The sequence below is a fragment of the Phalacrocorax carbo genome, chromosome 1 (genome assembly GCF_963921805.1).
Source record: "Phalacrocorax carbo chromosome 1, bPhaCar2.1, whole genome shotgun sequence".
NCBI classification, from domain to species: Eukaryota; Metazoa; Chordata; class Aves; order Suliformes; family Phalacrocoracidae; genus Phalacrocorax; species Phalacrocorax carbo.
In genome coordinates, this window is record NC_087513.1 from 150,125,433 (window position 1) to 150,247,623 (window position 122,191).

Below are 122,191 nucleotides of genomic sequence, written 5' to 3' on the forward strand. Positions count from 1 at the left end.
GCAGAAGTTTATGTCGATCTCCCTGAAGAAAATAATCCCGCTGGATAATTATTCATCCCTCCCATAGTAACTTTCAGCATTAACCAAAATATTTCGGACCTGCTTTGAGTTTTTGCCTTTGTAAAATTGCAGTTGATATTTTTGGCACTTTCAAATTAACCTCTAACAGAAATCAGGAACCAATGGGAAAAAAAGGTGTTAAAACAGTGCAACAGGTGTGGGCATTATGTTATTCACATTTTGTTCTAACATTAATCAAAAAATAACAATAAACATTTCAAGGTGGTCACGTATAAACAGAGCAACAGAAGTGCACAGAGTAGAATCATTTTCTTTTTCTCTCGTTTTAAGCTGGACATAATAAATTCTGTTGAGATGAAAGCAACATCTCCAAAAACACTGAACATCCATTACCTCCTTTGATAAAACTTGCTAAAATGATACATAGAGCTTCTGGTTTTAAAGTGCCACCATTGAGCTTGGCACACAAAATTGGCGCCAAAGAGTTCCTGCTTAACTGGGTTTGTACTCTGAATGGCAGAGGGAAAACAACATAGATGACAGCAGCTGGAGGAAAATACTGTCTTAGTTTCATTTAGTCTAGTTTAGTCTAGTTTAACACAGAAAATGTTTGCTGGAGGTATTTTCTTTTTGGCCTGTGGAGAGTTCCAAGGATTTAGTAATAGGAGCAGCTGTCAACATGCACAGTCCGTTTGAGGCTACCAATTTAATCCATATATCTAAAATGAATGCAGTTCTCTACAGGGCAGCAATATCTTGTAACAAGTTTGAAAACAAATGAAAAGCTTTCTGTTAAAAGTAGAAGTTACATTGTCAGTTCCTGGCCCACCAAGTTTCCCCCCAAAATGCAGGAAGCGCTGAAACCAGAAACACGCATTTGCTACAGTAGTGTAAATACAGGCAGCTGAAGGGCTTTACGACTACAGAGATTCCTGCCCACAAATAAAGGATGTCTCAGTAAACTGACTACCTGAGAAAAATATCATCTGGCAGAGGTGCTGCTATTCGTCACAGCAAGGCTAAATATCAGCCCGGGGAGCTTTCTGCTACTTGTTTTTTTCCTTATGATTAACTTGCTATCTTAGTATTGCTAGTATGAGGAGAAGGCGTTGCCTCCTCTCTGACATATTTCCATTCTCTTGGATCGCTCCATGAAACCACATGAGTCAGCTCAGTTTGTCAATCTAATCCTCATTCAGTGTCATAAGAGCCATCAGTAAATGGAAAACATGCTTAACTCCGTAGCTTAGTGACATTTTATGAGTGGTGCTGTACAAAAGGTCACACAGATGACCTGTTTGTTCCTCCTTTGAAACCTCTGAATCTATCAGAAGTACAAAATGCTGACGTGGCTGAAGCCTGGTCTGCAAGGGAGCTGCACAGCCACTGCAAGGACAGAGGCACCATATAATAAGGGGCTCGTATCGTATTGGGAAAGTCACCTTTGCTCTCACTTCCTTAGGCAACTCTTCACCCAGCTGGAGTTCAGCTGCTCTGAGAAACAGATAAAAAGTAACACAGGTCAGAGTGCAGTCCTAGAAAAAAAAAAGGGAGAAACAAACACTGGATGTGTACTTACCTAAAAACTGGCTTTTCTTATCCTATTGATATTATCCTTACATATATTCACAGACAGAAATGTTAACCTTTATGACAAAATATAGGTGGCAGGGGGATAGAAAAGTGAGATGTTTCTGCTTTTTATGCCCTCTCAAGCCACCTCAATCATAATTTGCAAAATGTTATTAATTATACCAGCAAAAAACTACAGGGAGCAGTGAATTGTTACCAGTGGAAATGACTGGATCTGTAGTTACCAGGAAAATTTGAGAAAGGGGTTAATAGGCTGTGTGCATCCCCCAGTGGGCCTGGAGGCTACCGTGCTTTGGTCTGTATTTCAACAGTATGTTGGTAGAGATGTGCATGTGCTTCTGGGTAGATGATTGAGGGATGCCTACATCTAGGGTGCTTCTAACTTACGTATCTTTAGGTTCGTCAGTTGTTACGTACAGAAGCACTTTGAATGATGTGTTTGTACAGAGAGATTGTTTATTAATACTGATATAAGTTGGTAAGAGATTTATTTTTCCATAAGATACTGTAAATCAATGAGCACCTGCAGAATGAGATTGAACATGTTCAGCTAAATTATTTCAAATCAGTTTAAACTATTGTCAAGCTTCTGGTGCAAACAATTGACTCTCTTTACTGTGGTGATAAAACTCCATACAAAGTTCTGCTATACGTATGCCCCGAATACACAGCTATGCTTTATTTTCACCCATTTACCTATATGCATGATTTTACTAACCTTCTTACACAGGTGCAACTTCTTCTATGTCAGTTTACAAATGACTTGTGTCAGTTTAGCTAATGCAATCCCACAGCAACTTCTTCAATGCTGCTTGTCTCTCCTTTTATACAAAAGTATACCTGCAGAGTTTTGATAGTTGAGAAACTTTGTTATCCATCTCTAACAAATGTTCGAAAATCAGCATTGATTAATACACATTAACCATTCACATGTTTCTGGTTTGTAGCTCTGCATTAAAACTACCAAAACAAATCGTCCCACGGGAATGACCTCCTGCTTTGATACAGACATTTTAACAGGAACTGCTGTATTAATTCTAGGATAGTCCCAATCGTCCTTTAGCTTGACTGTCGATAGCAACTAGGGCAGACATTTTACTTTCACATGGAATGCAACCATTTATGAAACAGAATGGAAGAAGCACCAAGCTTCAAAAAATTAAAGAGGCAGAGAAGAAGCTGTTTATCTTCTTAGCTAGCATTCAAAGACAGATGGACACTGCTTTCCTTTCCACTAATTTTACTGTAGATTATCTGCTCCATGCTTGGATTGAAAGTCACTGTTTCTCCATTTGGGAAACAGACTGTGGACAGGAGTAGGTTTTATTTAATTTGTCCTATCCATATGGGATATGGGTAGCCTATATATTTTTTTACAATGATTTATGCCAACATGTTCACGGAGAGCCTTATCTTTACAACAAGGTTAATTATTAATTCTGGAATTTTCCAGAAGTGCATTAACATTATATTTTCAGCCTAGACTGAAGCTTCCATTGCCCTCACGTCCTCAATGAGTGATGCAAGCTCTGTCTCAGTGTTGGCTGTAGGTGAGCCTAGGGGCACACTGAAAGAGAAAGTTAAGCACTTCATACTCATAGGATGCAACCAAACTGTACTGCCAGACCTAAAGCCATGGGCTTAGGCTGGATAACAAGGCTCTGCCTGCCCTCCAGACCAAGCACAGGCTTAGGCACTGTGTAGGTGGACCAGGAATGTTGTCATGCAGCAGTGTCCCACGGTTAATGTTGGAGAGGCAAATTACTCATGGATTATTTTGCAAAAGGGTTTCGGCATAGCCTGCTGCAAGGGCAGCTGGCATTTATCAGCAGCATGAGCTCAGACTGCCTTTAGGACTGTGCAAAGGCTCACAGTTGAATTGTAGCCATCTAAATGACCGTGGAAACAGAGGAATTATGTCAAAAGCAAGCCACACTGGGTACACTCTCTGGTACAGGCAACAGAGGTATAGGTACAGTCTTAGCTTAGGCACCTAAAAACAAAGATAACTGATTTTTGGTTTTTGTCAAAATCGGGCCTCTTGATTCACAATAACTTTTTATTGTACCAATAACCCTCACTCATCTATATTTGTTACTATCTCTGTGTGCAGTTAAAAGGGCTTTCATGTTCTGTTAACAATGGAACAGCCTTTTACAGCCAGACTCAACCCTAAGTGCTCAAACATAATGTTAATTTCCTTGTTTCAGTTTCAGGCTTATCTTTCAACAGGCTTGGTGGGCTTTGCAGACAAGTAATAGAACACCAAACTACTCACCATTCAGTTTCCTTTTGCAATTTAAGACCAGAATTAACTAAATATACAATTTCTTTTTTTAATACCTAACCAAATCCTTCACACACAAAGTAGTTTTGAGATAAATACAAAAGATGGTACTGGCCTTGCATCTTATTTACTTATATAAACATTCAGATTAGCCTCCCCTTTTGCACTTCCCTAACTTCTTCACTGTATCTGTAGCCTCTACCATTCCTCTCCAGTCGGATCCTACTGGACCCGAACACAACTCAACAGAATAACCATAGTCAGTCAAAGAATTATGGCTCATTTGGATGGGGCAGGGAGAATACTTTCACTTTCCAAAGAAAAATAGTTAACATACTGTAAATTCATACCGTGCCTTGCTTTATACTAATTTGGCATGTAGAAAAGCCATAAAACTAGCTCAAAGCAAGAATGCTGACCAGCCCGGCCTGGTTCGCAAGCAAGGGAGTTTGTGATCTTCAGAACCTGTTGGAAAGGCAGATTCTACAGTGGCAAGTATTTAAAGCATCAGCTCTTGTACGCTGGAAACAAATTCCACAGTTGCAAAATTACAGTAATTTTCTCATTCTGCGCTCTTCAGAAAATTCTTGCAGGTCTAATAATTGCAACGACAGTGAACAAGCATTTGTACCCTGCCTTGATGTAAGAGCTAATCATAGCCCTGTGGGACTTCGCTTATCAACAAAAGCAGGATTTAAAGTTTGTTACACTCTGTCCCAGCACATCCCATGAATATCTTGGCAAACCTATTTTACATAAAGAACGCTATTTTAAAAGACTAATTATCTTTTACAAAGATAGTAAAATCATGGAATACATATGTAGCATATAAATTATTCTTGTTTTTCTCACTTATCTTGTCTCAAATTAGCTGCATGCAATATGTATCAACTTAATGGCTCCTTCTGGATGGGTAAGACGTACGATCCGTAAACTCTTTAAGAAAATTATGTAAGACTATTGCAGGTACGAATTGACATTTTTTTCCCACAAAATATGGAGCAACTTGTACTTTATTGTAACAAGTTGAAACAACCAACACTCAAAACCCTCAATCATTTTTCTTTTAGTTATTCTAGAAACTTTTAAAATTCTTCTACCGTTCCCTAACCAGGATGGTTTGCAATTGCTGTTCCAATTCAAGACCAGAATAAAAGAGCGTCAAGACAACCTCAGTTGTAAAATACACCTAAATTCTGTTGCATAAAATGGAGGGGGGCAGGAGGGGAAAATTGGCCTGTCAGTTGGCTCCGTCAAATATGTATCTCACAGGAGCAGGGAGCTATGTCAGGGGCTGAGTGCTCCCTAGTCACAATGAATTTCACAGAGCTTGTGACGAGCGAGCCGGTAGTTCATTGTCTTCAGTACAAACACACCTGAAAACCCTTTGTGTATCTGCCTTGGACGATCTCCAAAATCAATTTCCTCATAGGCTAAGTCATGAGATGACCCAAGAGTTGAATCAAAAGATATATTTTCTGGGGACAGGAGTAAAGAACAAATTTACATGAAACATTGTTTTTTCTGGGGTTTTCAAAAAGACAAAAGAAAGTAAGCTTTCCTACAGCATTCTCTCCAGACATCCAGCTTCAGTCGGAGACTGACCTGGAAGGACAAAGCAGTGCAGTATGGCATAGAGTCAAAAGCTTTTGCCGCAGGATGGTTTTGGAAGGACCGTATCTAGAAAGGTTTTTCTTGAAGTTGTGTGCAACCCCCATGTTAGATCACGGCAATGCAGGTGTAGGCACCCCGTCCAGAGTCTCCCAAAGTGGATGGGGAAAGAAAGATTTAATCTGTTCAGTGCCCTGTGGGGCTTCTAAAAGAATACTTCTATAAGAATAGAAGTAATGGAAAAACAGCTCGTCTTGGTTTGGTTAGGGAGACCTGTTCCTTGCCAGCAACCTCTGTGACAACCACATGCTCCTGCTCCAGTTGTGTACCTGCATCTATTACAATATACAATAAATATATGTAATGTCCAGTGAATGGATTGGGGGGGATAAAAAGACAAAGGAAATAATTTCTGACGTTATGTGAAGAATCTTTCTGCTTTTTGTAATTTGAATTTTAAAAGAAGAGTGACAATAAGCAGACTTGGAAAAATGCGAATTACTCTTCCAACAACAGCATTTTTACTAACATGACTCTTTTTTTTTTTTTTTTTACTAAAATAATACATATTCTCTCAAGACATCATAATTAATTCAGTGATATTCAATATTTATCCGGTGAACCATAAATAGAATAAGATGCCTAAATTGTTTCTCCCAGGCAACTTCTCATTAAAAATCAATTACTTATCACAAAATGTCAAAAATAATTCAGGCGCTATCAAAATGCATGCATGATTACAATAAAAAATGTATGCACTTTGAAGTAGGTATCGCTCCCCTCAAACACCTACCCAGATGGCCATAAAAGCAGCTCTTAATTAAAGAAAAAAACCAGAACTACAAGCCGTAACACCTGGCTTCTGCTACTTGCTCTGGTACAGCCCCTCATATCCGGCTTTTGATAAACAACTTAATCACTCTGTGCTTCCACCGAGGTATCAAAAGCAGGACCCCAAATCCTCAAGTGCCTGCCTGAGCGCACAGCTGTTCACCTCACACCCTCCTTATGGCGACAGCGAGGGACAGACTTGCCTAATAACAGGCTCCCCGCACCGCCAGGTGCCCCGCAGCAGCGCGGGCCCCTCGGGAGCCCCTCAGGAATAGGAAATGGCGGGGCGCAGCCCTGTCGCGGCCACACCCGCCCCAGCTTTGCCCAGAAGGGCCGTACCACGTCCCAGCCCGCCCGCCCTCCTGTCTTCGCCTCCCCCTCCTCCTGCTCCTCCTCCCCCCAAGGGGCGGGGCCGGGCCCCGGCGGGGGCGGGGCTCATGTGACGGACGTTGCCTAACCCGGCTCGTGGGCGGGGAGGCGCTGCGTTACGGGCGTGCGGGGATGACGGAGGCGGAAGCGGGTCGGGGAGGATGTAGCGGCGCTGACAGGGGCTGCGGCGCCGCGATCTCCCCGTCCCTGTGGTCAGCCGGCCCCGCCATGGAGGTAACGGCGCGGCCGAGGAACAGGAGAACCGTGGGAGGGAGGAGGGGGCGCGTGACCTTGGGCTGCAGCACGCGGGACGGGGGGAGATGTGCGCCACCCCCCCCCCCACACCCCCTCCCCCACCCCCTCCCCTCTCGTGCGCAGCCCCCTCCGCGCGCCGCCGTTGGCGGGGGACCGTCAGCCAGCGGGGCGGCCGCGACTGTCGGGCGGCGCCCCTCGCCTCAGGGCCCGCCGCCGGCTGCTCTCCGGGGCCAGCGGGGCGGGCGGGGGTGGTGCAGCCCCCTCGGGCGGCAGCTGCGAGGGGGGACGATCCGGGGCCGGGGGGGGGCGCCCCGGCCCTGCCCTGCGGTTCGGGGGTTGCTCAGTGCCTCCTGGTAGAAGGTGGGGGGACGTCATCCTCTTTGCGCGGGCTGGGGGAGGTCCGCCGGTGCTGGCTGAGGGGGAGAAGCATTCAGGTGACGTACCTCTGCACGTTCACTGACGTGTTGAGTGGTTGCTCTTTAAAAAGTACCCACGAGTGAACAAGCATTCCTTTCCTACCGAGCTGAACCAATGTGTTAACAGTACGCCAACTATGAAACACCCACCAGCACAAGCAAACAAAATCACTGAAGTATAATATGTATCTGATGTCGCTTTCGTAACCACCAAGGAAAATCCAAAGGCAACGTTGAAGAGTTTAAAATTCACACGTGCGATTAACTCTCCTGGTGGTTTCTGAGCTGCGCGCGTTCTGACTACGCCTCTGTTTGCTGAAGCCGTCACAAATCAAATATGTGTTTTGATGTGACTTCGTATGGTTAGAGGCGGCGATGTCTAGAAGTTGCACACTGCTCAGAAAACCACTTCACAATGGTCCTTGCAGTAATGACAGTTAGCATCAAAGACTTATATAATGCATTTATACAGCAGTTAAGCTTTCTAAGAATATGTTTAGCTATTACAAAAGTAAAGGGTAGATAGCAATTAAAATACACAGAACATGCTAAACTGTGGCTTGGAAGCACCTTGATGTAGATAAATTAGTCTTGAAATTTTAAAAAACAACATGTCAGTAAAGTATGGAAGCATACCATGTTTTCAGAATGGTGGAAGAAAAACGTGAGAATCCTTGCAGGATTCTGTGTTGTGCTTGTAAGTGTACTGACTCACAGGTCAGATGCACCTAGCCAATGAAAAGTTCAGGGTTTTTTAGTAAGCATTTTCCTCCTTGTTCTTCTAATCCAAATGGGTCAAGCCCTCTACACAAGCTGCTTGTGGTTTCTGTTACCAGAACAGCGAAACTGAATGTATCATCTTACATGATACATGATTCTGCCTCTGTGCATATTAGCTTTAAGGAGAGTAAAAGTAATATGTAGATTCATCTGACCTTACTGTAGTATGGAGAGACATGTGCTATCATTTTCTAAACAGTACGTACAATTTGTTGTACTTAATTATACTGCGTAAGCAAGCTTACTGCTTGCAGTGACAGTATTTTGCTATTTGCAGTGATTAAATATTAAGAATGTAAATGTTGACAAAAGTTTTGTGTACTAAGAAAATCTGACACTTCAACTTCATAGCTTTTTTTGTTATGTTTCTTTAAATACTGTATTTATGTTTAATGGGCACCTTATTTTCTAATAAGTTTTCTGTTGCCAGCTCAAAAAAACCTCCAAAAACCTCTAGCCCATGTGATACAGAGGGAGATAACTGTAACCGCCTTTGTCCTTGGTCTGTACTTGAACTCTTATTCCTAATGATGGCCTTCCTTGTTATCTGTATCAGCCGTTCTCTCTACACTTTTAGTGATTCTTCATTCTAGTAGTGCTTAGATCCAATTTGGTTTTTCCTTAGTTTCTGTTATAAAGGGTTTTTTTGTCATAATAAAGACAGTAGCAAAATAGAAGTGAAGGTATATGTGTATACATATACACACACGAAAAAATTTATGTGTGTATATATACACATATAAATATAAACAAATATCTAATAAATATATAAAATACACATTTACATTTATTTTACATAAAATTACATTTACATTCCATAAATTTACACAGTCAATTTTTAATATAAATATTTAATAAGTTAATGTATATAAAATATAAATATTTATACACACACCGCTTCACTGTTACACACACATGATAGCATGAAGGAAAAAGCAGGGTAAACGTCAAAGCTTGGAAATGTTACCCTTAAGATATTGGAAGTGTCTGTTCCATTTTTCTTTGCCCCATCTTAGTTACATATGTTTCTTCAATTTTCCAAGTACAGGTAAACATCTCTCATATAAACCACTGCAAAGTAACATAGAGTCTGCCAGATTAGATCTGTGGAAGTTTACAGCAGAAGGCATTATGCATGGATGTTAGGAACAGAGCGCCCAGAATTTGCAGCCTTTTGAAGTCTGTTTGTCAGGCCAGCACTTTTAGTGCTAGCCAGTGTGGGTTTTTTTTTAAAAAAAAAAAAACAAAAACCAACATGTATTGGGGTTGTATTTTCTTCAACAGAGCCCTGGCTTCGCAGAGTCTTTTCAAATACATTGGTTAGGCCAGTAATTTTAGTGAGAACCACTGTGTTTAAGAAAGAAAGAAAAAAAGTAGAGGACTATATGTGGTTCAGAAGTTCCCAAAGTTTGATTTAACCGCTACTCCTCTAGAAGTTTGGGTTTTTCGTTCATACCTTTATTCGTGTCTTTTTATGGCATTGTTCTTGTCTTCTAAGAACAAGATAGTGAATCACTCCTTTATAACCTCTTGTAAACAAAAAGATTTTTCAGTACTGTATCAATTCTGGATGCCCATTCACTAATGGAATCATAAGATCATACTGGTTTGGAAATCGGGAATTTTCTATTCTGCTGTTGTATTGGACTAATCACAGTAGATCTCCATCAGTTTTTTCCCCCTTATCCTTCTGACTAGTTCTACAAATATGTTTTAAATTTTTTTTCTTGAGCTCCCAGTATATTCAGTGTTTGCAGACTTCCAGTTAGTTCCTTTGGTGTTCTGTGTTAAAGATCAGTTATCACAGATTGTGCTTTACTTTGTTGCAGGTACAAGATGCTGGGCAAGAGATGGTGGCGTCTTCTGTCACACCAGGATCAGGCAAATCAAAGGTAATCAGACCTCGCAAATCTAATTTATTTGGTCAGCAGTAGTTGAAAGGGTTACAGCTTAGCACGCAAGCTGTGACTAATAGGAAGACATAAAGGTATTTTTAAACAATTTCCTGTCTTCCAGATTTCATGAAAAATTGATTTACAAACAGTAGGCTAAGGTGTTTTGGAAAACAGGGGGAAAAAGATGTCTTATTGGTGTGTTCACTTCCTGTCATAATACTTGATAAAATATTGGCAGCATCCAGTTTGGCAGTGGTCTGTTTCATAATGTACACAGACTTCTTTGCATATGTTTGAAGTAAACTTAAATGATGTCAAGGTTAGGTCACCATGCTATTTTCAAAATGTTGTTCAAATTATATTACTGAATTGTAACTCTTCCCAGCTGAGTTTTCTGTTCTAACGGATGCTGCCCAGTTGTGCGCTCTAGAATGATTTTGGGAAAGTACAGAATTAGGAGTATTATCTGTTATTGCACTTGAAATAACACAACAGCGGTAACTTGGACCCTTAGCGTTCTTGCAAATGTGTGGCAAGACAGTTTCTTGCCCTAAAATTTAGCTTCATGGAAGTTGGATGCTAAAATGTTCTTTTTTTCTGTTTACCTCTGGGTTAGAGGAAGCTGGTTTCTATAATATGTATTCTTTTACAGCTGGACACATTGCCCAAAGAAGATCTCATCAAGTTTGCAAAAAAGCAAATGATGCTTATACAAAAAGTGAAGTCAAGATGTACAGGTACCTTACTGGAAAGAGAACTATTTCTGCCTTAATGCTTGCTGCTATTTGACTTTTTCTAATATCAATGCAAATTTTTGCTAGGTATATCTAAATTTGTGGCAAATATCCTAGATATTTTTTTTTCCCTGCGATTTCACTATTTTTTCTGGGAGGGTAAGGACTGAAGTTCTTAGAGCAAGGGAGGGAAGGAAAAGAAACATTGCTTTTGTCAGGTATTAGATGAATTTTGATGTGGCAGAGTGGCACAATGGAACGATATAGCTTGTGCCAGAGCTGAAGTGGGACTTGTCATTGTCTGTTCTCCCTATTGGTTGCTGAGATACCTGTTGCTTTTCAGGAAGCATATGGGAGGGAGAATATCTCTGATAGGTTTTGCATAATTAGCACTGTTATAGAGTACAGTGGCTTCTTTAAAATAGTTAGCTACTTTATATTCAATCATTTGCTTCTCCAACAAGAAATTGTAAAATATACCAAACAAAATTTTGTGTTAACTACCTAAAAGTATCCTGTGTAAATCTGTGCTCTCATGTGCTGTCCCTTTCGTCTCTGCTGTCCCTTTTCTTCCAGTAACCCACTACTTGGACTGGTGTCACTTCCCCGTGTTTGGAGTTACAGTTATGCTGACTGCTGGTAGCTGCCTGGCGAAACAATAAGGATAGGGACGGGCTATACTAGGCTTTTCCTCAGTGGGGTTATTAATAAGATCTTGTTCTTCTACCTGCTGCCTATTTTTAGAGAATGAGCAGGAACTCAATATCTTTTCTCTGGCTTAAATTGATCATGAAATAGATAAGAGGTTTGTTTTGGTTTTTTTTTTAATGATTGTCTTAAGTTCTATCTGTTATCCCTCCACCCAAGCAAGGAAGCTTCACTTCCTCAGGAAACCATGCTAATTGTCAGGACTGGACAAGTAGTACTGAATGTTTGTTCGCTTTCCGTTAGCCCTTTATATCACTCAGTAACAAAGAAAAATTCATGAAGTAAAAGACACCTCTGATTTGAAGAGGAGTGTTGTTAGGCACTGGATTTACTAGTAATTTGCTACTGTGATGGAGCATCAATTCATGCTGTGAAATTCCTATACTTCTTTCTTAAGAACTAGAGAAAGAAATTGAAGAGCTCAGATCTAAAGCAGCTGCTGGAGGAGCTGATGATATTATTCAGGTAGGAACACGTAATGTGTTTCTAATGTATTACATAATGTTATCTGAAATAAACCTACAGAAATAATTCGTGGTAAGTAGCTTTAAAACTGTTATTCAAATTGAATGTAATCAATTTTCAGGAATTCAAGAGACTTCTTAAAATCTCTTCTTTTCCTCCTCCCCCAGCACCCTTACTCCATTTTTCAGAAAACACTATCAGTTCTGTGAGGAATAGTACGGTTTCCTCAACAAGAGTTTTTCCTTGTGTAGCTAGTTAGACAGGCTTTTGTTTATTTTAGAATGATCACTGCAGCAAGACTTCAGCCATTTAGAAAACTTCTGAGGCAGTAATTCTGTGAGATAAGAAACACATAATTAAAGTTGCATGTCACAAGATATACTTCTAGGAAAGTAACTGGAATTTTTTTAAGTGGCAAGAACATGTGTCTTTCTCAAAGTAAGGGTCATTGACAGCGTATGAAAGTGAAAGTTGGTAGTGAGGAGGAATTTATCAACTGGAAAATTGTTTTTAAAAATTTGGATGGAGATTTCTTTTCTACAGAAGGGGAGCTTCCCCCCCAGATAAAAAAATATCGCTGATCAGAAATATGATTTTTGAACAGAACCTGTTACTCAACATCATTGTTCTAGTCTACCTGTTCCACATGTGTCATATGTGCGTTACAGTAATTTTTAAAATCAGACTGATCTCTTTAATTGCTAAAAAAGGCCATGACCAATATGTGAGTTCCTATGGTTTTCAAAAATTGTTCAGACTTCCATTGTTAAGTAACCCTTCTTTCAGTGGTTTTTCTCCCTTAAAATTAGGCTCTCACAGAAAGACTGGATGTTGTACTTCTGGAAAAAGCTGAAAGTCAGCAGCAGTGTGTAGCTCTGAAGAAGGAAAATATTCAAAGAAAGCAAGAAGCAGAGGTACTGAAATGGGCAATAGAACATTACTAAAATATTTCAGAACTATGTTTATTTTCTAGTTTTGTTTGTTGTGTACTTCACTTTCACTTAAAACTTTTTTTTCACTTACCTGTGTTCTGTTTTACCTTAAAAAAATGTAAAGGCTTCATATGTTACAGCATATTTTCTCTGTAACCCCTAATTTATGGTTTATATAGGGCTGACAATAAATATAAAACTTTTATATGCACCAGCTAGATCCACAGCTGTTCAAAAAAGATTCAGTTTGTGCATTAGTAGCCTACATACATGATGGCCTCAATCAATCAGCTCTGTCTTTCTATGGGAAATACGAAGTTTACATTCAGATATTCATAGGAAGAAGCCTGTCAGCCACGGCATCTAAATGATGTCTGTAATCTGAATTAATAATAAAGTGAAGAGTGAATTGCTTGCAATTGGTGAACATTGTTATATCGCAGATACTTGAATTTGATGCACTAAAAGTAATTTGGTCTTTAATACATTAGCAGAATAGTTGCTAAAGATGAGATCTGTCATGACCAGTTTGTGAAATTAAGCTGATAAACATGATTTAAGACTTAGTTTTCCTTTCTTATTCTGAAAATGTTTTTGTACTCTCTGCAGTGTCTTCTGAGTTCAGTTGTCCTATAGCAATTTTTAAAACTAAGGACTCCTAAATCTGCTAATTCATTATTGTAAACATTTTATTTGGAAATTCTGTGTGCTAAACTACCAGTATTTAATAACTTGCATGTTTGTTTAGGCTGCAGTGGCTAAGACAGAAGAATTGCAGAAGCAACTGGAGCAATCAAGTATTGACTCACTGAAAGAAATAAAAGCTCTGAAGAGTGAATTAGCAGATGCACAATGCAAACATGACGAGGACTTGGCAAAGCTGAAAATGGAATTAGAGGAACAAATGAAGAAACAAATGGGGCTGGTCGAACAGATTGAATGTCATCGTGATAGTGAAAAAGAAGTTAAAAGTCTACAAGATGATGTCCAAAGAATTAAATCTACTTATGAGGAGCAAATTTTGTGTCTAAGCAAGCAGTTGGAAGCTGCAAATGAAGACAAAGCCAAAGAAGTGACAAATCTGCAAGAAACTATTAAAAGCAACTCTCAGTGTTACTATAATGAAATCAATAATCTGAATGAAGAGCTTAAAAAATTAAAAATCGCCCATCAGGAAGAGGTGTCAGAGCTGATGCACCGGATTGAAATATCATCTAAAGAAAACGAAGAAAAGCAAAATCAGATAAATCAGTTACAGCACAATTTGGCAGAGGAGCGCTTAATAAAAGAGAAAAATGTGAAGGATGAAATGTGTGCTCATACTGACCAGTGTGAATATGACTTGAAGCAGCTGAGAGAAGTCTTAAATAAAAATGTAGAAAGCAAGATAAATCTTGTAGATACACAACAAGAACCTTGTGTAGAAGTGAAAATGGAAGAAAAGGTTAGGCACCTGGAGCATAGCTTAGAAGAGCTCCAGTCCCAACATAGTATATTAAAAGATGAGTTAACTTACATGACTAATGTTAAACTAAAACTGGAAGAGGAAATTTATCATATAAAGGATGAGTACTTTCATGAGCGCGAAGACTTGGACTTTAAGATAAATGAATTGCAGCTTACTAAAGAAGATTACTGTTGTGTAATTGAAAAATTAAAATTGGAGCTTCAGGCAGCAAGACAGCACTGTGAGGCCACTGTAAAAGAGCATAAGTTAGAAACTCAAACTCTGAAAGAGCAACATAAGAGAGAAATTTCTGAATTAAATGAAACTTTATTATCTAGTTCTGAAAACGAAAAGATGGCATTAGTTTTTGAAACGCAGGAGCTTAGAGAACAACTTGAAAAGCTAACTCAGGAGAAAGAAGAAGCAGTGTCCAATTACAACAGCCTGAGAGAAACAATGGAAACCCTACAGGCTGAGCTAGGGGAATCTGCTGGAAAGATCAGCCAGGAGTTTGAATCAATGAGACAACAGCAAGCTTCTGATGTCAGTGAACTGCAACAGAAACTCCGAGCTGCTTTCAATGAAAAGGATGTTCTTCTTGAAACTGTGAATCGCCTCCGGGAAGAAACAGAAAAATTGTCATCAAATCTGCTAGAGGTAGAAGAACTTAAATGTAAAATTGTTAGCCTTCAGGAGGAGAATAACACAATAACAAGCTCCATCGACCAGAAAGAGACTGCTATGAAAGAACTGGAAGAGAAGATCATTGCTCTTACTGATCAAAACAAGGATATTTTAAATGAAGTAAAATGCTTGGGTGAAGAGAGAGAAACCCTTCAGGAAAGGTGCAAGCAAGAACAAGAAAAAGTTCAGGAACTTCAGCAAGAAATAGATGTTGCTAACCAATACAATAGCGACCTGAAGAACAAGGTGGCGGAATTAACAGAGAGACTGAACGAAGCTTTAACTGGGAAGAGTGAAAATGTGCAAACACTAGAGCAACTGGAAAACCAGATTGAATCTCTGGTACGTGAAAGAGAGAACCTTTCATCTGAAGCATATACTCTTCGTGAGGAAAATAAGAAAATAATTCAGGAAAAGGGCAAATTAAGTGAAGAGCTGGAAAAGATTACAGCTGAAAAACATAGTTGGTTAGTGTTGAAAGAGCAGTCTGAAAACTTAGAAAAGAAACTAAAAATGATGACTGCAGAAAAAGACCATATATCAACATTACTTGAAAGTGAACAAGTGCACAGATCCATTGTAAAAACGCAGCTGTACCACTTACTTGAGCAAGTGGGGTCCAGCATTTCAGATTCTAATGAAGAATATGATTCTCTTAATTTATTAAAAATTATGAATGAATACTTGGCAAAAATGAAAGAAGAGCAGTGCCTTGCTCTACAGAATGAGGAGCAGGTTCTTAATTTGCAGCATGAAGTTGAGAGACTAGAGGAAGAAAATGCAGCTCAATATGCAGAACATAGATCCCTGATTCAGGATTTTGAAAAAGAAAAGGATCTCTTGAGAGAAGAATTGGAAGGAGCGTTGTCTGAAAAAGCAGCACTTCAACATGATATCCAGGAGCTGAAGAATACTAGTGAAAAAACAAGGATTGAAAATCAAGACCTCTTAGCTAATATTCAAGAGATCACTCAAAAACTTGCTTTCTATGAAAGTCAAATACAAGAACAGCAAAAAGGATCAGAAAAACAAGACGACTTAAATTTCATTCTGGAACAAAAGGAAACTGAACTTAGAAATGTGAAAGACGAACTGAGTTCTCTAAAGGTTATATTTTGTTATTGAAGTATACAGACTAAACCTCTAAAAGTCTTCAGAATTAAGGTTCAAAAAATACTTTCAATTCTCTCCTTTTTTTTTTTTTTTCTTTTTTTCCTTCCCTTGGCCTCAAAGTGAGTTTCCCTTCTAGAAAGCACATGTTTCTGAGTTTCCTAGCACCTCAGAATACCCGACCCTCAGGGGAAAAAAAAAAAACAACCAAAAACAAACAAAACCAATTGTAATGCTATTTTGACAAAAGCTGTTTGTGCTTGAACCTCTCTTCCTATCAATACGCCCAAGTGCTCATTTAACTAGATGGACTAACTGACCTCATCATCTTTCACTTCTAACTTTCTATGACTCTATCTCAAACAAAACTCCTGCTTAATCTGCATTAGCTGCTTCTAACTTCAGGTCCTGGGAATTGATGGTTACATAAAACTGGCAGCTGCAGAATTAATGGTCTCCCATTTTTTGTCATCAGACAGGATGGAAAGCAGCTGTTTAGAGGTTGGAATGTTTTCCTTTCAACATAAGTATGCTTTTCAGTTGCCAAGCTGATATGAAATTGTACATAAAGACTTTCTTGGTAGTAAGAACGTAGACACAGTCCAGCTGTAGCTGAAAGTTCTGGTAGCTTGTTAGGGGAAAAACAGGTATCACAAAGAAATTATTGTAATACTTCTTATATCTTTGTTTATAATACAGAATTTAATGGAGACATTGACTGAGAAAACTGATCAACAGTCTTCAGTAGCAGAGCTTCAAGAAAAAATTGGTATATTGCTCGCTGTTCTCTTATGTAAACAGTTTGGGGGGTTTTGGATTGTTAGTTTTTCCTTCTCTGCATAATTGTCCTGGATTTCCTACAAGCTAAGGCAGGTGGGGAATTAGATATCAATGCAACTTTCTCAAAATTCCTTCCATTAGAGATTTAAAATATTGTTAGCAATCTTAAGTCAGTTACCACTTGATATTTCTTAAGGTTTTTTCTTTCTGTGTACGTTTGGCTACAGTGTAGTGGATTTCATCTTTTTTTTTAAAATATGGGAAATAATTATGTCAGTAAGAATCCCTAAGGCTGCCAAGAGGAGAGGAAAGCAACACTTTGCCCAAACTCTGTTGCCTCATTGCCGTTACCCCAATACATTAGAAAGAAAATGGTTCCGAGTTGTTACAACTGTATGCAGAAGTAAACAGGAATACAGCTTTTAACATTAACTGTGGTGGAAGCCTCAGAAACAGGGAAGGACTCCCTAAGCTGTCTGTGTGGCTGGATGTTTAGCTTCAAATTAAGTTTAAATGCTTAACTGAATGAAACATTTTAACATCTCCCCCTGCTTTATATTTTGTTTTGTTTCAAAGTCACACTGGTATTTCTGTTCTACTTGAATTTCGTTTTATTTCCTCTCTTGGAGAGAGGGGAGGAGTGTTTTTTCACTTTCTTATTTATTTATTTTAGGAAAGCTGGAAAAAGAATCTGCAGAAAAAGGAGAGAAGCTAAATAAAATTAAGGTTGTTGCTGTGAAAGCAAAGAAAGAATTAGATGCCAGCCGAAAAGAGGTACCCTGATTGCTTCTTAATATGAAGAATGTCCTGCATGTGGGGTTCTGTTTTAATGACACTCACTTCTTTGTGATAAGGTCCAGACTCTGAGGGAAGAATTGGAGTTGGTTCGATCAGAAAAAGATCAGTTGTCTGCTTCAATGAAAGATGTCATTCAAGGAGCTGAAAGCTATAAGGTAAGAATAGTACTGTATTTACAAAAGACAGTTAACTGACAGAAAATACTTTGCTTTTGAAGCCTAGCCTGGATATATACTGCTATTTACTTGCACGAGTATGTTTGGCAAAAGAAATTATGTCAGTACAGTTGAGTACCCAAATCAAGAAATGTAAGGTTCTAGTAACAGAACTGTGTAGCTGCTTTCAGAAGAAAATAAGGTGCTTCCTTTCTACTAGATGATATTTTTAAACCTTTTAAATCTATCATCATACATATCAAACAATGTGCTGCTGAGGCAAAACATAAATCCTTGTGAATTCTTCAAAGTACATTCAATTGGGGATCAGTTAGGAAGTCCTTAAGTGATAAAGACATAATCTAACAATTTCCTGGGAGCGGGTCCTCTTGGAGCACATCTCTGGGCACATGAAGCAGAAGCAGGTGACTGGGGACAGTCAATATTGACTCACAAGGAGTAAATTGTGTCAGATTAATCTGACTGCCTGCCGTGATAAAAGAGTTGGAGTTGTGGGTGAGAGGAGAACAGTGGATGTCACTTATCTTGACTTTAGGAAGGCTTTTGATGCTCTCTCACAGTACTCCTATATCCATGCTAGGACATTACGATCTAAATGGCTAAACCACTGAATGGGTGCTTAAAAAAAAATTTTAAAAATAGTTGCATGGTTTGGCTCAGAGAGCGGCAATTAATAGCTTGTATTAGGTGCCGATAACAAATGGGCTACTGAATGGGTCTATGCTGGGACCTGTCCTGTTTACCAGTGACCTGGAGAAGGTGATGGAGTACACATTCATCAGCTTTTCAGTTTATTCCTAATTGGGAACAGTCAATAGACTTGAGGGCAACGCTTCCATAGAGGGAGACCTAGACAGGTGTGAGGAATGGGCTGACAGAAACCTTTTGAAGCTCAATAGAGAGAGATGCCAAGTTCTTCATGTGGGAGAGAGGAAATCCTTGATACAAGCAGGGGACCATGTGGCTGCTGAAAAGAATTTCAGGGTTTTGGTAGGCAGTGCACTGAGAATGAGAAATACGTGTTCTGGTACCAAAGGAGGCAGCAGCATCCTGGGCTGCAAGAACAGGGGTACAGCCAGTAAGTCAAGGGAAGTCATTCTCTCTTTGGTCAGCACTCCCTGAAGGTGAAGGATCTAGAGCACAAGTCTTATGAGGAATGGCTGAGGGAGCTGGGGTTGTTTAGTCTGGAGAAAAGGAGGCTGAGGGGAGACCTGATTGTTCTCTGCAACTACCTGAAAGGAGGTTGTAGCGAGGTGGGTGTCAATCTCTTCTCCCAAGTAGCTAGAAACAGGACGAAAGGAAATGGCCTCAAGTTGTGTCAGGAGAGGTTTAGGTTGGATATTAGGAAAAATTTATTCACCAAAAGGGTTGTCAAGCATTGGACCAGGTTGCCCAGAGAAGTGGTTGAGTCACCATCCCTGGAAGTATTTAAGAGACGTGTAGACCTGGTACTTAGGGACATGGTTTAGTGGTGGACTTGGCAGTGTTAGATTTACAGTGGGACTTCATGATCTTAAGGGTCTTTTCCAACCTAAATGGTTCTATGAGAGACAGTAGTCCTAAATTGAAATGAGAGATTCCAAATGGATAAGTGGATAAACATTTTTACCCTATGAGAATGGTCAAGCTTTGGAACAGGTTGCCCACAGATGTAGTGCCATCTCCATCCTGGCAGGCAGGTCCTTGGAAAGACCTGACAGGGAAAAGCTCTCAGCAGCCTGGTCCGATCTCACTGCTGACGGTGCTTTAAGTAGGGGATTGAATGTAGACCCCCTGAGGTATCTTCCAACATAAATTATTCTAGAATTTCATGAATTGAAAATGGTTTCTCCCAGAGCCTGTAATGGAACAATAGCTGTCATTTCATTCTGATATTTCTGATACTGCAGTGAGACAACTTATATGCTGAAACATTAGGAAGAAAAGTAAGCATATTCTGTACATCAGACACTTATGCAATGTATGTTGTAAAAAATGATGGTTTTGTGTTTGTATGCATTAAGAATCTTTTGATGGAATACGATAAGCAAGGAGAACAGCTGGATTCTGAAAAAGGCAGAGCAAATGATCTTGAACATCAGATAGATGACCTCACAAGACAGCTACATGTGTTATCCCAGCAGGTCAGTTTTGTGTGTGTGTCTGATCTGTTAATAATTACAGTAAAAATTATTTTACCTATTGAGCTTAAGTTTCAGTCATCTGATTGTTGCTATGTAGTTTCATAACTGAAGTGCCTTTTAGGTAGTGACTTGAAATTCAGGGGCTTTTTTTCAACATCTGATATCTTATCTGGGCTGTGACAAAAGTGAATATATCTAGAATGTCTGGCACTTTCATAGAAAGGGTTTAATTCACCCCAGGTCAGCTCACAGAAAAGAGCAGGCGATGAACTCTGGCTTCGGTTGGACGTATAACTCTGCTGCATGTACCAGATATAAAAACAAAGTATCAAACTTGCACTGTTTCTCTGATTTCATACCTACACTTCTCAAAGTACAGTAACCATGAAGTATTATGGGTTTTTTTTTTCTGTTTCTTAGACAAAATGTAGTTTTGTTATTTAATTGACAGAGTGTTTAAACATACTAAATTAATTATGACTTTTTGCATCTTTCACAATGATGAGACTTTAGGATGCATTGAGCAGTACTGTAGTGATGTTCAGAAGAGTCTGAGATAGTAATTAAGCAGCTCTGAGGCACACTTTTGCAAAGTTAACTGAAATGGGTTTGGGATTTAGGATTTAAACTCCCAGGCCCCATACATAATTATGCTGAAGATCCACCTAGGTGGAAGCTAGTAGTGAATAGCATAGGAAGAAATGGCAGAGAGTAGCATATATTCTGCTGATTATGCAGGTGTTGATTTATTCAAGTTTGTTAGAAAGTATTTTGTAAATAAAACCACTGTGTAGGTGATTGGCAGCTTCTTTCACTTATACTTCATTCTTAATCTGCATAATAGAGACTAAAGTAAAACACTGAAGATTTCAAAATTAAATCTGTTACAATCCCTGTAAAAATAGCCCAGATACAGGAGGTGTTCTTGCTATATATTGATGTGACCTCGTTGAAGGCTTGGCAGTGCTGTGGTTAAATCTTTTTTTATGGAATTAATGGTATGATCATTTATTTATAAATAAAGCAGATGTATTTAAAGTGGAGAAATAAGTACTTGTACATTGAATAGTCATGTGGGAGGAAGGTGATTCTTGCAGAAGGCATACTTTTTTTCAGATTTCTTGTAATTCTAGCCGTCTTACAGAAGGCTGGGCAAATGAACTCTAAACAAAATAATTGAATTGTACTGGTGACTTTAATTTAGGCTGTTTCTTCTTCTGGTTTAAAACAATGAAGAGGGACAAGACTCATCTGTAGGAGTGGTGTTTGTAAGGGAGTTGGATAGAAATCAGTGTTTTGGTTTGGTTTATTTTTTTAAATATAAACAACATCATCTCTGTCAGGGTCACACACAAATTCAGCTTATGTTTTTATCTTTCCGCTATGATCATTTCAGCATGATCAGTTACAGTCTGCTAATGAAGACTTCCTGGCTCGTGTTGAAACACTGCAATGTAATGCTAAGCTGCTGGAAGCTCAGATACTGGAGATACAAAAAGCCAAGGCAAAGGCCGACAAAGAACTAGAAGCTGAAAAGCTTCTAAAAGAACAGAAAACAAAGGTAGTACTTTGTAGATATGGCAAATGGCCTGAAGCATTACTTTCACTGGGTGTAACTTCTGTTAGACCTTTGTAAACTGTGTTTTTATAGAACAAGTTCCATACTTTATCTTCTTGTTATTGAAAGAACTTTGTGAGACTGTCACTTAAAGCAGATTGGGGATTGTTATAGAATGTGAAAAACACTTCATAACCTTCTGGGCTTTTCTTATCTGGCCTTTGTACAACCTAAGTGTGTGTGTGTGTAAGTGTAAATAAGATGCTGACATCTAATTTGAAATTGGACTGCATAATTGAGAAGTGTTTAAATTTCAGGAACATAGTAGTGCTCTCCGAGAAATGGAGGAGCTTCAGATGCAACTTCAGAAGGAAAAGAAACATCTGCAGAAAACTATGCAAGAACTAGAGCTGGCCAGAAAGGTAGAGTTGCTGTTCATGTTAGTACTTAATGGACTACCAAAGATTTTGGCCCACCTTGCTGTGTTGAATGCCTCCCTTTATGTTCTGAGGATTTTAAGACCCAAGGTTTGCAAAAGGGAAAACACGAGAGTTTTTACCCCTAGTTTTCTGTTTGGAGAGCTGATTTGTGCTTTTGGGTTTGGGGGTTTTGTTTGTTTGTTTGTTTTAGTTTGGGTGATGTGGCCTGTCGTGAGTAGAAATAGGAGTAGAATTCAGATGTATGGGGTACTTGTATGGTGCACTATTCAGAAGCTGCCCTTGTTGTTAGGACTGAAGATGATAGAAACTAATATCTGCAAAATACCGACTGGTAAAAGCATTTAAACTAGCAACGGGTTTTTCAAAGCTTCTGGTTCTTGTTTGAAAACAGATTATTTACTGAGGATATGGAGTCCTGCTGAATGGGTGTTGCTTGTGGATATGGATAGTAATAAAGGTTTTGTTAGATGGGCAATATAACTTTAAAAAAAAAAATTCTTAGCAGCCAAGGCAGATTGTAAGCTGTAACTTCATTGTGTGTAACTTGCAGGATGCTCAAAAGAGTACACTGATGGATATGGAAATAGCTGATTATGAAAGGCTAGTAAAAGAACTTAATCAGAAGATTACTGATAAAGATAGCAGAATAGAAGATCTCGAGCAGGAGACAGGTATCCAGAAACAGAAGCAAGAGACCCTCCAGGAAGAAATAAGTGAGTAAACTATAAACAGCAAGAGCTTTTATGGTATAGTTAGTAATGGTAAAAAATACAATTCACAAACAACTTGAGTCAATCAGTGAGAGTACAGTTTGCAGGGAAAGTTAAACAGTTACATAGTCAAAATTACTTCTTTTTAAGGGAAACTTTACTAGGTTATCAGTCACTTGATCTTGTATTCAGCAAATAAAAGCCAAATTGCCTGCCTGAAACTGTGTTTCTTACACAATTAAGTTGATCCTAGGTTCTGAAAGTGGCTGACTGACGGGGGTTTTCATTCTGACATACCACACTGAAAAAACTTTACTAGGTAGCATGTGGTTAAAAATTTCATTTCTTCCTATCCTTACATGTAAGTCTTAAAAGAATTTCATTTATTTGAAGATCTTTGTGATACTTGGAAATAGGATACTAAACTTACTGCAAGCTACTTGTTTGACAGATTTCATAAGAGCTGCAGAATTTGCTTAAATATTTTCCAGTATTTTTAAGGAAATATAGGAAGGGAAGTTTCATTTGCATGTAACTGCTATTTTCTGCATTAGAGTCACTTCAGTCAACTATGCAACAGGATGAGGAAAGAAATGCCAAGATAAAACAACTCCTGGTGAAAACCAAAAAAGAACTGGCTGATTCAAAACAGGCTGTAAGTCCAGATGTTAATGACTGTGTATTCAATTTTTAAACTAATTTTTAAAAAATGGGCTGGTAGCTGAATTATTAAGTTGCAGAGGTTTGGCATTTTTTAATAACCAGATAATTTTATCATGCAGGAAAATGACCATCTAATGTTGCAGGCATCATTAAAAGGGGAACTGGAAGCCAGTCAACAACAAGTGGAAGCGTATAAGGCAAGAAACTTCACTTCTTTATTAGAGGTTTCTTATTTAAGTAACAAGGGTGCAATTCGTACTGGGCAGATGGAATATAGGCTGAAGAATGAAAAAGTTGTTTTTATTACTAGGTTACTGGTCCTTCTTCTTAAATGAGTTTTTCTGTTTGTTGTTTTCCCCATATATTTCCCCTGTGGTGTTCTTTAAACAGGTTTACCCTTTAAACAGGTTTACCCTTTCTTGTTCCTCTTTCCTTTCCCTTTCCACCAAAAGAGAGGACTGCGTAGTTCGAAGTTTGTAACTGGGGTACGTTTTAAAATAATTCGTTTAAAAATGGAAGTTGCTCAGCTTAAAAACAAAAGAACGCAACATCATCAGCCAAAATCTTAAGTGTTGTCTACTTGTATAAATTTTGTTAGTTGTGCAGAATAGGGATTGGATGTAATGAAAGGTAGCAGGGAAGGGAAGAGAGAGGGGTTAGCTTTCTTAAATGCTACCACCCCACCACTGTAATTTTACCTTCAGTTCTCTCTTTAAACAACATCCCCACATCTACTTTTTATTCTATTTTAATTGCATTTTAATTTCATATTCACCAGTTCTGTGCAGAAGTTACGGTAGCAGAATACTATGTGCTCGGTGGCACATCCCCTTGGAGAAGGAAGAAAAAAATCTTGTCATACTGAAGTTTTCAACTCACTTTTTCAGATTCAAGTGGCTGTATTAACATCAGAAAAGCATAAAGTTCAGGAACACCTGCGAACTTCTTCAGAGCAACACCAGCGTACCTTGAATGCTTACCAGCAAAAAATTGTAACCTTGCAAGAAGAGTGCAGAGCAGCCCAGGTACTGTAGTGCAAGAAGTAATTTCAGAGACTTCAGAACAGAGATTTACTCAAGCTCTGTCTGCTTCTCTAAAACCATTTTGCAGATCTTTCACTCTTGTCTTTTTGTCTGTCTGGAATTGGGAATTATCCTGGTGCTTAATGTGTTTGAGTGGTGGTATAGAGGAGAAGCCAGACTCTGTTCTGGTGTCGTGTATCACTTGTGGTGGAACGTCTGGACTGCACCCTTCTACTTCCAGTAGGGAAGACCCATGATGATAGTGGGGAGTCAGAGTTCATTTAGGATGATTAGCAAGTGTACATTGGGGAGGGGGGGCAGGAAGAAGCCTTTAAAGAAAAGGGGGGAAGAACAAACAGAAAAGGAATATAATTTGCTCCATGTAAAAACAGTTAGTGTAGATACCACTTCAAAAAGAAACCAAAACTGTGAAAAATATATTCGCAAGCACCTTTTTGATATGCTGCTATGTGAGCAGCTTCTTAACTGGCAGCTGAGCTACATGTGAAACTGAAACTATTGCTGAGGTTTTTATTATTTCTGGGGTTTTTTGTCCATATGACACTATGTTAGATGTTCCTGAAATCTAGTGTTTGCACTGGAGACAGACAGATCCAGAATACAGTAGGACTGTTATGTTAAGGTGATCTTTATGGACATGAATGCACCCACACCCTAGACCCTTTTGTATGATAGGTATGCATCCTGCAGATAAGTAACAGTTGAATGCAGCCTCTTTAAAAATTTCTACATTTGAAAAAGGTGAACTGAAATGGATTAACTTTTTTGTTGCTGCTACAGGAGGCTTGCCTGAGTTGTACTGGTAGATATGGATCATGGTTTTACAAATGCCTTCTTCATAACTAGGGACTTACAACACCTACCCGTGGCGGCTTGCTCCTTGATGTTGTGAAACCAGTCAGACTGTACATCTTCCATGATGCCGTGGCTTGAAGCTGTTGGAAGATTAGCCTTCCTCTTTAGGTGCCCTGCATCTAAAAAAATAGATATTATTACAAGGTTATTAACAAAGGAAGATTCTGTCCAAAGGATAGTAGGTTAGAAGGCAGAAGTCATGCTGACTTTTAAGGCTGTGTACCTGAGGACTTAGGAATATTCTAGCTCGCATAGTTTGCCTGGAAGAAAAGAGAAGGATTCATTTAAAGAAATGCCCACAAATCTTACAGACTCCAGAAAAGCTGGAGCAGTGGCTGGTCAGGGTCAACACTCTGGAATTTCAAGTCACCAGTTCAGCTGAAGAGAAACTTCCCAAAATCTTCCTCTTGGAGATGACAGCATCTTGGTCATCTCAAGGATGACTAAAGAATCCATGAGCTTCTCCTAGAGATCCAAGAATGAAAACATGCATCTGTGCTTTCTTAGAAAAATACACGAGTACTTGAAGGATGGGAATAATTCTTGCTGTGTAGTGTACAGCCAAGGATGTAGCTATGTTGTGAAGTAATTTTCTGTATGTCCACATGAATTCATGTATCAGCTGAATTTAGAAGAGAAGTCACACCAAACACCCTTACAGTCAACTAGAATCTTATATCTTGTGCTGTGTAATACCATTACAAGACTGACTTAACTCCTCAAAACTATGTGTAACTTTAAGGCATACTAGGTTTTTGTCACCTGGGTAGTATAAAAGGAAAACAGAATTATCCCTTTTTTTTCCCTTCACCTTTGCCTTCATTTAAAGCTGTTTGATAGAACTGCTTGGTTCTGAATCTGTTAAATGTAATTTTTGAATTTGCAAGTATTCCTTCTTTTCTTTAATACTGGTATGTTGCAAATCAGTGCCTCTTAAGTTTCACATTTTATGATAATTCAATTGAAGTCTAAACAAACATGATCTGTTACAAGAGATATGATTTTCATTATCCACTTAGAAGAAAATGCAACATGTGGTTCTTTATTTTTTTTTCAATGTGAGGTGCATTTCATTTTAGAGAAATAAGAGAGCAGTAGTCAAAAGCATAACTTCTTAAGGGTTTGTTTTCTATGTGATAGGCTGAACAAGCGTCTGTTACATCTGAATTCGAGAGCTACAAAGTCCGTGTTCACAATGTTCTAAAACAGCAAAAGAATAAATCTGCTTCTCAAACAGAATCTGAGGGAGCCAAACAAGAAAGGTAAAACTATAATTTTTATGTGCATACAGAAGGATAGTGGTACTCAAGTTACTGTGCTTGCCTCTGCAAATTTCTGACCAACAAGTGAGTTCCACTATTTAACGCTTTGCTTGAATAAGGAAAACATCAGAAGGGGAGGCAGTGTGCTTCCAAGGGAGGCAGTTTGCTTCCCCAATTACTTCGGTAAAAAAAAAAAAACCACAACAAAAACAAACCCAAACAACAACAAACCCAAATCTCTTTATTTTTATAAACAGAAGATCATCAGTTTGTACCGCGGTGGTACTGTTAGCTTTTAATTCCTTGATTTGTCTTTTTTTAACATCGGTTTTTGTGTAGGTTACCTGTTATTACAGTCAGAGGGAGAAGTAGGGTGTTAAAAAGATTCTCATGAGCTGAAATTAGCCAGCGTCTTCTGTGTAGACTAGTTATTTCTTCTGTGTGGGCATGTAATTTTCTCTGACAAAGTATTGCAGCAAAGGGCCATTTCCAACTAAGAAGAAAAGAGCGGATTGTTACAGTTCAGCTGAGCTCACTGAGCTTTTTCAGGAAGGAATGGTTTAGTGTAGGTAAAGCTCTGGCTCCCAATTCAGGCATCAGTTCCAGCAGATTTATGAAATACTTATCAGCTGTTATATGAGGAAAGACCTGGGGGGAAAAAAAGTTACACTGCCAAAAGTTCCCTGAAAATCATACAAATATAGTCATAAGCCAGGTAAATTCAGATTCACTTCAGAAAATGTCTGAACCCACTGCAAAAGTAGATCAGTTTCTATAGTGTATTAATAGTGTATTGACAGTGTAAGTTATTGGTGACAGACTGGGCGTTTATGCATGAGATGTCAAAAGCAATTTTTGACACAGATCTTGAAACAGTACGTGCAGTTTCTGCTGAAAATCCACTAGAGGGAGACTTGTGCTCTGTAAGAGGACTTCGGTTTTATGGTTGGTTTGGGTTTGTTGTTTTGGCGTGGGTTTTTTTTTTTGGGGGGTGGGGGTGTGTGTGTTGGTTTTTTGGCTTTTGATTTTTGATTTTGTGTTTTGCTTTGTTTAAATCTACCCCTTCTTTTCTTTGAAGCAAGCAAACTGCAAGAGTTGCATTTCTTTGTCCCAATGTCTTTTTGCAGAATTTCAAGAAGTTCTGTTATTGTTAGGTTTTTGTGAAAGAGGGTCACATTGGAAACAAAATGGACAAGTAATCAAGCAATAAACAGATGAAAAATAGTTTTCAAAGAAATTATTTACAAGTATCGACTCTAGGGGTTAATGAGGTGTACGGTTCATGAGATAATGGAGATGTCTGCATATATAGATACACAAAGCATAAAAGGAGAATGTGTGTGATTTAAGACTTTTTCCTCCTGGTATATCTGATTTTGATTTCTTTCTGAGCAACACAGTTTATCTGTTTTTACAGATTGATGTTGCTTTCTGGTCCTTTGCTCAAAATCTCCTCCCACCATTTGTCTCCTGTATTCAGTCTCACTGAACTGATATGCATTTCCTAAACAAACAAAAAACCCTCCACCACTTTTAAGAAGAAATTTTTCCTCCCATCTGCATCTCACATATTATTATTCTTCTGTCTTGTTCCTCCAAACCAGCTTGAAGTAGAAAGTGGCAGCAGTCACACTTTATACCCCAATAATTGTGTTCCCAGTAGTTCAGATGGGATGTGATAAGCCTATTTAAACCTATATTGAAGCACAATCAGAACTTTCCTAATGGTTTCTGCTGCAGTCACATTCTAAGATTATTTTGGTCATGGTGCTGTATTGATTTCATTAATAAATAAGCAATTTGGATCAGCTATACAGAATGTTGTTGATATATAGGTTCTGAAATAAACATGCATTAAAAAAGAATTATTTTTCTTTCTTTCCTCATGCAGAGAACAGTTGGAAATGGTGGTAGATCAACTTAAAGTTAAGCTGCAGGATGCTCAGCATAATTCTCAGATGAATGCGTCTGAACTCCAGGCGTTGCAGTCTGAACATGACACCCTGCTGGAAAGACACAATAAGATGCTGCAAGAGACTGTTGCAAAAGAGGCAGAACTCCGTGAAAAGTATGATAAATAGACATAGATATTTTGTTTTGTGTGAACTGTAAGGGCTGGCTGTGTAGTGGTCTATAATTGTACTCCCCAAAGAAAGGGCGTAACTGTTGAGAAGGTTAAAGGAATTTTCAGAAGGATTGTTTGCTATTTTTCGTCAGCCTATCAAAGTTTCAGCAATGAAAATGAAGCAGTAACTAATCAGGGAATGTGAGACTTCTGCAAACTTTCTACGTGTTAACTATCAGATTTAAAAATTAATATTTTTTTTAAGCACACTGACTACTTTTAAGTTCAATGCTCAGCACTAAGTTTGGGTTGGACGGCTCAACTAAATTTTATGGATGTTTCCTATTACAGAAATAACGTAGGTAAATACAGAGCAAACAATTTCACTGACAAAATATACAGTCCTGTGTCCACCAAGTGCCTTTCTTGCAGAAAGTACTGGTTTTTAAGTCTGATTGCCACAATCTTAATGTGCTATTTCTTACGAAATGGAAGGAATCTGTTAAATCTCTATCACTTCTTGAAAAATCACATGAATACCTAACACTTGAGCAATGTCCTGCATTTTTCTGGAAACAACCCGTATCACAGTAGGTTCCCCTTGTACTCAGACTAGCTCTTTGCTACTCTGGCTATATATAAGTTTGTATGCTTATAAAGGCAAGTCCTACGCCTAGTCTTTCCATATGTGCACTTGTTTAATAGTTTGGGACAATTTTGTCCTGCTACTGGAGTACCTCCAAACCGAGTACAATCAATGTGTTACTGACGTTTTTCTTGCTAACAGCTACACTCTTCTACCCTCTTTTGCACTGGAAGTTGAAGCTTAAAAAAATTAAAGTTAGCTTCTTAGAAGCTTATGTTTTCAGAAGTCCTGCATAAATGTTTGGTAAATAAATGGTAAAGGAAGTGGAGTATAAGGTAAGTGACATGCCCTATATGACACTATAAACAGTCATGTTGCAATTTTACAATTTAAGAATGTTTAGACCATTAGATTAGATTAGAGTCTCTAATACTTCCAAAGTCTCTAATACTTTCCAAAGATGTCTGAATTTTGTGTTCTGAAATAGAAATCAAGAGTCTATTCATATAATAGGTAATGAGTGTGACTTTCTCAGTCTTAGATTTTCCCTGTAAAAAGAGGAGTTTAAATGGAAAAAAGTTGCATGGTCATTCTGAGATAATAATACACATGAAAATGGAAAACCACTGAAATGTATCGAAATATATATTTGAAATGTAAAAATGATAGTGTTTTGCTGTTTGTTTCTTACATTTTGTGTACGCTGTTTTCAGGCTCTGCACAATACAATCTGAGAACATGGTCATGAAAACAGAGCATGCCCAGACTTTGAGTCAGCTGACAGCCCAGAACGAAGCTCTCCGGAACAATTTCAGAGATCAAGTCAGGAACCTGCAAGAAGAGCACAGGAAGACAGTAGAGACGCTTCAGCAGCAACTGTCCAGAGTAGAAGCTCAGCTCTTCCAACTCAAGAGTGAACCAAGCGCTAGAGGTAACTCTCAGTCATAATACCAGGTTTTCTTGGGTTAGATACAAATTTGTGTACCTGACTCTGAATCTAAAACATGCTTTGGTCAGGCAGTTGGGCTACATGGTTGTTGTACCTCCCTTCCAACTGGAACTGTTCTGATCTGTTCTAGAATCTGCATCATTGTTATTTCTTCTGTAGTACCTGTGTTTTCAAACGGATGGAGGGAAATTACTTTGTAAATATTCAGTGCTCTTCCTATTAGTTTGTCTCAGACGTTTTGTGCATACTGGACCTCTGCCTCCAGTATGAGGGGAAAGCTAAAGAAAAGCATATTGAAACCTGTTTTAACGATGTTTGGTATACTTGCTATTTGATCCCTCTTCTAATTTAAGTTTTACTGTGTTCAAGCTCAAGTGCTATTTTTAGATCTGTAAATTTACTAATTAGGATGTGGTTGGATGTTTGCCAAGCAGCAGTAAGAGTTTACAAAGTTACTCTTTCCATATGTTACTGAATCAGTGGCATAGTGCACACAGTATTAAAACAGAGTAATTTACACCTCCCACAGGACTGGTTGAAAGAAAAGCTAATTCTGTTTTGCATTAAAAACACTTGACACTCTTATAGCTACAACACATCTTCAGGGAGAGTTGCATGAAGGTTTCATAGTCACTGAAATAAAAACTGCAAGTCAAGTTTGGATTTAGAAACAGGCTTTGATTGGAATGGACATTTGGAGATGAAAGGCTGTATTTTCTGTTATAAATGTTATGTGTGTATCCGGCCTTCTCCCTTTTCTTCACCTTTCTGGCCCCTGCTTTTTGAAGATTATTTTATGTACTGCTCCTCAATCTGAGACCTATGAAATAACCCCACCGATTTCATTCTGATGACAAACATCAGTAAATATCTTTCAGGTCCAGCTGTTTCAAATCCAGCAACGAAGAACGTAAGAGAACGGCGAAACACTGACCTTCCTGTTCTCGATGTGCACACTGTAGCTAGGGAAGAGGGAGAAGGTATGGAAACAACGGACACAGAGTCAGTCTCTTCAGCCAGCACCTATGTACCATCTCTGGAAGAACTTCTGAACTCCCCAGAAGCAAAACCTGGTAGGTAGAACATGTGACTGAAGCACTTGCCTCCATAAGTTGCAGAAGTTTATGCCCTCAAAATATCTGAGAACATTGTGTTTTCATGTCTTTAGGTGCAAGACACAAGTCTACTTAAATGCCACCGAGTTTATGCTATTCTGAATGTCTGTAGGAGTTTTACACTTGAGTAAGGACTAACAATAAAACATGGCTACCGGTTTCAGTGATTTAAAGATGTCACATTTGTGGCTTTCTAAAGAGAGAAGATTGGAGGAGCAAGTCAGTGAATAGTTACAGAACTTTTTGTATTCTGGACTAGTCTCTACTAGAGACAATTAAGTGCTGATGTAACCCTCATTAACGAAAGGATGAAATGTCTGTTCATCCTAATGTGGCTTATTAGAACAGGAATTTATTCCTAGTTTTTTCTAGGAAAGTGAAAGCCAGTATGAAGAACAATGTTCTGAGTCCCCAAAAAAGAAGAAAAATAGATGGTAGCATCTAATAATGTTTTAAAAGCCTACTGAACGCTTTGTGGGGAACTGTCGAAAATGTCCATCTATGTGTAGGGAACAATGGGTAAATTAAAACCATGTATCTTTACGTACTTAGAACTGATTTATCAATCCCCTTCTAATATACTTATATATACAAAAATAGATCCCAAAACAAGCATGCAGCGGCAGCAATGATGCCTGTTAATTTTGCAGTATGACTTTGCATGGGTTTTGTTTCGAAGAAACTGCATTCATCGAGTCCTAATGTTAAGTTAGTGTAAAATAGATGTAAGTGCTTTTTCCTTTTCTCAGTTTTCTTTTCCAATTAATTGCAGAACCATCTCAGTGGCAAACAGAACTCACCAAGGATGAACTGATGCAGAAACTAAACACTACGACAAAGAGTGCTGATCACTTGAGTGAATTACTTCGTGAATCAGAAGCAACCAACGCAATCCTAATGGAACAAATTAAGGTTAGCCGACATGCGGGAAATGTGGGGACAGCTCTGAGTTCTATGGTCTGTTTCTTAGACCAAATGTTTAACACCAAATATGTTTCAGAAAGTCCTAGTCTATAAAAATTTGGTGATGCAAAACTTAATTTTGGAAGGGCTTTTATTCCACAGGACTAATTAGCGCTTCCAGAATTGACTACATTTTTTGGTTGTTTCCTTCCCCCCCAGTTTCTAGCTGGGGAGAGGGGAGTAAAAGCTGCTAAAAAAAAAAAACCCTTAAGGTTTAGTGAAGTGCCTTTACTATTTTTGTTTAGATAAAAGCAGTAAATCCCAAGGGAAGCATTGTCTGGTTTCCCACCCTATAACCCCGTTTAGCTGTTTAAGCTAGAAAATGTGTGTTTAGAGATGCGTGTACTAATAGAGTTTGTTTGGATTTGATTGTACTTCCCTGAGTTTTCTGAAGATGTTTTTGAATTTAGCATATTCTCTAAACATGCAAAGCTTTCTTTTATAAAATGTTTCTTAATGAATAATATCATTAAATCTTTGATCCAGATTGCTTATGTAACTGTTCAACACTCTATCACTGAAATTGAATAGTTAGTACCATGTATCGTTACATCTACTGCACAGATTCTATCAAAAAGGGCTATTTTGATCAGTAAAAAGTTAATTCTGGACAACATTATCAAATATTCAAGTTTCACTGGATTTACACATTATTCTTTTTGAAGCAAGCTCCATAATTCGCTTTTTAGCTCTTCAAAAGACCTTTGTTCAATTGCTCATGATATGAAGCAAACAACATTGTGTGGTTTTTTTCCCTCATCTGCAGCTTCTTAAGAATGAAATAAGAAGATTGGAAAGAAATCAAGAGAGAGAAAAGTCTGTGGCTAATCTAGAATACTTGAAGAACGTTCTCTTGCAGTTCATATTCCTAAAATCAGGAAGCGAGAAAGAAAGGCTGCTCCCAGTAATAGACACCATGTTGCAGCTCAGCCCTGAAGAGAAGGGGAAGCTAGTTGCAATTGCCCAAGGTAAGTGGTGTTCAAAACATTGTTGCAAAAAAAAGGGAAAGTGGAAATAAAGGCAACTGAAGTTCTGTGCTTTCTTTTATGTAGACCTTTGAGGAATAACAAAACTTAGCAGCATAATGCCAGTGAGTGAGCAATATAACCATTTTGCTCCATTGGGAAGTTACTATTCTGTTTTTTGGAAAACAGAACAAAATATAAATTAAGGTAAAAAATAATTGCTCCTGAAGCAGATACACTCTAGAAAAGATGACAGTAAGTTGTAAAAATTTGCTATGTTCCTGTTTTGAGTAAAGATTTCTGTCACAGTGATCTTAAAATAGAGGTTACTATAAATTAATTACTTTCTTGGCAGATGTTTTAAAAAGATAATTGAAGTGCTCCTCTCAAGGCAGTGCTGCAGATCTAGTATTAGTTTTAATATATCAATTTCAAAAACCTCCTCAAGGAAATATACTTTCTGTTTAAGAAATAAAGGGAAGGAGAGAAAATGAGTTAAGCCTTTGCAAGAAATTAACCCGAGAGTTTGACTGTGTAATAATGTTCTGGCTCTGTTTCAAATACTCTTGAGTGTTTGTCCCCTTCAAAACACCTTTTAAGGTATTGTTTGTCACTTCTCAATAACAACCTGTAGCTTCTTGTACCCATTAGCAACTGACCTATACTTTATTTTAAAATTAATATAAAGAGGAAGTCCTGTATGTGTATATAGAAGCACTTAAAATTTTTAAACAAAATAATATGAGTAAGGGAAGTGGCAAAGTGCACTCCATGATGGGCTTTGCATTTTGAAAGATGAGATGTAAATTAAGTCCATAGCATTTTGATGTTGTTCTGGCACTCTAATGAACACTGATCGGATTTTTCTGGAGAAAGGCAATAAATGGCCTCTTTAAAACATCCTGAAGTACCCAAAGTAAAGTGGACTTCGTGATAAAATCCATGAACATATCTATGGCAGCCCTAGAGTGAGTATTGAATGTTACCTCCTCAACAAGTTTACGAGGACAGCATTTGAAAAAGGACAGAGGCGGGGGGCAGGGAAACAAGGTCATCTACCAAATAATGCAATAGCTGACATAACAAACTTCAGTTTAAAGTATTATTTTTCTTCCTCCTCCAGGTGAGGAAGAGAGTACCTCACGGCCCTCTGGGTGGGCTTCGTATCTCCACAGCTGGTCAGGACTTCGATGAGACACTGGAAACGCTGAATCTTTTAAACACATTCCACAGCTGCAAAAAGAGAAATCTTAATGTAGAAGAACAATCTGTTGGTGTTTGTAGCATTGAACTACAGGTTTTTATTTCTGTGTGTTGTTTTCAGCTTTTTAGGCTCTTCTGAGAAAGAAGCCCTCATGAGCTCTGAAAGACTGTCCTATATTATGCTGTGACAGCAGTGAACTGTTCCTCTTGTAATGGTTAAAGCTGACGATCAGAAGTTTGAGAAGTGACAAATTAATTGCAAATTGCTTGGAAACAGAATTTGACAAACCTGTGATGGCTCTTTTGATATCGATTTAAAAACTTGATCTAATATAGTAACTGGAATAACTAGACTTCAGACTTAAAGCATTTCAAAGTGTTTTCAGTTTCACCTGTTGTTGTCAGCTCGCTAATCTGTATGGCTAGTGTTATCCTCTGCACATTGAAGAAATTATAGAGTTATTTCCTATCTGGTGATGCTTATAAAATGTAAGATCATTAAGGAACAGAAATGGCATTTTCTTCTTTGACTTGATTAAATTTTCAGTCTTGCTTATATTTTTTTTGCAAAAGCTGGATTGAAAATATGAAGGCAGCGGTCCACAAAATGTAGAGGATGCCTAAACTATATGAAATCCAATGCTTGGCACATCTGGGGCATGATTCTGTAGTAGAGATGAATGGCATCTATAGAAGTCTTGGGATAGTATTCCAAGAATCAGAGGTCATAAGTGAGCTGAAGCTTTGGGAGAAAGGGCTTAAGCTATGGCTTTTTAAGCAGAGGTTGGAAGTTTGTCTTCAAGACCGGGAAGAAAGGTTTCATTACTGTCATGATGTCTGTACTTAGATGAAAAGGCTACTCATACTGACTTAGTCATACTGAAGACACTAAAGGAGGAATCTGAGTCTGTAATAACTTCTGAGAGAAAAGAACAGACCTTCTGCCAGTAGATGCATCTTCTAAGTGGTCTAATGATCGAAGATGTTATATGCTTCTCTCACTTCTTTGTGTTTGCACATGTCATTTGCACAAATCTTATGAACAGATGAGATAATCTCTGTTCCAGGTTATTGAACAGAATGTTTGGGGTTTCTTCCAAGAAAAATACATCTCTGCCATAGAATTACTGTTTCTATTATCAACACAACACTTTTTTTTTAAGTTTTACCTTCAGTCGTCTTTTTCCCCTTTCTAGTCCATGCTGCCTTTCTCCATCTTAATTTATTTGTAAGTTATTAAAATGCATACACGTTTTTAAACCCCACTTGCCTTCCAGCAAGAGTCTTTCCATCTTTTTCACTCGTATTTTCATGCTCTTTGTACTATCTTACAGGGATCATTTCCTGGTATGCACAGCAATATGAGAGAGTATTCTTTCTTTCCTGTCTATCTTAGTTGAGGCTTTGAGGAAATTATGCTTATTCCTTTAATATTACCTTATACCGGGACTGAGATTAATTTGGACATAAGGACAGCAGAAAGGCAGCACATGTTGAGAACACACTCTTCAGTAACTGCTTTTGGTTTGATTTTTGCTTCTTGTCTGTATTTCAGTACACAACAAAGCCAACAGGCTTTATTTAGATATTTTAATTCCATAGTCTTAAGCACTATTTTTTGTTGGTTGGTTTGTTTGGGTTTTTTTGTGGGGTTTTGTTTGTTTGGTTTTGGTTTGGGGTTTTTGGTTGGTTTTGTTTTGTTTTTTCCTTCCCCCTCCTATACGTGTTCTAACTGGAATCTTTATGGTCTGTGCTACCAGTGAAAACATTCTCTGTGGACTTTTAGATCACAGAACTGATAAATGGTAGTCTGGGGATGAGTCTTTTCAGCATATGTAGCAAACATGAGGCTACATTTAGGCTTTCTTGCATTTGCTTTTGAAACGATTACCATATATCTTCAACATTCACGATTTGCTCCAAATCTCAGAATGCAGCATCTAACTCCTTATTCACAGCTGGATTTGGTTAGTGTCACTCAAAAGAATGCCAAAACAGAGCGACAGGAGAGATTTGAAATATGCACAAAAGTGCAAGTCATTCTCCTGCTGTGATTTTAACAATGGAAGCACATGTGTGGAAGGGTACGACTTTGTCTTGGTTCAAACTCAGTTTGCAGCTGACCTCATTCAGTCTGTTCCGCACGATGTCTGCTCAGCCATCTCTAAAGAGCTGTGACAAATCCCTTTTAAAATGCACGTATTTCAGAACTGTAGATTATTTAACATTGTAAGCTGTGAATAAATGTATGCAAGTAACGTACATCGCTGGCTGGATGAAATACCAGTTGCTTATTGACTTCTTTCAGGTCTGAGTTGCATGCTCACTGTTTTTAGTAAAACTCAAGTGTTGTACTATGAATGTAGTGGTACACCACTTGCATTACTATATTATTTTTTTCTTACAATGGAGGATTAAGATCTTTAATTAATGTAAAGATATTTTAATAACTGCTACTAAACTGTGTTCTGTTGCTAGGATCACCAGAACTTACCTTTGTGGCAATAAACTATCTGTAAGCAAATATATCAAAGTTTAATATGCACTTGCAGTAAATGGCATAGAAGAATGTGGACTAGAAGCGGGATTATTTTGCATAGAAAACTTTTTATATGTCATATATTTGCATTTGTAATGTACAGCATTGTGGCTGTGACTTGCTTTCAAAAAGCAATTTAAAATTGTAACTAGTATTGCTGCTTCTTGATATACTGTGGTGCTCTTTTTTGGAAGAGCACTGTGCTGACTTTGCTTTCTGGTTCTTTAGTTTGTTTTTCTTTACAGTGCCATATTTTGTTAGGCTGTTTCCCAGAAAATGTAACCCCTGCCCAAAGAGTTTACAAGCTTAGGACCAAATTTTACTCTTCTACCAGCCTGCCTTCAGCCCAAGCTTAAGGAGGGCATTTAAAAAAAAAGAGGGGGGGAGCAATGAGAGTCTGCTGTCACTGTGCAGAGCCTCTGTGTGTACAGTGGCTGCACTTTTACCTACCTGTCTTGGCTGTACTGGGAACAAGTGGTGTGCCATCTGTGCTCCCTTTCCCCAGAAGGGAGACCCATCTGTGCACACGACACGTGCTCCATTGGAAAGACAGGAAGATCAGAGCTTGTCAGGCTGTAGTGCAGATGTGGCCAGCTGGATTTGGGTTCAGGATGGCCAGAGGGAGCCCATCTTAGAAGTGACAGATGGGAGAGTTGCTGTTTTTCTTTCATGACCCTCCTTCCCCGAAGCATAATTGAGAGAACACAGGGTTAGATTATTTTCTAAATTCAAATCTTCTCTCCATCCGTTTGCTTTGATAACAGACAATTTATCCTGGAATTGTGGAGGAATATTTAAAAACTCTCCTTAGTTTGTACTAAGAGGATTTGAAGGCAGCTTAACCACCTGTGCTTCATTTGGCTTTTGCCTTGGCTTCACCCAGTGCACCAATACTTCCTCAACTACCTGATAGTTCTACTCTTACTGGTACTGTGAAAATATCTCCCTTAGGAGCCTTGCAAATAGCAGTTACCACCCACAAGCTGAGAAACCAAATGTATGAAGAGATAGAAATACATTTGTTGTAGTAACTTCAGAATTGCTAGTCTGAATAGAGAAGTGTTTTGGTTGGAAATATGTCTCTGATGGCCTTTTCATGTGGCCATCACTTCAATAAAATTCACCTTTACCCAACAGAGTGCCTTTCTTCTTCACTGAATGCCTGTTCGTACCTGAGAAAATGCTACTCGGGTGTGAGGTAGAAAACAAAGGGATGTTTAATGTGGTATTAAAGAGAAGATTTCATGGGTTTGGTATACGAGCTGCAGTCATTCAATTTGGAACACAGTAACAGTGACAGATACTTCTGGATGAATGGAAAAGGAATTGGTTTATGGTGGTTTTTAGGGACAAAAAATCAAGTTTTCAAAAAAAGGCTCATTTAAATTACTTACAATGTGTTACTAGATTGTCAGCAACAATATTACGATATTTGGCATGAAGGAGGGATGCAGAAAGTGTTAAAGTGCTTGTTGGCAGGACTGCACTTAGTATTTTTATTTTAAATACTAGCCACCTTATAAATCAGCACTCCTTCCCAATAGCACTCAACTCTGAAGCAGGCAGAACTACCTCTTCCCCGATTCCCTGTGATTATTTCCTGTATCTGCACAGCTGCCCCAGTGCAAAAATTAGGTGCTCCATGGATGAAGAGGTAGATTGATTGATTGAAGTGAGAGCTTGGTTGGTGCGTTTCTCTCTTTGCCATCCATTTTTGTTAGGCCATGCTTATTATACAAATACGTGGTCAGAGAGGGCCTCATAAGGTGCGAAAAGAAGTTGACATAACAAATGGATACAAAACAGTCAAAAAAGAAAGCCAGATGTTTGAAGTCAGCTTCTGACAGCTTTCACATAGATGTATATATCCTTAGGGGAAGGGAAATAATAACCTGACTACTTTTCAAACTGAATTTCATCTAAAATTTATCATATTGTCTTGCAAGGATGTGAAGGTGCATCTTAGGTTCAAGAGCTTCCTTCCTGTCCTGGGTTCCTCTGGCTCATCCTGAGGATCAAGGCTGGGCTGAATAATGAAGGCTGAGGGTAGTAAAACAAAGTGGAAGAATGTGTGTCGGTTACTGCTCCAGCAATTAAATCCACTTCGGTATTAGCGAATGCTTTATTCTCTCTGCTGTCAGTGGAATGCCTGTAGGCTTCTTAAGAATCCAAGGTAAATGTAATCAGTGTAAAAACCAATGTGCTATTTTGGGAATGGGCGCAGTCCCAGCGCTCTTACAATGGTCTTTTAAAGTGTTTTAAATTGATAGGCATTGGCTAGCAGCTGTATGTGAGTATAGGATTTAAGGGGGGGAGGTTTTATTGTTTCACCTGGAAGCTTAATTGCTGGAAAATCGAAGCTTGTTCTGAGAACACTCAGAGCATTTCCGGAGCGGTGGTAATGTATGCGTTCTTGGATCTCTTGCCCTTTGCAGCACACAGAACATCTCAAGAGTTAAAACCATGGAAACCATTACAGAATTCTAGAAGAATGCTTTTACCTAAGTACCGTTTTACTGTAGTTGCTCCCCTTTGTGGAGTTAAGTTGCTGATGCTCAGCATTATTTTTGCCAAGGGAAGGCGGCCAATCGTATCGTTCTGGCTTTTAGCATCCAAATATTTATACAGGCTAGTTAACGTTCCTCTCACGAGTAGTCACACCATTTACTTAAACCTGCAGCCATCTTAGGTGAAGCTGCCAACCTTGGCAGGGGGACGAATGGGTGGTCGCTCGGCGCCGCAGCCTTGGGAAGAGTGGAGAGAGAAGGAGCTGGAGGGAATAAAAACTTTACCAGCTCCTGTTGTTGGTGCGGTGGCTCTCTGTCCCTGCCGTAACTAGCCTTCTCTTGGAAACCGGTTAAACCAGCTGTTTGCAGAGCGGTGGGGGATAGTGGATATATCACACTTTTCTTGCAGGAGGAGGATTTTCAGAAAGCGCAGAACAGGTAACGGTAGGTTTTGTAACGTTCTGTGAAGGACGGAAACGGCAGTGGCAAACACGCAGTTCAGAAGGATGGGTTCGTCAGCAGGATTTGCCATCAGATTTGCTCCCTACCTTCTGTGCTTGAACAGCAACAGCTTTGAAAAACTATTTCTGATGGGTGGGTTAGGAATTTGGGGTGGCTCAGGGAGTGGTGTATTTTTTACGATAGGTGGAGCATAATGAGAATAGAAAGGATGACTGTGTATTAAATTAACTTGTTTTAAAGCTTTATCTATTGATGCAGACTAAGCTTTCAGTTTGGAATAGATGCCCTGAACTTTTTTTAAAAGCACCGCTAACAATAAACATCGCTGTGGACAAATGTCTGTATTCTCCTGTTACACGCAAGTGGTGTGCAAGCTTAAATAAAAATGTGAGAATAATGCCATGAGCACTAAATGTCATTGAGTTACTTTTTGAAGTGCCTGTTTCGTGGTGCTGCCATAAGCTTTTTCTTTAGCCGTTAGCGTCTGTCCAATTACTGACCTTGTCATGAAGCAGAAATTTATGCTGCTAAATATGGAATTTTAATGATCAGTTTTGCAGGGTTTTGAGATTGATCTATAAAAGTTATATCCCTGCTCTTGCACTGTCTCCTTCCATCTTCCAAGAAAAGGTGAAGCCCAATACTCTAGGCATGTCTAAAATGCATGAAGCAGAGATTTGACTTTGCTTTTATAAGGATGTCAGAATGATCACTAAAATAAGTCTTGTTAGTATTCTGAGTGAACTATATTTTTTAAAATAGCAAAGGTTTTTATGGAGATTAAATAGCAGTCAAAACTTATTTCTACAACTGAGTTGTGAAGCTACTAATACTGAGCAAGAATGAGAAACCTACATAATTTGTTACTTGCGAATTCATTAACAGTTTTGCTAGGAATGTTTAGCTGGGCACCCCGTCTTCAAAAATTATTCCTACTTAAATGGTCCAAGTTTCCTTTGCTGTTGCTTTAACTTCATAGCTTTGAAGGTATGACGTGAAGAACAGTGACACAGTTTACAGTTGAAATACATTGATTTTGTGAAGGGGAACAACCACGGGGCTGGTCTGTTCACAGGCACTCCGAGTCAATAACAACATGAGGAAGAATATACCATCTGCGGTTGCATGAAGTTCTGGGAGAAAGCAAAAGCTAGAGCAAACACCACAGCTGGAAGTTACTTGTTCAGGTCTCTTCACATCACTATGGAAAAATTGTAAAACGCTTTTTCTGGAAATTAAAAAGAACTTGGTGTAAGGATGCTGGTATTTGTGATGAGAGACAGGCAGTCAAATTCTTTCACCAAGCAGCCACCTTCTCCTCTGTCTCCCCAATAACCCTGCCTTCCTCGCTCCTTCCCCAGGCCTACAATAATGGTCTTGTTTGGTGTCAGCAATGCCAACAAGGCATACAGCTCTGGATAGGTAAAGGTTCTGCGCTGTCATCTGTACGACTGCCAGCCGCGGTACAATATGTTGGCATTTCAACAGCGATGGAAGACTTAAAGTGCTCTGGAAAGAGAACATCAAAAGTATATGTCTACTTAAAAGTGCTTTTTACTCTCTAGCAGGGAGAGATGGGAGGGGAAAAAAAAAAAAAAAGACATTAATTTTGTGATTAATATGCTGGTCTAGAGACAAGGAGACCAAAGTCCCTGCTTTGCTGCATGCTTCCTTTGTGAATTTAATTTCAAATTCTCTGTCTCTGTTTCCTCACTTGGCTGCTGGGGATAATGGCACTTCTCCTCCTGATGCCAAGTACATTAGCAGCAGAATGTTTAACTTTGTGATGGCTTTGTAAGCAGAAATAAGCAGGCAGATTACCATATTTTTTAAATACTGCATAGGAAAAAAATGGACATAGACTTTCATTAGACTGGACGGGAAGGACTGACTTTTTTTTTCTTTTGAGTTTGTGGTGTGTGTTTGTGAATTATATTAAATTATTTGCCTAAGTATTCTGGACTGAATTTTACAAGTTAATTAGTATACCAGTATGCTCTAATACTATGTAATGGAGAATTAATAACAATTACGAATTGTTATTTCCGTCATACAGCAAGATGCAACAAAAATTTAAATCAGACCCCAGAGCCAAGGCGCAAACTTGCTGCAAAGCGCACGGAGCCTGGGGAGGTGATCTGTGGAAATGAATTCCTGGCTTTCTTTGGTATGGTGCTTCCAAAAGCTGCTAGTACTTAGCGTTTGGCATACATACGTGTTTGGGGGAGGCTCTCCCACCCTCTGAATGCCTTGGCTACTTTGAGATTATATTGCTAGCTAGGCTCTGGGGATGTCAACTTTAAAAGTGCTGGAAAACTGCACATGGTGCAATTCACTTGCCATTAAATCTATTAATGTGCTCTCTACAGGAAGACTGTAATGGCTGCGCTCGCTGGCAGGCCCTGCCTGTTAATTATTTCCAGAGTTTACTGTTTTGGAGTTTGCTGCCCTGGTAGTCGCACGTCTGCCCAGCCACCTCCCCCTGTTTCAGGCTGCGCTGGTCGGAGGTGCTGCTTTTAGGCTGGGCTCAGCAGCCAGGGGCAACTGCCTCGTACAGCGCCCCAGGAGGACGGGCAGTGGGAGGCACCCTGAAATCCTTGCAGACAAACTGAGGTTAATTAAAAGACATTCATGAAGCTGCCTATAAGTAATGGCAGGCTGCCCACAATTGATTAGAAAAAAAAACCGAAAGGGTACCATCACCTTCAACTGGTACAGAATGAGTTAGTTATTTATTTAAATGATATAAGGAAGCTTTGCTGACAGACTCATTAAAATAAGTAGGGGGTTGATTTTTTTTTTTTTGGGGGGGGTGGTGTCTGTTTCATTTTGTTTCATTTATTTACAGCATCACAGACTGGCTGAGGTTGGCAGGCACCTGGTCCCACCCTCCTGCTCTAGCAGGGCCACCTAGAGCCAGTTGCCCAGGACCGTGTCCACATGGCTTTTGAATATCTCTAAGGCTGGATACTCCACAACCTCACTGGGCAACCTGTGCCAATTCTGGGTCCCCCTCACAGTAAAAAAGTGCTTCCTGATGTTCAGAAGGAACCTCCTGTGTTTCAGGTTGTGCCCATTTCTTCTGGTCTGTCACTGGGCACCACTGAACAGAGCCTGGCTCTGTCCTCTTTGTACCCTCCCTTTTCAGGTATTTATGTACATTGGTAATATCCCCCTCAGCCTTCTCTTCTCCAGGCAGAACAGTCCCAGCTCTCTCAGCCTCTCCTTGTAGCAGAGATGCTCCAGTCCCTTAGCTGTCTTAGTGGCCATTCATTGGACTCTCTCCAGTATGTCCATTTCTCTTGCACTGGGGAACCCAGAGCTGGACCCAGAACTGCAGGTGTGGCCTCACTAGTGCTGACCAGAGGGGAAGGATCACCTCCTCCTCTTCTGACATACCATCCTTTCCCTCTTCCAGCCCTATACTTTATTTCCCCCTTTGTACAGAAATGTATTCCCTGTGATGCTAAAATTTTGCTATGTTTGGATTCCTAAAATTGTCAAGCAAAACCAAACTGTGCCGAAGCAAGCAAACAAACAAAAAGCCAACAGTCTGACACCTCTGTGTTTTTACAGTTGTAGTTCTGTCCAGAACCATGCTTGGGGCATATCGATCAAATACCTTTTGTGATTTATATTCCTGAAAGTTTACATTCTTTTCCTGGCCCTACTGAAGTAGATGTACTCCACGTGCACGTAGTTCAAATTACTCTTTCTGGTGTCTGTTCACTTGGACCTGCCTATGCTGATTTTCACGGGCTTCACCTATTCCCTGTAGGTATTGTCTTCTCGGAGCCATACAGAGACCTCCTTCACCCTGGCAGGCAACTATTTGCATGTTCTGTTTCACCACGCCACTTCCTTGTTCTGGTATTAAAAACGACAACGGATGGTGGTAAGGATTGCTCAATACCCCTGCGTTTTCTATAATGCTCTTTTCATTCATCCGTAAGTCCCTGAAACTTGTGTGGTGTGGAATGAGATTGCTTCTCTCGAAGTAAAGCAGGGCCTCTGCCTTCAGGTTTGGCAGCTCCGGTGTTGAAAGGTACTTATTTGTATTTACTTTCCAAACAGGGTAGCTGAACCTGAGCGAGGTGCTGGCCTTTGCCCCACGTGATCCCTTATTAACACTGTTAAACTTTTAAATGTGTTCATTAAATATGGAACCTCACTCCAGCAAATACTCGCCTAAATGTCATTTGGCACCTTAAGGCGAGGCAATAGCTCTCATGCTAGAAATGACACCGTACTACGCAACTGCATGTAACCATAGAATAGCACTATAGAATGCCCTGAGTTGGAAGGGACCCACAGGGATCGTCGAGTCCAACTCCTGCACTTGCACAGGACAACCCCAAATTCACACCATGTCTCTGAGGGCGTTGTCCAAGTGCTTCTTGAATAGCATCAGGCTTGGTGCTGTGATGCCTCCCTGGGGAGCCTGTCCCAGTGCTCCACCACCCGCTGGGTGAGGAACCTTTTCCTAATGGCCAGCCTAAACCTCCCCTGGCACATCTTCCTGCCATTCCCTTGGGTCCTGTCACTGGTCACCAGAGAGAAGAGATCAGCACCTGCCCCTCCCCCTCCCCTTGTGAGGAAGCTGCAGACCACGATGAAGTCTGACCTCAGCCTCCTCTTCTCCAGCCTGAACAAACCGAGGGACTTCAGCTGCTCCTCGTACGGTTTCTCCTCTAAACCCTTCACCAACTTCATGGCCCTTCTCTGGACACTCTCTGGTAGCTTTATATCCCTAATGTCCTGTGGCGCCCAACACTGCACACAGCACTCGAGGCGAGGCCGCACCAGCGCAGAGCAGAGCGGGACAATCCCCTCCCTGGCCCGGCTGCAATGCGGGGCTTAGAAAGTGTAAGAAATAGTAAAAATACTTGGAATGGTTTTGACAGCAATTTTCTGTTCTGGGGAAAAAAAACCAAACCAAACCGCCCGGCAACGCACGCTCTCTGGCGTCTCCTCCACGTCGCCCTGCAGGGCCGCTCCTCCCGCCGGCCCGGGGGGCGGGGGGTGCTGCCCGCGCTGCTCGCGCTGCCCGCGGCGGGGCGGGGCGGGGCGGGGCCTGCGGCTGGCGGCGCCGGGCCCGGCGGTGGCAGCGGCGGCGGCGCGGTCGGAGCGCGCCCCCCGGCGGCGGCGGCGGCGGCGGGCGGGTGGCGGCGGTGCGGCCGCCCAGCGCCATTACCAGCGCCCGGTGCGGCTCCTCCCGGCGGCGGCGGGCGCTCCGCGGGAGCGGCGGGCAGCGGGATGCTGGGGGTGGCGGCGGCGGCGGGGATGACCTGTAACAGGTAGGAGAGGCGCGGGGGCTGCCCGTCCCGTCCCGTCCCGCCTCCCGCGGCCGGCGGCTGCCGAGGGCGGTGCTTTGTCTCGGCGCGGCCGGGCCGCTGTCACCGGCTGCTACCCGCTTGCTCGAACACCCCCACCCCGCCCCGTGCCCCGTGGAAGTCGGTCCCCGGTCAGGGGCCGGCGGCGGGGCCCCCGAGCTCCGGCGGAGTCCGGCGGGTGATCCAGCGCTCTGGGAAGGTCCCTTGGGCGGGCTGGCGTAGGGGCTGGGGTCCCGCCGAGGAGGCTGGGGGTGTGCAGCCGTGCCTCCCCCTCCTCCTCGCCCCGGGAAGTTTCCGCTTCACGGGGGAGCTTTCCCCTTCCCTCCGGCGGCGCCGCCGGCATGCGGAGCCGCGGGCGGCGGGAGCGCCCTGCTGCCGTGCCGTCCCCGCGGGGAGCAGCGGGCCCTTGTTGCCGCAGACTGGAAATAATCCCCAGCGCTCAAGCGCAGCCCGTGCTGAGCGGAGCGTGAGCGTGGTTTAATGCCCTTTGCGTGAAAAGGCGTCCTTTCCCGCGGGAGGACGTTGTTTCAGAAGCGCGGTACCAAAGAACCTCGGGTATTTATGCGGTGGGATTCGTGTGGTGTTGTGCATATCCCACAGTTACCGAGCAGTCGTGTCTCACAGAAAGGTTAACGGGGATGAGTTACGGAAAGCAAAGGCTGTTCTACTGATCGCCCGGCCTTTCAAAGCCTCACCCGTTGTCATCATTGCTTGGGAAGAAATGTCCCAAATTAAAGCCCTTGGCAAGCGTCGTGCTGGTATGTCAAAACCTGCAATGGAGGGAAGGAGAAAAGAGTGATTTTGTACCCAAGTGCCCTGGCTGGCGCTGGCTTGGGCGGCAGGTTCGGGGTGGCTCCTGGCTCACACAGACTTTTAGCCTGGCTAAAGGCAGCCTTCCCTTTCCCGCGCCTGATCCCCACTGGAAATTCCACCGGCTCTGCACCACACCTTTGGGGAAAAGCTGCGTCAGCAGCAAAGTCAAGCCGAGTCGGGGCTACCGTGGTGGCACGCTGCGCTGGCGTGCGGCCGGGCGGGCTGCTGAGCCAGCTCTGCTCCCCGGGGCAGCACCCCGGTGCCCCCGGGGCAAGGGAGGGGAGGCGGCAGGACCTCGTCAGCCCTGGCCAGCTTTAGCTCCAGCTGACCTGCCGCCACGTGCTCAGAAGAAGGAGGTAACGTGATTCAGATGTCCGTGTGTATTAAGGTAACTGGTTTTACTTCAGTTGTTCCAAAAGCGACTTTCTCTGCTAGCGGGTGATGGGTGCTTCCAGGCCAGGCTTCTCTTTCTGCATTCCCGAAAGCGGCCGAGTTGTCAGGATTTGTGCTGCGAGCGTCAGCCTCTTGCGACTGCAAGGCTCTGCGTGTTTGTTCGGCCCCGCACAGGTGCTTCAGCTCCGGTGTGCAGCCCGCCTCTCCGGGTAAATAGGGCAATTACGTACTTGGCATCTGTTCTGCTGAAGTTGTCAGGGAGCGGGCCAGCTGCCCTGCTGCTACACGCTTCCCTGGATACGAGTTAGGCTACACCCCTGGCACAGCGAGAAGTTTTGGGACAAAGTCAGGCTAGAGCCTACGCTTGCAGAAACTTGCTGAGATGAAGTAGGCAGAGCGCTCTGGTGGGAGGCCACCTCACTCAGAGCTGTCTGGGGGGGAGCTTCCTCAGTGCAAAACGCACGCAGCGCGTCCCGCAGCAGGCAGGCGGGTGGCCGGCACATCCAGGGAAGCGACGGCGGCAGAGCGCCCATCCCGGGGTACGGCCCGCTGCTCGAGCATCCTCCCCCGGCAGCGGGGACGAGCCTTGCCACCTCCTGGCAGAGCAAATCCTCCCACGTCTGCGAGAGTCAACCTGGCGTCCCACCGCTGCTGCTGGGCTCTGCATGTGAACTGCTCGCCCAGCAAGGGCTGGACATGGGGCCCCTTGCCTAAATTGGCCAGTCCCCTCTGCATCTCTCCCCATTTTTTGGGGTGAACCGTCATATCGAGGACAAGGGGCTGTGCTGTGGTTAGGGCGGCGAAGGTGCTGTGCAGCTGATTCTCGCAGAAGCGTGGCTCGAGGGAGCTGCCGGCCCGGGTGGGGAGCGCTGCTGGCCTGGCAGGGCGGCTCGAGGCTGCGGGGTCAGCTCCTGCTGGGGAGCTGGTTGCGGGACTTCTGGCCGAGGGGGTTTTCTTTAGATGATTCCAGTCCGTTGAGGTCAAAATAAACTGAAAGGGCAAGGTTTGTGTAAGATACATTTCCATTTGGTAAAATGCAAGGGAAGGAGGTTAAAAATTGGTGCATATTCTTGTTTTGATCATGTGGGGAAAAAATGACTAAAAATGCAAACGTTTCATTCAAAACCACTTTTTAACAAAATATAAGATGGTTTGAAAAGCTTCCACAGGCTGAAACTTGTAAAGGATTTTGGATCTTGATTTTTTGCTCTGATTTAGGGAGTTAAAATATAAGTTTTGGGGAAGAAAATATAAAAGGAAAGAATGACTTGAGGCTTCTCTCCAGATTTGGTGCATGGAAGAGGAGCAGACATCAGGTCATCAGGTAGTATTGTCCTCTGAAATAATCTTTTTTGTGTGTGTGTGTTTTGTTTTGTTTTGCTTCTCCACTTTATGGAGGCTTTTTTGAACTCCAGTTGCTACTGTGGCTTTTGTTTTGCAATGAAAGGAGCTTGCAGGCTGGCGCTGTAACCTGAACGCCCGTTACCCGGGGCTCGGCCATCGCACTCCTCCGCAGGCTGGTTGATCAGACTCTGCCCTGGAGGAGAGGGGTTTGGGCAAGGGAGGGATGTGTGGTTTGTCCTGTACCTGGGATGATGCTCGATAGTGGTTTGGGTTTCAATGTTTGGGCTGAGAGTGCGTGAGCTGGGTTTTTTTTTTTTTAAGGGGGTCAGAGGGGATTGCGGGCTGGGTTTTGTGGGCAGCTTTTCCAGCTGGTTGTGCTGAACTCTTCTTGATGTCTTATTGTTGGAATAAGTTTCTTATGCAGAGAAGAACGTTAGCTTGCAGTTCAGAACCATAATTATCTTAAGCTTTTGTAGCTGCCTAGCGCAAGCTAAGTTTTTCTTTGTAGCAGTTAAAACAGCATGCAGTAAAATACTGAACAAAGCAAGCTCCTTTTTATTCAAAGCATAACTACATTTGAAAAACTAGCATAGGCTCATTGGATTTACAGCGCTTGGTCCACTGTAGACTGGGAAGCTCAAAACTGGGCACTTAGTGTTACTGGCTTTGCTGGGTGACTCCATAAATAAGAAGGTAAATGTGATGCTGCAGTTAAATCTCAGTTGTAACCCACAGGTCTTTTTCTTAGAACTGGCTCCCTACAGTTACTGCAGGGGAACCATTAATGGCCCGCAATATAAGGAGGATGGTTTGCATAGTTAACAAATTCTTTTTCAAGTCATAATAAAATATTTATTGTTGAAGCACTTAGGGCTGGCTTTTCAGCTCCTGCAATTGTGGCTTTGTGCTAAGTGTGTTAGGTTGGACATCCTGATTCATCTGTGTGTTGCTCTCTTCCGAAGCCCGGTTTAAAGGTTTTTCACTCTGTGGCATAATGCAGTCTCTTATTACTTTGCAATATAGGGACACTTTAACTATTAGCTGTGCTAAAAGCAGCTTAATAGTTTGTGGGGAAGTTAGTTACATCAGGCCTGTGCGTGATGGCAGGTGCTGATGACCAGGAAAACCAAACTGACAGTCACGTTTTGATAGCCAAAGCTTTCCCTTGGATAAGCCGTCCATAGCACGAATCAAGCAGCCGCGTATGTGGTCTGCTGTGCTTGTTGTTTTAGCGATGTGTTACAGTGCACATCACCCTTACGGCTTGTGCAGAAAGGCTGGTGTTGAGGCAGACAGGGTAGAAGAAGGATGGGAAGGTCCTAATTCCATCTGACAATTAGAGAAAACAGCAGGGGATTGTGCCCTGGGGCTAATACTTTTCTTCTAATTAGGGCACTCCTTCGCAATTACTTCAAGTATTTCCCTTCCTGAAGTGTCTAAATCTTTATGAAAATGCATATGTATGTTTTTTTTAAGCTGATAGAAGGGAAAAAAAAAAAGTCAAAATACTGTAATTTCCATGGTTGGTTTTGTGTACCTCAGTGACCCTCTCTGTGAAACGGTTTGATGAATTTGTCTCAGTGCCGGGACACTGTCAGTGAGGTTCTGGGGGCAGGAGCCGATGGTGTGCCTAGTGACAAACCATTTATGGGCAAAGTGGGCCTCTTGTCTGCAGTATGAAACCACGTTCCTGTGGAAAAATGACATGGTCTGGCGTATCCTAGGATGTGTGAAAAATAGTGTTAGGAGGGCAGCACTCAGGATGAGGTGTTACGCTCTGTATTTTTCATGTTAATTGCTTTTCCTTATATTTTAAATCAGAAGTCCCTGAATTCCAGCTCTGATCATCCTTTTTTCATCAATTCTTAACTCATTAAGAAAACCCACCAGGCCCTTCTACAGATTTTTGTAAGGATGTGAATCGTAAGTCACCTGGTGCGTTTTGGGTTGTTTCAATCCCTGCTTGCATTAAACAGTTTGAAGAAGTGAGAATGCAGTGGTGGATGGACTTTTGAGCGAGAAAACCTAAACTGGTGGGAACAGTAGAGTTAAAACCTTGGGGTTGATTGCTCACATCATGGATGGAGAGTCAGTGTGGATAATCTGAGAAACTGAGGCAATGTAATGATATTATGAACGTTTCCTGGGTGGCCTGAGCAGTACAGGGAAGCTGCTGCGCTCAGAGTTATAAGGGCTTTCTGTATTAGTTTATTGTTGCAGTGTAGTTGGGGGCACTGGGAAAGACCGCAGCAAAGCAGTGCAGTAACGCCAGCAAATATTTGGGAGGCAACAACATGGCAGAGTGGCTCCTGTCCAGACCCCACGCTGCCATGCAACAGCTGTGGGATTGATGTGGGGAAAGAAAAACCGCACAGAGAAATAGGTTCAAATCTGGCCCAGGGTGGGGGATAGGGGGCCTCGATGCTTAGCGAGGACTCTTTGCGGGGGCTTGACCGTCCTCGCTGGAGCTGGGTGCCGCTCCTCAGGGGCAAGGGACTGGCTGTCAGCCTCTTGCCTTCGGAGCTGCAGCATCCCGAGTCCTCCCTTGGTGTCTCCTGGCACGCTCCACCTCCAATTTGGGAATGAAAAATACAGCTTGGCAGGCGCGGCGGCACGGGCTGCCAGCCGGCGCTGTCAGGGGAAGGCGGCCCCTGCGGATTCAGGGCTGAATCAGCACAGCAGCCTCCGCTTGCAAAACCCTCCGGTTTTGGTTGAATCCTCCGTCGTGAGGAAACGCTTGCGAATAGGCACACATTTCGGTTTGTAGCTTTGCAAATGAACACCATGCGCTTCTCAACTGCGTTAGTAGCAGGCCAGACTGGCATTCTGTGGCAGAGAGACCATCATTTGTGCTGGATTAAGTAATTTATTTTTGCCAGGGTCTGCTGGTATGCGGGCTGAAATTCACTCGGCTGTGGTCACCTCCCAGACCCAGCTCAGGCCAGGGTCACGAAGCACGACAGACCGCCTCTGGGACGTGCCAGGGCAGCTGCTCTTTCCTCAGGCAGCAATTACAGAGACATTTTAATTAAGCATGCTCTTGCACCTCAGCTGGGCGGGGCGACCCACATGCTGTCCCCCAACATCTCTCGTGCCAGCACTGTGGAACTGAGCCAGCTGAAAACCCATGGCGAGAGATGAGTAGATACATAGATTTAAAACTGATATATAGATTTAAAACTGATCTGTCTTGATCTGGATTGATTCCTTGATCTTGTGAGCACTGGTGATGTCAGACGGGAAGGGACGTGAGAAAGGTGGAAATGCCCATTCCAGCAGAAGCATGGGTTTGTGCCTGGGTCCTGTAGCTGTGGCCTGGAGAGTGGTGTTCAGGGTGGGGTCCTGTGAGGAGGTGCTGGAGATCTAAAGGAGGGAGCACTGTTTCTTGGTGGTCTGGGTCGGGGCTGGGGTCTGCGTGCGGCTGTCCCGGGTGCGGTGTTGGGAAGGGGCACGTCCATGCTCTGTTGCACTGGAAGAGGGATTGCCCGCCTGCGGGTTGCTCAAGGAGGATCGCCTCGGTAATTTTGCTTGCTGCTGTTGAAAGCATATCTGAATGCGTTCTTTCTGCAGCTTGTTGTCCCCTCCTACAGCCCTGCCTGAAGGGAAACCACCCCAGCAGTGGTTTTGTCATGGTCGTCACATAACTAGTTTGCAGAAATTCAACTTCAGAGGATTCGGAGGAAGAAGACCTTGTGTCCCGTCACCGTGACACATAGGTTATGGTTAGAAAGGGCACGGAGGATTGCAACACATCAATGCCTGTTTAAATATACTTAAAATTTGTTGGCACGCCACGACTTCGTGATCTGAAGGTGCCCAGGGGCTTGCTTCACCCTTTGCTTTCAGGTCCCGGAGGAACTGGGTGCTGTTTGTAACCACTTGTACTGTCGAGAAAAACAAATGGAGCAAGAGCTGTGCCCACGAGGTCTTACCAGCGAAGTCCCACCTTACAGAGACACAGCTGCGGGCCAGCCACGGCGCGCGTGGTTGCTTGCTTGTTCTTCTCAAGCGCCGTGCCAGGAGTCAAAGCAAGCTGCTGTGGGAAAGGGGGTTTGATGGGAGCCGTCGGTGAGCTTCACCAGGGCTGAGAGGAGAAGGGCAGGAACGTCTCGAGTGCAACATTTCTGTAGTACTTCTACACATCCCAGAAAACAAAGTTTTTTTCCTTTTGTAAGTAAATGCAGTTGTAAGAGAGAGGCAATATTCTGACTGTGTGAGAAAGGAATTGGAGCAGATCATTTTAAAGCTGCTGCTGTTAAGAAAAAGCTGACTTCCGAAATCTTTGTTCCTTCATTCATGTTTTTTTCTTTTTGTTAGCCAGCCTCAGGAAATGAGAACATTCTTTTGGCTTTCCATGCCTGAGTCACATCTTATGTATATATCTCTCTCTAAGTAAAAATATGTTAAAACATCTGGAGATGTTTGTTTCGGAGAGGTACTCATTTTGTATTAGGGTATCCAAGCTTTAAATGTTTGTACACAGTCGGATGTTTCCAGAGTTTCCCGTGTTTCCATATTCCCATATTTCTCTGGTTACAGGGATATGTATATTGCTCTCAGAAAAGCTGAGGGAAATGTGCTGAATAGGGAATATACAAACAAGTAAAAGCAAAGCCTTTAAATAAAGTGAGAATTTGCTATTTTTTTAAAAAAAACTATCGAAGCAGTTGTTTAATGTGAGTTGCATCCAAATGTGTTGCTCTTTAATGTTTGCCAACTACGTGGTGTTTTTTTTTTAAAAAAAAAGTGTGAGGAGGAAAGTCGGAAAATCCCAATAGCTCTTTTCTTGTTCTCTAAAATAAATAAAAAAGGAAAAGGAAGCAATGAAAAGCTCATTATACCCATCTCTGCCGTTCAGTGAGCTGACACTCAGTGGGCTCTGGCAGCACTCGGTGCACTGCAGGGTCTCGCCTCCTCCCTCTGTCCTCCCACCAGGGTCACACGGGGATCGTGAGACTTCGTTTTAACAGGAAAAAAAATTCCATTCAGTTTAACCCAAGGCCAAATATTTAACTTTGGTGGGGGGAGGTGGTGGGATTTAGGAGAACAAATGAAATTTCCACCCTTGGTTGTTTAACGTAGCTGTGCCAAAAATGATGGGAAATTGGGAACAGCGGGTGCCGGCAGTGTCCTGTGCCAGGAGGGATGTCAGGATGGCGGTGGGACACGAGGGGAAGGGATCCCCCAAGGGGCTCCATCCGCCTCCGGGTGCTCACGGCAGCTTCTCCTCCTGCAGCTCCCACTGAAACACCCTAGAGTTTATGGCTCAGATAAGAAACCTCTCACTGATCAAATATTTTGATTGCATCCTGGCCTTCCTGTTGGTTTCTTTGATCTTTTCTTGCCAGTGGATTATAGTGGACTTTCAAAAGTCTTGCTTGTTGAAATAGTTGTATAAATATAGTCTTCAGGGTAGGTGTTATTTAGAAAAGTACTTACCTCCTGGGAAAAAAAATCAACCTCCTTTTGCCCCTTCAGCGTGCTTCTTTGCCCTCATGCATCAAAGAGGTGTGATTTCTGTAATTATATCAAAGCATAGCAGCTTATTGTTAATTGTTCGAAGTAATCTAAAGGCCGGTGGGGCCTATTCTTTTGGCTGATTTCCTGCTCATTCAAACACTGAAGAACTGTTTCAGGGTCACATTTTAAAAAAAAAAAAAAAAAAAAAAAAAAGAAAGAAACCCATAGACCCAGGACCGTCTCTGGGGGAAACTGATGGGCTCGCAGCCCTGGGATGAATTCCCCACTGTTGAAATCTCCAGCAGTTACAGCTTCTCTTTTTGCAAAGAGAAGAGGCTCCCCTTCTCCCCGGGCATCCCGCTCACGTGATGTCTGTCCCCTGTGAAATGGCATTGCTCAGCCTGCCTGATGCCACGCTGGGAGCTGGATGTCTTCAGGCAGTGGCACAAAGCCATCCGCTCGCCAGGCTGAGTTTAGCTTTGGAGTGCGGCTGAGGTGGCGGGGGGATGAGTTGTACCATAGCTTTGCAGTCAGATGAAGCAAGGGAGGAGGGATGAAATATTGCTGGTGGCTACGCATGGTGTAAGCCCTAAGATCAGAGTTTCCAATCTTTGTCTAAGACTGAAAGCTGCATTTTCCTTATTTGTTGCATGCAGGATACGAACGATTGCCCTGACCTCTCCAGTGGGACCTGGAGAGGGTCCAAGGGTTTTCAGCTGGGAGGGGCAGTGCTTGATGCACCCAGCTCTGGCTAGGTCAGTACAGATCCCAGCACTATTCTCAAGGGAATGCAGGATGCTCCTCGGTGTCAGCTCACATCCAAGGCAAACCTCCTCACCCAACAGATGCTGCCCTTCAGACCCTTCTCTTCCCTAGCCTGCATTGAATCTGCTGCTGGACCAGGGCTTTGTTTTGAAAAGAACAGAGAAAATGAAGTGCTGTTTTAAGTGTCACATATTAATGATGCTGCTTCATTTTGACGCGGGTGGAACTCTATGTGCTTGTGATTGCTTAGCTGATACGCTGTGAGGGGGAAATAATCTGGATTTCTTGTGTCAAATTGAATCTGAGTCATAAATGTGAAAATCAATATTTTTATTATTACCATGCAGAGGTGGGTAAACAGTAGAGTTAAGAGGATCCTTGACATTACTCTAGGGAAAATTACTAGAACATGATAAAATGCCAGAGGATCCAGGAACAGTAATACTGCTTTATTGCTCAGGTTTCATGAGAAAGCTTTCTGCTCACCTTGGGCTATTTATTAATTTATAAATAGCTTTGTGAACCTGCATTTAAGAGAGGCGTTCAAGGACTTTAATGCTGTTGCATGATATTGATGTCTTTTCGGAGGAGTTTCAGCATGGATGGATTCCCAAGGTGGGCAGAATTATGAAATGAGCATTTTGTGTCATTTGAGGTAAAATTGGTTTAGTGATCTTTACCTGATGAATTTTGAGAACCTGTGGCTGAGTAGCTGTGCAGTGATTTGATTGACACAATGGATTTTCTGTTAAGTCCATAAGCGTGCAGACTGAAATAAGCAGCAGTGTAACTTCCGTACATGTACAAAAATAAGCGCCGGAGTCCACAGAAGGGAAGTGATAGGGAAGATGCTGGGCTGTGAGTCATTGCATGCTCAGCAGAGCTGCCACGACCATCGCAGCCACCACTTGGATGAGCTGGGTGGTGGCTATGTGGCGTTGGGAGGTCTTCTTGGGGGAGAAGGGCTCCATCCTGCTGGAGGAGGAACCACGCCACCGAAGGTTGTCTTCTGACATCCTGCCCATGTAGGCATGAAGGTTGTTGATGGTACTAATGTTAAGCAGAGGATTTTTCTCTCGTATGTTGAGTAATGCTCCTTGTTTGGTTTGTATTACAGATATTCACCAGTCCTCTCTGCCACAGTGGGGGAAGAATATAATGAAAAAACTGCTGAGTCCAGATTTTCTAACACATCATTAATCCCTTTTCATGAAAGTGTGTGCAGAATGAGCAGAGCCTTAGTTCCAGATCAAAAGGTTTTCCATCAAACTTGGAAAAACTAAGTTACCCACTCTGTGTTCATGGTTTAAATAATAATGTTCTTGTAGCTTGTCTTGGGGGATGCAAGAGAGAGGCAGGGCCTATGTGAAATAGTTAGAAGGAAATTCTTAGTTCATCACACTGAAAATACGTTGTTCTGCATTCTACGGAAATGTCTAAAGTTCATCTAAAGTTCGTGTTGATATAAAGCTCACAAAGCCCCCCAGAAGTGCCTGTGCCATCAGTATCTAACAACTCAGATTGTACTGTGAATTTTCCTTAGTGCCTGAGTGGAAATGTTGCAAGGATGTTAACAGAATTGCGTTTACTGAAACCTTCTCTTTCATTTGCTTTTTTCCTTATGATATTAACAGAAATCAGGGAGGACAAGGAGCTCATAATATTTGTCTCAAATATTCTGATCTTAAAGTGAACATTAAAAAGTTACAGGAAGGGCATGCTTGTTTTTCAGAAACTCATAAACAGTGAAAGGTAAAAAAAATTAATTTATTTAGTCTGAAGACAATATAGTCCCGATCACCCAGAGCACTTGAGTTAAAATCACACAGAGCCTTTGAGTTAAATTCCTGAGTTCACTCAGGTCAAGTAATGAGCTTAAATTTTCACTTCCTTGGAGCCAAGAGTTCAAGTGCATGGAGCTGGCACGTCCCCGGTGAGAGGGCCTGGGTTCACCCTTGTTGTCCATGGCTTACGTTAGTGTTAAACTGCATCTGTGCTACTGTATTCTCTTTATAAACTTTAAGAGATGCACATGCCACGGGACATGATGCGTTTAAACTAAACAAACAGGTAAAAGAGTGGCAGGAGAAAATGTAGATTTTATTAAGTGATTCTGCCATAAATTGTTCTGTAACTTGTTCATTGTGTACAAGCAGGTGTTGCAATAGGATGTTGTCTTCAAAATATTACTAGCAATTGCCTGGTCAGGTGTATGAACAAACACAGGATGCTTCTACCGAAGTCTTCCTTCTGAAGCAAGAAATGCATCAACAAGAATTGCTCACATTTTAAAACCTCAGCGGGTGATGGTACAGCATCCACTGTACCATCAGTACAGTACCTTGCCACTGTACCACTGTGGCAAGGGGTGCTTCGGTTCTGCCTGTTGCCTTCTCAAATTGTCGTTGCTGGCATTTTTCTCCCTCAATGCTGGAGAGTTGCAGCTGCCAAGCACAGGGTGATGCTGCCCGTACCCGAAGAGAAGCCAGTGGCATGGCATGGCACATCTGGGGGAGGCGTGCAAAATGACGGCTTGGGGAGCGATAAAGGTTACAGCTGGGATCTCCAGACCCTCCTAACCAGGCCTACCCCGATGGGCTTTGTGCACTGAAATGCAAAATTTGCTCCTTATAAGTAAGAAAGTTGTTGACAGAAACAGTGGCAACATCTGGGAATGTCCAAACACAAGGTGGTCAGCATCCCGCATGGTGGCATGGGTGTGGGTACCCTCCTGGCAACCTCACCAGGTGGTGATGCCGCCTCTCCTGTCTTTTCTCAACTCTAGAATAATTTTTTTTTTATCTTAGGTACCCTATCATCTTACATTACCTTATCGTGGTATGCTAGGATGTTTAATTTTCTAACAGCTCTGGTGTATTCTGTTGCTTTGCTTCTGTAGATATTTTCTGTACTAACAAATGTGTGCTTTTACAGAGGACATATTCAATGCTTCGTCAACCCGAACCGCAGCAGTAGCTTTCTCTTCCTCTTCAGCGCACAGGCACAAGGCCACACTATGAACCGATTGCACTAATAACTTGTGTACGGCAGGGAAAAGAGAGGAAACTGCAGCTGAAGTCAGGAATTGTTTGCTTATTCATTAGTCATGAAGAGCCAAACTGAGGTATTTTCTAGCTAACTGGCTAGCGTGCTACTGCTTGCTTCCGAGGTGTCTCTGCAAAGTCGCTGTCTGCGTCGCCCCTCTGGTTGTACCTTTTGGGAGGTGAGGCCAGCAACCCAGGGAGGAAGAGGATTAAATTGTCCCACATTTTTGTTCCAGGAATACAGGAATGTTTTCTAAGAATACAGAAGTGTCTTCTACAGGGGACGAAATGTGTCCACCTCTCAGAATTGGAGGACCGTGATTCAGAAAGGGTTTGTCTGCATTGCCATGTCAAGAGGGAAATGAGATGGGCCACCAGCTGCCTTTAGCATTTTCTTTAAATAGTGCAGCTTTTACAGAGGTATTTTAAAACGTGGAGGTTGCTTCTTTTTTTGCTGCTTGACAGTCATATGGAAATAACCTGAGGATCAGGTTTTAAGAATATTCTCCCACCACCACCCATTTTTATTTTTAACTCTAAAAACGTCAGTTTTGTCTTCCCTGACTCCTATATCTGGAAGTTTTGGAGCATGCTTGTTGGGAATGGACATCAATTTGTCCTGGTACAAAACGATCTGTGAACAAGCCCTAAAGTTTTACTGTGACATGCCACTTGCTGTTGCTGTTGTCATATTTTATAGCCTGGACAGGAACTGAATTTCTAACAGAGAAAATGAACTCACCAAAAAGAAAAAAAATTATTAAAAAATGGTTGACCTGATTTATCTCTTTACAGCTTCTATAGTAAAGGTTGAAATGATTACCCGTCAGAAATACAGGTGATTTTCCCTTACTCAGAATCAAGTTCCTTTCAGATCTTCAAGGGGTGTATCATTAACTTCAATAAAAACAGATTACTGGACCTCTGTGACAATTTCACAAGACTGCATGCATGTAAATACAGAATTCTGCACCAGTTTAATATTGGATTATCTTCTGCACTTCGTTAGGAACACAGAAATACCTCAACCTGTATGTTTGATCGCTCATTGTTTAATGTTTCTGATAACGTGCAAATGCTAGAGATTAGCGTGATTAACTGATTCGGTGCTGATGGATTACAGCAAGTGTTTCCCAATTCTCCTCAAAGCCAATTGAAGTTTTGTTTTTCTGCTTAATGGGGTTTGGTTTAGACTCAAGGGTCCGTAAGTGGAACGTCAGTGGCCAAATAAGACAAGATACCTGCTAATACTTGGAAAATAATTCTGTTTTCTTGAAAGCTTGATTCTGTGTCTCAGATATAGAGATGAAACTATTGCTGGTTTGAGTTAGTTTTGTCCGGATGGTATAGCCAGGTCGGTCTCATAACAGTTGCAGCTTGGAAGGATATTTTCCTAACCTATCATTTCTCATATTTAAAGAAGAGCAGCTGCTTGTTAGATAAATGGGTACGGCATGCCTGCCCAGTGGCACATCCCTGTGCCCACAGGTAAATGCCTCAGTTGAAGATGATGTAGATTGGATTTTTTTGCCTGGTAAAAGTATATTTTGTATAATTTGTGTCATACTTATAGCCAGTAAATAAGAGTGTTTCAGCTTTTTTTTCCCCTCATACGAAAGACCTGAATTTAATTTAAAAGTGATTGTTGCGCTATATGACCCTATAGTTTTATTTACAGTGGTTTTCAACAGATCTTGGCAACGCCCTTTCATTGCCATAATTGGGTTTGCATAGTTTGGCAAACCGTCATGCAAATGTAAATGTGTGAAAGAAAACGAAAGTCCTGACCCGCAGGCTACAGAAAGCGAGTCAGCGCAGGTCTGCTTGCTCAGAAGGTCGGCAGCCAAATGACAGTTCAGTTTCAGTTTTATACAGTGGAATATTAAAAAATTGTGGACTAACCCCGTGTAGTGCTAACTGATATAATTTAATTTACATTTGTAGCCTGGTAGCCACTTGGCTGATGGCCTGCGTGTCGTTCTCGCAGCTTCTGTGCAAATGAAATGGTTACGGATGAGTAAGCAAGGAGGAGGTGCCTGTTCACAGGAGCTTTAATGGATCCTCAGCTGAGCTCTGGGGAATGAATTTTATAGCGAGTGTGTTGTGTTTGTGAACGGGAGTCGAGGTGTGGGTTTGCAGTGGAGTTGCTACTGCGAGTGGGTGGGGTTGGGGTGGGGTTGGAGCCCATGAGAGCGTGGGCTGTGGGGCTCCTGGTGACCTGCCTGTGGGCTGGGAGGGCCTGGCACTGCCTCTCACCGCTGAGGTGAGGTCCAGGTGGCTTCCTGGGCACTCGTGGGTCTGGTCTGAGGAGTGGCTGCCTGTGCCTCAGACTGGAGGCGTTTTGCAGTAGCTGAATTTTGACAATCCCAGAACTGCCCTTTGAGAAAAGGAAGGCAGGGGAGAGGTGCTGCGTCTTGTAGCACTGCTTAGTGAATGATATACATGAATAAAACAGTAGCAGGGAAGATGACATTTATACATCAACTTGACCAAGGGGATTTTAATCACTTACGGCGTGTCCCACAAGCAGCAGGGCTCTGAAATGCCTGTAGGGGGGCATTTTGGTACTGAAGCTGGTAAAGAAGGAAGGAAGGAAAGAACATTAAGGTAACACTTACAATGTCTAAGTCATTGTGGTTTCTAAGGTACCTGTTCTATTTTGATTGCTTGATCAACATTTCTTGTGTTACTTTGCGTTATACCAGTACTTTTCAATAACATTAAGAACAACACATTAGGATTTAATGTTAAAACCAGGATTTCTGTTCATTTGGTATTATCCACCACTCTGCTGTGAACCAGCTTTGATTCTGGACAACTGTGTAATGATTTATCCATTAAGTTGCTGAAACCATAATCTGTATGGGTGTTGCATTGCGTTTGTGTTCCCAATTAATTTATGCTGGTCATTTCTGCCAAATGCTGAGCTGGCTGCTTAGAGCTACCTGTTGTTATCTCCTTTATAAATTGTGGAAAAGCCAGCTTCTGAAGGGGATAGTTGCAAGGCAGATTTGAACAGATAAAACAGATTTGCCACCCTGGCAGCAACACTGGCAACAAAATGTGGTATTAAACAGATGCTTGGACTACTTCTGCTTCCTCTCTGCAGTATTTCTATCGTAGCATCCCCAAAGGTGAGGCGGTGGGAGGGGAGGACCTTGATTACAAGGGTTGCTAAAAGCCAATAAAATGAGGAGGATGTCATTGCTGCATGGGGATTTTTAGAAAGGTCCCCTTCTCCCACACTTGTTTTGAGGCCATGCAGTCTTCAGCAGGAACAGGGCAGTGAAGTACAGTGCCCCTGTGCTCGGCACTGGTGAGGACGCACCTCAAATACTGTGTGCAGTTTTGGGCCCCTCACTAAAAGAAGAATATTGAGGTGCTGGAGCGTGTCCAGAGAAGGGCAACGAAGCTGGTGAAGGGTCTGGAGAGCAGGTCTTGTGAGGAGAGGCTGAGGGAACTGGGGTTGTTTAGCCTGGAGAAGAGGAGACTGAGGGCAGCCATTATTGCTCTCTGCAACTACCCGAAAGGAGGTTGTAGCGAGGCGGGTGTTGGTCTCTTCTCCCAAGTTACTAGCGATAGAATGAGAGGAAATGGCCTCAAGTTGTGCCAGAGGAGGTTTTGATTGGGTATTAGGAAAAAATTATTTACTGAAGGAGTGGTCAGGCACTGGAACAGGCTGCCCAGAGAGGTGGTGGAGTCACTACTGTCCCTGGAGGTGTTCTAAAAACATGTAGATGTGGCACGTCAGGGTATGGTTTAGGAGACATGGTAGTGTGGGTTGATGGTTGGACTTGACGATCCTAGAGATCTTTTCCAACCATAATGATTCTGTGCTTCTAAGTGTCTCAGCTTGGTCCGTCCTGGTCTCTGCTCTCAGCTCGGGGTCCTGCTGCCTTGAAAGGGGCAGTGGTGGGTCCAGCCTCTGTGCGGGGCTGCTCTTGCGATCCAGCCTTGCAGGTGTGGCAGCAAGGTTTAGCTGTAGGAGCAGAGGAGGAAAGGATCTTCTGAAAAGCAACATGACCAGCTTAGAGTCCATTTGCTGGTGAATATTTCACCTGCATTGCTGGTCAGAGAGTTGGGTGGAAACCCAGGAACTCCTCGCTGCTCTTCCGGAGGGATGCCAGATCTTGCTCAGCCTCTCCCCAAGCACTCCCAAACAGTGAAAGATGACTGACAGCAAAAAAGTGACGTCTACTTGAGAGGTTTAAAAGCTTGTGTTTTTCCCGGTAATTGGAAAAAATGCGTAGCTTCATATATATTACACGTCATCTCTCCTCTAAATCTTCTTCTGGGGGAGGGTTGTAATGGTGATGTTCTCCGATGGATCATCCAAGTGGGAATCTAACCTTTTAAATTTTTAGAGCCTGTTGTGCATGGCCTTGACATTTGAAATGTTGCCGTAAGTGTACAGGCTAGCATTTTTCGATAGTACTGGCAGATTTCATTTATGCTATAAGCAACTTTGATTCCATATCCAAGTTTCTGAAAGAAAAAATTGCCGGTGATGTTCAGCAGCACATATTATGTGTAAGATAAGTGTAGCTTGGCGCTGGGCTTACACCCATGTATGATGCTTCTCAGTGGGAAAACATGGTCAGGCACAGTCACTAGCAGTATCTGTGTAGAATAGGGCAGAGCACCCAGCGTAGAGTTACTGGAGTTTGTACAAGCTGTGAGAAGATTGGTGATAACTTCATGTTAGTAGGTTTTATACCAGCAGAGGTCACCTGCCAATATTTGAAAAAAAAAACAAAACCAAAAAAACCCAAAAAACCTCTGATCTGTGTAGGAGAGCTTATAGCAGATTGGTACTTAATACCATCACTGCTGCAGCATGTTATATCCCACCTGAGAAGCTGTGAAACAGGCTATGGATAAACTGTGTCTCTGAACTGTGATTTCAAGATTGCAGCTTGCTGAAGGTGAGAGAGCAGGGCCAGGAATGGTATACAGATTTTTTTGTTGTTGTTGTTTGTTTGGGAAAAAGAGAGCTTAAAAGCAAACAAACAAAAGCAGCAAACAAAGGAAGCCTTTGCTTTGCCAAATGTCTTGCTGTAAGAACATCAGCAATGAGATGCTCTTGGACTGGCATCCATCTCCTGCCTTAGGGGGAAAAACCAGTCTCTGTTGTTCCTTAATGGTGTCTGTTTTACAAACCCTTTGTTATTATAGCCTTAATTATAGGTTGATTGGACTGATTATTCTGTATTTGGGAAGGTGCTTTTGAGCAATCTAAGCAGATATTAATGTTGGCCTGAGGATAAAGCAACCTCCTCCCCCTTGAGTAGAGGATGTTGCTCTGAACCCAAAAGCCCTGTGTTCTCCTCCAGCTCCTGTTCAGAGGATGATGGTAGTGTAGCACGGTCCCCACAGTGAAATTCATCCCTCCCTTAGGGTAGGTATGTCCTATTTGGCATGGTTGGCCTATGTACATTTCTTAAGATTTTATGAAAAGTACACATTTCTCTTGTACTTTACCCAAGTACAAATAACGTATTACTGAAGGTCTCCATAGCTGAAAGGAATTCAGCGGGAAATCCTGTGGCTGATCTGACCACAAGGAAAGTTTTATCTTCATTTGTCTTTCTTCCCTTTTGCCTCGTACTTCCAGTATCTAATTGCTGTTCCCTGGTTCCTGGCACCGGTGGTTAAAGCTGAGGACTGATTTATTTTTTATTTTTATTTTTTATATATTTTCATTTCTATAGGCTGAAAGTCAGGATGTAGAGAGACCAGAATTTAAAGGAACTTTGGGCCACTTTGAGTGTGATCTTCGTGGAAATCCGATTTAATTTCAAGTTTTAGGTACGGGATTGTTTAAGATAATTTAAATCTGGATAATTTAAAAGCTGCTTTTCTGTAATGATTCCAGGAAAAGAAGGCACGGGGTTATGAGTCCCATTTTTGGAACCACTGAGCATCTGAAGCTGTTCTCATTCATTTCAGCAGATGTTCATATATATTTCCCCAATCATCTTTTTGAAGGTGCTCCCCTTGGCCTTGCTTCCGTTTGACACAATATATTTTGTATAATACCAGTGTATATCATCTCCTCTGGCTATATTACTGTCTTGAATTCATCTACTGGAATTCTTGTGCTTTCTTTTCAAGCATTTACTGCTAACCACTAATAAATCTGGAATTTATTGGGACTTAGTGGGATGTTGGGCTTTCCAGCATGAAACTTCATTGTTTCCCGTTACAGGCTGTGGCTGGCAATTGCCTTCCCCTCCTTTTTCAGACTTCTGTAACTGCCCGGTATATTTTGAAGCTCTTACATAAACAAAAAGTAGTTAAAAAATGCATCTCTTAAATCTCTAGTGGTAGCAGACGCCAGCATTAAGTAGTAGGTTTCTTTGGCAACAGTCTGGCTGTCTGTCCCTTCCTGAGTTTTATGTTTGAAGTCATGGGGGAACAAAAGATGATGAAAAGCCTCCACTTTTCACCTGATGGCCCCTGCTCACAGGTGGCAGCATGGCAGAGCTGTTAACGCCCTGCAGTGATGGGGTGGTACCCGGGGCGAGGTGGGGATCGGGGTGCACGGGAGATGCTGCGGGGAGGTGGACTCCCACGGCTGAGCTCCCAGCTGCTGAGGGTGGTTTTGTCTTGTTTTTTATTTTTGTTCTTTTTTTTTTTTTTAATAAAAACTTCCTCTGTTTTGTTTTCTTTTTTTTTTCCCCCTTAAGTTGAGGGAACCCAAATTGGTTTTCCATATGTGGCTTCAGATGAAAATGCTTTTCTTCCTCGTTTTCTTTCTGTCAGAAGAACTAGTGGAAAATTTTTTAGGTATTATTCCAAAACCTCTTTTTTTTTTTTCCCCTAGGCTTACGCTTTACTTTGGACTGATGCCTCATTTTTCAGTAGTAGATCAGAGCTAACAAAAAAGGTGTCTGCTAGACAAGCAAAGTAACTTTTTAAAGAACTAATTTGTTACTTTTCATACATCAAGATTGCTAATTGCATGTTATTGGTATTGGCATGATCTAAAATTGGTAGTAAAATAAAGATGCCTTGGGCTGGCATATTTTGTTGTCCTGAATGAATTCTGTTATGGGCTGTGTTAAAAATAACTTGGCATCCTTGCAGCTCTGTATTACTCAGAAATCAGGAAAGTAAATTTTGGAAGTAACTTCTTTGTCTTATTAGAATATCTAGTCCACAGAATTAGTGTTTACTTTTTGTTGGACACAACATCTGGAGAGTTTGGTTTCTCCTGTTAAACCTTATGTTCAAATTAGGGTGGTGATGGTCATTCTGAAAGAAGTACATCAAGGGTTTTTTTGAGCTATATGGCAGCAGTATTTTCAAATGAGTTCTTTGTAAGTTTTGAGTGTTTATGGAAGTCCCAGGTTAAAGCACGTTTCCTTCTAGGGCTTATGCTTTCCTCATCTACTCCTATCATTATTATAAATGTGTAACTTACCATAAAGGAATGAATTAAGGGAAAAAATAAGCATGTAATTCTAATATGTGTTCTCATACTGCCCTTATTCTTCTACATTTGCCCTATTTTCCACACAAATAAAGGTGACCTGTACCTTACCTCACACCTGATGTTAATATTCCTATTTATTTATATGCTGAGTACTTGATGCGCTCCTGAACTTTGTGACTTGCTATTTTTATAGCAGTTAAAAGTAAGTAGAAGTAGAAATGGGAATGCCTGTTGTCAGAGGAAGCACAAATGATGTGCCAAAAAACCGCTGCAGCTTAGTACTGACTTTAGACCGTTGTTTTTAACTGCTTGCTAAGAGCATGCTGTAATAATAATTCTTTATCTAAACATGACTATTTATATGCATAACACACTTCATATGCGACTCATATTTAGAACACTTCTAGGATCCCTGTGAATGCTTCTTCACATTCTTTCATGAAGGGTGTGTGTCCACAGAGGATTTAAAAATCACTTTTAAGGGAAAAAATTTCTGAGAGATACCACACCCTCTTCCTCCAAAGAAGCCTTGTGCTGTTTTTTTTTTCTTTTGGTCATGTTTCTTTTTGTTTTCTTTTTGCTTCCTGAGGTGTATCATAGAATCGTTAAGGTTGGAAAAGACCCTTAAGATTATCGAGTCCAACCACTAACCTATCACTGCCAAGTCCACCACTAAACCATATCCTCAAGCACCATGTCTACCCTTCTTTTAAATACCTCCAGGGATAGAGTCTCAACCCACCTCCCTGGGCAGCCTGTTCCGATGCCTGACAACCCTTTCGGTGAAGGAGTTTTTCCTAATATCCAACCTAAATTTACCCTGGCGCAGCTTGAGGCCGTTTCCTCTCGTCCTAGCGCTTGTTACTAGGGAGAAGAGACCGACCCCCGCCTCGCTACAACCTCCTTTCAGGTAGTTGCAGAGAACAATAAGAGCTGCCCTCAGCCTCCTTTTCTGCAGACTAAACAACCTCAGTTCCCCCAACCTCTCCTCACAAGACCTGCTCTCCAGACCCTTCACCAGCTTCGTTGCCCTTCTCTGGACACGCTCCAGCACCTCAATGTCCTTCCTGTAGTGAGGGGCCCAAAACTGCACACAGCACTCGAGGTGCGTCCTCACCAGTGCCCAGTACAGGGGCACAATCACTGCCCTGCTCCTGCTGGCCACACTGTTCCTGATACAAGCCAGGATGCTGTTGGCCTTCTTGGCCACCTGGGCACACTGCCGGCTCATGTTCAGCCAGCTGTCAACCAACACCCCCAGGTCCTTTTCCGCCAGGCAGCTCTCCAGCCACTCCCCAGGCCTGTAGCATTGCATGGGGTTGTTGTGACAGAAGTGCAGTACCCAGCACTGGGTCTTGTTGAATCTTGCTACCCAAAAGTTGCCCTGGAGTATTTCATGGCGGTAATGGCATCAGAGCCAGCATGATGGGCTGATACCAGGGAGCAGATGAGAGTTGATGTATCCATATCCCTTTTGAATCAGTGTTGAATTGTACATGGGGTCATCCTTAAAGTTAAACCTAAAAAAATCATCTCCTTTAAATCCAAACAAAGATGATTATCCCAGTTTATCCAAGTCAGTTTGAAACAGCTCTTAAATCACAGCAGTCTTCATGTGTGAACAAATGCACTACTTCTCTGGCTGTTCGCGTGCCCTTCATTTTTGCCATTACTGTTCCCCCAGCATAGCTCACAAGCACAAGTTTTGCTTGTGTGGCTTCCTGAGCAGGTATAATGCAGAAGGGTAAGACTTGATGCGATCCTTATTTTGGTTCCCACCAAGGAGAGCAGACTGTGTATGGTCTTGGAGAAACATTTCAGAGAAGTCTAGAAGAAACAGAAAAGGAAATAGGGGCATGCAAAGGTATGACCTTCTGCTACCCTGCTGTAGTCTTCATTTCCTTTCTGCTTCATCATTTGTCTGCAAGTTTCTTCAGCTGGCATCAGACTGAGTGCCTGGGTTTCAGCAGCTGTCTGCTCGCTGTTGATATGTGTCCTGCTTCTGGCACAGTGGTCTCCAAAGTGGGTACATGCACAGTATGATGCATTGGGGTGTGGGAAGAAAATATTAGGACTTCAGTAGTACTCACACATAATTTATAAATAAATATACATATATTGGGGGTGCACGCTCAAAAGTTTTTACTGATGAGGTACATGATCAAAATAGCTTGGAGATCACGGCTGTAGCTGGATGTGGAAAATTAGTTCTTTCTTTTTTCCCCCCTCTTTGCCCCCTGATTATGGCTCTGCTAAATTTAGCCCTCCACAAGTGCAGCTTCTTCCCAGCTTTCAGACACTGTGTAATGAAATTAATCCCAGGTAACTCAGCTGAATACCACTCCTTGTCCAAGAGAAGATGTAAATGAAGGGGTCTGGCTGAAGGGAAAGCATGCTTACAGCCTGCCTTTCCAGTGCAACTAATTGAAATGCATTCACGTGATCTCTTCCTTTTGATTTGACTGGGTGCTCACTGGTTTCCCATTGCAGGCAAAAGAGCTTGTTTTCTTCTAAAGTGAAATGCCTGGTATCCAATACTCTATTTATCGAGTCCAGTTAAGGGAAGGAAAGGTGAAGGGGCACAGCTGGGCAGCAGGGTGACTGAAGCAGGGAGCAGAGCGAGCATGGTGCCAAGATTTGCAGGGCTGGTGGGGAGCAGCAAATGTGGAGGTGAGGTGACTCAGGCAGCATCCCTACCCATCTACCCCGCTGTGCCTCTGGGCCCAGATTCCTCCTGTCCCACTGCTCCTTTTCTCTTTGAGCAATGCTTCCCCACCCTCTCCAAAAACAAAAAAGCAGGAGCTTGCCAAAGTGCTTTGGAGGATGGCCACTGGTGTGGTGCGGCAGTGGGAGCGGGGTTCTGCTTCAGGTGAACCCACAACTTCACCCCGTTTGGAGTTATGAACGTGGGTTCGTGCTAATGGCCATCGTGTGGGCACCCAAGTGGGCGGCCGGCACAAGGGAAGCCATTCACTCCTCTTTGTACCACCTGGTGTAAACACTCAGGCCAAGCAGTAGGGAGAAGGAGTGGGATGGATGGACAGATTGACATCCCCTGTCTAGCTGTGTACCCAGCCAGCACTTTCAGAGCTGCATCTCAGATGTCAGAGCCCCCCAGCTTGGCTGGCAGACAGGCTGCAAATCCAGCTGAGGTGGGACTGTGCTGCTAATGAATGCTTTGCTCATGAGCTTGAGAGCCCTGAAGTCCTTCCCTTTTGCTCAAGTTAAACTATTCTGTGTGGTTTTTTCCTTTCTTTTTAACTAAATGTCCTTTCTACTAGAGTGCACATCCAGGCTCTGGGTGGTCTGAGGCGAGGATGCAAGCCCAGAGAGGGATTTGGTCCCCTGCGCTCCACCTTCTCCTTCTCCTGGACCTTTGATAAGTGATGTTGCCTCTGTCTGAGCTGCATGGCTGCCAGCTGAGCCCTGCAACACCTCTCTGTCTTACAGAAGTGCTTAAGGGCAAATAGTTTAAGGACCAGGAGATGTTCAAACACTAGAGTCAGATCTGTACACAGTAGAGCAAAGCAGCCAGTGGAAGACTGATATGCAAAGAGGTTAGTCATCTAGAGAATGGGTCCCTGCCTTGATACCCCCTTCTTCCTACCTGAAATAAGCAAAATCAGGTAAAACTGCAAGAGGAATAAAATTCTGGGGTTACAGCATGTTTAATATTCCATAGGCGAATTGCAAAAAAAAAAGAAAAAAAAAAAGAAAAAGCATTGATGCTAAATTAATTCAGCAGCAAGGTGATTGAACTTGATTTATAATGAAAGTATTTTTGTTTCCCCTTAATGATTGCTTTGGTTACATCCAGCAGAATGGAGTAGTACTTTAGCTTATTCTGCAGATATGACTGCCCTGCTTTGCTGTAAGGTGCCCCCATTTTTGGGGGAGCGGGGAGGAAGAATCAGATGATAGTGCCAGCTTAGAAAGTTATTGCATAGCTACTGTCACATAAAACAGAATTAATTGCAAGAGATTTAAAATATGTGCAATAAGTGTACTGACTTTCTACAAACTGGCAGTCTTAGTGGTTGCCGGTAGCGACTATGCCAAAGCTTTATCCTTGTAAATTCAAACACAAGACTTTAATGGTGAGTGATTACAGATAAGTTTTTCTGGGTTTATCTTCCAAAGGGTACCTTTTTGCTTCTTAACCACTTAAACATGCAGCACACACTCCTGCCTCTCTGTAGCTGCACGTGATGCTGCACCTTCCTGCTGCACTACTGTCAAAGCACTGATATGGAAAATAAGTCAGTGGATGAGAGGAGGAGGGTGCTGAGGAAGGTTGGAGGGTGGGCAGGGACCAACAGTCCACCTGGGTGACAGAAGGGGAGCTGGATGAGATGCTGGAATGATTTCTACAGCTGCATGGCCACAGTGCTGTTGACCTGAAGGGGTGGAGGAGTTCTTGAGGGTTACTGCACTGACATGCAAGGCAGGCATGAGGACTAGAAAGGGCTGTCCCATGAATAAAAGTACTTCAGGCTATTATGGCCTTCAGAAAGCAATGTTGCATGTATTTCCAGTTGGTTAGAAAGTCCCACTGCTTGGAGAATTCTTCTTTGCACTCTTCATTTTCTCTGTCTCCCAGAATAGGGTGGGAGAAGGGCAGCAGAGGAAAGCAGCATGGTGGGTGAGGTGAGAGGGCGAATGGTGAGCAGAGAAGTCATCGGTGCTACACATATGTGGGAATAACTTCTGTTGTTTCTGCAGTATGCAAATATGCCAACCAGTATGTAATAAAAAACTTCAAGGCAGTTTCATATTGAAAAATAGATTTATTCAAACCAGGGACCCAGCTGATAACATGAATGAAGTCCAATAATCAAAACAGTTATTCATAGGTGGGATGTTTGAATCAGAGAGCCTGCAGTCTCTCTCTGAGTCTTCAAAGTACTTTGCAGTCTTGTGAAAGATTGTATTGAGAACACTTGAAATTTTAAAGGGTGACTCACTGTATTTTCCCCTCCAAACAATTAAGCCGTTTCACTGAGCTCATCTTCACTGGCCTGATATGTAATAACTTGTTTTTCCCTCTGCTGCTGCCTAAATTTATTCCTCTAGTGGTGTTGTTAAATGTGAACCTTTTTATTGATTTTTTTTTTTTAATTCTACAGTCGATCAGTAACCCAGAAATTCATAGCTGCATGGAGGATTGCCACAGATAAAGTAATTTTGTGCAGCTTCTTAATCTGGGCATCGAGCAAACTGCTCTCAAAAGAAATGCAGTCTTTGCCATGAGTAGGTTTTTCTGAGCTTTCACTCAGGTTGGGTATGCCCCAACTCTCTCTTCTGCTCCGTGGTCCAGCCCTGACTGGGTGGGCAAGTCCAGACAGGTGTTATCTCAGCTGAACCTTCAGCCAGAGAACCGTGAGGTGGCTGTGAGATTCAAAGACAAAGTGAATGTCCCCTGATGCTGTGGATGCTCTGGCTTTGTTCACAAGCCAGGTTACTGCCGTTGTCTTGCAAGGGCTGGCAAGTGGGGCAAGCCCTTGCAGTGCCCTGGTGAGACACTGGCCAGCAAGCCAAAGTTATTCGGTATTGTGGGGAGGAGAGGGGGAAAGGAATAATTTATATCCCTGACTCCTGATGGGTGAGGCAGTGGGGAGCAAAAAGGGTCCTACTGGAAGTGGAAGCATTGCTTGAACCAGAGGCACGAGCATTGGCTCTCAGCAGGGCTCTGCAGGAGGCAGGGGCTTGGAGGGGGGCAGGGTGGCCAGCAGTGGCCAGCTGGCCCCGGGTCTGCGGCAGCGCGCCTTGGAGAGAGATCCCTGGTCTGCTGCCAGCGAGTTTGGGAGGAAAGCGGCTACCGATGGTGTTAGTCAGAATGCAACTGCTGAGTGCTGTTCAAAGGGCTGGCACGCTGTAGGAATGACGGGTTGGGCGTTATCTCATTTCCCCTTTCATGTAACCCTGGGGACGGGGGAGACGATTAATAAAACCCTGGCAGTGGACGGAGCCAGAACCAGGCTGAAAAGTGTAAATAATTCTCACAGGAGATTTATCTTTTGGTCCTTTTTTACCATTCCACAGGCATAACCTTCCAATTTGCATTTTTTAATTTTCCCCTGGCTGTCACTGTTCCCGCTTAATACTTAAAGATAGTAATCTGCAGTAATAATGGTAAGGAAGACTGTTTTTCTCAACACTAATGTGAAACACAGTGTGATACAATTTCTGTAACATTTTGGCATAATACTATGCACACAGTGCCAGCAGTAGTACTTAATGGTTCAGAGACTGCTATAGTGCTCATTAGGGATGCTTTTTAGAGCTCATGTAAGAGGCCCCAGAAGGCATGCAGAGGAGTGAATGCAGTATTTATATTTGAAAAAGGTAGCTGTCCCAGTTTCAGCTGGGACAGAGTTAATTTTCTTCCTGGCAGCTGGTATAGGATGAGAATAATGTTGATAACACTGACATTTTAGGTGTTGCTGAGCAGTGCTTACACTAAGTCAAGGACTTTTCAGCTTCTCCTACTGCCCTGCCAGCGAGGAGGCTGGAGGTGCACAAGAAGCTGGGAGGGGGCACAGCCAGGACAGCTGATCCCAACTGGCCAAAGGGATACTCCATACCATATGACATCATGCTGAACAAAAAACTGGGGAGGTTGGTTGTGGGGGTGGCGGCTGCTGAGGAACTGGCTGGGCATCGGTCAGCGGGTGGTGAGCAATTGCACTGTGCATCACTTGTTTGGTGTATTCTTTTATCATTATTATTTTGCCTTGGTTTTCTGTCCTATTAAAGTGTCTTTATCTCAACCCCCAAGTTTTACCATTTTTCCGATTCTCTCCCCCACCCCACTCCAGGGGTGTGACAGTGGCAAAAATAGGCTGCTGGAGAATTAAAGCCCAGTCAGCCTAACTTTGATCCCTGAATGCAGCTAATAATCAATATATAAACACTTACTGAGTAATACAGCATTTTAAAAAGTGATGTGGACTTCTAAGAACAGATGGCTTCAAAGCAGCCAATCTTCCAACTCTGACAGATGAGCATGCCGCATAAGCAGAAGGGAGAGAATAAACAAAGTGTATCGGCTGATGCTGTCTCACACAAAATTTCATAAGCAACAAGAGAAAGGTAATTTCATAAACAAAATTTGATAAGCAAACAAGAGAGGCTCTAGAATTACAGCCAGCGCGGTTAACTTTGTTGGAGCACAAGCCTTGTGGCTTCTCTTCCTTTGTGTAACCACTGGTTTGTTGCTGTCCTAGAGCATTCACAGAAGTGCTGCTGCTACCTCCTCCCATTCCTTCATCAACCCCTTGCAAGATGTATTAGTTTGGACTCAGTGCTAGGTTTCATTGCTCTTGGCCTTGTTTAAGAGAAGCACACAGCAGTTTGGAAATAATAGTCTAGGTGAAATTGCCAGAAGGGAGGTGTGCAGCTGCTTGAAAAGAAGCATTTGGGCAGGAATTATTCTTCTGACACAGAGCCACCAACAGGGCTCCCTCTGCCAGGATCTTCCTGACAAGACCCTTGCAGGAGTTCCTCCTTTCCCACTGGCATTCAATAACTTGATCAGTGACCTCCAAAAGTTGGCTTACGAAGTTTGAGGGTGTCCTTGACTTGGGACAATGGAGGAAGGTTCCAAGGAGGAGCCTTGGAGGGGCTCAGGAGATGAATTCAAAATTATCTTGGCAGGCTGGAGAGAGGGTCCACGATTAAGAAGTTGAAATTTCACAAAGAGAAATGCTAAGAGTTGTTCTCATGAAGGAGAATTCCAATGGCCATGAGCTGGCCCATTTGGAGGATGTATTGAAAAGACTTAGCATGTCTTACGATGTGTTTGCACAGAAAAACAGGTCCTGTTTCGGAAACTTTATATGTTAAATATAAAGGAGGGTCAACCTAGATTTTTTTTTAAGAGACTGTGTATTCATTGCCGAAAAAGCCTGAGAGCTGTTTTCCTGCCAGAGGAGGATGATAGAGATGCCTTGTTAAAGCCAAAGTACTTGAAGAAGATAGGAAAGAGTGCAGCAGCTGCTGGCTGGTGCATGCTGCTTTACTGAAATCTAGGAACAGGGTTGCCATGCATGGATGGCAAATCTATTTTGGTTGTGAGTTAATGCGTCTGTAGTCTCTTTAAGTGAAGTAGGAGGAATACAATAGCCCTACCCAGGAATTAGGATCACTTTTTTCTCTGAAACAGCATTTCCTCCTTCTGTGTGCTCTTCTGCTGGAAAGGAGACAGGTACAGCAGGGTAGGTAGGTGAAGTCAGAGGTCCTGAAATGGGACCCGTGCCCTGACATATCCTTGATGCATGTGTGTCACTTTGGGATGAGAAGTGCCCACAGCTTTGCTGTCTGCATGTGACAGGGTACGTGCATCTCCCCGCGTGTCAAGATGCAGACTGCAAGGAACCACCCAGCCACGCTGGGCAATATGTAACCCTGCTGGTTTGTCTTTCCTCGTCACGGCAACTGCAGAGGCGGAGGCTGGGGAGAACAGCAGGGATGATACCTTCCCTTTCTGGCCGTGAGGATCCTGGGGTTAGGATCTGGTCCGTGTCGCTTTGGACTCCACAGATGAAATTATAGAAGTAACCAGGACCATGGGCAGAGTCAAAGTAGATGTCTTTGGGTTTCTAAAAAAAACTGGGAAGTGGTGTTTATAGGTTTTGGGACGAATTGCACTATGTAACTGCTAAACAATAGAAATGCCGCTTTCGCGTCTTCCAGCAGTACGCTAGCAGAAGGGTCAAGTCTTTCTTGATTCTTTATTCCTAAGCATGTTAGAGGAGAGGAAGCTTTTGACAGCTCTCAACATCAAATACTTCCTCTGATCAGCTTCTGTGACTCTGGTCCCACGGCGTGGTAGGTGTGTCCCTGCGGTCTGCTCCTGCTCCCCTCAGCCTGCAGATGCCACTGGGCCCAGGAGGACGCTCAGCGAGGAGAGCGGGTCTAGCCATGGAGCTGGTGTTTCCCATTGCTACTTGGTGAGAGGCCTTCAGCCAAGCAGTGCAGCTCATCGCAGAGCATGGATCACCTAGTCCAACCCCTCTCCTGCAGTGAGCAGGGACATCTTCAACTAGGTCAGGTTGCTCAGAGCCCCGTCCAGCCTGACCTTGAATGTTTCCAGGGATGGGGCATCTACCGCCTCTCTGGGCAGCCTGTGCCAGTGTTTCACCACCCTCATTGTGAAAATTTCTGTCTTATTTCAACAGCTGGGATTTTAACTTTTTGCCTGAACCTGAGTTGGGTTGCTTTGGAGGTCCAGCTTTGATTTACAGTGATTTTGCTGCTAGCCTTTGGTGACCTCAGGTTAGCTGCTTTGAATGGCAGCCTTGACGACACTGAAAGGAAGGACTGCAAGGGGAACCCCAAGGGCTTTTCTATTTTTCCCCCTTTTTCTTTTGAACAGGCTGCGCCTTTCCAATTTGCAGGGATTGTGGGCAGGGCGGCAGGCAGGGCTCAGCCTGGCAGGGGTGCGGTGGGTGGGCAGGCGGCCACAGCACTTTTCGGGAGGGGTGGTGTGAGGAGGCTTCTGCTCACCCCTGCTCATCTCCCTTGGGCGGATCGCAGCTCTCTGGCTCCAGCAGCTGGTGGGAGCGTGGCGGCGTGAGGCCGGCTTCCCGGCATGGGTCCTGGGCACAGCCCGCATGTCCACGGGCAGCTGCATGCAAGGACTCCTCCTGTAGTCTGGTGCTCTCAGGCTGTCGGCCAGGGATCGCTTTGAGCATGTCAGCTGCAAAAGGTGGTGGAAGTGTTTTGTGTGAAGAAGGAAAGTGAGGGAGATGAGAAGTGGTGTTTCAGATCTGTGGCCGATCTCTCTGCACCACAGCATGAGTCAAGGGTGTTAACTGGTATTCGCAGAGGGAAGCACGCAGCTCACATGCAGATGACTTCTGAAATGTATGAGAGCCACCTTCTAATCACAAGTGCTTTACTGATTCCGATTAACTGGGAGGCATGATTGCGAACCTTGAGAGGGCTGGGATCACGAAGTCCTGAAGAGACAATGAAGACAGTTCACAAAGTTTCCCTCCATTCAAGTGCACCTGTGGCTATGGCTGCTGTCCCCCGCCCCGCTCCCCTCCCTCCTCCCCAGCCTGCAGCATTACCTGCTGCTGCAAACCTGGTGGGAGGGGACGTGTCTGCCAGTCCTGTGCCGGTTGTCTCAGCACAGGACACCCACGATGAGGGAACGTCTCACTTTTGCTGAAATGGAGAGATACTTCTTCCATCTTGATCCCTTGTGCTGGGTATGGCGCTCACTCGTCCTTTGCGCCAGCTGCATTCACTAACCCACCCCCAAAACCTAGTCTTCTGTTGGTTTGGCAGGCTGCGTCATCTCTGAGAGGGCTCTTGTGAGAGCAAGACATGATCTAAAGGAGGGTGCTGCTCCTTGTGGCTGGGGTGGAGGTGAGGGGAGGAAGGAGAGTGGTGGCGGAGGAAGGAAGAGCAGCGGAAGGAGAGAAAAAGAACTACACTTTGCCCTTTCCGTGGTGGTGAGCTCCTATATCAGCTTAGTCATCTTGTGTGTATACCCTCAGCAAACTGGAACAGCTGGGGCATGAGTACATGCTTCCTTCTGCTTATTTTGCTCCGGGAACCGTGATCTCACAGGGTGGTGGGGCAGACAGCTGCAGGGTGTGACTGTCTGGCTTCTCGGCCAGCTCCTGGTAATGTGGGCACCTCAAATATCTCCTTGCAGAGGGTTACCCAAGCTGTCCAAGTCAGGAAGGAGGACACAGACCTGGCCAGGAGCTGTAGAGCATTAAGCATCCTGGCACAGCCCTGGGGATCTGTCTCCACCCATGTGCTGCTGTTCTGGTTTGTGCTGACCTGCTAGAGGAGCAAAGAAAGATAACTATGGGAAATGTGGGTCTGAAGCAATGGTTCCCCACTGTGGTCAACCTTTGCTTGACAACACCTGTCTAACTTCATGCCTAGCTTAGGTCCAGGCCCTTTCCTCTACCTTGGGAGCTTCATGATCACCACTGTGCCATGGCTACTGCTCCATCTTCTGCTGGTGCTGGAAGCCCTGGTTCCAGGAGCAAGCTGATGGGCTTGTGGCTGGCCCGTGTGACTTTTTCTAGAGATATTTTTGTGGCTCAGCGCTGTGCTTCCCCTAACACCCACCCCAGGTGACCACAAACAAGATCTGACAGCACTTATGAGCATGGATGGTCTCTGTGGGGCTGGCCTTGTCCTGCTCTCCTTGGACGTAATTTTGTTCACAAGTTTTCTTTTAGTGCAGCTGTTCTGGAAAAAAGGTTGGTGATACAATAGTCAACTACCACAAAGTGAGCAAAACTGAAAAACATTGTTTAGCCAGGCCAAACTGGTTAATAAATGACTGAAATGTGCTTTAAAAACTGTTAATCAAAGAGTTAATGCTTGTTTTCCTAGTTCCCTTTTAACAGATGCTTATTGGCATTCTCCTTGAAGTCTTGCAGCCTTTGCAGTCATCATGAATCAACAAGTTGTCCTTGCCTTTCTATAAAAGTGGAACTGCCAGTGTATGAGCAATATATGAAATAACATGCATCAAAATACCAAGCAAGGCCTCTCTTTTATTCTGTATGGCAACTGGTTTACTCTGATTTTCTTCATCCTCAGGAACAAACTGCTCTTACCTTGACATTTGCCATGTTATTTTGAGAGAAAAAGCAGTAGTGCATTCTTTCTCCTGGGTTAGTAACTGCCCAGTGATAAGTTTAATACAAGTTTGCTGCTGGTTTGTACTTGAAGGGCCTTCACAGGAAGAGATAAGAAGTTCAAATGAGGAAGCACTATACGGTGGTATGGGAAACAGCAGCTTGGAAAGATAACCTACATTGTGAATTTGTCCACAGAAAAGGGTTAGTGATAATGTTAAGTGGTCTGAAGACAGAAATAGAAGGAGTAAGAAGCAGGATGTAGAGAGACGTAGTGGAGAAGGGAAAGCAAAATGAGGCTCTGTGGGTACGGCATAGCATTATTTGGTGCATATGGTGAAAGCAGGTAGGAAGGATTAATGAGATGCATGTGCGTTGTCTGCCAAAAATCTTGCAAGAAGGCAAGGTACCAGACTTCATTAAGGTCCATTGAATATTGCAGGTAAATACACTACAGTGCGCTAAGTACAGTTATAAATATCTGAATAGAGAAGATTTCTGCATTGCCTTTGGGGTCACTGTCAAATGCCAGCACAAGTGCCATGTCTGAAAGCAGCACATCAGTTTCTCCGTTAAATGCTGCTGTACATCTGGGGCTGGCCCTACTCATTTTCACAGCTTGGGAGCATGGAGGGCAAGTAGTCATGTTTTTACATGATGCATTTGCTTTTAAATTATGTCTGTCCATAAACATACAAATCAATAAATACCCTTCTGAGTGACCAAGAAAAAAAAAATCAATTTTTTTGAATTCCTTTATAACCTCTACAAGCATACTTTGCAATCCCTATTGTCAATAAGTGGTAAAATAGTTTTAGGAGAGTTAGGTATTTGTGATCAGAAAATAGTAAACCTTTAAGAATTGTTTGGCTTGCTCTGCCCAAGCCACTACTTACATAGAAGAAAGCTGCCTTTAAATGGATTGCATGGTATATGAAAACTGCATTTTCATATTTTTTTCTCTGTAGCCGGTAGCAGGCGAAAAGGCATGTTGTTAAGAGTGTGCAGTGGAAAATGCTGGTGCGTAGATTTGCACTTGTAGGTGGCCTGGAGCCATACTGTGGTACAAGCAGAGCTGGGAACAAGTTCTGCCTGGAGGCACGTCCTGCGTGTTCCTTGCAGAGGTCAGGTTGTAGCTTCATTTCTCTGTCCTCATCACTGGTGGTGAGCAAGTTTTAGGCTCCACTTGATACAGCTCTGATTGTGTAGCAAGTGGTGGGGGAACAGTGTTGATCTTAAGGGTATCGCTGCTTTAACCTGCAAAGGGTTGCCTGGGGCCTTTGAAGGGGCATGCAAGGGATCCAGACTGCTTCAGGAAAACTGAGTTTGAGCCTTTGTCCACACAAGAGAGATGCAGCTCAACTCTTGTTCGGGCATGCAGGTTCATCATCCTGAAGTACCCTAGGAGGTGGTAGTTATCTTCTGTTCCCAGTTAGTCCTTGCCCTGTGCTGAGGTTGCCAGACATGGCAGTGGTCTTCCAGGAGTTGGAGAGTGAAACTGGCTGCCTTCGTCTCAGAACAGAAAATTAGAGGGTATTCCTCCTTCCTCAGCAGGTGGGAGGGTGGGGAGAGAGGGTCTTCTACCTCCCTTTGGCATTGACAGAGGTGCTTGCTGTGGGGTAGGGTGGCTTTGTGTGGCTGTTCACTGCTCACCAGTGACTCCAGGGGTTGCTCTTGCCAGGTAGGGTCCTGGGACCCTGTCGCACTCCTTGAGATATCTGGGGTTATGTGCACAGGAAGGTGCCTGTGCCTTTTCTCTTTGTCCCCAGAAAAACTGTGTAAAAAGCCACAAGTTAGGGTGTACCTCTGGAGGGACTGAAGATGCCACAGTCATCTTCAGTCCCCAGAATATCAGGAAATTTCTAAGGTGAGAACATCTCGGTGGTCCCAAGAAGTGGATCTAGAGCTGTTGGTTCTTCCCTCTCTAGGTTTTTATATTTTTGTCATTTAAAAAATACCGATGGTATCACTGAAGCTATACCCTTTCCTATGGGGTGGAGTATTTGCTTCCTTCTCTCCTTGGTGGTTTTGGGATGGAGAATTGGTGCAACACAATTTGCGGAGCCGAACTGTGAACTTCAATGGGTTTGTCCTCTTCTTTACAGTGTCAGTTTTTTACAGGGTGAAAGAAGGAAGTGGTTTGCTAAGTCACTTTTTTTTTTTTTTTTTTTTAATTTTATCACAACTACCAGTAATAACCACGGGGAAAACATGCGAACAGTGACTATTCATTGTAAAGCTATATATGGGAAAGGCTGCTCAGTGTGAACCTGCTGCCAGCGAGGCTACACCCTGCCAGTAAGTGTGCGCCCGGTCGCTTGGGCTGAGGGTCTGGCTGTCGCATCTGCCTGAGTGCGCGTTAGGCTGCTCTCCGAGCAGCCAGCCTGGCAGCGAATTTTATGTCTTTTAGTCCTCTGCGGGGAAATTTTTATGAGCAGGAGCCACGCATGGGAATGGTGATAAATGGAGTTGGGAAGAGGACAGATCATAGTTTAGCTTTCTGGGTTTTATTACTACTAAAAGCAAGCGGCACTGGTAACAGAGCTTTGAGCAAAGTCCTTCGTCGTTCTTGGAATGTGTAGAGGTGTCCTGGTATTTGCGGTAGTTTTTTATCCGTTCCATGTCTGGGGTGTTTTTAGGGAGGCTATTTTGTCCCCACCCAGAACAGAGGATTCGTGGTTGCTTTGAAGATACTTTGTCGCTGATGGGTGTTCTTGAGTAATGGGGTAATCGGCAGTGGCTGAGGAAGAGGAGACTGCGACGGAGTAATTGAACCTGAAGGTGTAATTCCAGTGGAAGGAATAGCTCTGTACCACCTGTTACAGAAATTGTATTGCTTCTGGTACAATTTGAGGAAGTCTTTATGTTCAGAAGTCAGTCACTTTTCCAGTGAAGCAAACTTTTTAGGGGAGGGCAGCTATGCTTTTTTGGGTTAAGGCAAAAGTTCTAATTGAAGAATCTTAAGTGTGTTTTTCATGTGTTTTAAAATATTATGAAAAATCCATGTGAGATTGTATTTTTATTTTTTGTGCTGAATCCAAAAGTAATTTTTGCAGCATTAAGGGGAGGGGGGTGATGATTCCATTTTACATTATTCTGACTTTTCAGGATGAATCAGTTTCATTTCTTTTACACTGTGAATTTCTTAGTATGGATTTTTCTACATGCATACAGATTACAAGTTTTAATAACTTTGAAACAAAAATGTATATACTTAAAAATTAAGATTTTTTTTTTGAGTGGCTGCAAATTACACCTTGCCTGTGTTTCTTGTTTACTTGTATTCAGCTTTATTTTTGTAGACACAAGCTACTTTATATATTCCGCTTTAGAGAGTATGTTAGTTCTTATACTAGAAACCATCATACTACTAATCTCTGACCTTTTAAAGGTGATAATCTCTAGGGTACCACTGCTTTCTACGTTTCTTGGAAATGCTGGTCAGAGTATAGGACTACTTTTCGGTATATCTGGTCTCCTGTGCTATCTCAATTATTTCCTCTGTGCCCCCACTGCCTCCCCCACTTTCCTTTGTAATGTGTTTCCCCTGCCTTGTTTTTTGGGCAGCAGGGACTGTGTGAGGTGGCTGTATGGTATGTTCACAGATGTACAGCCAGGATCACTGCTGCTTCTGGGCTGCTAAATTGACCATCCCTCGCCATTCAGCTCATCGATCTTCTTGCAACCAGCGGCATTCAAAGGCTCCAGTACCCTCTCGGGAGTAAGGGGTGGGTTGTCCTTCTAACAGCCCAGCACTTGCAGCCATAAAGTAATGTCACCGACTGCTTTGGCAGTCATATTTCGTTGTGTGCCATGAGGTGGTGGGACCTTAAAGCATGTGGGTGTTGTTAGGGTCACCAGCACCTCTTGCATCCTTCTCAAGGGGAATGTGCCATCTTCTCTCCTTGGCAGTTTAATTTAATTTCATTGTAAAGAACACAAAACCTGGATGAGAGGCTTTTCTTTCTCTACTTGTAATGTAGCGTTAGTCATGTGAAAATTATTTGCAAGATGGAAAACAAAGGGGCCAGGAGAATAGTTGCTGGGCAGTCAGCAGAGGAAGCAGTTTATAGGCTGCTGTGTTTTTGTTCACATTTATTTAACCCTGCTAAGTGGTGTTTTGGAGAAAAATGAAGACTTCTTAATACTCCCATTCCTCCAGTGAAAGGGTAAAGTTGGTCTGGGGCCTGTTTTGAGATCTCCCACTAGCTCTCCAGCAAAACCAGGTCTCAGCGGTTGCCCATCTGGAACGGCTCGGTCAGCCTTTCTGCAGCCCCGGAAGGGCTTGCTGGCTTTCGGGGCATAAACCCAGCCGTCAGAGCAGGTAATTCCCCAGGGGATCTGGGGCAGCAGCTCTCTGTGCACTTTCCTTCATTTGCCACCCATTTTCAGGTTCTGCTTCTGTCTTTGGTTTTTGGGGTTTTTTTGGTTTTTTTTTTTTTTTGGAGGCTTCCTCAGTCTTTTGTAGCATCTACTGGGGAACTTTTCATCACCCAGTAAGCTAGCTGGCATGAGGGGCTTTTTACCCCTGGTGAAAAAAGCCATTTCCAAAGGCTTTTTTATCCCATTTCAGTAGACTAATGTAAATATTCTGGATATATCTACAGTAGTAGGGTGCAAGAAGATGTCAACTTGTTCAAAGATAATACTTTTCAGTCTTGTTTTTCAGACTTAGGATCTTCATGCATCATAAACAAAGTGCTTAAATGTAAAAAGTATATTTCTGACTGAGTTTGAAAATCTCTTTCGGGAAGAGGCTTTTGATTCCAAGACAGTAAAAATTATTCTGAAGGGTAGGTCCCGTATCTAGAAACACAGATTGGGAATTGCTTGTGTTTTTCCACACGTTATGAAGGTTAATCTAAACTTTGAATCTGCTAGCTTTAAACACTCCCTTCCCTCATCTTTTTGGTGTGGGTTTTTTTCTTTTCTCTTTTTTAAGTTGTTTATCCCATGGAGTTCAGGGTCCATATGAGTAACTGTACCCATCTTAAAGCTTTAACTGCTTGCCAGCTTGTTTATCACTCTTTTTTAAAAACAGGCTTATGTACAAATGGCAGGACAAAACTTACTCATGCTGTGTTGCCTAGTTTCTTCTTTGCACACCTATTCATGCATTGATCATCCACTGGTTAAGAGCATAAATTTCTAGCTATAATGCTAGATATCTTCATCTGCATCTTCAGCTGCTGGTCTGTCATTTGTCTCTGCTCTTGGTTTGGACCCGGTCTGAGTTATTGATCTGTACCTCCCTCTGGCTGTAGAGTGAAATACTGGCACTGAGAAATAAGACAGCATTTTCCCAGTAGAGGGAGGTATTGTAAAGCTCAGCCAACGTAGGATTCCACTTGCTGGAGAAAAATGTGCCTTTTGCCTTTTTTTCCCCCCCTGAATTTTAGGAATTCATGGGGCAGCATGTGCAGACATCTTGGAGGAGGCAGCAAAAAGACCTTGCTCTGTGATCGGTTAGACAGAAGAAGATTTTCCCGTGCTTGCTTTTTTATTTTTTTATTATTATTGGAATAGAATAGGTGGAATGAGAGCAGAGACCTCTGCCTTGCCTCACTGAAACCACGTGGGCCACCTGCGGTGGAGGTGGAGATGCCTTTGGTACCCTCAGGGTGAGGAGGGACCCCCATGCTCACTGCAGCAGCCCCCCTGCCTTCCCTCTGCCCCCTCAAATCCCAAAGGACTTTGGTAGGTTGAGCGTGTTGCTGCTCTGAAGGGTGTTGAGGACACCATCATGTAGTTTTTTACTTTACGTTATATGGCAGGGACGTGCATCCATAGAATAGGTTTAAAAAAAACAGCAACAACTGTTAAATTGCAGCAAACATGCTTGGTCAGCTGGAACGTGGACATAAATCCATAGCACTGATTTGCAGTGTCCTCGTCAATAGTTCAAGTGCCTCAGTACTTAGCCTAATCTGCAGATTAAATATGCATGCTTCAGGATTGATTGATTGCTAAGTGGAACAGGGCAGGAAACATCAAAACAGATGTTGGAGTCACATTAGACAAGGAAGGAAACATGTAATTAGTTAATTATTTAGCTCCTTGAATCAACAGTTTAGACTCCCGTGAAGCTTTGAAATATTTTTTTCAAGGTTTGTGTCCTTAGATTTGTGGCTTGATTTCTGTCTGCTCATTTCCTTTTATCAGCTTGTGCCCTAGCAGGAATCCAAAGTGCGGTACACTGTTCCTTGACACCCAAACCCATTGCCTCAGCCGCCTAATTCAGAGAGGCATAAAGCTTCATTTGCAGTCAGCACATCAGCTCCGTGCTTCAGGGGTTCTTGCAAAACTGCTGGAAGGGTTATTGCCACCTTCCTTTGCTTGCTCCAGCGAGTCCCCTGCATTCCTGCTGATGTACAAGCCTTTTCCTTGGCTTAAAAAAGTGTTTTCTTTCCAGACCTTGCAAGAAATAGCAGAAAACTGACGCTTTTGGACACGTTCCTCTTGAGACTCATCCCAGTGATAAGCTGGGCGAGCGATGGGGAATGGAGAAACGTGATCCCCCACTGCAGCCACCTTTTAACTGTGTGCACGCTACAGGCACTCCTATACTCTTGTTATAACGTTCTTCTGATTATTTTTTTGACTGTTTATGCTGCCCTGAAAACAGCTTTTTCTATTTCTTTGAAAATCTTCAACTATATTTAATTGAAGTTTGGTGGTTTCTTTAAAGTTAAAAAACAAAACAAAACAAGAATATGCCACTGGACTGGAAAAAAAGATCAATCACATTGATAAAGGTTTCTCTGTGTTGAACGTGAGAGCTAAAACTTTGTCCGTTCTGGTTTCGGTAGTTAATGTGCATTCTTTGTGACTACAGACTCATGAAGAAATGTACTGAATTTGAAGAACTTGGTGTTTTTTGCTGTTCCTAAATTCAATGTCATGGTTTCCAGCATCATGGATTACTGTTCACGTCCCTTTGAACACAGTGAAAAGTAACCAGACGTAACCTGTCTGTCTTAAAAGATTTTGAAATTGCAAAATTCTGCTGAGTACCTACAGTCAGCAGAACAAGGCTATTTTCACAGAAATTTGAAAGAGAGCACTTCAGACCTGGTATATCAAGATAAATGCTGTGTAGCACTACAATGAAAACTCAAGCACGAGCCTTGTCCCACAAAATAAAAAGTTGTTTATTTCTTGGGACGAATGAAGGACTGCATAGTTTCTGTCTAGGTTCCACCTTTTGCTGCTTGGACATAGGTGAATATTTTCCTCTAATAAAATACTGATAATACCATGCTTATCTGTCAGATTGCAGTAGCAGTGTTAGCTTTCTCTGGGGGCGGGAAGAAGGTCGGTTGCATGAGTGAAGAGGCACACACTGGAAAATGAAGAGTGAACCTTCAAAGTACAGGACGTAAAAGAAGGCTGCATGTTACCGGTAATAAGAAAAGCCATGGTAACTTGGCTGGTCCTCAAAAATCCTGACGGAATGTGAAAGGTCCAAGTGGCCCCGTCCCACGCGGGAAGAATGTAATCTCTCAAAAAAGGAATTATAAACAGCAGATAGGGGCTGGAAGGTAACGGGGTGTGGGGAGCAGGAGGCACTCACTGGGGAAGTTCTTCTTCCTGCAGAGCGAGGTCCGTCCGAATTGCTTTCTGGCAACCTTTAAGTGAGTTAGTGGAGAAATATCAGTTGCATTCTCCAACATCTCTCCCAAAAATGCCCTTACAACATGTATTTGATACTCAGAACCTAAGGTTTGGCTGCTTGAGTAATTTCAGATTTGAAACCTCATCTCTCATAAGGCTTAGTGGAAAATCCCACGGAGCAGAAAAGGAGTCCGTTTTGGATTCCTTCTTGTAGAAAGCTTTTAGCTTGTCCTCAAGTCATCCAAGAAAGTCTTTTCTAAATCGGCTTAGACCCCTGTTGCAGTTTGCTGAAGAAGCCTGTGAAATAATGATGCGGTGGAGCTGACTCCCAGGTCTATTCTAAAAAAGTAGTCATCTTGCCCTCCTTTTATACTGAGGTGGATTTGACCCTTACAGCAAACAACTCATTTTTGTGTCTGGACTTCTTGTATTCCTCCAACTTACGTGCTCTGTCTGATGGCGTTGATTTTATGTGTTAATAATAGCAGTTCGGTGCAGTTCTGGTTTCCAAGTACATCTTAGCAAAAGCTGGTGACCCATGGGCTGTCCAAGCACAGCAGCTGTTCATGCGGGTAAACGTCTATTTTAATGCTGTGTACTTCACACAATGCAACTGGCAGCAAAGTGGGTGAAGGGTGGTCCTTTAATTTTTGATAGGCTTGTGTCATGATTAATACAAAAGTATTCAGTATACACTGAAGGGACGGCTGCTGTAGTGAATAAAAATTTATGAACAAATTTGTAGGTAATAGTTCAATTTCATGAGTTTACAAAGAGCTTTTTCAGACAAAAAAAAATAGACTCTTTATTAACTTTTAAGAATATTATTATTATCTAAAATTGATTGTTTGGACAAAGATAAATCATTGGTACACTGATATTTAAAGCACAGTAAAAATGGTTGGTAATGTATAAAAGCTGCTGTGCCATGAGCATCTGTCATCTGCTCGTAACAGCATTAACTTTTCATTGAATCGCTGATTGACTGACTGCGGGGAATTGGCATTTAATTATGTTTAAGCATATCCTACTGTGTATTGAGAAACAATTTTAAATATTTCATTTGAAACTGGAATGCAGCATGTTTAGGCAAATGTCGTGACTGTTCTCTCTCTTATTTTCTGAGGACAGGAGCTCAGATGTATAGGTCTTGTTGATGTTTCAGTGTGTGCAACCTTCGAGCATCATATAAATCACTTTGAATTTCTCCAACCATTATCTATTTGGCACGTTATGTGATTACTTTTCCAAAATAATTTCTCCATTTTCCATTCCATTCCATATTTTTCCATTCTGTGATGTTTTATAATGTATGTTGATGCCATTCCGGAGTGAAGCACATTGATAGTATTGTATAAAAACACTCTGCTTCTGTTCAGTCTGGTAATCCTGACAAAACTGGTGTCATGTGATGTACCCAGTGTTACATATGTTATGCTTTTCTCCATTAAAAGAATTTAAAAATACTGTTATATGCATTCTGCTAAAAAATAAACACTTTAATAATGAACTACAAAATTCATACCACCTAGGACTTATTTCTTATCCTAGTCAAAATAGTCCTTGCAAATTGTTCAGTTTCTTGGCTTTTATTAAACACAAGTTCATAAACACACACACACACACAGAGTCAACATAGAAGTAAAAACTCTGAATTAAGTTTTTGTTTATATATGCCAAGGATAATGTCAAAGAAGTTTAAAAATCTTTTCAAAAAGTGTTTTGTTTTTTTTTTTTTGAAACGGCCTTTCAAGCTCAAGGGTTTTATTACCAAACGAGATGAGACACAGAGCTTGCAAATCCCTGCTAGTCACCTTCCTGTTTTACAGGAAACCTTAAGCACTTTCATTCCTGTTTTACAATTACAACGGACACTCCATCACTGCAAAATGTGACAAACAGTTACGGTGTTTGTGTTTTGGTAGCTGAGAGTAGGAAGAAAAAAAAACCATCGTGGTTTTCTCCTCCTTCTCAAGATGTGTGGAAAAGTGCTATTGTGCTTCCAAAAGAGTATTTTAATGTTGGTTAGTGCTGGTTTGCTGCACACATAGCTGCATTAGTCTCCCTCTAAGTGTTGGCTCACGTCCTCGAGTAACTCTGAATTTTCATAGCACTAATGACTTTCTCTTTGTCATAAATTATAGCAGGAAAGAGTTAACAGGTCATTGCAGCCCTGGAGAATTTTAGCTAATTGCAGCGGGCGCTGGGAGAGCCCCGTGATTTGCACCGTGCACCGCAGGGTCGCTCCCGTCGTCGGGGCAGCGAGAGTTTGAAGAAAGCCAGAGGGAAGCCGGTGAGCTTGTCACAGACATCCCCTAGGTGTGATCAAGTGATAAAGGAAATGTGGTGCCCTTCGGGAGGGTGTGTACCTATGAGAAACAGGAAGCCGAGCAGCGGCCGCCTGCCTGCCCTGCCTGCAGAGGTTGGTAGCTCGGGCGAGCGCAGGTGTGCCGACACGCCGCCGAGCCTCTTCTCTCCAGGCATCTTGGCAGGCACGCTCCTCGGCGGCAACATCTGGAAGAGGCAGCGAGGGGAGAAACCCAACCCAAAGCCAAAACATCATCCCCCCCCCAAAAAAAAAAAACCAACCAAAAACCAACCCTCTAGGTAGAGAAATATGACGGCCTTGCAGCTGAAAGAGTTGTCACATTCAGGTCTGTACAGGAGGAGACGGGATCGCCCTGATAGCGTGAGACTGCCCGGGTCACAGGAAGAGAAGCTGAGGTGAGTGCGAATTGACGGGCACGGCCGGCGCGCCGAGCCCTTTTCGGCAGCCTGCTTGCTTTGGTGATTTCAGCAGACAAAATGCAAACACGGCTCTGGAAAGTCATTGCAAAACACATGCATCGAGAAGCGGTCCTAAAGCGCTACAAAAAAAACAAACCTGAAGGAGGGATAACAGGAGCCATATGGTGACTTTGTGGGTTTTGGCAATGGTGTGACTCCTTTCCCCAGCTCTGGGAAGGGCAAATGTTAGATGGTGGTTGCTTCTGGATCCCTTCTGACAGCCAGCACTTTCAAGTAAATAACTTTCTGCAGCGTGACAACTTTGCTCGGTCTGGTTTGAAGTCAGTTTTGGGCCACCCGGGTGCTGTGGGTTGTGCTGCCTCTCCGGGGTCTTGGCGCAGCCCCTCCGCCGGGCTGGTTTTGCTGCGGAGGGGCTGGGGTGGCTGCTGGGCTCCGGCTTTCTTCATGGGGGGCTCTTTGTTGTGGAAAGGGCTTTAGACAAAAGAATGCAGCAGGACCACTTAGCCTGACCTTGCTGAGGAAGGGTGACCAAAAATCAGAAAGCCATTTAAGGTCCAGGGTCATCTTCCTGATGCGAGGTGCCTTTTGAAGGAGTAACAGCAGATTTTCAAAAAAACTCCGTTTGGAGTAGGGAGATTAAAGAATTGTTTGTAACCTGAGTAAGCGCAGACACACACACACAAAAAATTAAAAATGCAAAGGTTTTTTTCTAAGTGTGCTTGGCGTGAAAGCAATCTGTTCCCACTTCAGGCTCCTCAGAAGAGGATCCTTGTGTAAACCCTAACAAAAGCCTCAGTGGAGAGGAAGTACTTCCTATCTCCTAATGCCTGTTCCCTCGTATTTTTAGATTATTTTTCATTGTTGGTGGTTGTGCATCGGATTGAAGTGCTATGTAATTTAAAGGGTTTTTGTTACTGCGCTTTTGTTACCTCAGTTAGCAATTTCAGAAGGACGGGTATTCAGATTTGGGGGATTTATCCTGTTGTGATAACTAAGCACCTTAATTAAAAATTGTTGTGGCAAAATGTATGATTGTAACCTACTGAGATTATTTGCCATGAGATATCAGAAATATCAGATCAGGTCTAGCAATATGTTAACTTGCATATGTCTATTTATAGTGTTAATTCTGAATTGATTCCCTAGATGGATTTCTAATAGCATTAGCAGTATATATTATGTTCATATGACTATGGATGGATGAATAATCAGAATTAGAGCAAGGGATGTGCAGAGATTATTGACTTTTTTTGTTTAGTTTCCTTTATGTAAAACCAGCAATGAGGAAGAATAGATCTTGTTACAGAAGAGAAAGCTGCTTTTTAAAGCATACACATAAATGTAAGTGCTAGCTCTCTACAGTTCTGTTGCTGTTTCTTTTATTTGTATGCATGTCCAAGATGGGAACAAGATGCTTTTTGGGCTGGTCAGGGGGAAGGAGTTGTCTGCACCAGTATAATTCTAGGTGTTTTGATCCTTTCCTAAGCCTCTTCCAGTTAAAGACAAGAAATATGTGAAATGGCGCTGAGGCTTGAGAAATAAAATTCAAGTGGAGGAAATAGCAAGTTGGCTGGCTTATGAATCACCTCAGGGCAGCGTATTGGAGATACAAGAAAGTGAATAGAGCGTGGTCTGATGATGCTTCTAGAGCAGGGAGACAACCCTTACCTAAAGACAGAGCTGCTCTTATATTTGCTAATCACTTAAGCCAGTTCTTACTCAAACTAAACCCTGCTCCTTCCTAACCCATTTTGTGATATTTCAATGCGTTGCTAGGCAGCCTTATTTGTCATTTTTACTGCATTCTCTGTGACAAAAGGCTATGGCACTGTAAATACAAACTAATGACACAACAAGAGGGCAAAGAGCAATTGGTCGCGAAAAGTTCTTTAGCTTTATAAAACTGGAAACCTCTAGCTTTTTTCATGTGCTTTCCCCGGCGACACGTAGATGCCTGTCCTTAGCAAATGCTTTAAGAGTATCTAGAGTCCACAAGAAAGACGAGGTTTTTTTCATGTCTGCTAAATATAGCTTGCCATCCTACATGGCTTTGCAATGCCCTTCTGTAGCTTCTCTCTCCAGTTCTTTGTTCTAGTGCCTTTATATTTCATTTTACATACATATTAATCCACATATGTTAAATAATCTCAACCCTCAAGGAACAGTTCACTGAAAGCTGCTTTCTTGGTTCAAGTACTGTGTTTTTCTAATCCTGGGCCAATATGTACTTGAGATGCCAATGTCCTCAGGGTATCCTTTGAAAATTTCTGCATTTAAAAAAAACCAACAAAACACAACAACAAAGAAAATCACCCTTTGTTAAAGTCATACATGGTATCTACCAGTTTTCATTTTACAGCCTTTTACACCTTATCCCAGTATAGGGTTTCTTTCTCCTGCCCTTTTTGAGATCTGTGTCTCCTTTGGTAGCGGCTTGCTGGGATCGAGGCTGGGGTGCTCCTCTGGCGAGGCACAAAACAGCAGTAAGTAACCCAGTGGGCAGCCGTTCACACCCCTTCGCCTTGGCTGCAAGGTGTCTTGGCCCGCCTCCACGCTACTGCTGCAAGCACCACTGTAATTGTAGCTCCTGGGTCTGGCCATCACGGCAGGAGCCGGATGCTGCTCAGTAGGATGGGGCCATCTGTTCCCCCAAACTGTGGTGGAGATCCAGCCAAGTGTTGGCGGTGTCAGTGCTGCTAAGCGGCTCGGGGGGGCTTGGTGCCAAAATTCTGCCTTTGCTCTTTTCCTGGGAACGTCAGCCTCATTTGTACCTAAAACGCCTGAGATGAATAACAGTGAAGCAATGTGCTGGAACTCCTAAACATGCACAGAGCATATATTTATCATATAATATATCACACATTTTATTTTCCAGGAACTGAAATTTCTTCATAGAATTATCTTTACAGTATAAAAATAATTTTGTATGTTGACAGAACTTAATAATAGGTCATGTGCTGTGGGACTCTGAGCTCCACAACAGGAAGGCGAGCTTTAGCTTCTGCATCTGTGTCCACTGATGTCACTTCAGCCAGAGGTTTCACCCCTGTCATTGTCTTACAGACCTGCTATTCAGTTTATGATGAGTCAGCCTCTACGCATATTTCCCTCAGTCTTTTGCAGGAAAGACTGTAGGAATATAGCTTGGCTCTTTCCATTAAGTTTCGTAGCTTGTCAGATTTCCATTTACAGTAGAAGCTCCTAAATAAATATTTAAATTTAACAGAGTCTCCCAACACCTCATGCTCTAGCAAGTAGGTGCCAGGTCCTCTTAAGGGGAACTCATCTCACGCAGCTGTGGCTATCTGCGGGCCTGATTCGCAAGCAGCAGAGTTGACTTTAGTGAATGGTTTTGCTCATTTTGCCCACCCAGTCACTGTGATTCCTCAGCCTAGTGCAGAGGGAGTTTGATGCTTTGCATCGCAGCCACTGCTCTGCTGCAGTTGACAGCTTGGTGCTCATTGCTAGGTCAAAATCTACCCCAGCTACCTCAGTGTTGCAGGTGGTACAGTGTGGGGGCTGAGCAACTGAGCTGTCCCGCCGGCAGCGGTGGGGACCTGAGGGGTCTGGGGAGGACTGCTAGAGTCCATCCAGCTGAAGAGAGTGAGGGCATTTCAAGGGAAGCCACCCATAGCCATAAATAGCAAGCCCTATGATCAGCTGAGATCAAGACTGGGATGGGCGGATAGGATTCATTCCTTGTTTTAGAAACCTATCCTAAGATGGAGAGAGTTGACCTCCCAAGGAGCCTCTCTCATCCCTTCCACCCCACCTCCTCCTGGCATAACCCATGCCCAGCTTATCCCAGTAGCTGCAGTGAGGTGAAGGGAGCCCCAGCCCTTGTCCTGACAGCACAGCACATCAATGGGGATGGGAAATTTGCCTTCTCTTTTTACCTCTCTCACTCCATCTATCACTTAACAAGCCTCATAACCTCTCTGGGAGCCTTTTTAATCTGCTATAGATGTTACTGGTGCTTTACTGACCTTGTACGGAACTGGAGCCTGCCCACCCCACATAAGAGGTGGTCTGGATAGCTCATCCTTTTCTTGAACGTGCACAGTACAAGAATGTGCTTGGTTTAGACCTCCACTGGAGTAGGGATGCTGAATGCAGTCCTCTCTTCCCCTGCTTGAACCAGGTTCACCAAAGGATAGACCTTAAGTACACAGGATAATCCCCAGGTGCAGCACTGAAAATGCAGGGGGCTGCCCAGGACCTTCACATCCCCTGCCTGCAACAGATACAACAGTCAGTGAACTAAATACAACCTGAGAAATCTGCTTTTCAGAACTGAGGGGAAGACTTGTTATTTTCCAGCTATATTGATTTGGTGGAAAAAAAAATGACATCTCTGATAAATCTTGTCTTGCCTTGTCTTTAGAAATGGCAAGTAAAAAGTTCTGACTGTATGCTATGCTGAGCTATTCTTTTTTGCATTTCTCATCAAACCGGATCCGAAGGAAATTGTGTGCATGCATTTATGATTAATCATTAGGAACACTTAATGGTAGCAGTATGCTTGCTATTTTTGTTCCTTCCCCTTCTCATCCCACTGCCTTTGTAAAAATAGGATGATTCTTCTAAAAATACAAGGTGCTGGGAAAAGCAGGGGCAATTATCTTTTTTTTTTTTTTTTGACAGTGACACTTCAAGTTAATTTGATGAAAGTGTTGTCCATAGGTCTCTTTTTAAGTCCATATGAGTTCAAATGTGATTAAAAATGTAAACAACTTCTGAAGAGGTTTGTCTCAAGTTTTTACCAAACAGTAAATTTTGGCATTTGCAACAAATAATCATTGGCAAGCTTCAGCTGGTGGCCGACAGTTACTCAGGCAGTTCACTGCTCTGTTCTCCTGTGTAGAAAGCACCGTAGATGTTTTCCACGTTAGTAGCTTTAAGGATTCTGCCTTCCCTTTGCATCTATGTGAGTGGGTGCAGGCAATCTTCTGCTGGGTCCGTTCAGGCTCCCGCCTGCCCCTGCGCACTGACTCCAGGCTGGAAGGCATGTGGATGTGCCCCAGAATTTCATGCACAAAGACTCCCTTGCAGATGAAATAGGAGACGTAAGCACATTCTTATGTCCCACTGAGCCTTGGGGGGATAGGCTCTGCGGTGCAAAGCTCGTAGGTGAGCATTAAAAGAAACAAATGAATAAAATCCCCAAAACATCAGCAATGCGGTAGGGCTGAGTGCTTCCCTTTCCTTACAAGATACAGCATTCGGGAGTTGTGCGAGGTCACAAGTCTGCTGTAGCAGCCAGCCAAGGTGTGCAGCTGTTTCCGGCCGCACGTCCTCCCTGAAGACCTCCTGCTCTTCCTAGGAGGGAGAGAGGGTGCTGGCTGGGGAACCAGGCACCCTGTTGACCTTTCAGACACCTTAGGGTTCTGAGGGCAGGGGAGGGCAGAAAGAAAAGACCTGTCTGCACCTGGAAGAATTCTTAAATTTTATTTCCTCTGGTAACGTTTCTTTATAGCATCACAAATGTTAATATTTATATAGCTGCTTTCTGTAGGTAGATGTTTCACTTGCTCATGGTGCCAATGTCAGCAGGTAAAGCAGTAGTTATTCAGTACAGTGGTAAAAAAGGAGACTGATTTATTAAACCAGGAAGAGCTTGAAAATAAATGTTAAGCCACAAAAAAAATTACACTTCGTCATGTGTTGTGGTTAGAAACTCTGGTGGAATAGTAAAGACTTGGGACCTAGAAATACTCATTTGAATCAGATGCTTGGGAACACCTTGGCTCCTCTGCTAGCTGCTCTAATTGAAGAGAGGATTTGTCCATGTAAACCTAACACTGAATTATTATTATTATTATTATTAATAATAATAATAATAATAAGAGCAACTTTCAGCCAGCAAAAACATGCTTCATTGTTACATTTTAATATTGCGATACTTAGAATTTGTGTTGTGCCTTAGTTTGAGATATCCAAATGGCTAGAGGCTTTAGTTTTCATTAGTGCTGTACTTTTCATTGCTCTAGGGATTAAAATTACTCATGAGGTACACACCCTTTTTTCTTGCTTTCTCTCTTATCCCTTGTCTTTTGCACTGCGTAATAACTCCTGAGCAATTTTGTTTGACTCGCTCACCCTGACTATCACAATCCCGTGACTCCAAATGACCAGAGGTAGCTGCTTGCGTAACAGAAACCCAAGCAATTACGACTGTTACTTGAACACTTGCCTCATTGTAATAATCTTTGATTTCAGTAAATTGTTAAACTTCAGTGATTATAGCAATTAGGCTTTTCATTGCTCTTTCTTACAGGACTAGCTGGCTAAAGATAAGCTGTAGGTTTCTTTTTTTTTTTGCTTTCTTTTTCATGTGTTTTGATAGTACCTCATCAGAGGTGTTCTCTACAGAAACTGTACTGTGATTGCTCGTTATTCTTCATTATAATTAAGCTCTCCGTTGAATGCGTGTGTCACACTGAAGTGAATTTACACACAGAAGTATTCTGCAGAGGAGAGAAGAACTAAATTATGTAAATGTCACCACTTAATAAAAATCACCAACTTGCAGGCACGGGGAGAGCAAGCTTAAAGGCTGTTATTTTTGGGTTCCCTTTCTGTTTATTTTGTTTTCCTGTGGTCTTGGAGCTGTTCTAGGAAATGCAAAACTAACAGACGTGGTGTCCTCGAGAGGACCATGGGCCTTTTACATGATGCTCTCCAGACATGGGAATGGGTCTGGCTTGCCAAGTGTGTTGCCTGTGACGGTGGAGGGAGTTGTAAGGAAAGAGCGGGCCTTTTATGGGATTTCCCTTGGTAGTAATCCCAGCTTGCTGCCAGCTGTGGCTCAGGAACTTCCTACGCAGTTGGTGACATTCAGCGTATTTCGTCTCAGTTAACTCCTCCGGTCTTGCCTCGCACCCAGGAATCTCAGGACGTTTCCCAAACATGAGTGGTGTTCTGAGTTTTCACGTGTATTATCTGATGCCGTCATGCACATGGCTGTGTGTTCATTTTTTCTTTGCTTGATTTGTCACAGCAGCTTTAGGCATTATTCAGTTTTTGTCTTTGTATCTGCCAGCTTTGTAGAAATTTCTGATTTTAGGTAGTGCCTGGTAACATTCTGAAATGATGTTTTCATATATAACGCTCTGTGAGCAGTGTTTTTGAATGACACTTCTCAGCTTTGCCAGCAGATTTTAAGACATCCTATGATGTGTCATTATGTATAAAGAAAATGAAGCTTCATGACCTTCTGGAACCATTTGTCCAACAAAAGAAATCTGGTTTATGAATTTGTGACATATTTCCCTGTAGCTTTTCTGCTTTTTCTATCTACTCTAATGGCCATGATGGAGCTAGAAGAAAATTAATTAAAAACTGTTAGCTATTAGCCTCCAAAGAAGTGACATATTGGCAGACACAGCTGGCAATACCTGGCAGCATTTCTCAGCTGTGCCTTTTTAAAAAAGACTGAAAAGATTCAAGCTGTTCAAGGAAGGAATGAACGGGCGAAGGTGAAGCGGATGGGAAATGGCATTTGTCTTTTCCAGCATGTTAAATTTGTACATGCCACGCTCTTCATAGATCATAAAGTTCTTGATCCCAAGTTGAGTCTACCTTTTGAACTCTGTTTCTATGCAGCTATTGGAAAAATGTTACCCACTCGAAGTCATGACTCAAAACTGCCCTGGCTAGTCCCTTTCTTGTTCTGCTATGGAAAATTTGCATTGAAAGCTGTTTGTCTCGCTTGATGTTCGGCTTTTCAGTTATTGTTTTGTACGTTTCTCCTTGCCGACTCCAGAAACTGAAGCATACACTCTATTTCAGATATATTTTTAAAAGCTGCTCCTTTTAGATATATATTTGTATTATTATTTTTTAAAGGACATAGTAGCAGTGGAGCTTTGGGATAGGATAGCTCCATGAGTTACCAGGTTGCAGGTCATGAATTTTGCCTGAAGTATACAAGTAATTGCTTGGTTTTAAACGACATTCCTTTCTAAAGCTAATCTTCAAATTATACCCACTTCTCCGTGGTATGTTGCAAAGGGGAAGGAGTTTTGGTGGGGCTCAAACCTCTCTGATACAAAGCACAAAACCCCTTGGCTGCACCTTCAGATAATCCCAGAAATATGCTGTTGCAAGGGGTGACTTCTACATCTTCCCATGCAAGTGGTAAAATATATATTGTAACCATTCACTCCTGCTTTACTCATTCAGGATTAGGCAATTGTTGGGGTGGAAAATGTTACTTTAAAAAGTTCTTGCAGTAGTTACCAAAGCCTTCGGTTTGGAAAATGCATGGAAGTCTTGCTTTGCAGTAACTGCTACTGAAATTCATTCATGCTTACTTGAAAGTTCTGCTACTAGTATTGAAGAGCTAATAAATACAAAGTACAAGGTGAAGGTCTTCAGTTTGTGTTACCCAAAATGTTAAGACCATCATAATGAAGTATGAAAGCAATGCTGTTTTGTATTAGCTTTATTTGTCAGTACATTACTTGTGCTTGACTCCTAGGAAAATAAATAGCTTCTGGTTATTCTCTTTGGCTGAATATTGGGGCCATTATTTAATTCTGCAATGTTGACTGCAGATGGCTCAGCTATCTGCCATCCTCTGCTGGTTTTAAAGCTTCGTGATGCTGCAGCGAATGTGGGAAGAAAAAAATGTGAAACCAAAACTCAGTGACTAATAATTACAATTTAAGATGTGTGTGAGAGAGGAACAACAGCTGAGGCGATGTTTTCTTTCCCACATTCTACCTTCTGCCCAAACCAGGTTAATTCAGGCAATGAAAACCTTTGCACTTCCTCATATAGAATATAAAAACAAACTTAACGAGGGTGAAAGTATTTAGAGACACTATGCTGCTGGAGGTGTAGATAGAAAGTAATATTTGAGAGGAGACGCATAGAAGTGACGTGCTGGTCAGTAAAGCTGAAGGTCAGTCCTCAGCGTGGTGTCTCCAGTGGAGACGTTACTATAATAAGGAGGTTGCTGCGAGCTGCGAAGCCTGGTGTTGCTTTTATCTCTGCCCTACAAGGAACTGCGTGGATGTACTGGAAGTCCCTCCTGGTAGCCGGGGTGTTATGTTGAGTCATGGTATTAATTATAGTTCCTGAATGAGCTGCTCAGGTCGTGGTGTTTGGCTTACGAAAATGCTGGTTCCAGCTGGCATGGGCAGATGGCTAAGGCAGAAGCAAAGGCAAGCTCTTGCCTTTACCCTAAAGATTCGGTGAAGGATTTTTGGTGGATTTCAGTGACAAGTGACATGAACTGAATATTGGCGCTAAGAAACTGTTATTCTGAAGAGAAATGTGGTAGTGCAGCATTTTAGAATCATAGAGTCATTTAGGTTGTAAAAGACCTTTAAGATCATTGAGCCCAACTGTAAACTTAACACTGCCAAGTCACAGTAAACCATGTCCCTAAGCGCCACATCTACATGTCTTTTAAATATGTCTAGGGATGGTGACTCAATCACTTCCCTGGGCAGCCTGTTCCAATCCCTGACAACCCTTTTGGTGAAAGAATTATTCCTAATATCCAATCGAAACCTCCTCTGGCACAATTTGAGGCCATTTCCCCTCATCCTATCACTTGTTACTAGGGAAAAGAGACCGACCCCTACCTCGCTACAACCTCCTTTCAGGCAGTTGTAGAGAGCGATAAGGTCTCCCCTCAGCCTCCTCTTCTCCAGGCTAAACAACCCCAGCTCCCTCAGCCGCTCCTCATAAGACCTGCTCTCCAGACCCTTCACCAGCTTCGTTGCCCTTCTCTGGACACGCTCCAGCACCTCGATGCCCTTCTTGTAGTGAGGGGCCCAAAACTGAACCCATTATTCCAGGCATGGCCTCACCAGTGCCAAGTACAGGAGGATGATCACGTCCCTTGTGCTGATGGCCACACTATTCCTGATAGAAGCCAGGATGCTGTTTTCCTGAAGTGTCATAAAATGCAAAGATCAGCCTTGTACATTTTTACATATTTGAACTTTAAATCTATTCCTTAAGCAACAGAGGAGGAGCACATATACTCTGAGTTGCAATTTGCGTGCAGTTGCCTGATCGCACTCTGTTGTGCATCCCTTGACTTTCCAGTGGTTTGATTTCCACCAGTATAAATATTGTTCTGCCCAAACGCTTTCAAATTTTATAACTGAATGATCTTGATGATATGAAGTTCACTGTGTATATGTCCAAACAGAAGGATGCTTTTGAGCTTGGTGGCCCTGATCTTGTCTCATCAGTCTTGAAAAGATAGTTCTTGTCAGAGCAAGTGTCTCAAAGACATTTGATGTACAGCCCCTAGTATTGAGTAGCTGACCTTTTTATTATTCTTAAATTGGAAATGGGGATATAAATGTTGCTATATGAAATGCATTAGTGCAAATGCATCTTTAAATCATATTGCGCTGGACAAGTTTGGGTACAGTATATTTAGCATAGTCAAGCGTACCTGCAGTCAACTACACATATAAGAATATGTGATTGTATGCTGTATCTCATGCAACAGAAATTTATTAGGGTTCTCGTGAGCTTCTCAACTGTGATACCGCATCTTTTTGTTGTTTTGTTCTTCCTGCCTGCTTAGGATTCAAAAACCAGTAGTCAGGGAGGAAGAGATGGCTCTTTTAAAGAGTATCAAGTATCTGTACACAGAAGTCATTTCTTGTTTTACGCAAAGCATGGCTTCATTTGGAAATGTTTTTAATGAGCAGGAAGAAAATACAATAGTTTTTGAAGTATTACTTACAACGGGAAAGCGCTACAGTTAAATATTGCTCTGCCTTTCTATGAATTCTGTCAGAGACTGATTTTTTACTGTGCTTGTATGGCTGATAAAACACTCTGTAGGAAGTTTCTGCTTCCCTGTTTATTCCAGTTATACTAATTTCCTTATGGAGAGATGGAATGTGAACCTTCTCTGTTTGCGGAGAGCAAAGCATTTTTTGGACATGTTTACATTAGAATAAATTTATATTGAAGTATATGAAACAGCTAGAGCTGCCTTTTCATTTGCCCGGTTTAAACTCCTACCACATAAGTTTAATCATGCTTTTTGTGGTGAAGACTAAAGGCTGAAACTTTTAGGAGCGCTCAGAATTCACCTAGTTCTTATTACAGTGGTTTCAAGATGGTTTTCCATCATTTTTAATAGAAACAGAAGTTAGAGCAGTGCTGGGCACATGTGAAAATCCTACCCGTAATGTGCATCTTTATTATAGAAAAGATTTGTACCTTCTTTCAAGTTGCCTTAGGAGACCAGCTTAACATGGAAAGTATTTCATTGCTTAAGAGGTAAACAATTGCAATAAACAGAACCCGAAAGTGGTTTTAATTTCAATAAAAAAAAAAAAAGATGCAAAAGGTCAATCAGTGCTTTAAAAGGTTGGTGCAGAAATCAACACAGGGCACTGCAAGCCCACGCATATTTTGGCTCAAAGCTTCCATTCTAGTTGTTCTGTATTTTGCGTGTGAGTACTGTTGCATAGCATCTGTGTTAAGTATAATTAAAATTAAATCACCCTTACCTGTGAGGGAAGGGGAGGGATGCACTGTGATTACTTATCCCTCCCCCCGCATAACCCGATGGGGCACGTGGCCTCCCAAAAGCACCGGTGACGCAGTGATATTTCACGGTGGCACGAGTAGGTTGCCTAGCAGCAGCTGCTTTTGCCAAGCACCTTGTTTGGAGTCGTGACTGCTCAGCACGTCTATTTGTGGCATGGAGCGAAATGCTTGGCAGGGCTGGCTGGCCACCAAGCCTTCTCTGTAAGAGTCCCCGTCTGCCTCTGGCAGCCACCGGCATGGGCAGCGGATTTGAAAGTTCTCCAGAGAAAGCAGCGTGTGAGCGGGGCAGCAGTCGTTCGTCAGTAACGATAAAGCAGTGCAGCTATTTTTGCTGCTGTTTTCCAAAGCCCTTCTCTGTAGACACAGTGGGGTGCTTCGCATCCCCTCTTCTGCTGTTTCCTTTAGCACCTTCGCCGCCATCAGCTTTGGCTTCTGATAAGATCCACTGTGTGCCAGGAGGAGCCTCTCTGTCTTCTTCCTTCTTACATACCTTTCCCAATTAAATACTGAACGTCTCCTTTTTCTCCTCTCCTTATCGCTGTTTCGTTAACAGCAGGCTGGTAGGTCTTGTCCCAGATCCCAGGGAATGCCCTTGGGAAGCCGCTGCTGCAAATCAACAACCCCCTACACATTTCTCGCTCCCTGTGGATGGCTTCACCTCAGAGTGACCTAGAATTCCCTATTGAAAATGCCATGTATTTTTAACAGCGTATTTCAGATCTTGGCAGCACGCCTCCAGCAAAATGACAGAAAAGAAAAAGATGGCCAGCTGCTCTGGATTTGTAGACTACCAAAACTTCACAGTAGAAACTATGTTTTGCTTCAGTAGCAGAAAGGCCCTTTTTAAACTCCTGGCAAGCTTCTTTCTTGCTTAATGGAAAACAAACTGGGACTAATGCCACCAGCATCAATGGCAATAGGCCTTCAGAACCAGGCAGCTTCTACTTATTGCACATATGGAGTCATATTACCTTGTAGGACTGCTTCTTGAAAAAAGCTAGGAAGATTAAAACAGGCTTTTTGGATTAATATCTTATTGCACTGACTTGCTGTACTACTTGCTTTGCTACAGCCAAGCAGAAGACTGAGCAGTAGCACGCCGAAGAAGCAAGCCAATATTTTCCTGTTCGCCGCAGAAGATGCAAGGCAGCAGAAGTGGCTTCCAGCCACCTTGGTAGCGTGTGGATTTCAGGTTACTGCAAAGGCTGAGGTAGTCCACCGGAAGAAAGAACCTCTTCAGGGCTGTCTGAATCACAGCAGCAGCCTCCCAGGAGAATTGCCTGCGATCTGGGACAAAATAGAAGAAAAAAATTGAGTGATAAGGGGAAGAGGCAGACTGGCTTGCTGTTTCTTATCTTAGTGGCTTGCTGCACTTGCACTAATCCTGGATGAATCAGCATGGTTAGTCCCTTGCAGTCAGTCTCCCTGGAGTTCTTTATACCCACAAAAGCTCAGCATTGATCTGTGCAGGAAAAGTTGGGGAGCGGCGTGGAGAAGAAGAGCTGGCATCACTATGCCTACATCTCCATTGCCAAAGAGTGCTCGTTTTCATCACTGGTACTCCAGCGGATGCAGAAGCGTTTTCTTCCAGTGTTGTTTCCTGCAACGGTGCTCTGGCAAGTTCATTGTGGCCTAGGGCTACTACCTGAGTATTGCTTGATCTGGAACTTTCTCCATCACAGGTAGAAATAGGGCTTGAGCTCCAGCCAAGCCATGTAAGTGGTGAGGGTGCAGCCTCCTTAGCCTGCCACAGCTCGTGGCTTCCAGTAGCTCTGGTGCAAGATGTATAATCACAGCTATGGATGGGTAAATAAGTAGGGTCATGCTGCCTGGGTCCCACCTACCCTGATGTCTTGTGGCTCAGAGGAATAGCTTGCCTAGAGGTTGCTTCCTGCTGAGGGGAGGCGAGGGAAAGATGCCTGACCAAATCCATCCCACAAAATTGGCAGCAGCAGAAGCGTAGCATGGTGTTGGCCAGGCTGTGGGAAGACGGCTATGTGCAAGCTCAGGCCTGCGTGGAGAGTGGTGTGTGCACTGCTGTACACCTACCAAGCAAGCTGTCCCAACTAGTGGTGAGAGATACAGCCCCAAACCATCATAAACCAGACCCTCTGCAGTAGGTCCTAGGAAGGTGAAGGCGGTGTATTAAGTAGTAGCCTTGACTGGACTTTCTGTCATATCCTTTGTCATCTTCTAGTCCTAATTTCTCTACTTATTCCCTGTTTGTCTCCTTCCTGTCCTCTGCTTTCTCATGCCCCCTCACAGACTAGGAGATTCTTCAGATACCAAGACGCTGTGTGTCATGAGCACAAAGTGCATGCGGTTGTGCAGTTCAATTGATTGCTAACAAGGCTGAGTCAGCTCAGCTCAAGAGACAGTTACTCAGGACAGCCTCCCAGACCCCTGCTTTGTCTGCAGTTACAAGTTGCTGGAAGCCGAGTATCCCACGTCTGCCACGAGCACTGTACTTCAAGCAGGGAGAGCTTGCAGGGGTGTAATTATTAACTGCAGATCTGCAGCTAATCATCCTTGTCTTCCTTAGTAAGTAGTGCACAACAGGGTTTTTAAATAGAATATAACCATGAAATAATTGCAACATTAGGAGGGCATTCTGTGGTGAAGGAATGATTAATTTTTATTCTTTCTTCCTGGTCTTGCTCTCTCAGTTCCCTAATATCCACAGTAAATTACTTCAGCTTTCAAACCTATGAAGTTTTCTTACGTTAGATAATTGTTCTAAACGCAGCACATCACTGGAAATCAAGCTTCGTTTTTCCTCCGTCGTATATTGCTCATTATAGCATGCCTGGCAGTTTGGTTAATGACCTGTGAAGCAAACAGAAACCGAACTATCCATCTGTACCTACCCCTTCTCTGAAGTGCTGGCAAGAAGAAAGATGCCTATAGATAAATTCAGTGCGTATGACTGAGAAGACACCAGTGGAACATTAAAGGCCATTTTTACAATGTAATTAATATACAGTAACATTACAGCAATATTTACCTCATGACAGAAATCTTCTCTTCGCGCTTTCCGCTCCTGGTTTGCCCATGATAAAATATTGTTGGAATCCGCCTCCACCCCCCTCAACAGAAAGTAGCTGCGGACAAGTTTGGTGGTGAACGTGTTCGCTCACATAGGTTACCCGTAGCACAGCTCTCCTGCACGGCTTCTGTCAGCAGCCGGCAGCGAAGCCCCTTTCCAGCATCTGAGTTTGCATGAGGGCCTGGCAGGGGAACGTGCTCCTCTGCTGGCAGCCAGCACCAGTAAATCACAGCGTGACGGACTCACCGCCCCGCTGCTGAACTTTTAACTTGAAGCTCTAGCAGGGCACTGAGCAGCTCCGGCTGCACGACACGGAGCTGTGAAAGTAAATCACTTTGCTGGGAACAAGGGGAAGTCCAGCATATTGTTTTGCAGACTTTGCCTACAGCTTCTTTGCAGTATAAGTGTAGTATATATACACCCAGCAAAGCAATTAGAGAGAGATGGACTTCCAGCGCAGAGCTCACCCTTACCCCATCCCTGAGGATGAAGAGGTTGTACACAAGGTCGCTCCTGATGCTCACAACTCTGCAGGAAACGAAGGCGAGAAACCGGTGTCAAAATTGCAACGTAGACACAGTGACATAAAACTCTACAAAGAGTTTTGTGACTTTTATGCAAGATTGTAAGTTCATTCTTTTTGGCTTCGGGGTTTAACTACGGTGACATTATTGGCGTATTGTACATTTCTATTTTATTATCTGAGCCCTGGACAGGCTGTGCAAGCTGTTCTGTAACGCAGCCTTTGCCACGGTTCTGCTTGATTCATTGCCAGTTGTAATCGACAACTAAAATTTGAGCTGTTGCTTTAAACTTCATCATTAAGTGCATCAGAATTTTTTATTCAGTTGAAACATGGTTGGAATTTGTCAAATAGTCTCTCTGACTTCAGGTTGTTTGCCTGTTATTTCGGGCAAACAGATAAACTGCTTCACTAATGCAGAAGTATTATGTACGTCTCTGGATTTACCTATATGGTGTGTTTCAAATCACAGTGAAGTACTTTTGCATACTAAGGAGGAAAGCTTTATGCGTTCATTTGTTTCTGAACTTTGTTTCATGCTTTTGCTTGGATTATACTTTGTGTATGACAGCACTTAACATTAAATAGTTTCTTAAGTTTAACATCCTTAGTGCTCAAGAACTGTTGAGGTGATGATGAACATCCCAGTTTCTGCTGTGATCATCTTTCATTTAGATTGATAAGGAGGACCGGTGAAGTTACTGAGGTTTTCCACCACAGAAAGCAATCCATGGAGGCTATCAACAAGCTTTACAATTAACCACAGTGTATACATATAATCACTGCAGTTCATTTGTAGGCTTGTCTGTTATGTATGGAATAGTGTGGGATACACCATTCTCCATCTGATATCCTTGTGAAACTTGCCCACTCGTTTCACTGAGAGGGTGGTGAATATTTGGGTAGCAGTTACCGTTTTCCTCTTCTGCAAAGATCTATAGAGAGAGGGAAAAAAAAAGCCACTTAATAATAACTGATCAGGTGTGACCTTGCATAGGGCTCTTCTGTGAGACAGCATAAGAAATAGATAAAGCACATTCCTTTCTGAACCACGTGCTAGATGTTTGCTTGCTTCCTCAGATGCTGTGCAAGGAATGAATCCAGTTCATGTTGAACCTGGTGAGGGAGCCAAGAGGTCTTATCCCCTTGGAAGGAAAGGCTTGGCATCTCACAGAGGACTAAGGGCTCTGTGCTTACAGGCGCAGCGTGATATCTGTATCAAAATGTGTGCATGCGTGCATGGGTGTTTAAAATAATGTCAGTTTTTTAATAAGCTTCTGGATAGATGTTTGAGTCAGTAGTTTTGTCAGCTGTGGTCAGATTGTAATGAAACTAGACCATTGCCCTGTATTTGCTCTCTGCTATCAAATGGGGTCAGGGCAGAGAGCTGATCCTGGAAGGCTTAGTTTTGACAGTCTAGATACGAGTAAGAAAATGCTTGCGAAGGGAAAATCAAGTGAGCCTTTTTCTAGCACAGGAGCCTTAATTAACTTAAACACAGCTATACTGTCTTCTGCAGATGTGGACGCAATCCTAGTGAAGTAGCTAATTCCTCTGATATTTTGCAGCTACTGTGCTGTCATTTTATGGTCACGTGCCTTTGAGAAGCAGCCAAGGTTGCAGTTTGAATAATTTTTGCATTCCTGGCATGGGGTCGCCAGCTTGTGTTGGCCTGCCTGTGGGACGCATTGGGGCAGCCAGAGCATTCCCACCCTCCTCCTTGGCCCTGGACCAACACCGCCACGCCGTGGGGTGGCCTCCCTGAGATGAACCCTAACAAACCAACTAAAAATCCCATGGCTTCAAACTAAATTTGTAAAATTACTTCAAGCTATGCAAAGCTTATATAAGGAATAATTGTTTACCTGCTCTGGTTTTCAGTAATATCTGCCAGACTAGATACAGTACAGTTTCACATTGCTTATTTAGATCTTTTGAACCAATGTTGTTACATGTATTCTAGAATTGGGAATTATTTCGGATTTATAATTTATAGTTTCCTATGGGATGCCAGTCCTCAATTATTGTTAATATTTGCCCTTTTTTTTCCTGTAATTCTAATGCATTTCATAATTTTTACAGTATTTCTTTGAATTACCTGCCTTTTCTTATCATAAAAAGCCTGTAAATGTAGCTATATTAACAACATTTTGGTTTGGTTTTTTTAATTAATAGTTATTAGAGTGCGTCATGGGGTTTTTGTTTCTAAAGAGTTTGGGAGCGGAGGAAATGGCAGTTTTATTTCCGAGGGGATGCCACAAGTCATTAAGTCCATTAAAAACCTTGTGTGGAGCAGCCTAACGTTGAGCTGATGCAGTTGGCTTTGGGGGAAAAAAAGAGACCTACATGCAGTGCTGTTGCCTATTTGGGCTAATTTTCTTTCTTTTCTTTTATGACAGCAACATGGCGAACGCGCTTGCAAATGCCATCTGTGAGCGCTGCAGAGGTGGCTTTGCCCCTGCCGAGAAAATTGTCAACAGCAACGGTGAGCTGTACCACGAGCAGTGCTTCGTCTGCGCCCAGTGCTTTCAGCAGTTCCCCGAAGGGCTCTTCTACGAGGTAAGTGGTGCAGAGTGCCCCTCTCGCCCCTGACCTTTGCCTTCTGCCTTCATCCCCATACCAGAAGTAACTACGGGCAGATCAATAGCTTAGAAAGCTCCGTGGCAAGAATGGGGCTCCAAAAGGATATGCCCAATAGAGGGAGAAGAAAGCAGAAATGTTTCTGTGCCAATTTGGAGAACACGTGTGTGTAACCTAATTTAAATGTGTAGCCTCATGTTATCACAGCTGACAAAAGAACTGCTGGAGATTCATCTCTCAGCGCAGACTTTTTCCTCCTGAAATCTGTGAAGACAATCTATACGTCATACCAGAAATACAGAGAAAGCATGAGAGCGTTCATATAGAAGGAATCCCCAGTATCCTGTGGTCCGTAGGAGGTTTATTGCTGAGTTGAGTGAGGCCAGCACTGCATGTGAAAAGCTGCTTGTAGAGGTGACCTGTAAGTCAGCATGCTTAGATCAGGGTGTGTGGAAAGCCCAAACCAGATGGGGCCGATGTAGGGTCAACTCTAGGTTTAACAAACCGGAGCATTCAAAATTAGCAGTTCTCACATGCTTTCAAGGGTTAAAAGCCACTTTCACTCACATTTCTCACCTCCAGGTAGATTGCCCTCAGCTCAGATGGGTATTTTGATATCGGTGTCATTTTCTTTTGCCTTCCCCTATCATGGGGATTCAGGATGTGGCTCAGCTATCTCAAGCACAAAGTGACTTTAGGGAAAGCCTTAGACTAATTCATAAAGTATGAAGTGATTGGTATAAGGAAGGGTAAATGATGTGAGACAGGGAATTGCTGTCTGAGCGATAAGGTCCTGCTCAAGTAGCTTGTAGTCCAACTTAGAGTAGCGGTTACAGGATTTATGTCGTACTGCGCTCTGAAAAGGTAGGCCAGCAGTGTGTTAAAAGCACAATGCTGTGCTCTCACATACAGTGTGCCATCCTCGTGGCAAGAGCTCAACAGTTTGACTTCCACAGTAGTACTTCTAATTTTACAGAGCCACATTATGTGGTGACGTGGAGAGGCTGAGGGAGGAGTGTGGACTGGAAAAGAGACTGGCAAAGGGGATTCCTGGGGTTTGCTTTCTCCCGCCTTGTTTGAGGATCAAAAGACCTTTCAGTGCTGTAGGGATAGTGTTGCACAAATTGTGTTCCATAAGACATCAAAAGGTGAGCTGCAAGGCAGTAGCAATTAAATAAAAACAAAACAAAACACCCCCTAGATACTTACACATTGCATTACAATTGTTAATATGTACTGAGCTGCTGCCTGCTTGCAGGCATGGTAAGCGAGTCCACCCTGACATGTTAAGACCTGAGGCAAGCGTAAAGTGATACGAATGTTTTAAGACAAAAATATTTTAATTGTGTTAATAAAATTGTCTTAAAACAATAAAATGTGTTTTCTCTAAATTATGAGTACTTTATTCATCATTTTTCTGACCCAGTAAACAGTGAGACATTCCAGGGACCCCTTTCAGAAAGTTGAATGGTCCTTTGTTAAAGATAAAGGTTTGATAAATCCTGCATTAGGCACCTTGTATATCCTATGGGATGGACAAGGACCGCAGCGGAAAGAAAGTCTTACTTTTGCACCTCAACCAGGAATATTACAACCTCTCTGTTGCTCAGAGGTGCCTGTACTTGAATCTCCTTGGCAGGGGCAAGTATCCTGGTGGTGTTTAAATGTATTGGATGTAGGCATTTTGCTTCCTACTGCTACCTTGCTAATATTTGTATTTATTATGGTTGGTCTTTGAGCACTCTCTTGCTGCAAACTGATGCTCCCTGTTAAAGGTAGTGAGTCAGAAGTGAGTGTCGATAGATTGTCCTGGGAATGCAAATAGCCCCACGTACTAAACATGTTTTGGTTAACGTTGGTAGGGTTTTTTTCAGGCTGCGTAGAGACTTTGTTCCTAAGAAGTGTTGCATAGAAGGTGTAAGGTTTCAGCTGAGAAGAGACCCTTTTTGCCACAGCTGTTACAGAGGTAAAATAATTGTGATGAGGATTAAATGAATACATGAAGGCTTGTATGTAGCTTGAACTTCACATCACCCTCTGCCTAAAGCCCTTTTAGTGTCCACCACAAAGTCTTGCAGTTTCTTTCTGCGCCAGCAAGTCTGTCTGCTGCTGTTGAAGAGAGGTACTTTTTGGTCTGTTTAAGCCCTCCAACAGCTTTCAGATGATGGCTCATAAATCTTAGCCAGCCTTCCTCCCCCATCTATACTGGCCTGTCCTGGACATCTTCTAGCAGGTGGAGAGGTCAGTGCATATCCATGCTGTCCCAGTCCTTGTGCCTTTGGGGCTGTTTCAGCTGCAAAATCTTCAGCAGGGCTGTATCCTCTGTCTCTGCACCCTTTAGGGTGTCCACACATGTCTCATGCTGCCAGAAAGACTTTCACTTAGCACTTTCAAGTGGCCTGTGAGATGACTGCTGTGGAAACTCCAGTGGGTTTCCTGGTGGTGCTGCTTAGGGAGAAGGGCGGGCAAGGGCACAGCTTGCTCTTCTTTCATTCAGCACCTCGGTACTAGAGATGGGAACATACTGGCTGACAGCATTTGGGGGAGAGGGAGGGACAGCCCTAAGCAGGTAAAGGGTGGGATTATGTTGGCCAGTGCTCAGGCTGACAGGGCTCTGAAGTCTTGAGATGATCTGTATTGCTGTCAAGAGAAAGTGACTGGAGAAGACAGGCCAGAAAGGGTATCTTCCTCTGACTGGCTTAACACACTCTGAGAGATGGATGTGTTTGGAGGTGTGGCCAGGTAATGTGTTTTTCTGAGCAGGTTCCCCATGAGTAAACGCAGGCATTGTTGGTTGCCCAGCATGAGTTTGTGTTTATTCTGTGCCTGGTTTAGCTAAGTTAATGTTTATTGGAAATTATTTCCAGCTCTTAGGAATTGGGAAGTCAAATATTCTTCCCCTGCCTATTGCAAGCCTTGCAGAGTTCCTCCAGTTAGTCATTAAGCTGCTTATCACACTTGTCATCGAACAGTGCTGTGATAAGTTTTCACGCTGTGTTTCACGGGTGGAGGCTGAACTGGTCAGGCCAATGCCACGGGACATGTCTTTGGGCTGCCCGCAGGGACACAGATCAGCACAGCTCACCGTGGTCTGGCACCAGAGCCAAGCCACTTGCAGGCACAAGTGGTGCCATGCCATAGCAGTGCCCATCCGCAGCTTGGAGTCTGCACAGCGTAGCAGGAATTTTGCTGATGTCCTCCTGAGCCTATGTTAGAAATTGTAATATGGATTTGTAACCAGCCAGTGTTGGCCTCGTTGCATATGGGTATATGTGTGTGCCTAATGTTGCATGGGAACTGTGGATTTAGGACCTGCTAGGGTGTATTTGCGTTACAGTTTGCTCAGCATCATCAGGTTAGCACCTGCATCATCAGTTTAGCATCTTTTCTTACGCACTCAACCTAAACAGAAATTAGCACAAGTACATGCCAGCAGCATTTCCAAACTCGCGCGCTTTGCTGTCAGATGTGAAGTAGTAGCAATTCTGGTCTGCTTTTACTCCGCTGCATGGAAGCCACGTTGCCTAGAGCTGCAGTTGCAGAGTCTTACAACAGGTAGCAGCGCACAGACCTATACCAAGTTTGTCAGGCACAATTTGCCCTTAGTGAAGCCATGTTGGCTGTCACCAGTCACCTCCTTATTTTACATGTGCCTTAGCATAGTTTCCAGGAGGATCTGCTCCATGATCTCGCCAGGGACAGAGGTGAGATTGACTGGACTGGAGTTCCCTGGGTCTTCCTTTTTTCTGTTTTTAAAAAGGGGGGTTATGTTTCCCCTTTTCCACTCAGTGGGAACTTCATCAGACTGCCATGACTTCTCAGATATGAAGGACAGTGTATGAGCAATTTCATCCACCAGTTCTGTCAGGACCCACGGATGCATTGGACCAGCTGTTTACACTAAACAGGAAGCTTTTGGATTTTTTCAGTTTAAAAAGGATTTTATCCAGCAGGAAGCAAGCACAGTTCTCAATGAACCAATGATTTCCATTACTCTTTGAGACAGTAATAGCCCTCTGTATCTCAATTTCAAAAAACCCAGTATCTCCAATTTAAAAAGTCATCTGTGTAGGGTGTTACGCTGGAAAAAACACTTGATAAATTGCTAGCAGAGACTTCTGGAAGTGTCTGGATAGAGCACATTTCTTTCTGTTCCTTGTAGGTGCAGTTCAGGTTGAGCACAGGAATTAGTTTCTGATATCAAGTATTTAGTGACTTCTAGAGTGTTTCATTAGATCCCCATCCTGCCAGTGGCTCTGTATATTGCACAAGTAATTACTATACTTACATTGGATTTGATCTGTGGAATTTCATAGTATAAAACAAGTAATCTTGAAGGACATTGCTGTATTTTCTGTCCATGCACCAAAACTTAATTTGTGGGTAGTATTTTGTGCTATTCACTTTGTTTTGTCTTAGACCCAGTAAAAAGGAAGGAGTGGCATTTCCTGCTATTCCCCTTTTCCAGTGTTTCAAACTGAGACATTCAAATGCAAACATTTCATAGCATACCTAATATTGTCTGTCTGGTTTTGACATGCTAGTTGGCATGTGTGTCTAGTAAAGATGTGCCTGAAGGTATCTAAACATTTCCCTGCATTTCAGGACATACTTGCCTGCATGTTTTTACATATTCTCCAGCTAAGTTGCTAATGCAGTGCTGTAGAACTTTTTTTTCCTGTAATTTTTTTTTCCTATGCAAGCTTGAACTGCAGCTGAACTTCTCTAAGCTGTGAGAAAATTCAGATCCAAATCCAAATCCCTTAAGATCGGTTCCCTATTTCATCTGGTCGATGTAATGAACTTTGTTCCTTAACATTTGGACTCAATGATCTTAAGGGTCTTTTCCAACCTAAATGATTCTATGATTCTATGAAATAAGCATCACAAAGAAAAAGCCTTATTTCCCTTCATGTTTTGGCTGTATTGCTCCTTAAATTGCAAAGATTTCTGTCCCTGGGTGTTATTCTTCCCCCTGTACTGACTTCCTCTGGTATGCTGGGTCATTCTTGCAGGAAATGTAGAGTGGGGAAGAGATCAAATGGGTTCAGGGAAAATGCTTCCCCCCAGGAAAGGTTTTCGTTAGCTAATTTCCTGCCACCCAGAATTCACTCAATTGCATCAGAGTTTCTGCAGTCTGTCAAAATTCAGACATCTCTTGTGATGTAAACTGGACACTTTCAAGAGTCGACTGGACAGGGTGCTGGGTCATCTTGTCTAGACTGTGCTCTTCCTAGAAAGGTTGGATGATCCCTGACATCCCTTCCAACCTGTGATTCTGTTTAAATGTGTGACAGAAGATGCCTTACACTGTCAGCAGCATTAGAGGAATGGTGCGCTATTAATGCTACATGCTAACTAGTAGTCAAATTAAGGTGGGTGGATTTAGCACATGGTCTGGTTTTTTTGTGCAGCCCCTCATGTTTTGCTACCTAATTGCATCTGGAAAAAAACTGGTATGTTACAGCATTTATATTAAGGGCATGTTCCTCATCTCTCTAACGCTCAGATTTTATTCCATTTTCAGTTTGAAGGGAGGAAGTACTGCGAACATGATTTTCAAATGCTTTTTGCCCCTTGCTGCCATCAATGTGGTAAGTTTTACATCAAGGTGAAACACTTCACACTGATCCCAGATGGGAATGTCACTGGGGGAAGATGCGCAACCCTTGTGTGTCTTCTCTGAGAGGCGGCCCTGTGCAGCTGAGCATGTCAACTTCGATAATGAACTAGATTTCAGAGAATCTGGGGAGCTGCTTTTCCTAAAGGTCATCAAACAATGGGATTTAAAAAAAAAAAAAAAAGGTTTGAATTATTTGAGAGAGTAGTTTTGCTGTTGACAGTGATCAAATGAACAGACTTCTGGTTATATATATATCTACAGGCATGTGCTCATGCAGCTGAAACCGTGGAACAAGTCTCTGTCATCTGCTTTGAGTACTGTAACTCACCTGTGCTGTCCTACTTCACAAAAGCAGGGACAGTCTTCATCATGTAGTGTTACAATCAACTGATGGGCCAGCTGGTCCTGCTTTCTGGTTTTGAAACAAATACCTTTAAGGCTTCAGTGTCTCATGTCAGCCCTACATAACAGTGTTTTGCCACTATTGATGTAAATGCTTGCATGTCTGCTGTGCTGTAATCATTTGCAAGTTTTGACACCCTGTGTGTGACACATCGTGCTCGGGCAGGGCTGGGAAGTCATTACTTGACTATTGCTTAAACTAGTCTGGAAGCTTTTGTGTTTCTGTGGCACCTTGGCAAGGCACTATGGCTTTTGCTTATCTCAGTGAGGCCTTTCCCTTGTGTGCAGGGAGGGGTTGAACACCAAGGGAGAGGGAAGTAGATGTTATTGACCTTTGAATCTAAAGCTGCAGATGTGAACAAGTAGGGGAAGAGGAAGAAAGGGGTCAGTGGCAATTTTTCAGCAAGCCTGAAGTACGTGACAAACCAGGAAGTCTTGTCACCTCATCCCTTCCACTGGCCAGTCACGTCACACATGTGAGGGCTCCTTATGTGCCTCCAGTCACTCCACAGCCCCCTTCCTTCCATCCTTCCCTTCCTGCTCTCCTGTGCCAGGGCCTCCTCTTCTGCTTCCCTGTTCCTTGCCTCTGAAGGCATTGGGTGAATCCTTACACCTAACCACCTGACAGGCAATGTGCCGCTCTTCCCACACACCAGCATCATCCACATGCTGCTGACTTCTGCTGGTGTCTGTTAGCACCCATACTTCCCCCAGCAAGCTGGGTAGAGGGACCTTCTCTTCTTCAGCAGCCAGGAGCTGAAAGCAGCTCAGCAAGGGGTAGCATGGAGGAGCTACACTGCCTATCTCCAGGGTTTCTTCTCCCCAGCTCCCACTGCTCCTGCCCTGGCTCCTCATACCACCAGCTCCCTTAAAACCTCATCAGGGTCCTGTGCGGACCCAGGATTTGCCACTGCTTAGATTTAGTAAGTGTGGCCAAAATCAGTGGAGCTGTTGTCAGTTCTGAGGCCTTGAGCCTTGAGCGTTCCCAATGTTTCTAGAGTCCATTGAGTTTTGTTCTTGAAAAGCTATGACTTCGTGGGAGCACCACACAGTCGCATGCTAGATGTTATCATCTGCATCTGTTACTGGCTGATCGCTCCCCTTTGGGAGCTGAGTTGTACGCTCTCCAGAGCTGGGACTCAGCCTCCCACAGCATCAGGAAGCTGAACTCCCAACACGTTTTAGGCAGAGCCTTCACACTGCTCAGGGGCCTTGGCTACAACGTCCATGTAGAGAATGACTAAATCATGTGTGTGGTGGACATGGCTCCACTGCCTGTGCAGTACAGTCATACTGTGCATGCAAAACGGTTGTTCTCACACCATTTTGTTAATGCCTTACAGGACAGGTCTCCTCATGGTAGGTCAGAAATTGTGTGTGTTGGATTGACAGTTCTGCAGCTTCACTGTGCTTTTGCGGTTTGACTCCTCGGGGTTTGTGGTTTTTGGTTTGTTGGTTTTTTTTCAGGAGGTCCGCAGCCACCCAAGGTCAGTTCTGTTGGCCTTTGAGTATAAAGCCCCTTCAAGGCTTGGTCCTAGTCGAGTAGAAACCACTACTATGTACATGACAAGTTAAAATTGTCTTCTAAAAGAAAAGAAGGATGATGAGGACACAAGAAAGCCATATTATATAAAGAATTTGAGATATTTCTTAACAATTTGACAACAGCTAAGTAAAAACAGGGAAGGGACTGTAAAAGGATGATTGAAGAGAGAAGGTGGAGTGTGCATGTAGAAGGTCTTGTATGTGAAGAACAGAAGGTCCTCCATCAGCAAGGATGTTTTATTCTGACCCATATCAAACAAACCAAACAATCCCAAATTCCAGAGTTTAGAACCAGAACTGTGATACTGAAAGCAATGTATCCTACCAGATTTGAGGGGAAGAAAGAGGATGATGACATAGCAATTCATTTGTGGTTTAACTTTGTCTAGTGTGGTATTTTACATTCCGGTGTTGTGTTTCTTACAGGTGAGTTCATTATTGGTCGTGTTATTAAAGCTATGAACAATAGCTGGCATCCAGAGTGCTTCCGCTGTGATATCTGCCAGCAAGTATTGGCCGATATTGGATTTGTCAAGAATGCCGGCAGGTAGATCTTCACCCTTCCTTCTGTGGCTGATCATGAATAAAATTAACTGAGAGGGGACTGAGGGGTTTTGATTCCTGAAGCTCTCCAGCTGGGGTGGCACAACTGAAGCATCTTTTGTGGGGAAAAGGTCTAAGAGTTCAACACAAAATTTAAGAATGGCTATCTTGAGATATACACTTAAAATATTAATAGTTTTCCTACTTCAACACCAAATTTCTCTGCAAACATATTCTCTACCTGGTAACATTTTGGGGCCATTGTGATACATAATAATAGAGAATACAATCAGATACAGAAGCATTGTCTTTATTTTTTTAAATTCGGTTTTTACTTTCTTTTTCTAACTTGGGTTTCTAATTTTGGTTTATCTTAGCAGCTTGTGTATTAATAATTGCTTTAAATTCAGTGGGACACTTCACAGAGTAGGATATTTTTACCAGCTGTGATCACAAGAATGTTTTACACGTGGATCTATGGCTATTGGCTTCCTATGTATAATATGATATCCATAGTTATTTACAGAATTAGGACCTGTGTGGTCATGCAGCTTCCAATCGAAATTTTTAAGATTTTGAGAGTAAAATATTCAGCAATGAGAATCTATCACAAACTTTGTTTTCTGTGTTTCAACACAGCTTAAACTGATATGACCTGAAGAATTAAATCCCAGTGGTGACAGAAAACAGAATGATAGCCCTTCCTCTTCAGAACTTGGTTTGCCTAACAAGGAAATCGTTTTAAAGGCTATTTTCCTTCCAAAAAGGGCTGATTGAAATGGGAGTCTAATAGATTTTTTTGTTTATGTTTTGCACTGTAGTACCTGGTACCAGTACTTACCTCTCTTTTTTTATGCTGTTTCAGGCATCTCTGCCGTCCTTGCCATAACAGGGAAAAAGCCAGAGGCCTGGGAAAGTACATTTGCCAGAAGTGTCATGCCATTATTGATGAACAGCCTCTCATATTCAAAAATGATCCTTATCACCCTGATCACTTCAACTGTGCGAATTGCGGGTAACTTGAGTTCTGCAAAGGAAAACGGGAACATGCTGGGTTTATTTGTTTTATCAATTTACATCTTAAAGTGAAAACCTGTCCTGTACAACTGGCAAGAGGTGGGGGAGTTTGGGTGCCTTGCGGCCAGATGTGTGTTACTGCTTTTGGGATGGTGGAGTTGGCTTGAGGTCATATAAGGAAGAACTTGAGGAGTAAGGAAAGGTTGGACTCTGCAGGACAAGGTGGTACCTTACAAAATACAAAGTATGGACACAGATAATGGTTTCTGTAGCAGTGAAATGATAGCATGTTATTCTGCTGCGAGAGGAAAAAAAGTGGTCCTCTTTGGCTGCTTGAGTTACTATCTTGCCTGTGTTATTTCTTTTTAGTTGAGTGGCATGCAAACTTTGTTCTCTCCTTCTAAAGCCTATTTTTTTCTCCCACCTCACCTTAGCTTCTGCAACTGCAGTACTTGAAGCTGCGCATTTCTACATCCTGCACTGATGCATAGATCAGGGGGCATTGTAGCATATAGCATGGGTTATTAGTTGTTTATTTCTGGTGCAAAGGAAGCTATCGGTTCAGTGCCATAGTGAAGGCTGATTTGAATGACATGTGGTGGTGTGTCAGTGGCAAACAGTTGAGACCATTAATGAGTACAGTCACATTTAAAGTTTAGCTGTTCTCAGTATTCTAACCACGCAGATCACTAAAAAGTAGAGTATATGAGATTCTGCAACTGGCAATGAACAAACTTAGCTAGCTCATGTGGGTCCATGTTTTTCTTTCTCCTAAGTTTGACACAACAGGGAAAATGTACCTAGATGTAGAAGCCTACATTTTACTTTCAGTTACCGTTACGCAAATCTAAAATGAACTGGTGATAAGAGCGCCCAAATATAAACCAAACATGGTGACAGCTTGCATACACACATTTGTGCTACATAACCAAAATGCGGAGTGACAATAGCTCAGTAGGTGTATTCAGAGAGACTTAGTGCACCTCACTTAGCAGCCTGTTCTTGCTTTATTGTGGTCAGTCTTGAACAATGTCATATTTGACACTGCTGTAGTACAAATAACATTTCTAAAACAAATGCTAAAAATTATTTCTTCTTTTCAGAAACTCTCAAGAGTTGACATTGTTCATTGCCTTTATTCATGCTCTTGATTCTTTAACTTTTGAACAGGAAGGAACTTACTGCTGATGCTCGTGAGTTGAAGGGAGAATTATACTGCTTACCCTGCCATGACAAAATGGGTGTCCCCATCTGTGGGGCATGTAGAAGACCAATTGAAGGCCGTGTGGTGAATGCTATGGGCAAACAATGGCACGTGGAGGTAAACATCAGATGGGACATTGTCTTTTACAAACATGAACATACTAACCTGGGATTTTGCTGATCAATTTCAATGACAGGATTAGCAAAGTATACAGCAATGATTACTAAATGCCTTCTCCTAATCCCATCTTCAACCTTCTTGTGGCTGGTCTTCCACTGTGAAATAGGAGTTATCTCCTACCTTACAGAGCGCTTTGTGAAATCACTGTAAGATCAGTTACCAAAGGAAGCACTGTGAGGTCCTTATAGAAGAAAATTTCAGAGTGCAAAACAGGACATGTGGAAAGGCAGTAAAATTCTTTGGCGACCGTAATATTACTGAGCATCGTAATACCCTTATGTCTTCCATAGTCACATACCATGTAAATATCATTAAAGCATTTTATGTGAGGGCTCATATTTCAGGGCCATGTCCAAGATTAGGAAGATAAGCAACCTGTTCCTTTTGTTGCTTTGAAAATCTCCAGCAAATGCTTTCTTCACAAGAGTGTAATGTTGGTTTAAAATCTCTTCGTTGTGTTCATTGATAATGTATGAGAGTCCCTTTGCTTGGGGTTTGGGGTTTTTTTTGTAACTTTTGGACTGATATGTTGATGACATGAAAAGGAGCATTATTTTAGTGGTATAAATGTAGAAACAAAAAGGTTTTAACTCTCCTTTTCAAGATGGCACATTAGCTCAGTAGACTTCAGTCATGTTCAGTACTGGGCTTGGTTGGCTTGCTTTCCAGAAAAAAATACTATTACTTCCAAGTAATCCAAACAAACGTATGTAATTTTCTTGGTAGCATTTTGTTTGTGCGAAATGTGAAAAGCCATTCCTGGGTCATCGTCATTACGAGAGAAAAGGCTTGGCGTATTGTGAAACCCACTACAATCAGGTGAGGTTGCATATTTTTAAAAATGGTGTTAATTGGTAAACTCATGAATTGGCTTTATTAGCTAGAGATGGGAACCTGTGGACATTCTTATGTTTTCTTACAGGCATCTGTAATTGACTAATGTCAATTAGCAGATGTTCTGTTACAGTTAATTTATACAGGTTTTTCAATACATTGGTCTGATATTGAGAAAGAAAACTGCAGGGATTTCTCATAGGCCTGCCAGGACAATCAGTCTGGAGTGGTACTTACGTAGAGCTGTTACGAGCTTTTACGTGTCTGTGAGATCAGAGTGGCTAATGACACCCAGTCTTTCCAAGAAGCTAAAGATTTGCCACTCAGTAGCTGCAGCTTAAGACGAGGCCCTAGTGAGTAGCATGGTCTCCCTTCAGCTGCTATTCCAAGATGAGTGTGTGTTAACATACACTGCGTCACCCAGCTCATTTTCTAGGTTGCTGAAGGCTGCAAAGACTAAATTTGTCGGAGGACACCACCTAGTGACCACTTGCATTTATATGGGAGTTATATACTGTGACACCATCTCTCTCCAGACTCCCTTGATTGTGTAGTCCAGCACCACGATGTACAGACCTTTTTATTTGGAAGCCATCTGCATTGTGTCATGTCCGCCTCTTCGTCTGTATAAATACAAGACCTAGGGGTTACATTTGGGAGTTGTAAGGCATCTGCTAATTGCAGATGGATTCTTAATTTGTCAGTGATGAAGGGCAGATGATTGAAATGTTGCTGCCATATGTGTAGACAATAAATGCCATGACATTAGTAGTAATAGTGTTGCAGCCATGGTGGGGCAAGTACATATACCAGACAAGAGCTATATGTAGAGTAGATGTCTTTTACTAGGTTAAATTCTAGAGATAATAAAAATACATGAAATCTTGGGAACTTCTTAATTGTTACACCATGGACGAATGTTAAGCCTGGAAATAGAATGGATAATTTTTGGCCTATATTTTCCTTTTTCTTGTTATTTTTATTAAAAAGAAAAATTTCCTTACAGTTTTTTGCCAGAAACAGCAGTATGTTGTTATAGTCAAGCATGTAAGTCCAAATGTTAAATTTATTAGTAATGATGTGTATATGACACCGACTGCTGTATTTCAAATGTTCAGGATTAGAGAAGTGTTAAAACCAAACAAAACTGTATTTACAGAGGATCGAACAGATGTAAATGAATGTTTTCATCTTTAAGACTTTTTATGATAAGATGATACAAAACGTACTTGGAAAACTAAACCAGACTTGCCAGCATTCTCTTTATTTTGCTGAAATAAATAGGAAAGCTGTTGTGCTCGTCGGCTGAAATACAGTTATTTTGTTAGTTTGAGAAGCTACCCTTGATACAGTCATTACATTAAAAATTCATTACTCCTCTTTCGTCTTCAGCTATTTGGTGATGTTTGTTTCCACTGCAACCGTGTGATTGAAGGAGATGGTAAGCACTTTTCTAACTGTTTCATTAATGTTCCTTTCTGATGGAAGTTCCCTTTAAAAGTGGAAGTAAGGGGAAAACATCCCCCTGTTGAATCCTTGATTATACTCCTTAAAACAAAACCAGCCATTCTCTCCATCGGAAATTAGGTTAGAGCTGATTAGTCAGAGACCAGATGGTAAGAAAACCTAACAGCGAGCATTTCATGATGGTAAAAGACCATCCAGTGGCTGAAGAGAATCGTGGTCAACCAGAAACCCCTTAGTGACATGAAAAGGCCAGGGATGCTGGGAGATGCACAGAAGTGGCTTCCTGCCCCACCGACTTCAAAAAAGAACACATGCAAGGGTGAGGATGACCACACATGCATCTCCTCAAGTGAATTTAGCGATCATGAACCAAATTTGAAAAAGTGTTTAGATATTGAAAGATGTGGGTGGACACTCTAAGGGATTTTTAAAAAAGTGCTTATTTCCCATTATGTCAGTTTGGTTCCTAGAGATATTTGCCTATCTATTGCAGACACCTGTCTTTCGAAAATCTCGGCTGGTGATAATGTCACAAAACCAGGAAAGATCATACTTGGAAAGATGTGCCATGTAAAGGCAGAACTTGAAGCAGTTCTGTTTAGTTTAACTTTGTTTGGTTTTTTGTTTGGTTGTTGGGTTGTTTGTTTTGGGTTCTTTTTTGGGGAGGGGCAAGGGTGGACAACCAGCTATGATAAAATGCCAAAAGCAAATTATTCTACCTTAAATAATGCAACATCATGTGCCTATTTACCCCTACCCAAAGTAAATACTATAATACCAATGTTAGCCTCACCTAAGCCAAAGCCATTAACGAAGTAGGAGGAAGCCTCTAGCGTGTAAAAAGAGACATAAACTAGTAGTCATGTAACTATAGGGTGAGACCTACATTCCAGAGATGCGCTTTCCCCACATTTTCTGGCTTGAACTATACCTGCAGAACAACAATCCAAAATGCTTTGGAGGAAACAGTGTCTTCCTCTTCAGTAAAATCCTACTAGAATGAGCAGAACTGGGTACTGAGGTGCACGAATAAATTCAGCTGTACCTGATGACAACGTTTCTCTGTTTCCAATGTTATACCACATAATTTGATTCACACATTCTATGTTGTTTGGTCTCTGAACTGAACAGAATGTGTTGTAATGCAGTAATTTATTTTCAATGTACATCTTCAATTGTTTTATTACATTTCTTCTTTCTTTTTTTCTGCACACAAATTTGACACTGCTGTCACAAATTATCCAATATTGTTCTCTCTCTGTCTCTCTCTCTGGTGGAACAAATAGCTGTGGCAGCAGTTTTTCAGGAGGGTGTCTATGTACTGCAGAGGTTGCTTGGGAGTGAAGGCTTTCACCCGACTAGTAGTATTTTGGCAAGCAGTGGAATAACTATGCTTCTGTGGATGTGCTTGCCCCATGGCGCAGGAAAAAAAAGCACTGCGTGACAATGCTCTGGTTCTGCTTGTTGACAAAATGCGGTGTTTTTACGAGGAAACCATTGTCCTGCATCTTCTAACTTAGATTAAGAAGAGAGGCAAATTTTGGCAGGGAAAAGTGGAAAGGTACATTGAAAGAGAGAAAGAACAGAAAACAGATTGAGATACAGAACAAAGAGAAAATAGTTATTTTCTCTCCAAAGCAAAGAATAAAAATATAGCCAAGTTTGTCTTGGTCAAGTAATTTAACTCAATAGTCCATAATTTTTTTCACCCTGATAGCGCTGATTTACCAGCAGCCTCCTGACTGCTGGCTTCATGTTATTTTCTTTGGCTGGGCAAGTGCCATTGCTGACAGCACTGCAGTCTTCTGAACGGGAGCTGAGAAATGAACGTGAATGAAAACATAAACACTTTCTTGCTGGATTGCTTTTCAGCTGGAAAAGTCTCCTGATTAAGCTGGAAACACCGCCTCATAAAACAGTTGCCTGAGGTCAGCATGCTCTGGGATGAGGTGGGAACAGGAGGCAGAAATAGGTTACACTGGACTTGCTGGTGAACACAGAGCTGTACGTACCCTCAGAGACAGCTTTGTCAATGCTTCCCAGTCCTGCTACACTACACTCACGTGTGCCTTCCTAGCCTTGCCACGTTATTGTTACAGTCCTTATAACAGTTGATACAAGAATCAAATGGCTGTCCTTCATGCATCATGAACGTGGGAGATTAAAATTTTTGTAATATCTGCTATTTTTTTCCTGTAATGCTAATGATTTCCTTTTTTTCCCCATCACTCCAGTTGTGTCTGCTCTGAATAAGGCATGGTGTGTGAACTGTTTTGCTTGTTCAACTTGCAACACTAAGTTAACACTCAAGTAAGTTTATAGATAAGTGTGATGCCTTCTAAACATCAGTGGTTATCTTTGAAGCGTAGATGTTGTCTTAGCGTAACTTATGATATGAAAAACATATAAGCAGCATTGAGAAAATACGTGCATCCTCCTTCCTCTTGCTCCACTTACTAATTTACATCTCTCTCTGGTGTCTGTTCAGTTCTTTCTTCAGTTAGTCTCCTTAACTCTTCTCCTTTTCTATCCTTTATTTTTTCTGTTTAACTCTAAAGGGATAAGTTTGTTGAAATTGATCTAAAACCTGTCTGCAAACACTGTTATGAGAAAATGCCAGATGAATTTAAGCGACGACTTGCCAAACGGGAACGTGAAGCAAAGGATAAAGAGAAGCAGAAAAAGAAAAAGCCAGTCTGTCTGTAAACCTTTTTTTCCTTCTCACCACCACCTCTGCTCCTTTCTTCTTTGGTCAGTGCTAAGGATGCTTTTGTTTTAAGTTTTTGCATGAATTTATAACAAAACAAAGATATTTTTCACATAACTGCAACTTGAAATGCTAGCTTGTTATTCCATGTTATCTTATGTTTAGTCTGTTGAGCTCTACAACTAGGTTTGAAAGGCTTTTAATAAGTATAGACATAAAACTGCATAACTTACTCAAAAGGGTACTGTAATTACTGTCTATAATGTATAACCTTGCAAAAGTAACTTCATATATACGTATGAATTGCAGTTGTAATTTTTTGCCTATGAACGTTTAATAGGATACTTAAAAAAAAATTTTCACTATTCCTGCTGCTAAAACTTTTGTCTGTTTTTCGCTTTGTCATTTTAGGAATAAATTTGTTGAGTTTGATATGAAGCCTGTCTGCAAAAAGTGTTACGAGAAGTTTCCTCTAGAGCTGAAGAAAAGACTGAAGAAACTAGCTGAAACTTTGGGAAGGAAGTAAAGACTTGATCTGCTCTCCCCTTCCTTTGTGAAAATCTTGGATGTATAACCTGGGGGGGGGGGTGCTGCTTTGAGGCTGCAGACAGCAAATGATGTATGCCTTCTGTGAAACGGAAATACCTTCAGATTCTCTGCTCTCTGTACATGTACATGTATGCTTATTTCTTGATAAACAGACCATACTTCCAAACTAAATGAACTACCAGCTCACCTGAAAGGTTTCTGACCCTGATAATGCAGCTGAACTAGTGCAAGTGGCCCATTCTGCACAGTAATCTCTGCGGAAATTTACAAAGACAGAAAATCTGCTTCTGAATACCCGCAAAAACTGTGCAAATGTGTCCAACCTTAGGGGCATGTATTGTCATTTATATTAATGAAAGTATTAACCTTCAAATAAAGCATGTACACAAAACTTGCCCAAGTCAAGTGACTTGGGCAAGAAACCAACATACTTTGCCTCATTAAGAACTTCACACTTGGATTTCAGGCCAAGTTGTCTCATTAAAGGAGCCTTGTTTCAGATGGTTTGAAAAGTATCAGATTTCTAAATACAGTACAAATGACCTAATTCTGATAGATTATGCTTACATGATGAATCTTTGTACATCAGGCTTAGCATGAAATACCTAGATAAAATATATATTCCTATTGCAAAAAATGAGCATACTCAAAACTACTTGAATTTTGCTATATTCCACTCAAAATAACACATTAATTTTTATATATGCTTTTGCATTCTATTTACTTTTTGTGCCTTATTCTTCTGCTGGACCATATGCAACAGTGTTCCATTAAATATATATATATATATCATTTTATTTTTTACGCTGTATTCTTACACAGAAACTATATACAAGGTATTTTCAAAATATAACATACTTTGCCTTAATTATACGGGATGTGAGAAGTGTTTTATTTGAAATGTGAACAGCTGACCTTAAAATTTAGTTTCTAGACTTCATTAATTTTCAGAACAATACTGAAAATGCATATTTCAATTAACTGGTGATATTACTTTTACACCTATGAGTGTAAATATACAAGGTTTGATCCTGCTAGGATCTATTTCTTTTGCCATCCTCAAGAACTGAGCTCACAAGTAATCCTTATAACATACATTTAATTGTTTTATACTGTTGACTTCTGTCCATGCAAATTTGTTTTGTTTTCCCCCCTTTCTTACAGAAAATATAGTTACTTAGCACTTCTTGATGGTACTACATTACGAAGTACGTAAATATTTTAATTTTTTTTTATGTTAGTGACTTAAACAGATTTTATGTAATTACTTCATAGGAAATAAAATTTTCTTTCTGTTGATGAAAAATTAGTTGCTTTAAAACATCTGCTTTCCGATGTCATCAATAAAGGCTATGTTATTAAACCTTGTATCACCTCTCTTAAATGACTGCCTGAGAAAGGTGGGAAAGCAACTGGACTCTCTCGGTTCCCTATGTTTTGACCTGTGACTGTATGTAAATACTTCCTTATTATCCTGATTTAAAGGAGACATGTGCCATTCCCAGATATCCCACTGTAGTTAGTTCTTAGGTTCATGAAAGAAACTGCAGTTTGTTTCATGAAGAACAGCCGGTGGCTAGGTTTCCCTGAAGAAAATACCTTGTCTGAGTTTAAAACATATACCTTCCTATCAATTTTTTCTCTCCTCCTTTCACTGTAATAGAACTGTCACCCCAAACTTCCAGTTTAGTGCTAGGTAGGGTATTTTTTTACTGTTTTATCCTATGTAGTTATTGAACACCATAGCTGTTCAGTAACCGAATGCAGTCCTGACTGTGTTCAAGACTAGAAAGACTAGCAAAGCTTAAAATGTCCCCAAAAAACATGTACACACCGAGCATGGTAGCCCTGTTGGGATTTTGGACTGTGCTGTGGATTCACTAGACCATACTCAGCAATGTTTCCTTTAAGTTGTAATTCCCTGCTTCTTCTAGGTTTTTCACGTCACACTGACTGTATGGCTTTT

The 122,191-nt window shown here is 42.5% G+C and overlaps 3 protein-coding genes and 1 long non-coding RNA gene across 8 annotated transcripts in view; 3 read left to right on the forward strand and 1 right to left on the reverse strand.

Moving 5' to 3' along the window:
• SULT1C4 (sulfotransferase family 1C member 4) overlaps window positions 1–399 on the forward strand; it is a 6,938-nt gene extending 6,539 nt beyond the window's left edge. Inside the window, exon 8 of the mRNA XM_009509171.2 lies at window positions 1–399. This exon is cut by the window's left edge and continues 257 nt beyond it. The gene's annotated coding sequence lies outside the window, so the exon portion shown is untranslated.
• Window positions 400–6,797: 6,398 nt separating this feature from the next.
• GCC2 (GRIP and coiled-coil domain containing 2) lies at window positions 6,798–38,065 on the forward strand. Its single transcript, XM_064439637.1, has 23 exons — window positions 6,798–6,946; window positions 9,993–10,055; window positions 10,711–10,795; window positions 11,898–11,965; window positions 12,775–12,879; window positions 13,646–16,135; window positions 16,838–16,907; window positions 17,592–17,692; window positions 17,773–17,871; window positions 19,896–20,015; window positions 21,412–21,576; window positions 21,891–21,995; window positions 22,564–22,726; window positions 23,278–23,378; window positions 23,506–23,583; window positions 24,274–24,411; window positions 26,425–26,546; window positions 28,438–28,614; window positions 29,911–30,128; window positions 31,025–31,219; window positions 32,034–32,173; window positions 32,991–33,192; window positions 34,313–38,065. Exons 1-23 carry the CDS (start codon window positions 6,845–6,847, stop codon window positions 34,381–34,383), a joined length of 5,178 nt encoding a protein of 1,725 aa, XP_064295707.1. The 5' UTR covers window positions 6,798–6,844; the 3' UTR covers window positions 34,384–38,065.
• A 6,956-nt stretch (window positions 38,066–45,021) lies between these two features.
• On the forward strand, window positions 45,022–121,593 carry LIMS1 (LIM zinc finger domain containing 1). 5 transcript variants are annotated; one of them, XM_064439661.1, is made up of 10 exons: window positions 45,022–45,197; window positions 103,974–104,133; window positions 109,682–109,748; window positions 112,151–112,271; window positions 113,133–113,282; window positions 114,455–114,605; window positions 115,395–115,487; window positions 116,895–116,943; window positions 119,204–119,279; window positions 120,088–121,593. In XM_064439661.1, exons 1-10 carry the CDS (start codon window positions 45,157–45,159, stop codon window positions 120,200–120,202), a joined length of 1,023 nt encoding a protein of 340 aa, XP_064295731.1. In that variant the 5' UTR covers window positions 45,022–45,156; the 3' UTR covers window positions 120,203–121,593. The 5 variants fall into 5 exon arrangements, with proteins under 5 accessions (XP_064295731.1, XP_064295740.1, XP_064295724.1 ...); XM_064439670.1 differs by lacking the exon at window positions 45,022–45,197 and adding an exon at window positions 46,311–46,434; XM_064439654.1 differs by lacking the exon at window positions 45,022–45,197 and adding an exon at window positions 78,381–78,403.
• On the reverse strand, window positions 97,125–101,407 carry LOC135310724 (uncharacterized). The gene is made up of 2 exons (XR_010370797.1): window positions 101,010–101,407; window positions 97,125–99,292 (listed from the first exon to the last, which is right to left on the reverse strand). It is a non-coding gene; the product is annotated as an uncharacterized LOC135310724 (long non-coding RNA).
• Window positions 121,594–122,191: the final 598 nt, after the last annotated feature.

Coding starts and splice junctions, on each gene's coding strand:
- GCC2 (XM_064439637.1), top strand. CDS start 6,845: ATGACGGAGGCGGAAGCGGGTCGGGGAGGATGTAGCGGCGCTGACAGG. Junction 10,056..10,710: donor CAGGATCAGGCAAATCAAAG/GTAATCAGACCT, acceptor ATTCTTTTACAG/CTGGACACATTGCCCAAAGA. Junction 30,129..31,024: donor GAGTGAACCAAGCGCTAGAG/GTAACTCTCAGT, acceptor AATATCTTTCAG/GTCCAGCTGTTTCAAATCCA.
- LIMS1 (XM_009503240.2), top strand. CDS start 101,495: ATGGACTTCCAGCGCAGAGCTCACCCTTACCCCATCCCTGAGGATGAA. Junction 115,488..116,894: donor GTGAAACCCACTACAATCAG/GTGAGGTTGCAT, acceptor TTTCGTCTTCAG/CTATTTGGTGATGTTTGTTT. Junction 116,944..119,203: donor CCGTGTGATTGAAGGAGATG/GTAAGCACTTTT, acceptor CCATCACTCCAG/TTGTGTCTGCTCTGAATAAG.